Here is a 144,179-nt window from a genome sequence, read left to right on the forward strand (position 1 = left end):
ACAATGTGGCCCTGCGATTTGCGGCATTTGTGCTACCTCTTGTATTCCTAGTCCCAAGCCCCGTTCTAAATCCCGTTCCAGGATAATTCGAGACGAGCAAATGATACTGTATGAAATGATAGATGGTATCATGAATATTGATGTTTCCTGATGGAAACGTAGTGACAAGGAGGGAATGTGGAAAAGTAAATTTTGTCATGTTCTGTGTCCCTACGTGTCATCCATCATATGTTATATGTGCATGATTAAATATGCATATGTATTCCCTATGTTTGATTTAAAGACGTAATTATAGTTGTGTCCACCTCTAGTATGCCAGTTTCCAGTTCTCGTGAATACTACGAATATCAGGCCTATGTAAAGCTACGTTGCCACGTTTCTCAGTGTGCACGTTATTTCATTATAAAGTTCCCGTTTCTAGGCCTCAAAAGGGCCTGGACACCAGATTCAGCTCTTGTCTCCTGTCTCCTGAAGCCTCGCTGAGGAGCGATACAGCCCCCACCTGTGTCCTCGACCCTTCGCTTACTTCCTGCCTCGCAGTGCCCGGTTCAGCCTGGCTCTGCCTCTGAGTCTGCCAAGAGTATGTTATGATTCCAGATTATCAGTTCAGTCCTCCTTCTCTGCATTCCTAAAGCTACTGAATCGCATCAATAGTTTCCGTCATTGTCTAGCCTTTACGTCTCCATGTAAGAGAAATACTGCATTTAATGGTCATTTAATATTCTTCATCACGCACTACATGTAGAATAATGCATGGTCCAGTCTTAGTGTCTGTTAGCCTTTCCCCTCCTGACTTCTAGTTTATATCAACATGTTCCCTAAACATCAGATACTAGATACTGCTTAGGTACATGTCGCCCTGACTCTCCAGACTTCAGTCTCTGCTCCTAGCACAGAGTTCGAAGCCCCCAGCTTCTCCTAGTAACACGTCATTGCCAGTTTGCGCGCACCATTAGGTCAGAGGTCCCGGCTCCTTAGGTAGCCCCCTCCATGTTTCCGCCCCATTCATGACATATTCTGTTACGTCTGCATCACATGTCTATGTATACGCCTCTGTTACACCTCTTTTCACCCTTATCTTTCGCGACTGCTACGCGTCATGCCTATTGCTCCTCCCACTGCTACGCCTATTACGATGTAATGCTATGTGTTTGCGTTATGTATATATGCTCAAGTACTGTTATTAAAAAGTTACCCTTCCTTAGCGCGCTCATTCCAGATCCAGCCCCAGCAGCTGCTGGGCCCTGCCATTCTATTCCTATGCAGGTTGTCCTGTTCCTGTCCTTTATGCTGTAATAAACCTGCAAAACTCCTACTACCTCGAATCTTGACTCTTATTTATTGAGCTATCTGTTATTGCTATGCCTAGTAAAACCTAGATCCGGTATTATTTATTTATATACCACACTTTACTCAACAGTATTTAGCAGACACTATTGATTCTGTTGAGCCAGCCATTACATAACTATAGATAATATCATTTACGTATTAAAAACAGAATTTACCCTGTTATTGATTTCTTTATTCCTGTCTAATATTTTTTTAGCTTTATGGGCATGTGTAGGCATTCAGCCTGCAAACCTTGACCTCTCCCGCACTTCCCAGTAGCGAGATACCTGTGGTTTTGTGGTTTGAAATATCAAGCCACAAACTCCCCAATAAATACAAATAATAGCGCAAGATTCTTTCAAACTCCATCTCAGGGGCAGATAATATTTACATCTCAAATCTGTGAAGGAGAGGATTTTAACTGCTCCGAACAAGACCTATTATGTCCGTTTAGACAGAATTTCTAGCAGAGTGACTTGGTAGGAACCACTGAGAAATAATTTCCCCCTACAAGTGCTTCCAGTGATATAAAGAACATCGCCCCAAATCAGTTTTTAATGCCATATTTTAGGGACATAGAAATATGATATTAATTGTGAAAAAAATTGTGTTTTAGCCGACAGAGGAAGAAAAATGTGGCCAGTACGGTTATTACTACCACGCTCTAACTAACTGAGCTAACTGGCCACGTTCACATGGGACCTGGATTCTAGATTGGTTTTGGAGTATTGTGCAAGAAACAAGTCGAAGTGCTATTTTTAGGTCTCGCTGGAGTAGCATCCGAAGGATGCGTCCAGTTAGAGACGTATAGCCGCCCGTCTCGGGGGAATTAGGGACAGGAGGGTGTCACGCGCTTCTGCTGCTGGATTTGCCTGCTTGAACGCGCACGTCGGCTCCGTCCACATTCTCAGCAACATGCGTGCGCATACACACACAGACAGACACTCGCTCGCTCACACCCCCCTCCCCCCACAGTCATCGGCCTCTTTTAAACACACACACACGCATACACACATGCATACGCACAGACTCCAAGACACATACACACACGCACGCTCACACACATACAGAGCCCCCCACGCACACACACATGCCCCCCGCCCTCGCAGCTCAGCAAAGGCCCCCACTCACTGGTACTCGTCTCCAGCTCTCCATGCGAGGGCTCGTTGCAGGCGGCGGCGGTCTCTTCCTTCGGTGCGGGGCTCTCTCACCTCACGGGAGCCCCGCTAGCACCAGCCGCCCTTCTCCTCCTGCCCGCACGTCCCAGTGCTGGGTAGGCTCCCGCCTGGGCTTCCGGTGTGTCTTGACGTCCCGCCCCCGGCCTGCCTGACTTCTGCCCCGGATTGTGCACTCCACGCATGAGTCCATGACTTCCTGCTGTGTCTCTTAGGTATTATCGAGGGAAAAGGTATTTTAATAATAAAACGTTACAAATGTTAAATTATTTGGTGCGGTATGAGGAGAGCTACACAATCCCTGTTCACGTTTTTCACTTCAAAGCACGCCCCATTGAACACCCAGGTGCGCCTCCGTCCCAACCCCCAATCAGTCTCCTCCATCCTAACCACGAACCTCCAGGGGCCAAAGCAGCAGAAATACAGAGCTCCCCCTACCTCAGCAATGAAAACTCCTCGCTGCCTCCTCCCCAGGCTGCCTAAGCACGGTGTTCCCCCCTTACACCCTTCCACATGAGCCCCAGGACGATAAACCATGCCTAGACCCAAACCCAACCCCACCCCCTCCAAAGACGTCAGCTCCGAACCTAAGGCTCACATCCCCCCCCAACCCAACCATCCCCCCACTGTCCTGTTACGCCACACTCTATGCTCCCAAGCGCCATCTCAGCAGCTGCAACACCGTCCTCCTGTCCGTCTGTACTTTTTTCAAGCCCACAAAAAGATGTTAATATTTCACTTCTGTTCTTGGATTTTCGTCTCAATAAAATACACTGAACATAATCGTCACAAAAGTTAATTACAAAAATGTACGCTAGTGCCATTATAAATTTCAATAACTTTTTTCTAAGTATTAATTATAAAAAAATTAAAAGCCATTGTTATGTGTATTAACAATACATCTAAGTCATGTAAATACAACACATATTGCATTACAAATGCTATAGGTGTAACATTTGCGAAAGTTATAACTATTGGCATTGTAAATGACTAAGCTATTAATTTCGCTATTTTCAAAACCAACACATAAATAAAAAATGTGTCATTTACAATACCAATAGCTCAAACTTTCCTAATGCGAGACCTATTGCATTGCAAATGCTTGTTTTTGTTCCTTTTCATTCACATCCCATCCAGCTGAAGAGCTCTGATGAAGCGTGTGGACGCTCACAAGCTCGGCGCCTACAACAACAAGTTGCCAATGTCGAAACATAGGACCTCATGACGTGCCTTGATAGGTGCTTGAACAAAACGCTTGCAAGGAAGCTAAACGTCACACAGCTTCTAACTCCGCCTATAGACACTGCGCATGTGCCATTTTATACTGACTTTATTATTTTAGTGTTCGTACTGATAGATGCCATACACTTTCACAACTCTATTCACTTCTGTAGTTTTCCTATGCATAACCCCCAAGCAATTTGCAGGTAAACAAGCTCCCCACAGTACCTTCTTGCCTGGCTTAACTCATTTTATACATCTCCCATCACATGTTTGCTGCGTCGGGTCTTAGAAACGCCCGCCTTCCGCCCCACGTTTGCCTTTCAGTAAGAAATATTGTTAGACACATCTCTCAATTACACAATCCCTACCGACAATGCAGGATGTTGCTTCATACTTAATATAAATATGAGATCTAATTCAGGGCATTTTAGCAAATTGTACCAAGATACCCTGAATTTGCTAATGACGTGGCCTTTGATACTGTACCTGACCCCGCAGCTGGACTAGAATTTACATTGGGCGAGGTAGTTTGCGACATAGAGAGACTGGCGATGGGGAAGGCCCCGGGACTCGACAGATTGCCTGGCGATCTGTTTAGATATCATCCAGAGATCTGGGGCCCGTACCTCCTAATCCTTTTTAATTCCATCTTGGGAGGCATGGAGATCCCCTGTACTTGGCTGGGGGCAGAGATAGTACCAATTTTCAAAAAGGGCTCTCCTCTGCTCCCTGCCAATTACAGGCCGATCAGCCTTATAGATGTCCCCCAAAAACTATTCTCTCGCCTTCTCCTGGACCACCTTCTAGACTGGATGGAGGATAATGCAATTCTTAGTCCCCTCCAGCCGGGCTTCAGGAAAAACACGTCCACCATGGATCAGATTTTCCACCTCGTTCTCCTCAACTGGAAAACAGTGAGGATCGAGGGGGGGAGTCTGTACATGGTGTTCGTGGACCTGAGGTCCGCTTTTGACTTGGTTCCCCGTAAGAAGCTATGGGAGGTCCTAAAGGAGCTGGGCGTTTCTTCCCAACTACTGCATACTATAATTAGTCTCCACGAAGGCAACTTCGCTCAGGTTAGGTGTGGGAGGGATGGAGCGTTGTCCTCTAGGTTTCCTGTTCTCAGAGGGGTAAGACAGGGTTGCGTTCTTGCGCCAACACTGTTTTGCCTCTTTGTTAACAGTGTCATACTCCATCTTGACAATGTCAGGGACAATGACGCACCCCTGTTGGCAGGCAGGAGGGTACCGGCTATCATGTTTGCCGATGATACCCTCCTGCTTTCCAAATCCCCAATGGGGATCCAACGGGTATTAGATGGGTTTGGCGTTTTCTGCAGGCAACATGGGCTGGAGATCAATACAGAAAAAAACAAATTCATGATATTCAACCCCTCCTTTACAACTAGGCCTAATCCAACACTGGGTTCTGCAAGGCTGGAAAGGGTAAAAACGTTCCAGTATCTGGGGGTAACTCTACACGAGAACTTATCATGGGGCCCTCAGATAGCCAGATCCCGGTTAAAGCTGTCCCAGATGTCGGGGGCAATTCTGAAGGTCGCAAATACATCAACCTTTAAACCCATCAGTCCAGCTGTGGAGATGTATAAAATCCAAGACAAAGCGGCCGCATCCTATGGTAGTGAGTTGTGGGGTCATAAAGCGAGGACAGAATTTATCAGAGTAGAAAACAACTTCCTCAGACGCCTTTTGGCCCTTCCCCAAGGCACACCCTTGCTACCCCTAAGACTAGATCTGGGGCTCCCTTCAATAGATCACGAATTGAAACTAAAACCGCTGAGGTTCTGGCACAGGCTATGGACCACTGGCGAACTTGCACACTACAGGGAAGACCTCAAGCATGTAATGAATCTCAACCAGCGTGACAGAATCCCGTGGTTGGCCTTTATTAAGAGAGAACTACATCGTCTGAGACTCCCCGAGTTATGGGAGGTTCCTGAAAGAGGCTGTCAAAGAGTTCTTCGCAAAAGGCTGGTTGAAATATTCAAGGAGAAAAGTCTAGTCTCCCTCGTGTGTGCACCCAATATCGGCACACTGACTGAACAATTCCTGGATTCCAAAAATTCCTATTGTTTCGAAGGTTTTATGGACATTATATTTCCTATTTTTGCAAGGAAATTGTTCATTCAATGGAGGCTAGGCACCCTGCCCTTGAAAACCTTCACCTGCAAATGGACAATGCGGGATGATAAAATCTGTCTTGGGTGCAATAACTATGATGAGGAAGAAATTCACGTTCTGTTTTTTTGCCCGGCCTACACTAGACCAAGGAAATACTGGCTAGTGCCATTGTGCAGGAACTTGGGCATAAGAAACTATTTACATTCATATAGAATACTGAAGACAAGTACCCTGCCCCGCATAGTCTTTGCAATTGCTAAGTTTATAATGGCCATGTGGCAGATAAGGGGAAAAATACCAAAATACTGAAAAGTGATATGAATTGTAATGTAATCGTTCCTCAAGTCAATATTCTCTCCATGGAAATGAACTACCTATGAACTGTATTATGTCATGTTTTTATTGTATGTGGATTAGTTTTAAAACGTTTTAAGTTTTTTTATGAATCTTTTATGGTCTCAAATGGCCGAAATAAAGAATTTTTGGATTGGATTGGATTGAATTCAGGGCATGTGTACATCAGTCACACTTAGGATCATGAACCATAAATGTTTTCATCAGGTAGTCGTGGCCGAGTGGTTAAGGCGATTGACTTAACACCACACCAACTCCCTGCCTCTGTACAGTTTCAAAAGCCAGTCTTGTTCAGGAATGTTGCCTAAAACAATATAATAAAACCAGAATTTGAGTCCGCTAATTCCTGCCTCGTCGATAGAAAGTCTCAATCTCACCCTCTTTTGTCGGTCACTTGCTCCCACCCCCTCTGAATTTTTATTCCCCTCATTTTTTAGATCTCTCACTTTCTCCCTTATGCGTCCCTCTCCCTCCTTCCCTCCATCTGTCACGCACTTTCGCTTTCTCTGTGTTAGGTCCTCTGTGCCTCTCCCTTGCTCTCTCTGATACTTGGAATCATAGTACAGAAATTTTGCACTGCTGCAAATATATGAGGCAAGTAGCTCCGCACCATTTGTGCTACATGTATTACACATAATGAGGCAAAACTAATTTCTCCACACCAAGCACAGAAAGAGTCATGCAGAAGATAACAAACATGCATTGGCATAGCCAATAGGTCTAGCTTTTGAGACCTTATAAGTATATAGTTTTGCAGCACAATATCCTTGGTGCAACAACATCAGCTGTTGCATGGCTAAACCTTGTACCTTTGAAGCGTTTAGCCATGCAACGGTTGATGTTGTTTCAACAAGGATATTGTGCTGCATAAGTAAATACTTATAAGGTCCCAAATGCGAGACCTATTGGCAATGCCAATGCTTGTTTTATGTATGTTGCATGAAACGAAAACACAACATTTCTCTGCAAAATGGCTGTATTAGACTCTCACACATCAGGCACATAGAAAATAAATTAAAGGAAACCAGTATTTAAAACAATTTATTTAAGAAATATTCAAGGTCATTAGGGCAAAACTCTGGAGAAGGAGCTGACTCTGTCAGGGGATCCCCTGAAAGACTGGGGCCCTGGGCCAGAGCCCACTTTGCCCACGCATTAAAACGTCTCTGGTTTTGGGAGGGCTTGCACACTGATTGTCACGGTACACATGCTCGGTATGGCAGTAGCTTCTTAGAATGTGACCATTCTGTTTAGGATGCACACTGTCATGTGACAAACACTGGTGTGCAGCTTCAAGTATCTAAATGTGCAGGCACTGGTGTTCAGCTTTGAGTAAAGAAATGCACAGACAAACTTTGACGTGTAAATTCAAGTACCTAAATGCACAGACACTGGCATGCAGTTTCACGTAACTAAATGCACAGATAAAAGGTGACTGCCAACTAGGATCTCCTTGCTATAATATCTGTCACTAGATGTTACTGTTTATCTGTCCTTTCAAATTGGTCTGCTAGTGGCGCGCTCTTGTTGCTCTAAACAAAATGTTTAGGAGTGGGCCCCAACTTCAAAACATTTGGCTTAGAGGGGTTCAGAGCAAAAATGAATTGAAGACCTTCAACCTCAGGCAGAGCTGAAATTGGTTATTGCGCAATGACACATAAAAGGTAACCTTTATAGACCGTTTGTATTTCTAAATGCTGCACTTTCCATTAGGAACCTGTAGCTGTACACCGGACTCTTGTTCTGTACGAGAAAGGTTATGGGGGCGTCACCTTCAGTAGGTAGTCGTGGCCGAGCGGTTAAGGCGATGGACTAGAAATCCATTGGTGTCTCCCCGCGCAGGGTCGAATCCCGCCGACTACGCATTACTTTTTAAGCACTTCCTATTTAACATTCTAAATTAAGGTGAAACTGTAGTAAATCAAGCATGTCACTTGGGAATGCCTTCTACCAGTAATCAACAGATACGCTCAGCCTCAATGAAAAAGCTGAGAATCACCTGGCAAAATAGACATTGCAGACAAAGTGAGTTTACTTAGTCCTTATTACATCAGACAAGGCACTGAAGTACTATTAGGGCGAGTAGCAGGCTAAAGTAGTGACTTTAAAGTTTGTGGGTTAAATCGTGTTCTCAAAGTAACGTTTTCATACATTCCCCTGGTGTCTTTGGGGTTGGCTCACAGGGGAAACTATGACTGCTTTTGGGGAAGGGTGTTGTAAATGAGTGCAAAACATTGGTGAGGTGAATAGATATGGGGGGACAGTAAACAGACTGTTTAAAGCGCAGGGGAGTCAGTACCAATATTGAAAGAAAATAGGGTTATGTACTATGGGTTGAGATTGGGTAACTCCCTCTATATGTATAGAAGTTAAACCGGAGATCACACGGCTTTTAGTAGGGGTTGAGCAAGGACATGCAGTTTGAGATGAATCAATTAAGGGAGACATGCCATATAAGGACAGCATGGGCCGTATTATGAATACGGTGCCATTTTCCTGTTTGTGTCATGGCACACCTTTAAACATGGCGCACCTTTAAAATGGTGCGCCAGGTGCAAACAGGAACAGTGTGCCATATGACAAATGATGCATTGCGCTTGGGGCAGCGCATTCAAGTGAAACACTGAGCAGCTGTTTAAAATCTGCTCCATGTTTCAATGTGTGGAGGCAACCATCCTGCTCTTTCAAGAGGGGAGAGATATTTCCTTGCATGTAGGTGCAGTAAGTGACTGCACCCACCTGCAAGGCGATATCAGCGAGGTCCATGGGACCCCCCCATTTCCCACAGAGGGCTACCTTTAGGGGACGCACTGAAAGTGTGCCCCCTTTTTGTGACACACTTTTAGTGCACCTCCAAAAATGCATGTCTTCCTCTGCGCCCGCTTCCATGATATGGTGCGGGCGCAGAGGCAAACTGATTCCCTCATTTGCATTGGGCTATGCCACTATGCAAATGAGGGAACTCCTTCTTATGATCACAAAGGGATCTCTTCACAGGGAGATCCCTTCACAAAAAAGTAGGAGAGGCAGAGTCAGATGTTCCGCCTGTAAGTAGTGTTTTGTAATCAGGGTCGAATTGACCTATAGGGCAATCAGGCAGTACCCAAAGGGCTGGTCTGACAGGTCATTGTGTGGGCCTTTTTTCCTTGCTGTACATATGCTTGTTTTATGGTCTTCAGGGCTGGTTTTTACTGTTGATTTCCCTGGTATTAAAACACATTGCCTGATGCAACCTCAAATCCATGCAGTCTTCCATACCTTGCAAAACATTTATACAGAGTACTCTGCAAGTTCAAAAATGCAACAGTTTGCAAATATGGACCACTTTGTGCAAATGGTGTGAACATGTGTAAAAATCACAAAATAAAGAAGTAATAGTACCACAAAATGTGATGCACTATGCTTTATAATTTGGCTTTTCTTGATGGATACTTTAGTTCACATTGCCACATAATTCGGTCCTCCCTTGCCACATAATTCCAGTTTTGCTGACAATAACTCACCATCAGACAACCAGAGTTAAAGGCCAAGCAAAGCTGGTCAGCAAGGAGAACACTTTATGAAAGGAGGGAGGCAAGAAAGGTAAGGATTAGGTAGCCAGAGGGACATAGGAAGAGAGAGTAGAGAGAGCGAAAGTGACTGAAAAAAACGTGATGAAAGAGTAGAGGGAGAAAAAGAGCAAGAGAGGGCAGGAAGGAGGGAGGAGGAAGAGAGTGGGGAGAGAGTGAGCAGGAAATGCAGGAGAGAGGATACAGAAAGGAGGAACCATTGAAGTTAGAAGAAAATAGAGCATGCGTAGCTAATGAACGTAGGGGCATATCATCAACAACCAGCGATAATTATCGATAAGCGCGCTTAGCGCTAGGATATTTATAACCGGCTATCGCTGGATTTTATCGCGGAGATAGCATGCTATCAGCGACGCTTATCCCCAAAGCAATAAAAATTCCAGAGTTAGCTGCCAAATGTGCGATTATTGCTGGAATTCCAGCAATAATCGCACAACGATTGGCGATACGTTGTTAATAGGGCAGGGCACACTTAGCCATTATATACACCTTCCAAAAAGACACAGAAAAGGAACCAGTCAACCTTTGCGCAGGTTCTTCTACTGTGCTGCAACACATGTTGCTGCTTTTAAGTAACTTTTGGTCTGTTTGAGTCAGAAACGTGTTTTTTTAATCTGTAAATTATGCTGCAGATGATGGATTCAACACAGGACCAGATAGTCAGGAAGAGGACCCTCCAATCGCCCTCTCAAAAACTGGACGAGATACAGGGCACAGGGAGGGAAGGAGAGTGATGTAGGAAGAAACTAATGAACTTGGAGTGAAGGATGGAAGAAAAGGAGGGGTGAAAAGTCCTGTCAACCAAGCACCAGACGCAACTCTTGTGCCCACTACTCTGTCCGTGGTGCCCTATAAGCCTACAGATGTTGATTGTGCCTCTCAGGAGCAGTAGAGATACAACAAAATGCCCCAGACCAGGCAGCTGTGCCTCCATCTCCTCTTCCTTAGAAGATTAGCAGACACTGTGATAGAACTAACCATCCCACAACACTATCCAGTCCCATTTCGAGCATGGTACATAGAGTATGCGCCGTGCCCATACCTAACCAAGTGCCCGGCTACCTCAGTCGGTAGAGCATGAGACTCTTAATCTCAGGGTCGTGGGTTCGAGCCCCACGTTGGGCGCAAGCACAATTTTGGTAGTTTCTTGGATCTTTAAAAATATATTTTCTGTTTTTATTTAATCTGAATTATATTTCCATCCCTTCATGGTTTGAAGCATGGCAAAATCGTAAAATGGCACGTTAACAAAGAATGAAAAGAGCATGTAGCCTGGCACATTGGACTTGTCGTTTAGATTGGAAGGGAATGCTTTTCGAGAAAGCCTGTTGATTCACTTAGGGTTGTGAATTGCAGCTCTTGGTCTTCTATTTCGTCACATAGGATGGACTTCAAACCCCTTTGTCATAAACGAACTGCGAAAGTGCACAGTATGAACCCCGGCGAGTCCCAGAAAACGGAAGTGAAAGGGGGTGAAGGTCCCTCGCAGCGGATGTTAATGGGGGGTTCTTGGGAGGAGCTGTTTGACACAAAAAGTGTAAGGGTTTGTCATGTCGTAGCAGCAATAACGACTGACACTTTTTTATATTTAGAAGAGCTTTATTTCTTACTTCTTCGTCTGGACCCTGTCCCTACTCTAACTGTACCTTTCCTGTGTCCGCTCCTCCCTTTCCTCTGGCCCCCTAGCTCCGCCCACTCCCAGCTACTAGAATGAATCCCAACATTACATATCCCCCCTTGTTAGCGAAATGAACTTAGCGTCCAACATATTTAGAGTTCCTAGATCAGCCATACGAGTCCGCGGGCTGTTCGTTGAGCTATGGAGACGCATCTCAGCTTGTGTTGTGTGGCCTTCTGTCTCCTCGACGAGAGCATCCTTTATTACAAGAGTGCATCTTTGCACTTGCACGAATTCTCGTGTGATGTGCGTATGCTCAGATTCATGGTGATTTTCACTCAACTTCTGAGTGATCCACTCACTTTTAGTGTCTGAGGTGTCTGTGGAGAGCTCAGCTTGATATCGGCAGTCTGTCCTCCTTTGTGACTCTTGTTCAAGTGACGCTCGACCTCTTTTCTGAGGGGGTGTTGTTCTGGTTCTCTTCCGAGCGCCTGCATGTATTTTTACTTCCTTTTGTCTTGTCCGGTCGAGAACAACACTGTCTTCCTGTTCTGAGTCCTGGATACCAGACGGTAGGGTAAGAACCGCGGAGATCATCGTGTTATGGCTTGGAGACTGATTTGCTGTTTCTGGTTGTCTCACCCACTCCTGCTCGCGCCTGGAACAGGTGAACCCTGGGACCGGCTGGGTATTTGTATGTTTCGTTCTCATCCGATGATGACCTGTCTCTATCGACACGTCTGGCTTCCCTTGCAGATCGACTGGTTGGTCCGTTTCTATCTGGGTGCTAATGGCCACTATATCTGTTTTCCTTTTATAGGACCTTCGAGTCAACCTTGCTGCCCCTATCCGGGGTGACGGTGTAGTATTTGTGTCTTGATGCACCTGTGACTGACATGACAGGTTGTCTGGTGGAGTGATTGAGTGTGCATGGACATTGGTGTGAGACGTGTTGCTCTTGACGGGAAGAATGTCCCTTGGTTCTCTGGTGTGTTCGGGTGATTGACGCCGTGGCCGTTGTTGGGACCACGACTCTGTCGACTTGAAGGATCGGACCGACATGCTTTCTGAATCAGAGGAGTTCTCTGTCAATTTCCTTTGAGAACGTTCCTTTGAGAATGTCTTAACGAGTGGACTTCGGAACTGGGTAGTCCGTGACGAGTTGCTTTGCACGCCAGAGTTGTCTTTGAGGTGTTTCTCTGGGTATCTTTCTCAAGGTGTCTTCGTTGTCAATTCACTGGAGAGGTTGTTCGATAACCACGTACTCATGTCTTGAGTTTGATCCCAAGGTATTTCATTTCTGCCTCTCTCGCATGATTATAATGACCTCCTCTCCGTTTCTTCACTATTTTGAGTGTCATGAATGCGTTTGTCTTCCCCTTTTCGTCGTCTGGACGAATCAGTCCATCTTATGCGGTTCACTTCCTCTTCACACTTGTTTGGTGTACTGACATCTGTGTTACCAGTGTGGTGTGTTCTTCTGTTTGGCGTCTCCTCGGACTCGTCTCTCGAACAGTGAGATGCTTGTGTGTGGTCATGTACCGATTTCCAGTGTTGACTTGATTGGTTCAGTCTGCTATGTTTTGCCTTTTTCGCGTGTTTGTTGGACAGACTGTCATCTGGTCCATTGGTGCGATCTGACCCACTTGACACTTCATCTGCTTCAGAACCGTTTGCACCATCTGTTGACCGACTCCTTGAGGTTGAATAACTCCTTAAGGTTGTATCAGTGCCGCTATCGCAATCCTGACTCATCCTGGTCTTTCGTGTTGTTGACTCGGAGTATTTCATGACGTTTTGTCTCTTCTTTTGTCTTGGCTCTGATCTGCCTTCACGTTTCTTTTTTCTGGTTTTGTTTGATATGTCTATTACTTCGACCCACACTCCAACCTCGGCCCCTCTGATGATTCTCCTTAGCGACCACTGCCCCTGAAGAATCTTGCGCTTCGTGTCTGCATTTGAACAGCCTTCAATTATCTGAAGCCGAACGGCTTCTTCATTTGTAAAGGTATTGAAGTAACAGCCGGGTACCAAGCTTTGCAATCGGGCGATGAATTTTGGCAATGGTTCTCCTGGTTCCTGCCGTGCTGTGGTGAAGGCGATGCGAGCATGATCCACATCTACCGGTGCATGGAAATGGGTACGTAGCTTCTTTTGGAGTCTCTCATAGGTCTCTGTGTCCTTTTCAGGGAATGTTCTGACTAAACGTCGGCCCTCATTACCTACCAGCTGGAGGAGTAGTGTCAGACATTTTCTATCTCTTCGTTCACCGATTGCGTCGAGGAAATCGTCCAATGATTCCAGACACCGGTTCCATTTGGGGTCCAAACTCTGACTGTCAGTCTGTGTCACTGGGGGCGGTATTTCAATGCAGGGATTGGACCGATGGGTTGCTGTAACCACCGCCATGAGGGAGGAAAGTTTCCGTCTGCTACCATCGCAGGATTGTTCACTTTGCTTCCCGTCTTATTTGCTGACCACCTTCGGCCGAGATCCTTGGTCTGGTTGTCTCCTCTGAGGTTGGTAAGCTTCGCAACTGTCTCGATAGGCGCTAGTTAATGACATACTGATTGATTGCTTTATTTCGATATGCACATATCATAAAAGCAGTACAAAAAAATAAAAACAGCATGTCGAAATAAGTAAGACTGTACATATGTGTGAGAATTAAAAACACGTTAGGTCAGCATAAATTAGATAAAAAAGAATTAAATTGATGTGGACAGTCTTCTAAGTCTAATCAACCAAGCCCATTTTAAAAATTTAGCAACAGCACAAACAATGGGAGGGGCTGTATTGGTTAAAAGAATCCGAAGTGCAACGGAGTGCTGACGAGTCCCCAGTTCTCTGCAGATGGGACCAAGCCAACGTGATCTGGGGCGACCATAGTCCGGGCATTCGAAAAGGAAATGTGGCACCGTCTCTGGCTTATCCTGGCAAAGAGCACAGAAGCGTGATGTGGGCTGGGCTTTATTCCACCTCGAGCAGAGGTCGGCCAAGGGCAAGGTTCCTAACCGAAATTTAATATACAAGGACCTATCCATAGCAACTGATATAATGTCCATGTATGGCTCGTACAAGGCAGCGTCTTTAAACAGCAAGAAAGCTGCGGTGGTTTTGCAGTGCTGCTGACTTCTAGAGCGCTTCACATAAACCCACTCCCAGAAAAGTTTTTTTAAGGTCTTCTTTGGAGGAGCGGAGTGACTATGCCAGCAAGAGTCCAAACCTAGTTCCCCTAAGAGGTGTTTTATATCCTTCAACCATTTGATGCTACGCCAACCATCAGAGTGCATCACCTCTGCCAGGCCATTGGCATAGGATTGTAGCTCCGGGACCCTCCACAAGCGTGCCCAGAGCAGAAGGGGTCGAAGCCGAGCCTGGTCCCTTATGGCTTTACAGCCAGTGTCCATGAGCACTGGGATAGTTGGGCTGCTCGATGGAATGGCAAGGAGATCCTTGATGAATTTATTTTCGGCCTTGCTCAATGAGTCAACTTTGCCCAAGCCCCACAGTTCCGATCCATAAAGTGACGCAGGGACCGCACGTGCTTTGTAGATCTCAAGTATAGGAGCAACACAATGTTTTGTAGAGTTATTGAACTCCTTAAGAAGGGCGCCCCCCACCCTTTTGTGGGCCAATGTCATTTTGTCAATGTGGGCCGTCCAGCTCATCGCGTCATTCAGTCGGATTCCCAGGTAATCAAATTCTGCCACTCTTTCTAGGGGTATAGAGTTCAGAATTGGAGGGCGGCCAAGTTTGCGAGGTGGATGCATAACTAGGTACTTAGTCTTGTCTACGTTGATGACAAGGCCCTTGGTGGTACAGAAGTCCTGGAAGCGGTTCAGCAGTGTTTGGAGACCTTGGGGGGTTTTAGAGATGAGGAGGGTGTCGTCGGCGAACAACAGGGTTGGAATTTTTACTCCTCCCAAAATGGGAGCGTCTGATGGTTCGCCCAGTAGGTGATCTACCACCCCGTTAATGTAGAGGGAGAATAAGGTAGGGGCCAAAACACAGCCCTGTCTTACTCCCCTCTCGACCCTGATCTTATCGGTCTTTTCCCCATTCAGCCCCCATCTAACCTGGGCATGGGTGTTGGTGTGCAGGTTAATAAGGAGGTTTAGTAAGTACGGGGGCATCCCTAAACCGTGCAGCACCCTCCAAAGTTCCTCCCTTGGTACCAGGTCAAAGGCAGTCTTAAGGTCAATGAAGGCCAAGTAAAGACTGCCTTTGCCCAGTACCACCACCTTCCAGTGTAATAACAAGAGCCTGAAGACCTGTTCAATAGTTCCTGTACCTGAACGAAACCCAGCTTGCATATCGGACAGAATGTGATTGTCGTCCACCCATTGGGTGATCCTCCCCAAGATGGTTTTCCCAGCCAATTTCTGGCTTGAATCTATTAGGCTTATGGGCCTATAGTTCCCGGGTAAGTCCCGACTGCCCTTTTTGAAAATGGGGACCACCTCCGCACCTCTCCAGGAGTCAGGCACAGGGCCTCCCCCCATAATTGCATTGAGGAGTGCAGAGATTAGTACCCCCCATTCTTCCGGGTAAGCGCGGAGGATATCCCCCGGTAGGCCATCCGGACCAGCTGCTTTCAGAGGAACCAAGGTTTTGATCTGCTTTGTTACATCCAAAGCAGAAAAAAGTTCCAGGTCACGAACTAGAGTAAAGGGTGGGAGTTTAAAGGAGTCATTAAGTGGGCCTTCGACAGCAGAATAAAGATTTTGGAAGTGGGAGAACCAAGTCTGGGCGTTGATGGTACACGTCCTCCGGGAGTCGTCAGGACGATTCCTTTTGCCCACCATGTCCCAAAAACCTTTGGCATCTTTCCCACGGCTGGCAGCCAGGAGGTCCTGCCAGAAATTAACCTCCCACTCCATCCTTGCATTTTTCTGGCAGAGTGCATAGTGTCTCCTGGCCTCCCTAGTCCTAGACAGTAATTTGGACTTGACTGCCTCGATGAGAAGTGACTTCGCCTCCCTACACTTCTGATTGTACCAGCCCTGGCCCGATCGTGAGCTTGGTTTCCTTCCACTCGGGTGAGCTGGAACTACAAAGAGGTCGCTAATGGCCTGAATTATGACACAGAACCTGGGTGCCACCTCCATCAGCCCTTCCTCTTGGCAATCAAGATTGACTAGGGCTGAGACCAGAAGCTGCCTAATGGCAGAAGTTTTCTCCTCCGAAAGAGCTAGCTTCGCCCACTTTAGCCGTCGACCACAGTTTGTAACCACTGACGGGTCCGGGGCGGGGTTACAAGGCGATCTACTCACAGTGCTATTGAAACACCTTTGGGACAGGGTGAGAGACAGGAGATTGTGGTCACTCTCTACAGAGGGTACAATCACCATGTCCTCCACCAGGCTCCACAGGTGTATGTCAAGGAGAAAATAGTCGATCCGTGACATGTGCCCTGGCCTGTTGTAGGTGTGGGCCCCTGCTTTGTCGGACCTAGTCCTGCCGTTGGCAGCTCTAAGACCAAACTCCATAACTAGTGAGTTGATCTGGAGGGCTACTTCTGTCCACTTTTTAATAGGACTAAGCTCGAGGGGCGGAATCCCCCACCCATTATCATATTCCTCTTGGTCTGTTAGGATTTCCAGGTCCAGGGGCTCGAAAGTGCAGTTCAGGTCACCTGCCAACAAGGTACAAGACCTATGAGGAGATGAGCGGAGATGGGCTTCCAGACAAGCTATTACTGGGGATTCTCTTCCCCCCTTAGTGCCACGGGCGTAGATGTTAAAAATGTTTAAAATGACTCTGCCCTGGGAATTTCTCAGCAAAATATTTAGGAGATCAGGGCAATTTGTGTCCCGCTCCTCCACCCTGCAGTTGAGTTCTGTGGCTACCCAGATTAGTAGGCCACCCGAAGGGCGGCCCCTGCCAGTTGCACTTTGTACTGCCGGCAAAAAGTGGGTGGAATAGCCCGCCTTGTGTAGGGGCACCCGACTCCAGGTTTCCTGGAACAGGCATATGGAGTATTGCTCCACAAGCTCGTTCCAGTCCGGCAGCGCTAGCTTCCTCTCGAGGCCCGCCACATTCCAGCTGAAAACCCTAATCTGGGGGTCCGTTACAGCCGCAATGCTACAATCCTCGACAGGGAGTGATAAGTCCACAGCACCCACACCAGGGGGACTAGCCAGAAGATTATAGGATGCCCCAGTCTCCCCCTTCTCCTCTACGAGCTCGGCCGTAGCCTGAATTTGCGATGAGGAGGAGGAGCCATTGGTTTTAAGGTAAGGTGTTGGCTCAACAGCAGGGCTTGAAGCCACAGCGACCTCCCCGGGAACATTACTGAGTCAGCAACTCCAGGGTCCCCAGTTTGGTATCACTGGAGCTAGACATAGCCGCTGGGGGAAAACTCCCGGGGTAGAAAGGCCGTGGGCAGTGTTCTCCACAGAGAATTGGCCCCAGGACTGCTGATATGGGTGGGTTGTCCAAGGTGGAAGGTGGGAGTGGTCGTAATGGACCGTGGGTAAAAGAATGTCAAGTCGACTATGTCGATACCCGTTCCAACCGTGGGTTGACCTTGAGAGCATATCAGATGGGCGACCCTAGCATCTTGGAAATTTACCACCACGCAATCCCCTTCAAGCGATTTTTTCCCGTTTCCAATCCATCCCACCCTGCGTACACCAAGAATAATACCATCCACTCCCGAAGGCAAGGGCCTGTTGGCTTTCAGCCAGTGGATGACCTTATTCTTAAGTGCCTGATGGTTTTCCCGCTGGGTACTCCCAATAGGGGGGACTTTAGTAAGAATAACAACATACGGGTGACACTCAGGGGGGAGGTTAACTGGGGGGCACTTTCGTCTAATATTCTGAGGAGGACCTAAAGGAGAAGGGTTTCTAGGTGGGACGGGGATAGATATAACCTTAGGAGTTGATGCTATACCGCCAGATGTAGCAGATGAAACAGCCCCAGGTTGCGAAGTAGGGCCCGTCCCTCCCTTCTGATGTTGCCTTGGGCCTTGAATAGGCACCGGGGTTGTTACTACTGGGGGAGGGGTAGCATGCACTTGAGCAGCATGAGTAGAAGCATTCGGCTTTATCTGCCTAGGACCGTCCTTAGGAGCAACCAAGATAGTATTCCCAGGGGCTGGTCGCTTGGGCGGCTGCGTCAGCTGATCTCCCGAGGGGGGTCTCACTGGGACCTCTATCCTATTGGTCTTATCTATCCTATCTGTCCTATCCTCACTGAGCTTTGGCTGAAGTTTGAACAGGGTTTTCAGGGCAAAAAAATTATCCCTGGTAACCTGTTCAAAGCAGTCAAGCCTATCCCCCAACCTCTTGACCTGGTCTGTAAGTGGTAACAAAAGAGACCTGACCAGCTTCTCGATCGACTCCAGGGAGGGACCCACATTGGCTAGGTCAGGCGTTGATGGGGCCAGCAGGGAAGGTAGTACTGTGTCGATAATGGTTGGAGCGCAGATAGGTGTCCCTGAAGATACAGGTCCTGCGGCACCCGGGGGGGAAGGACCCCTCTGGGGCGGGTACCTGGAATGGTTAGTAATCTTGGATGGACAACCCTTTCGAGTGTTATTTGCCCTTTTCCCCTTCCTTTTGTTAAGCTCCTGGTTAGGTCGAGTTTTAGGCGGAGGTTGTGGGTCAAGAGCAGAAACCTCAGGGCAGTGTTGGGACTGAATGCCAGGGGGGCATGCTATGGAAAACTCAGTGCATGGATCTATAAGCACGGCACAAGGGCTAGTACCGTGGTTACCAGTCTGTGAGCTTTCTACCCCATCTATACCACCCTCTAATGGTGCAATGTAAGAATCCCCAGGTAGGTCCCCAGGCAAGAGTGCAGGGGAAATAAAGTTTTGTGAGGACAACACTATTGCTGGAGATGGGCTTTTAGAGGGAGGAAAGTCAAAAGAAAGGCGCCGTTCTGATATGGCGAGTTCATTGTCGATGACAGCCGCCACCCTAGTCAGGAATTTGTCCATAGAGCCGAACATAGTGCCCCCGGGGGCACTTTCCCCGCCACCCCTCAAGGCCTTACCGGAGCGAGTTGACATGCTGAGTTCCGGCCCCACAGTGAAGCACCACAAGTTGAGAACGGTACGGTGGATGAAAGTGGGGTGGCCCTGCCCTGCCTCCTCCTGCCCCGGACGGCCACAGACGGCCCGCCCTTTGCTCGGGCTTCGCTCGGCGTCCCGCTCGCGTCCCGCTAAGCGTCAGGCAGTTTGTTAAATGGAGGGCGTTGCAGGCGGGGGCGTGTCAGCAGGTGGGCGCGTCCGCTCTCCGGTCTGGGGAAGCAGGGACTCCTGGTCTTCTGAGTCCCTGCTTAGCGCCGGCGAGATTGGGCTTCCAGGCGCCTCCCAGATACAGCGCGCAGTTCGCCTCTCTCTTCAACCGCGAAGCGGCACCCGCGGAGCGGGTGCGGCGAGGAGCAGCGGTGAAGCACAGGCGGTGAAGCACAACCCAGCAGCAGGACAGTCAGGGTGGCGTGGGACCAAACGGCAGCAAGCAACCTCCTCCATGAAACTTGGATTTCTTGAGTTCCGAATGGCCACCTGACTCGTGGCTCGCTTTCTTTAGAGTTGCATGGTAGCTGCAGGCGGTTGGTGGCTCTTCCGCGATGGTGCCTGGCACATTTGACATCCCGTTCACTCATATGTCTTTTCTGGATTAGTGTAGGTTATCCAATCACTTCGTTGATGAGAGAGGGCTTCCTTGACAGTCCTCCACTCGTGCTTCTGGAACATTTATTTTCTTAGCTCCCGTTACTTTTAATTGTTTGTCTGCACGTGGTGCTGAACGTTTACTTTGGCGCCTGTCTTTGCTCGTGCTCATTACATTTGGGATTTGCATTTGCTTGTGCTCACTGACTTCGGAGCTTGTGGTCATCCGTGTTTTTTTATATTCACTGCAGTCTTCGCTTGTTTCAGGCATTGGCTTGTGCTTGACGCGCTGTGAATCTTGTATGTGCCAGTGCTCGTTGCTAACAGTTACTTTTGTTGATTCCTTTTCTTGTCACCTGTATTAGTGCGTGTTTGTGCTCACCGTGTACTTTGCTTGTCTCTGGCATTTGCTGGTGCTTGTTGGACTGCTGCAACTTTGTACTTGTCAGTGTTTGTTTGTTTCCATCTACCAGTGCTTGTTTCTTACACTTGTCACTGATTGTTCCTTCCGCTCACTTGCATTTACCAATGCTCATTTCCTTTATGCCTTTACTCGTGCTGATTTGTTTTTGGCAGTTATCAATGTTTGTTTGGCTATTGTCACTACATCAACTTGCATGTACCAATGCTTGTTTTGCAATCTCCAATGCTGTCTGACTTCAAAATGGCCGCCCATTCACTTCATAGGGATGTCCTTTACAGTCGCCTGACTTCAAAATGGCCGCCCCCAGTCATCCACGAGGCTTGAGCTCCTCTTCAGCCTCAGTTACACTTGGGCTTTTTCTGCAATCACCGAGGGTCCCTTCTTCCAGCAGTAGGGATTTGGCAGCTCCACATCCACTTCTGGGCCACTTTCCACCATTCAGGTAGGCCGGGGCAGGCTCTAGCGTCTTCCGCTCGCCGCGTGCCGTTTCTCACGCATCGGGGGTGAGACCCGATGTCGGCGTTATCGGCGCTTTCGTTCTGGCGCCTCCGCAGGCTTCACTTGCCTCTCACTGCACTCCTCACTTGAACTGGACGCCTCAGGAGGGCTGGGGTGGGCTCCCAGTCCCTTCCTTCTTGATGCAATCTTTGGGACACACTCCCGATTTTGGCGCGAAAATTGCGCCGGACACCAGAGGGTCAGTGCTTCACTTCTCACTGCTCAGGGGTGGTCTCACACGATCTCCTGGTCGTGGGACAAGTCCTCCACCGCTGGCCTCAGGCTGTAGGCGGAGGCGACCTCAGGGCGCAGACGTCGCAAACGGCGATCACGTCTGGCTGGTGTCCGGGACAGGTCAGTTCTTCCTCTCGCTTTTCAGCATGACTAGCAGGTCACTTAGATCCCACCTTCGTCGCCAGTTGTCATGTCGTAGCAGCAATAACGACTGACACTTCTTTATATTTAGAAGAGCTTTATTTCTTACTTCTTCGTCTGACCCTGTCCTTACTCTAACTGTACCTTTCCTGTGTCCGCTCCTCCCTTTCCTCTGGCCCCCTAGCTCCGCCCACTCCCAGCTACTAGAATGCATCCCAACATTACAGGGTTGATGGTTTATGCCTGGGTTTTAACCGTGACGAGCACCGAAGTGTGTGCGCGAGCCTGTGATGTCCAAAATACCCCCTGGGGAGAGTGAAAGGGTGAGACTGTGGCAGGTGTTTGTGGAGAGGACGAGGAGGAGGGAAGACGTGAAGAGTTAAAATGTGTCCTGATAGAGCATGCGCCGTGGCACTGGGCTCCGCTCTAGATGGTGCAACTGAGGGTCGAGAGGCGGGAAATACGCTCGCCAAATCTGGACGAGTTAGGGAGTGTCATAAAACATATAATAAATCAACAATGCCGAATACACTCCCTCTCTTGACATGGTGCATGACACCCTCATGCATGGATGCATGTGGCCGGTTAGCTCAGTTGGTTAGAGCATGGTGCTAAGAATGCCAAGGTCGCGGGTTGGATCCCCGTACTGGCCATGGTTCTGTTTTCTACTTTCAAATTGCAATTTGTACAAAGGTGGTACAGAAAGTGTACTGACACATTTACTATACAGTTAGGGAAGAAGGCAAATTAAGAGGGAGATCACAGGCTACTGTTTTACTTGCCTCCTTGAGCCGAGCCGGCCATCTGAATTTTTGATAAGTGCATCGTGTATCATAGGTCATATACAGATATATGTGGGGTTTTTTCTTGTTTTTTTACATGTAGGTTTTGGCTTTTAGCACAGTAGAATGTTTACTCCATTATGTAGCATTTCTCAGAGCTGTGTGTTTCTAAACACGTCCTTGAAAATATTTATGTACTGATACGATTCCATAAATGAACCAAGAGACATATCAGTTGTGTCTCTCTCACATTTTTTCACATGTTAATACTGTCTGGGCAAAGTTTTCACCTCATCAGTACTATTTTCACATCTAAATATAGTAATAAGCAACTGAAAGATGACCAGGCAACCTTTGTTTAGGACCTTCCACTGCATGGCATGACAGGTCACAGAGATTTTAGTAACTCTTGAACCATTTGAGCTAGTATTATTTTATTTTGCTGTTAAAATCTCCAGTTTATGCAGAGGATAATGGATTATGTGATAAATGGGGTGATTTATGGAAGCATGATAAAGGTGTTTGGGGCCCTTATATTAATCTGTTGTGTAACTCCGTTGCCTTGGGCTTCCCCTTACCAGAAACTTGGAAAGGGGCAGAGATTACAACCATTTTTAAGAAGGGCGATCACCACAACCCCTCACACTATTGACCAATTTGTCTTATTGACGGTTTCCAGAAGATATATGCTAGGCAAATTTTTTATAAACTGACTAACTGGATTGAGGAATATAACATTTTATCACAATATCAGGCAGGTTTTAGATCAAAGACTAGCACGATTGCCCAGGTTTTTAGATTTCATTCTTTGTATAGCCTGGAAATATACAATATTTAAGAAGGGCCATTTGTATATCGCCTTTGTGGTCCTAAAGGCAGTGTTCGACCATATCCCCAGAAACCTCCTTTGGAAGTCCCTAACAAATCAGGGGGTTCCGGGGTAAATTCTTCTACAGATAATAAGATTACACGAAGACAACTGGACAAGGGTCAGATGGGGTCCACTAGATGAACTAACTAAACCGATTAGGGTTAACAGGGGTGCGTTTTAGCTCCCACTTTATTTTCGCTATACGTCAATGACATCCCTGAATACCTTCGGGTTGCGATCATAATTCTCCCAAGCTAGGGGGGGTGCCTGTACCGGCACTCCTCTTTGCTGACGACACAATTTTAATTTCCCAAACTCCGAAAGGTATGCAAAATTTAATAAATCTATTTGGGATATACTGCAAAGCTAAGGGGCTAGAAATAAACTCTAGCAAAACTAAATACTCTGCAGTTAACCCACATATAACCTTCAGGAAAAATCTAACTGTGAACATCCAGAAGATTGAGTAGGTGCATGATTTTTAACTATTTAGGTATTACGCTCGACCCTATTTTCACCTCCAGCAAACACATCTCCTTCGATCACGCCACAGCTCTCCATTGGACGGACCACAGCTGCGTTCACTTCAGCTACAAAAAAAACATGACCCACAACGCCCCTCAACCTATTCCTCGAAGAAACTGGAACAAAATCACTACCAACCAACTCCTCACTTCACTAAACCAAAACCCTCCTACCATATCATCGGACCCAAACCAAGCTGCCGCCAAACTCACACAATGGATCACCAACAGCGCTGACGAATTAGCACCCTTGAAAAACCATCAGATCAAACAAGGCAGCAAAAAGGCCCCCTGGTTCAACGATGACCTTAAGAAATCCAAGAAGTTATGTCGTACCCTCGAGAAAACATGGAGAAAAAACCCAACCTCTGACAATCTGACCACCTTCAAGGACGCCACCCGCATACACCACCAACTGATCCGATCCACCAAGAAATCAGCATTCAAGGATCGACTCGACAACAACGCCCTCAACAGCAAGGAACTATTCAACATCGTCAAAGAATTTACCAACCCCACCGCCGGCACCAACGACATCACTCCCTCCCAAGACCTCTGCGACTCCTTATCATCTTTCTTCCACAACAAAATCGCCGACATACATAACAGTCAACTCCACCCACCTCCGAACCAAAACAGCACTCTCACAACCTTTTCGCCTGGAACACAATCACCACTGAAGACACCATCCGCCTGATGAACTCCATTCACTCAGGATCGCCAACCGACCCATGTCCCCACCACATCTTCAACAAAGCTGACTCCATCATCGCACCCCATCTCCGCGATGTCATCAACTGTTCATTCAATTCCGCTACTTTCCCGGAAAGCTGGAAACATGCCGAGCTCAGCGCCCTTCTGAAGAAACCCACAGCAGACCCCTCTGAACTTAAGAACTACCGACCCATGTCACTCCTCCCATTCCCTGCCAAAGTCATTGAGAAAGCCATCAATAGTCAGCTCGCTGCCTTCCTTGAATCCAACAATTCCCTCGACCCTTCACAGTCCGGCTTTCGTGCCAAACACAGCACCGAAACCGCCCTCATCGCAGCTACAGACGACATCCGAACGCTACTGGACAACGGAGAAACAGTTGCCCTCATACTACTCGACCTCTCCGCCGCCTTCGACACAGTTTGTCATAGCACCCTCATACAACGCCTCAGCGACGTGGGAATACAAGGTAAAGCCTTGGATTGGATCATCTCGTTCCTCGCCGGAAGAACCCAGAGAGTCCGCCTCCCCCCGTTCAAATCAGAGGCCACAGAAGTCATCTGTGGTGTACCACAAGGTTCTACACTCAGACCCACCCTCTTCAACGTATACATGAGTCCCCTCGCATCCATCGCGCGCCAACACAATCTCAACATCATCTCCTACGTAGATGACACCCAGCTGATCCTATCCCTCACCAAAGACCCAAACACCGCCAAAACCAATCTACACGAAGGATTGAAAGAAGTAGTCGAATGGATGAAGAACAGCCGTTTAAAACTTAACTCGGACAAAACGGAAGTCCTCATCTTAGGATCATCCCCCTCTGCCTGGGACGACTCATGGTGGCCACCGGCCCTGGGTACAGCTCCCATACCTACAGATCACGCACGTAACCTGGGCTTCATCCTAGACTCCTCCCTCTCGATGACCAGACAAGTCAACGCCGTCTCATCTTCATGCTTCAACATCCTACGCATGCTCAAAAAAATCTTCCGTTTGATCCCCACCGAAACAAGAAAGACAGTCACCCACGCACTGGTCACCAGTCGATTAGATTATGGAAATACCCTTTACGCCGGGACCACAACCAAACTATAGAAAAAACTCCAACGCATCCAAAACGCCTCAGCCAGACTCATACTGGACATCCCCGTCACGCTCACATTTCCGGTCACTTGAAGGATCTCCACTGGCTCCCCGTCAACAAGAGAATAACGTTCCGTCTCCTTACCCACGCACACAAGGCCCTCTACGACCTAGGACCCGAATGCCTCAACACACGACTTTCCTTCTACACACCCACCCGCCAACTACGATCATCCAATCAAGCCCTCGCCGCAATCCCGCGCATCCACAGATCCACCATGGGAGGAAGAACCTTTTCCTACTTAGCGGCCAAAACTTGGAATTCTCTCCCCACTCACCTCAGACTTACACAGAACCACCCCTCCTTTAGAAAGCAACTAAGAACCTGGCTATTCGATAAGTAATGCACCCACCCTCCCTCAAGCGCCTTGAGACCCTCTGGGTGAGTAGTGCGCTATACAAATACCGAACTTGAACTTGAACTTGAACTTTGGATTCAAAAATTACTTGGAGACCACAGCTAGAAAAAAGCAAAACTATACTACTTCAAATCACTTTCCCATTAATAAGGAAAATAGAAAGTAGTTTATCCAAAGCAGTCTCACCCGCTCTTGAAGTGTATAAATATAAGGCACAATCGGCTTCATTGTATAGGGCGGAGCTGTGGGGCCCCCTGACGAATGATACATTCAAGGTGGGTGAAAATAAGTTTCTTAGGAAAGTACTAAGTCTTCCTACACGTACACCACTTAACCCTGTTTTGATGGATCTAAATTTTCACAGTGTGGATGACCAGGCTAACCTAAGACCACTTTTATTTTGGGTTTGCCTGTGGTGCACGGATGAGTTTTTTCATTATAGAGAGGGTCTTGAGGAAATTCTAGGACTTACTATAGGTATAGGTATGACTTGGCTAAAGCATATACACAACAGTTTTTTTAAACTGGGACTTAGGCACTTTTGGGAGGAGCCCTCTGGTTTAACCACAACCACAAAAAAGCTTTTAAAGAAGACCTATTGGTCTTCTATACATGATTTTTTGTACCATTCTTCCACTGTGGGATCATTTACATCACAGTTCCTCCAAATAAAAACAGTTTGGAAATTTGAGTCCTTTCTAGATGAAATACAGCCACAGTTAGCTAAATCTTTATACTTTAAATATTGCTATGATGTCCTATAGATAAAGCTAAACACTGTGAAATGGGCGCCAGGCGAAGCGGAGGAGGGCAGATGAGTATCATGTCATTCAGGTGCAATATAGAACGAATCACACCTACTGTTCTTCTGCCCAGCCTATTTGCAATGTAGGAAGAAATGGATTAAATCCATTTGTCGTCTTCTTGGTATTAGATCCTGCCATGAAGCAGAAAGATTACTATGATCTGATGCCACACAAACAGTGGCTTTTAGTATTATCAGGTATTTGTTTGGCATAAGCTTGGTAAGGAAAAGGGAAGGCCTGAAACTCTGGGCTGACAAAAAGTAAAACTTTAATGAACTTGGCACGTGCATACTATGATTATAATATGAAATGTATAATGATTTATATTTCAGTCTTAATATTCATTAATGAAGCAAGTGTTTTTTATATATTATTTTAGAGGTATTTATCTAACTGTACAGTTGAATTTTTGTAATGACCTAATATGTCTATTCCTCATATCGGTTTTTATTAATTTTTTATATTACCATACAAAATTGCTAAACTTTTGATATATCTTTCCAACATCACAAAATTGGTCGATTATTCCATGTAGTATCCAGTGTGTCTAGCAGCAGTGTATCCTATGCTCAACACGATGCATTGTGGAAATTCTTGTACTGTATTTTTATTGTTAACCTTTTATGTTCTTTTAGACCGAAATAAAGATTGAATTGAATTGAATTGACAAATGCGATGAATCCATAAATATGTGGAAAATGCCTCAGTTGGAGAATTACATAATTCAAGTTCCCCTAATTATAGTGAATTGTCTTTTACCCCATACGCAAGGAAAGTTTTTTCACAAAGTAAATCCTGATCTGAGTTACTTTTGCGAAAAGTTCATGAAACATTGGTGAAATTACACTTTCATAGCAAAATGTGTTTCATGCAAATGATTTTTTAAGGGAAAACGCACCTTGTATAAAAAAAATCTTGCAAGACAATATAAGCAAACTGGCTTGAGCAGAAAATGCCTCTCAGTAAGACATTTTCTTTGCAAATCAATCTCCATCTCATCATTTGTGAGCTATATGTACACTGAGTGCACACTGGTTTAAAAAAGTTACCACAGATCTGGCAACATAAAATGTATTTGCAAATTTCGTACTAAATGGAGTTCTAGCATAATTCCCATCTACACTGACTTAGTAACATCAATTATATTTTACTGGTCTGTGAAACGGTGGCTTTTGCCGATGACTGGTGGTGTAGAGAGTTGTTGTGTTACACCCAATGAGGTGCATGTAAAGCAGGATCATGGAGCAGAGCTGGTCAGCGATACATGCACAGGTCATGTGATTGGTTTCCAAGTGCACGAGCCTGTGCCCCAGGCAGATGAACTGACTTGTCCTCTTGCTAGGCGATCAGGTTCATGTGAGGGATTGCCTCTATAGTACCCACAAGGCTGGCATGCTTTGGGAGCCATAAACATCTTAAGGCAAGTATCAACCTCACTCAAGGAGTCAAACAGCTCTAAGTTCATAGACAGGAATGCTAAGGGAGCTTTAAAGTGCCTTTTACAACCTCTCAACAGCTGATGTGAGCGACTCAAAGTAATCAGGATAATAACTTCGGGGCATATTAGCAAGAACCTCATTAAAATTATCGCAGTTTTAGCGGCAGGAAACTGCCACTAAAACGGCGATAATGGGCTTGCTAATATATGTTATAGAATTCCGATAGAAACCCAGGTTAAATGTCCTGCACATCTAACCTGGGCTTCTATTGGAATTTGATAACGCATATTAGCAAGCTCATTATCGCCTTTTTAGCGGCAGTTTACTGCCGCTATTACGGCGCTCATTTTAACAAGGTTCTTGCTACTATGCCCCTTCATTTTTTGTTTTCTCAAAATCGGTCAGCTTAAATTCAAAAAGTTGCACCTCTGTAAAATTGGGGCATGCATTTTTTCCCCTTGATCTGCTAGTTCACATGTGCTTACCGTTCCATGATGTCAGGTGGGGAGCACATCAGTGTGTTCTTTGGGGCCTTGCTTACATGCCTTAAAATTGACATCTTGTAGTCAGGGTTACATTGTAAACCAGTCTAGAAAACTGAATTTGGGCTGTGTTCTAGAAAATATAGAAAACATATGATTGTGAAGGTATTTTGGCATAAAATACAGGTGTATTCCACTGACCACATGAATGGAGATGGAAGAGAAACAGTGTTGCATTTCTAGAGTTGTGTCTGGTGCTAGAAGTGAGAATTTAGGATCAGGAACTGACGAGGATGTAAGTGACATTTGTGGTGGACAATGAAGCTTTGGTGAGAGTCATCAATAGGATGTTGGTCAGTGACCAGTGGGTGTTGTGCCTTTTGAGAGAGCTAACTTTGCATTAATGTAAACATGCTAATCCTATTCTAAGCCATGACAGGGAAGTGACTGATAGGATGTGTTGTTTAGAGGGATCGAGATTGCATGTGTCAATCAGAGGGAGGCAGCACCCATTCTGGAGTATGTGGGAATGATTTAACTGTGTGGGCTCTGAAGCTGGCAGAAGATCTGCCGGCTCTTTCATTAAGGGTCAAATACTGTCAAGTCTCATTGGAAATGTTGATAAATGGTCTGAGGTAGAGAGATAAGTGCTCAATAGATTGGAATGTAGGAGGGGACAGTCACCATCGCTGTTATTGCATCCTTGTTATGGCAAATGTGTTGTGTATGTGTGCCCAGTGAGAGCCAGTGAGGGACAATTCGGTAGGCATATTATTGAGTCATGAGCTAAAGAAACTGGCAAGGAGTAGAATAGTAAGCAAGCCATTCTAATCAACATAGTGAAAGCAATTGATCAACAGGTGCAGTTTGCGTTCACGTCCACCTGGAAATGTAGGTTGCATCAGGCAATATATTTTGTGATGTTCTTCCACGTGATATGGAATTCTGAAGTCGTGGCTGCTAGCGTCTATGAGGATTTCTTGTGGTACGAGGAGTATATAGAAAGTTAATGGATGTAGGTTAGGCTTAGGAAGAGTAAAATGGATCAGTGGTGCTCCAGGGTAGTGGTGATGTTGCAGTTGTTAGGAGATGGTGGAGTGTGCCAGTTAGAGCCTTCAGTGCTATGCAAGGAAGAGAAGCCTATGGGGGTGGCTGGCATTTAGATATGAACTCAGAATGGCAGTTCAGGCCAAGAAAATGCTGGCTGTTTAACGGAAATTTGCAACATTTGGTGGTTGGACTCTGAGAAATTAAAAAAAATATTATTTTAGGATAAGAGAAGCCACATAAGTGTTAGGGCCGGGTCTTAGAGAGTGAAGATTGAAGTGCATTTGCGGGTGGAGTTTGAAGTGTGTATGCGACTGGCTGATTCCTTCGGCAAGGAGATGGTGGCTGCAAAGGCTAATGACTGGAGAAGCAGTGACAGAATTAGCAACTATTTGGCCACTTTAGATCAAAATGAGGGATAGAATGTGCTGGGAGACAGTCTTACTGGCAGTAACGTGATCTAGGTTGGATAATGATAAAGTGGTGGGACATTATTATGTTCATGGTGGATGAGATGGAGCAGATGAAATTGGGGGACGAATGGCCAAGGCTAGAAGTAATACTTACTTAACCAGGGGAAATTGATTTAGTGCAAATGAACAGAGTCAACAGCAGATATCTCCTAACAGAGGAAACCATAAGAGTTAACACCATAGCGAAACCACATCTTCTCCGACTTCCCAGTGACTCCCTATTTCCTCATTGACCTAGGACTTAGACACACACAAACAGACGCACGCACATACATCCAAAAGCTCGCTTGTATATTTTAAAAACACAACCTTCACCGTTCCTCAAACCTGACCGGTAAAAAAGGGGAGGTTTGTGACAGAGAAACAGGGAGTCACTGCACTGCTTAATTTGTAAAAGAATAAGTGCTGGGACATACATTTTGCTTGGAAGCCTGCAGCTGATGCTAGCTATGGTTAGTCATGTCCAATATCAAGACTGCCTCGTCTTGGTTTCCACGTCATTCCTCTTTCTCGCAACACCACACAAACCCGCTCCTTTATCTCACTCTTGCAGATTCTCCTTCCACATGTTTTCACTCTGTCATACTTTTTTAATCTTTGACCTCCTTCTATACCTCTTTTCTTCCTTTCTTTGTTTTTTGTCACTGATGATGAAAAAAAGGCCCAGTCCACAAAAGTTAGTGGCGTGCCAGTGGGACCCACCGGCAACCAGCAGCTCAAATTAAGCACTCTGAGTCAGGAAGGGCAACTCACCCACATAAAAATGGAAGGCACAGGTGCACAAGAGGGTCAGCGAGCAAGCAAAGTCAGAGGTAAAGACTGAAAAATTGTAAAGGAGAAATGGAAGCATAAAGCAACCCACACCCAGCACTCACTCGCTAACTGTCCCTCCGTGCCCTCCTGGGTATCAAGGTGGCAGAAACAGCGCTGTCCCTATGACAGGCATACATTTCCCTGCCTCGTCCTCCTTAAACAGGCACAGGTTGAGGTTATTTTGCCTCCATCTCATAAATATTTTGTCATCAGTGTGTGAGTACACAGCATAGTACACTTGAAGCACAAGAAGTGGCAGAACACATCTGTGCAGGGTGTCAGGTGCCCGGCTAGCTCAGTCGGTAGAGCATGAGACTCTTAATTTCAGGGTTGTGGGTTCGAGCCCTCCGTTTTATTATCAAATTAAGTTCATTTCAACTTTAAAAAAATTTCCTCTCATATTTGATAGATGATATTGTTGTAGAATGAAGAATGATAAATATAGAAAAATTAAAAAGCCTCATATTGGGAGTGGTTGGACCCCGGCCGGTAGTCTGGAAAGGATCGCTTTCTGCATGCACTTTACACCTCTCTCACGGCCGTCGCTGATGGACTTGAACAGTCTGAAGTGAAATGCGACGCTTCGTCTTCTCTTTGCTCAGGGAGCGTAGGTCAGGAGACATTCTGGTGATGGGGCTATTCCTGGGGAGTGGGGTCGGATTGTTTGATGGACAAGGACGTGCTGAACATGAAGGGTTAATAGTTTCCGCCTGATATTTGTAAAAGTGTCGAGCGTGGAAGGGTGTGTCTACGGAAAGTGAAAGGTGAGACAATGGGCACAGTTTATGCAAATCGGTGGAGGAACACATGTCCCTGCAGCCCTCATGGAGGGAGTGGGGGCAACCTTTATGGGCCCCACTCTCTTCAGAGTGGCCACCACCCCATTTTACCCAGGGACAGTGAATATGTGTGAGATTTAGGAGACTTAAGGGCCCCACTTCAAGGTTTGCGGGGGGGCACGTTTTAGGTTAGGCCACTGATGCAAATGAAAGATGTACAGAAGAGAAATCCCAGAGCATAAAGGGTTAAGAAACTGAAACAACTGACATGTTATGGAGCAGTCACCATCCCTCAATTGCACAATCCCTACCGACAATGCAGGGTGTTTCTGTTTCATATTGAATATAAATATGAGATCTAATTCAGGGCGTACGTACATTTGGTAACACTTTCACATCATGTACCGCATACATTTCCTCAGTAGTCGTGGCCGAGTGGTTAAGGCGATAGACTAGAAGTCCATTGCAGTCTCCCCGACTAGGTTCGAATCCTGCCGACTATGCATTTCTTTTTATGGACTTCCTATTTAACATTCTAAATTAAGGTGAAACTGTAGTAAATCAAGCATGTCACTCCAGGAATCCCTTCTACCAGTAATCAACAGATAAGATCATCCACCTCATTGGAAAAGCTGAGCCCCACCTGGGAAAAATAGACAGTGCAGACAATGTGGGTTTACATAGTGCTTATTACATCAGACAAGGCATTGAAGTAATATAATGGCGAGTAGCAGGCTACTCAGCGATCAAGAGTTTTATGGTTAGTCTAATGATTATTAAGTTTGTGGGTTTAATCGTGTTCTCAAATTAACCCTTTCGCACATTACCGTGGGATCTTTGGGGTGAGCTCACAGGGGCAAATGTGACTGCTTTTGGGGAAGGGGGTGCAAAACATTGGTGAGGTGAATAGATATGGGAGGGCAGTAGACAGATTGTTTATAGCACAGGCGAGTCATTAAATATATTGGAAGAAAATAGGGTTATAAACTATGGGTTGAGATAGGGTAGCTCCCTCTATATGTATAGAAGTTAAACCGGAGATCAGACAGCTTTTAGTAGGGGTTGAGCAAGGACATTCAGTTTGAGATGAATCAAATAAGGGAGACATGCCACATAAGGACAGTATGGGCCGTATTATGAATATGGTGCCATTTTCCTGTTTGTGTCATGGCGCACCTTTAAACATGGCGCACCTTTAAAAAGGTGCACCAGGTGCAAACAGGAACAGTGTGCCATATGACAAATGATGCGTTGCCCTTGGGGAAGCGCATTCAAGTGAAACACTGAGCAGCTGTTTAAAAGCTGCTCCCTGTTTCAATGTGCGGAGGCAACTCTCCTGCACTTTCAGGAGAGGAGAGAGATTCCCTTGCAGGCAGATGCAGTGAGTGTCTGCACCCACCTGCAAGGGGATTTCAGCGAGGTGGGACCCCCTTTCCTACAAAGGGCTGCCTTTAGGGCTCGCACTGAAAGTACACCACCTTTTTGTGGCACACTTTTACTGCACATCCAAAAAAGCATGTTTGCCTCTGCGTCCACTTCCATAATATGGTGGGGGCGCATAGGCAAACTGATTCCCTCATTTGCAATGCCCCCCCCCTATTTAGTGCACCTCCAAAAAGGCATGTTTGCATTGGGCCACACCACTATGGAAATGAGGGAGCTCCTCCTTATGATCATAGAGGGATCTCTTCACAGGAAGATCCCTTCACAAAGAAATTGGAGAGGCAAAGTCATATGTTCCGCCCGTAAGTAAGTAGTGTTGTGTAATCAGGGTCGAATTGACCTATAGAGCAACCAGGCAGTACCCAAAGGGCTGGTCTGGCAGGTCATTGTGTGGGCCTATGTTTTTTGCTGTATATATGCTTGTTTTATGGTCTTCAGGGCCGGTTTTTACTGTTGATTTCCCTGATATTAAAACACATTGCCTGATGCAACCTCAAATCCATGCAGACTTCCATTCCTTGTAAAACATTTATACTGAGTGTTTTGGAAATTCAGAAATGCCACAGTTTGCAAATATGGACCACTTTGTGAAGATGGTGTAAACGTGTAAAAATCACAAAATAAAGAAGTAATAGTACCACAAAATGTGATGCACTATGCCACACAATTTACCTTTTATTGATGGATACTTTAACTCACACTGCCACATAATTTGGTCCTCCCTTGCCACATAATTCCAGTTTTGCTGACAATAACTCACCATCAGACAACCAGAGTTAAAGGCCAAGCAAAGCTGGTCAGCAAGGAGAACACACATTATGAAAGGAGGGAGGCGAGAAAGGTAAGGATTAGGGTCAAAGGAAGATAGAGTAGAAAGAGAGAAGGTGACAGAAAAAACATGATGAAAGAGTGGAGGGAGAAAAAGAGCAAGAGAGGGCAGGAAAGAGGGGGGAAGAGAGTGGGGAGAGAGCGAGCAGGAAAGAGAGGATAGAGGAGACAGAAAGGAGGAACCATTGAAGTAGAGAGAAAACAGAGCATGCGTAGCTAATGAAAGTAGAAAGATGGGGAGATTGAGTCTGAAATGGATGGAGATGTGAGCCGGGATGCAAGTGATGGAAGGAAGGCAAAACAAGCAGAGGGGAGGTACAAAAACTCTGAGAGTAAAAGAGAATACCGAAATGTACAATGACTCTTTCTGCCTACCTCGATCCCCTCACAAGTCCAACCCAGGGAATCCAGGAAACTGGAATTATACAGCAAGAGAGGACCAAATTATGCAGCAGGATTCACTAAACTCAGTGACAAGAAAAGGCAAATTTGGGCATAATGCGGCGCACTTTGTGGTAGCATTACTTCATTATTTTGTCATTTTTACACATTTTAATACTGCCATAGAAAAAAGGTATCACCTCATTAGTACCACCTTAACACTCAAATACAGCAATAACACACAGAACAGTGACCAGTCAACACATGCACAGGGTATTCCACTGTGCTGCAACACATGTTGCTGCTTTTAAGTAACTTTTGGTCTGTTTGAGTTAGAAACTTTTTTGATATCTGTAAATTATGCTGCACATGATGGATTATATATTACAAAAAACAGGGGTCCCTAGTAGTTCAGGGATCTTTCGCAAAAATGATAGACATACGCTCAATAGTATGTATGACCTTTGTCCAGCCGGACAGGAATTTTAATTAAAGTGATAAGCAAGAATAAAGAGGATTTTTTACACAGTGGGTGCAGCCAGCAACCCACAGGGGACAAGACAAAACAAGGGGATGGGGTTAGAACGAACAAGGCGGTCTGAATACTAGTAGTTCAGTGAACAGACAAAAATACATTTTAGAAGCATCATTGTATACAATTTATACTTTTCATTTTACATATGACGCTAAAATGTCGACGACGTTTCGATGCCTATTGTGAAATGAGTGGCATCATCTTCAGGACAGAGAATAAAAAAGCTTGTCTTGAAAATCTTTAGGCAATTTTTGGCCAGATTTAGGTCCAAACATTGTTTATTTCCAGGGGGCGGTGCCCAATATCAAGGGACATATGGTGGGGTACTCAATTATCTGAGCATTTTCCAAACCAGGGCAAGAAAGCCTCTTCATAGGAGACCGGACCGATCGCGATCGTGATCCCCGCCCATCTGAGCCCAGAATTGCCATCGAGCAACCCAACCAGGAATGAGACACGATCGGTCCGGTCTCCTATGAAGAGGCTTTCTTGCCCTGGTTTGGAAAATGCTCAGATAATTGAGTACCCCACCATATGTCCCTTGATATTGGGCACCGCCCCCTGGAAATAAACAATGTTTGGACCTAAATCTGGCCAAAAATTGCCTAAAGATATTCAAGACAAGCTTTTTTATTCTCTGTCCTGAAGATGATGCCACTCATTTCACAATAGGCATCGAAACGTCGTCGACATTTTAGCGTCATATGTAAAATGAAAAGTATAAATTGTATACAATGATGCTTCTAAAATGTATTTTTGTCTGTTCACTGAACTACTAGTATACAGACCGCCTTGTTCGTTCTAACCCCATCCCCTTGTTTTGTCTTGTCCCCTGTGGGTTGCTGGCTGCACACACTGTGTAAAAAATCCTCTTTATTCTTGCTTATCACTTTAATGAAAATTCCTGTCCGGCTGGACAAAGCTCATACATACTATTGAGCGTATGTCTATCATTTTTGCGAAAGATCCCTGAACTACTAGGGACCCCTGTTTTTTGTAATACGTTACTGCCCAATGTCCCTAGTGCTATACCTTTGGGTTCCCTTGTTTTGTATAAAATCATGATGGATTATATGGTAGTTGCAGCAAATCCATAAGTATGCGAACAACGCAGTATCTGCAGAATCGCATAAATCCAGTGGTCCTGTTTATAATCCAGCGAATGAGGCCCACATACATTGTAATGCCTAAATGACATAACTGTTCTCATTCCATTTCTTGTACAAGAAAGACACAAGGTTACTCTAAAGTATCACAATTCAACACAGGACCAGATAGCCAAGAAGAGGACCCTCCAATCGCCCCCTCAAAAACGGGACGAGATGCAGGGCACGGTGAGGGAAGGAGAGTGATGTAGGAAGAAACTAAGAGAACGTGGAGGGAAGGATGGAAGAAAGGGAGAGGTGAATAGTTCTAGCAACCAAGACCCAGACCTAACTCTTGTGCCCATTAATCTGTCTGTGGTGCCTTATAAGCCTCCATATGTTGATTGTGTCTCTCAGGCAGGGCCGGACTGACTACCGGGCATTTTCGAAGGCTGCCGAACTGGGGGCTGATTTCACTGCGGTGGTGGCTGATTTTGTTGATGGAGACCTGTGTGTGCTTTGAAATAAACAAAGCAAAACGAATTTAGTTCAGCACACGCAGGTCCCCATCAATGAAATCAGCCCCCAGCTCAGCAGCATTCTTAAACGCCCGGTAGCCAGTCCGGCCCTGCTCTCGGGAGCAGTAGAGCTACAACAAAACGCCCCAGACCATGTGCCTCCATCTCTTCTTCCTTAGAAGATCAGCAGATACTGTGATAGAACTAACCATCCCACAACACTGAACAGACCGATTTTGAGCATGGCACATAAAAGTATGTCCCTGTCCCATACCCAAGTGCCCGGCTAGCTCAGTCGGTAGAGCATGAGACTCTTAATCTCAGGGTCGTGGGTTCGAGCCCCACGTTGGGCGCAGGTCAGCTTTTAGTACTTTCTAGGATTTTTAAAAATATATTTTATGTTTTTAATTAATTTCAATTATATTTCCATCCCTTCATGGTTTGAAGCATTGCGACATCGTAAACTAGCACATGTTAAATACGAAGAATAAAAGATCATGTAGCCGGGCACCTTGGACAAGTCGTTTAGACTGGAAGGGATTGTTTCTCTAGAAAGCCTGTTGATTCACTTAGGCAGGGCCGGCTCTAGGCTCATGGTGGCCCTGGGCAAGGAGCGTAGGTAGGGGCCCGGAAGAGGGTGTCCGGGCGGGGCGGAGCGCGCAGGCCAGTAAAGAGGGGAGGGGGTCAGGGTGTTTAGAAGTGGAACAGAGCCGGAGGCCGCCAAATCCATGCCAGGGGCCACCACGCAAATATGTATCCATCCTCACAGGATTAATATATTAAGGATATATATTGGCGTGGTGGCCCCTGGGGTTTGGTGGCCCTGTGCAGGTGCACAGCTTGCACATGCCTAGAGCCGGCCCTGACTTAGGGTTGTGAATTGCACCTCTTCGTCTTCCGTTTCGTCACATAGGATGGAGTTCAAACCCCTTTGTCATAAACGAACTGCGAAAGTGCACAGTATGAACCCCGTAGAGTCACAGAAAACGGAAGTGAGAGGGGGTGAAGGTCCCTCGCAGCGGATGTTAATGGGGGTTTCTTGGTATGAGCTGTTTGACAGGCAAAAAAGTGTAAGGGTGATGCTTTATGCCTGGGTTTTACATAGCTGCCAAGGTTTCAGATTGCTATGTGTGACATTTTTATAATGCCAGTGTAATTATGAGTGACATTCCAACAACTATGAGTGACACTTTCTCCAGAACAAAATCAAGCAATGGAAACGATGGAAACATATAAATAATAGGAAATTACACCAATTAGAGCAACAATAAACTCTAAGAAGATGTTGAAATTGCCGGAAAGCACCAGAAATGGAAGAGCACACACATAGGTTGGGGTCACAATTCGGCCGCAAAGTGTAATTTATTTCAAAATTGAGCAATTTAATGAAAATCAATTTGCTGATTACAGTATGGCACCACCAGCTATCATTAACCTGTGGCTAAGAGAGTAAGTTGCAGGGCTATTCTGAGCACATAACATTACAGTACAACGAGGCATGATTGGGAGGGGGTTAGGACAAGCCTCAGGAGAAGAGGCTGACTGAGGTACGCATAGCCTAACTGTATTATTTAAAAAAGACATTTTAGGAGACACAGACTAGCAGTAATAATTCCAAAGCTCAGCGTCCGAGCACCTTGGCCAGAGTCTGGTAAGTTGCCCCGCGCTATGATCTACGAGTAACTGTGCCACTGTGTTTCATGCAGCAGGCACTAAGACTAGCCTAAACAACATGTATGGCACAGAATTGTTTATTGTAAGGTATTCCAGCTATTTGGCATAAGCATGTTGAACCGCCACTGGGCCAGGCCAGTTACCCGCGCTACCTGGCAGAAAGGCATCATTAGAGCACTCCCAGAGAGCTCCTATGCCCGAACCTGCAATTGTGTCTGCTGCTTTGAAAGAGAACATGCATGTGTCCTCGAACTGCTTACTTCTGCACACTGGATACCGCGCCCTCCCAGCTGTCCTGCCTGCAGCTGCCTAAGACTCACACAGTTTGTGGGGTTCTTTGTATACTTGCCTTGCCACCTTGCACTAACCCCTGGCTAGACTTGAAGACCTGCTAATCATCTCTCTCACGGAAGCACACAAATTAAATATGCCTGCGATGATCCCCCAGCCAGAACCCCTCTTCGCACCTGGCTGGTGATAACCCCTGCAATTAGGCTCTACATCGCTCCCCACTCCTGGCTGTGCACCACTGAATGCTGCTGGTGCATGTCCTGGGGAGACGCGGTGCACGACTGCTGCTGCTGTGCCTCTCCCAAGTTATTCGGGCTCATGGAAGCCATAATGAATGCACCGGCACTTGCTGCAGCAGTATTAAATTAAATGTGTTGCACTCCAAAAAAATACATTATTTTGATCGTTTAAGTGACTGGCAAATTATAGTGAGTTCACTTACAGTTCACAGTTCATCTTCTCACTCTTCTCTTTCCAGGCTAAGGCAGCGCCGTGACTCTGCACCTGTGACGAAGGCCCTCTGCCTCTCCCCGCACTTTATTTTGCCTCATGTAATAACGTACGTGCTTTTGTGTAATATATATGTTGTAGTATTGTAATCCTCATGTCAGAGTCACTCTGACTCAGTACTGTTCCTAATCTTGTGAAGCGCTGACGGCGCCCGGTAAAGTCCGCGCTAAATGAAAATAAAATTTTAAAAAACAATTACACACCCGGCTGACACTTAGTTGGTAGTGACTGAGCTGCTGCTTGCTGCCCATGGCCACCCAGCCACGAATCGATTTGTCGGTCCGGGTCACGGTCTGCTACCGCCGCCGGGCCCAGTGCTCTTGAATCTCAATGCTCTTCTAGAGGCTTCGGTTGGATTCTATGCGAATGTGATCCGCAGACCTTTGCTGCAGGCCCAGCAGCCTTTCGACTTCTTGACAAGCTTTTGATTGCCTGTGGGATACTTTAAAAATGTACAGCGTGATAAACATTCGGTGTGAGAAAAAAAATGTCGAGTACTATTCCCTGAGCAAGAAATCTTTAGATTCAACACGGCATTTCCAAATGCATACGTCACTGCTCCTCGCGCCGCCCTCGCAGTTTTCTTTCCTGGTGGCGGCCAGAGCGGTGTCCTGACGGCGGCCGGCTCGGGCTCAGCTGAGATGCCTGCGGCCACACAGTGGTGGTCAAGGAGGACGTGCACTGCAGACCCTGCAGCTGTTTAGCGGGGGGGGGGGGGGGGGGGGGGCTGCACACAGGGGGCCGCGGTGGGTGGCCATGCTTGAGTCGAGTCAGGACTCGCGCGCCGGCAACCAGACTGCCTGCACTCACTGACTCAATTCACCCGCCGCTTCTGAACTTCCTGCAGGCTGCTTCCTCCGGACGTGACGGCCCATCCCAGGCCGGCACATCCGGATTTATTCCTGGCTGGCACCCTGTTGCCACCGTGATTGCATTCTAGTTTCCAGGGCAACGGAACACTGAGTCGACGTCGGACTCTAGCAGGCAGAGCAGCACAGATACATTGTAGCGCGGCGGCGCCGCTCACGAGCTCGGAGAGCTCAGCTGCTGCAGTGTCAGACTGTCTGGTTTCTGTTTAGGCTGCGGCGCGCTAGTCGGGCAAAGCAGCAGTAGAGAGCCCGGGCCCACAGAGCTGCTGGCGGTGCGCTGGGCACAGGTGGCAAAATGCGTGACAAATTCATTCAGTGCGGTGATGCGGATCACCGCACTGAAATGCGTGAGTGTCACGGCTGTTGCGTGACGCTTGGCAGGACTGGTTTTAACCGTGACGAGCACGGAAGTGTGCGTGCGAACCTGTGATGCCCAAAAGACCCCCGGGGAGAGTGAAGGGGTGAGACTGTGTGTGTGGAGAGGACGAGGCGGAGAGAGAGACGAGGTGAAGAGTTAACATGTGTCCTGATGAAGCATGCGTCGTAGCCCTTAGCTCCTCTCTGGATGGTGCAAAGGCGCGAAAAACCACTCGCCATTCCTGAACGTGTTAGGGAGTCACGTAAGACATATGAAAAATGAAAAAATTCCGAGTAGACTCTCTCTCTCTTGGTGTCTCTCATGACTCTCTGGATGCGGTGCAAGTGGCCGGTTAGCTCAGTTGGTTAGAGCGTGGTGCTAATAACGCCAAGGTCGCGGGTTCGATCCCCGTACGGGCCATGGTTCTGTTTTCTACTTTCTAATTACAATTTATACAGTAGTGATACAGAAAGTGTACTGACACATTTGCTAAACAGTTAGGGAAGACAGCAAATTAATAGGGAGATCACAGGCCACGGTTTTTACTTGCCTCCTACAGCCAAGCCGGCTATCTGCATTTTTGGTAAGTACTTCGTGTATCATAGGTCATATACAGATATATGTGTTTTTTGTACTTTTTTTACATGTAAATCTTGGCTTTTAGCACAGTAGAATGTTTACTCCATTATGTAGCATTTCTTAGAGCTGTGTGTTTCTAAACTTGACCTTGAAAATGTTTATGTACTGATACGACAAATGAACCAAGAGACATATCAGTTATATGTATCCCCTACATCTGGCCAAATATTGATGCTATAATGTGGGCAACATTATAAACCAGGGCCACTGTTTAGTTTAGTTTATTTGGTTAGCACAGTTAGTTAAAACCATTGCTATAAAATATCCATATTAACACAATTATCACATCAAGAAACGAAGCTGAAGAGATACACTGACATTTTTAAGAAAACTATACATTTAAAAACAGTCTTATGACTACCATTGTTAAATCACTATTGAAATCCAAAAAGTAGGACAAGAGGTGCTAAACCAGGGGACAAAAAAAGTCAGTAATACGTTTTTGGGGGGGGAGGGGCAGGAAGCGCAGGAGGCGAGGAGGGCGAAAAGAAATTAGCCAAGAGTCTGACAAACTTTCCAACCCTAGCAAGCGCTTGAATGTCTGTGGAGGTAAAGCACAGAGCCGTCGCCTCCCAACATGACCTAGTGCCCCATTTGAAAAATAAAGGTTTTATTAAATGCCGTCTAGGGGCATCCTTGGCAGGGCAACAACACAGAAGGTGCGTCCATGATTCTTTATAGTATGGGCACAGTTTACAGGCCCCCCCTTCCTTTGAAGGGGCCAATCTGTAAGAGGCCATAGAGCACAGGCCTAGAAGGCGCATAAACATTATGTTTTTCCGTGCCACTGCTTTCAGGTTTTCCAGTAGATAAAATTGCGGTACCCCGGGCTGGTATGAGACGTTCATGGGAAGCAAGACAGTTGGTGTATTTAAAGCCTGTAGGTCCATCCGATGGGAAACTAGTTTCACCTGCTTGTTGATGATGTTTTTCCACACTGAGTATGGAATTGAGTCTGAAATGAGCAGGGAACTGTCAACCTCTAGGGATTTAATTGCCTTTGTAATATGACGATTCCATGGATTTCCAAGGCTGTTAAAGATCTCTTTTAAGCGGAATTTTAGGGTGGTATCTGCTGCTTTTAATGACCTTATAAAATATTTCAAAGTATGTGCCTTGCAGTAAATGGACTGCCTTTGTAGGCCCAGCTCCAAACGTAGTCTTGTCCTCTGAATGAATTTCGGAAGATGAAAGATTTTTTTGTAGATGGAAACTTGGGCATGGTCAAGACTCGCACAGCATGCACCGGGAAAGGCCTGATGCCCATAGTTTAAGGCGGGGAGTAGTGTGGCTTTGATCACTTTCAAGATAGGTTCTGCGGAAGGGCTGCTCAGTCGAGACAGGGAGTATGTTATTGCCCCTGATCTTTTTTTCATGGCAGCTAGATGAGCTGTTGATCTTGAAGTCTCACAGAACCATACTCCCAAATAGTTATATTTTGCAGTTGATTTAATCATTGCGGGCCCGATGTGCCACCTTAAACTTCTCTTGTTCTTACAGCTGCCGAATATCATCACCTTGGTCTTTTCTTGGTTGATTTTTAGCACGTTGGCCGTGTTATATGTATGAAGCTTACTTAACGCTCGTTGGAGCCCCGTTTTTGTCTGGTCCATTATGACAATATCATCAGCATATTTTAGAATATGCAGATCCCATTTTGCAGGACCCAGCTTTGGCGGGAGTAAATTGCTTTTCTTCAGATATGTTCCCAGGTCGGCAGTGTAAAGATTGAACAAAAGCGGGGCGAGAACACAGCCCTGCTTCAGACCGTCTCCGATGGCGATTTTTCTGGAGACTGTCTTAGGGCCAGTTTTAATGCGCACCCAGGTGTTCTTATGGAGAGAGATAAGGGCTCCTAGCAGGTTCTGTGGAATCCCCCATTTGTCCAGTTTCCTCCATAGAGTGCCGCGGGACACTTTATCAAAGGCTGCGCTGTAGTCTATGAAGCAGCAATATAGTGGAAGGTTATTTTTTTGTGCGCCTGTTGACTCAGAAAAGCCATGGTTGTGATGTTATCTATGGTGGAGGCTGAGGAGCGAAACCCTGTTTGGAAGTAGGGTAGAATATTGTTTTCTGCTACCCAATCTTCTAAGAGCTTAAGGCAGTGGTTCCCAAACTTTTTTGACCCGTGGCTCCCTTGACCTAATTGGCAGTTGGCCGTGGCTCCCCACCATTTTTTTACCTGCGCAATGGGGTGCCGCGGCGCACACTTTGGAAACCACTGCCATAGCCCATTGGCTGAGTTCATGCACTTGTTTGTTTCCATTGAAAGCAATGAATATTACCACTGTGGTGAAGTGGCGTTATCACTACCTACAGTAAAATGTATAGGTTGCACACAGTCTTGTGCCAACTGAGAACTGTTGGTTCAGGTTTCTACTTTAGAAAACCTGGGAGACATCGGCCCCAAGCCACCAACTCAGGTGCGGCAGAATGACCACCACAGTTACGTGAGCAGGAAGGCTCATCGTGATTGGTCTGGCAGTGAACGTGGTAGTCCACCCCAGCCGCTTTGGTCTATTGCGCCGTTGCTGCAGGCGGACATCCCTAGCGGTGTTTGCAGCACCGCATCAGTCTTTACTACGTCATACCTCCAGAATTGTAATAGAGTGGATGGATGACCAGGTTACCGGGCGGGAAGACTGCCAAAAAAGCCCACTCCATTGCGGTCCCACCAACATCTAAATCAGGCCCAAAGTCTGCCGTAAATCTGAAGAAAGCTGTTGGAAACGGTTCCATAAACTTGTGGATGACAATGACTTCATTCACTAAACCACATATTGTGCTGTGATTCTTACTCTATAAGAGAACATACTCGGCATTCTGTTCATTGGAACAGTGATATGAAGTACATCGTTACAGCTCCTAAACATTAATGTTAAGTGACAACGGTCTAGGCTCCTCGATGAGGCGCATGGAAGTTTATTCCTCGTGGCATCGGAAATCTAATGTGCATGCCCTGCTTCTTTCTCTGCAGAAAACACCTTCTTTGATATTATGTTTTTAAGTTTGATAAAATGCGCACGATACCTGAAGGTCATCCCAGCTTGTCCTGCTGCATTAATTACATCGAATGCTAATCTGCTATCTGTCTTTCTGCTGGAAATGCACAGTGTAAACTGCCTGAACATACTGACAACTGGTATCAATTTCAGATCCATTATCACACTTTGCCAGGGCATTTTCATGCACATATTCAGAAGAGGGCTTTTAATTAATTCCAAAGCCAAGAAGAGAGAATGGCACTGGGGCTGATGAGCGCAGAGCCATTGAGATGCAGAGTGCGAGGATCGCGTGACCTGGCAGCACAAAGGAGGGGGAGAAATTGTGACTGCAATTTCCACGACCCACATCCTGCACGGCGGCGCGGCGCCCATGGCTTCTAATCACGGCGCACCGGGGTGCCGCGGCGCACACTTTGGGAACCACTGGCTTAAGGAGACACCGGGCATATGCCTTTGCCTCAAGGTCTAGTAGGGCAATAAGTCGGTAGTTTGCTGGGAGCATGGGGTTTCCTTTCTTGAAGATGGGGCATAAGATCGAGCCGAGCCAAGAGTGTGGTAACTGGCGGGTCATAAACACGTTGTTGAATAATGAGGCAAGAAGTTCAGCCCACTCCTCCAGAGCACATTTAAATACCCCTGCAGGAAGGCCATTAGGCCCGGGAGCCCCGTCGTTTTTCATTACCTTCAGAAGTTTGGAGACTTCGGCTGCAGAGGTCAGCTCGAGGAGATCAGTCAACGTTAGATCGACATTGTCTCTTAATTCGGTCACAACGAAATCCGACGTGTCACTGCCGTAGAGTTGGGTTACATGCTGGGCCCAAACTTTGTCACGAACTGCGTTCCCTCTGTTGTTATTCTACGAGCGGAGCTTGTTCATATAGTTCCAGAACTGGGATAGGTTCTTGCCCTTTAACAGGGCAAATATTTTTATCCACTCTTTTTGTTCTTTTAATCTCTTTGCAGCCCATACTGATTTTCTGAAGGACTTGCGCAGAAATGCCATATTGTGGGCCGAGTGCGCCGTGCCATTCAATTTATGCAGGCGCACAGCTCTCCTAAGGGCTTTTCTTTTGGTGGTTAGCTCTGGGTCGTAGATCCACTACGGGCGTAGCTCGTAAGATTTTTGTTGGGCCTCGGGTCCCGTTAAAATATTTTGCAATTTTCTGATAGCGCTGTTCCACTGATGATGTAAGTCAGTGGTAGAGCTGTGCCTGAAATTGGGAGTCTCTCCTGTAAGCCAAGTGCCCACCTTGGCAGAACCTGATGAATCCCATTTAATTTTCCTGACTAAAGTGTGGAATTCTGCCAGCGTTGAGTGCCCCACCACTGTTATTTCCGCGGCGGCTGGCACTAGCAATTCCATTGTTACCGTTAAGGGTTGTGGTCCCTCTCGTGACGGTGGAGGATTTCCATCCTAATTAGTTTGTTTCCTAGAAACGGTGAGAGGAAAATATAGTCAATTGTAGAGATGTTAAACTATTTATTGAGGACAATAAAATACAGAGCAAACTGTATAGAAAACCAACCTCATGCAATGCCATATTACATGCTGGTAGTTCACATCCAAAACATCAGATCCAATCCATTCCCTTTGGAGAATTGACACGAGCACGCAGGAACTGTAGCAAAGACAGAGACTTCTCAAAATGTAAGACAAATATGAGAACTAGATTTAGAGCCAGAGGGTACGATGCAGACACGATTATGAAGGCAGAACACAGAATTAACAGTATACCCAGGGATGCCATACTGCAACACAAACAGAATGTAAATAGTGGCAACACAAAAATTAGACTTAATACTAACTATGATGAGGCAGCAATCACACTGAGAAACAGCATGAAAAAACACTGGTGGATATTAAACAATGATAAATCTTTGATCAATCACATTGCAGAACAGCCCCTAATTACTTATAGAAGGGGGAAGAACATCAAATCCTGGGTGAGCCCCACTTACCCATCAACTCCTAAGACAACACCAGATTGGCTAACGCAGAATTGCGTGGGTTTTCACAAATGTGGGACATGCAAATTATGTCCCATGGCTATGAACAAAACAAAAACTTTTTGCAATTACATGGGAAGAGATTCAGAATAAAACAAATGTTAAATTGCAATAGCTGTTTTGTAATATACATGATTACCTGAAAATGTGGAAGCTTTTATATTGACAGTACAAAATGAGCCCTCAAAGAAAGGATATTTGAACATGTAAGAGCGATTTGACACCATGACACAAGATACAATACTGCCACACATGTTAATGAGTGTCCCAGTCAAGGCAGGAACAAAATTATTGGTTTTTGTGCCATTGATCGAGTCAGAAATGACCCCAGAGGGGGCAATAGGGAAGTATCTCTACGTCGTAGAGAAGCAACATGGATCCTGACAATGCGGGCGGTTGAATATGGGATGAACTCAGACCAGGAATTACATTATTTTTTGGGAGAATAACATGTTTTTCTTACCATCAACATCACCACAATATGTCTATCTGTATGATATACACGTTTAAAGTGACTGTTGAAATGTGATTGTTGCATGATGAATGACATATAATCATAGCAAAAGACTAATGTGCCCTCTGGCTAACCATTTACTACAGAAATAGTATATGAAATAATGAACTCAGTTAGACGTGAGTATGATATATCTATATGAGTATGCCTCACCGATCATGTATTAGAATTATATCTCATAGAATTGAAATATTGTATCTGACTAATATTCTGGCCTAATATAGTGTTTTATATTCTACACTACATGTACTTATCCTGCCCCACATTTCGGTGTCAGGCATTACCGGTGACGATAGTATCCTGAATTCAATACGGGTACGCCTTATTAATATTAAGGTAATGCCACACCCTGTGAAAGCGCTTTACTACCAAGCTTATAGAGAAGGATAATGTTGGAGTTAGTGACTAGTCACACACAATAAATAAGATGACGTTTTGTTCGAGAAGAGATTTAAGACGCATTACATTTAGATCGATATTATTCTGTGAGATTAACTGCGGATTCGGGCTGTTAACAGTGTTGTTCCGACCAGTAGTTTGCACTGTAATCGTGGGGGAATACACTTTTTACTGACCCAAAATGGCGGTCTAGCACGCCGTCGCGTTTAGGTGCTGACATTCTAGCAGCTCATAGCAGGAAGGCCAGATTGCTTTAATAGACTTCCGGGTTAGGAGACGCGGTTCTTCCAAATAACGGAGAGACCGGTTCTACACGCTGCAGATTTGTATCCCGGGACTTCATAATACGAAGGTAGGGATGATAGCGATACTTTTTGAAACACAGCAAGAATTCTCGTCAGGTTACACATACGGAATACTAACGAACATCCGTATGTATATTTCTTTTTTCCCCCGTGCGAATTTTAGCTGGAGTGACGATACTAATATTCATTACCTACGTGAAGAATAACTGAAACTGATCCCACAAATGAATTGGATCCCTACTATTTGAACCTGGTCACATTACAGGCTATAGGATTGCATTACCGATTTAAAGGTAAGCGACAGAGAGATATAAATAATATAGATGTAATAACGGATTGCCTTTTGGGAACGTGATATTAGACTAAGATACACAATGCTGGTATTATATAAGAGTTTTAAGAACCTGACAATTTGATCATTAGGGTAGCTATTTGCTGTGTCTATATATTTCATAATCATCTGGGTAATATGCAATATATACATATTTTCCCACAGCATGAATAGGAGGACAGACCCGGGTTTTGAAAGATTATCAACCCAGCCGTGTGAGGCTGGGTCGGAATTATAACCAGCCAGAAGGTACGTTTCTGGGCCGGCACAGTTGTGTATACGGATGATAATAATATATATAATGAAGTTACAAGATTTCTATACTTTATGATAATTTACAGGCATATAACCTACCAAGAATTGAGTATCAGGTAAGCCTGAGTTGCGAGGCTCAGTCTTGAATGTTTCTTGAGCACTAGGGTTGTCAATAATTGTTCACCCGCTGAGGGATTCACTGCACTGATACTTATGCGATTACTCTCACGTGGGTTCATGGCTGACAAAAATTGGTGAGGCATAGTGCCGGTATGATGCCGGGAAATCTGGTGCTACCGGTGAATGTTTTTGATTTACACGAGTTGTGGGGCACCTATTTGCCTCCTGTGGAGGTATCTTTTATCCTCTCATTGGGAGTTCTATCTCCCATCTTCCCCTCTTTGACTACTCATTAATACTCACCCTTTAATACAGAAGAATATGAATTTATTTCAACAATCTGTGGATAAAGAAAATGTAAAGAATAATCCCACTTGCATGACACCATAATTGATAAATCTCGAATTAACCACATGTACAGTTTAAATACTGCCCGATATACGTCGGGATTACAATATATGTTTGTATTATTTCTTTCCCAGCCCTGATGAAGTCGTGGGTACCTGCCCATACGACGAAACAAGTGTTGGCTGGACTTGGAGAAAGCCTTGTGGATTAAAAGAACTATATATTTATTTCAACCTGATTTGACTTTGTGGATTAATTTATGACATTGTTTTCTTGTGGAATATTCTAAGTTGGTGTGATAGGTTTTCAGAAATATCTTTAGATCTACAGATCATTGGTGGGCAAGGATGATGACCCATACCTAGGCACCCAACGACTAAGATATCTAGAATAACAAATACTGATATTGCCGATGTTTGGTGTAGCGCCACTACCATCCAGAATATCATCCCCCTTTTGTTGTCTCTATAGTTATCTTGCACCTGTGCTTGATGTAAATAGAGAGGCACCCTGAGGGTCTTCCGTGGGAGTTGGCCTGTGTAGCTGGTTGAAAAAGTTCATAATAGCCGAAAAGAGGTGTTGGAGCTAGGGACCAGGTCTCCTGTAAGCAGATGATATCGCTTTTATTCAGGTATTCCACTGCTGATTTAGAGGCGAACATTGACTTTAGCCCAGCCACATTCCAGGACGTGATAGTCAGATTATGATCTGACCAGTTGACTTCCCCGTTAGGAGGAACACTGCAGGGCAGTTGTACTTGCAGGCTCTGGGTGAGGGGGCCCGTAGTATTCAACAGAAGCACGGACGGGGCGACTCAATTTGCAGCTTACCAGGCGATGATTGCTGTTACATGAGATGTTTATAAAGTTGTCCACTTTCGTCATTTCTGGGAGCCAGGCATGGGTTGCGCCCCGAGACCCCTTTAGAACGCTAATATACTTCCTTGCAGGGTCCGATGGAAGGAGGACGTGAGGATATTTTTGTTGAGTTTGCACCCATATTTCTAAGCCCCAGTTTTCAAATCTGCCTGCTTCGCTTAGGATTGCATCCCTTGTGGACTCCCGGGACCACGTTGTTATGGTTGCCTCTGAGCCCCCTTTACCTGGAATTATGGAGAACTTGACTAAAGTAAGGTCCGAAGAATTGACCCCAGACAGCGCTGGAATATTGTTGAACAACCGAAGAAGATTATTTCTATTGAGGATGTCGTGTGGGCCCTTATGGGCATAATGAGGAAAGAAGACAAGTTCAGCGGCATTTTTCGGACTTTGATGGTTCAGACTCCTGGCTAATTTGCTTGTGGATAGAAGCACCTCCAGTTGTTAGGGTTGTGCTTCTAATGAATGATTGTTCCCCTCCTGAAGATTTTGTGCTCCCGGGGCATAAATAAATTCGGACTGGAAGAGCCTCTGCATTTGTATAGAAGAGTCCCCGCAGACTTTGGTTGGAGCCTCAGGTAGGTGGCACATGGAGCAGCCCTTCACTACTCCCTCTGATACAGTTTGAGGATCTCCTGTTGAAGCTTTTGCCAGACCCTGGCCCTTAGTTTGGATGTTCCGAGCTTCTTGCATAGCTGCCGCGGGCTGTGTAGTATTGTTCAGACTCCCAAGGCCTAAGTCATAGGAAGGTATTCCGTTGATTTTGTTTGGCAGGGATCCGAACGTTGCCGTTGTAGAGTGAAGTTCGGTCACTCCCAGAGGTATTCCCGCGGGCGGATCTTGTGTCGATGGTCCTGTTTTTTCTATGGTATCCTTGTTTTTTTAATTCATTTTTTTATCCTTATTTCCTGCCAAGGTTCCAAACTACTGACAACTTAGACAGGAGCAAGAAAAAGAGAAGGGTGCCGCCGTGCTGCCTCAGTCGAGACTGGTAGGGAGGTCAAATTGTGGGTGCCCGATCCCAACAACAACGGCTGGCTCCCCCTTAGTTTGACCCCTATTGCCCAGTTGGCAGATGTTGACCAATCTCTGGTTGCCTCGATTGCTATCAACAAACCAAAATCATAGCTCATATACAGATATATGTGGGTTTTTTCTTGTTTTTTTACATGTAGGTTTTGGCTTTTAGCACAGTAGAATGTTTACTCCATTATGTAGCATTTCTTAGAGCTGTATGTTTCTAAACACATCCTTGAAAATGTTTATGTACTGATACGATTCGATAAATGAACAAAGAGACATATCAGTTATTTTATCCCCTACATGTGGCCGAATATTGATACTATAGATTGGGAAACATTTATAAGTCAGGGACACTGGAATTATGCAGCAGGGGTGGACGGAATTATGCAGCAGGTTCGGGTGAGTTATATGGTAAGACAAAGCAAATTAGGCGGCCAAATGCGGCACATTTTGTGATAGTATATTAGTTGATAATTGTGTCTCTCTCACATTTTTTCACATGTTAATACTGTCAGGGCAACGTTTTCACCTCATCAGTACTATTTTCACATCCAAATATAGTAATAAGCAACTGAAAGATGACCAGGCAACCTTTGCTTAGGACCTTCCACTGCATAACATGACAGGTAAAAGAGATTTTAGTAACTTTTGAACCATTTGAGCTAGGATTATTTTATTTTGCTATTAAAATCTCCAGTTTATGCAGAGGATAATGGATTATGTGATAAATGGGGTGACTTATGGAAGCATGATAAAGGTGTTTGGGGCCCTTATATTAATCTGTTGTGTAACTCTGTTGCCTTGGGCGTACCCCTACCAGAAACTTGGAAAGGGGCAGAGATTACAACCATTTTTAAGAAGGGCGATCACCACAACCCCTCACACTATCAACCAATTTGTTTTATTGACGGTTTCCAGAAGATATATGCTAGGCAAATTTTTTATAAACTGACTAACTGGATTGAGGAATATAACATTTTATCACAATATCAGGCAGGTTTTAGATCAAAGACTAGCACAATTGACCAGGTTTTTAGATGTCTTTCTTTGTATAGCCTGGAAATATACAATATTTAAGAAGGGCCATTTGTATATCGCCTTTGTGGACCTAAAGGCAGTGTGAGACCTTATCCCCAGAAACCTCCTTTGGAAGTCCCTAAAAAATCAGGGGGTTCTGGGGTAAATTCTTCTATAGATAATAAGATTACACGAAGACAACTGGACAAGGGTCAGATGGGGTCCACTAGGTGAACTAACTAAACCGATTAGGGTTAACAGGGGTGCATTTTAGCTCCCACTTTAATTTTGCTATACGTCACTGACATCCCTGAATACCTTCGGGTGCGATCATGATTCTCCCAAGCTAGGGGGGGGGGTGCTTGTACCATCAATCCTCTTTGCTGACGACACAATTTTAATTTCCCAAACTCCGAAATGTTTGCAAAATTTATTAAATCTATTTGGGATATGCTGCAAAGCTAAGGGGCTAGAAATAAACTCTAGCAAAACTAAATACATTGCAGTTAACCCACATAAAACCTTCAGGAAAAATCTAACTGTGAACATCCAGAATATTGGGTATGTGCATGATTTTAACTAGTTAGGTATTACTTTGGATTCAAAAATGACTTGGAGACCACAGCTAGTAAAAATCAAAACTATACTACTTCAAAACACTTTCCCATTAATAAGGAAAATAGAAAGTAGTTTATCCAAAGCAGTCTCGCCCGCTCTTGAAGTGTATTAATATAAGGCACAATCGCTTTCATTGTATGGGGCGGAGCTGTGGGGCCCCCTGACGAATGATACATTCAAGGTGGGTGAAAATAAGTTTCTTAGGAAAGTACTAAGTCTTCCGACACATACACTACTTAACCCTGTTTTGATGGATCTAAATTTTCACAGTGTGGATGACCAGGCTCACCGAAGACCACTGTTATTTTGGGTTTGCCTGTGGTGCACGAATGAGCTTATTCATTATAGAGATGGTCTTGAGGAAATTCTAGGACTTACTAAAGGTATAGGTTTGGCTTGGCTAAAGCATATACACAACTGTTTTTTAAACTGGGACTTAGGCACTTTTGGGAGGAGACCTCTGGTTTGACCACGATCTCAAAAAAGCTTTTAAAGAAGACCTATTGTTCTTTTATACATTTTTTTTGTACCATTCTTCTACTGTGGGATTGTTTACATCACAGTTCCTCCAAATAAAAACAGTTTGGAAATTTGAGCCCTTTTTAGATGAAATACAGCCACAGTAAGCTAAATCTTTATACTTTAAATATCGCTATGGTGTCCTATAGATAAAGGTAAACACTGTGAAATGGGCGCCAGGCGAAGCGGAGGAGGGCAGATGTGTATCATGTGATTCAGGTGCAATAAAGAACGAATCACACCTACTGTTCTTCTGCCTAGCCTATTTGCAATATAGGAAGAAATTGATTAAACCCATTTGTCCTCTTCTTGGTATTAGATCCTGCCATGAAGCAGAAAGATTACTATGACCTGATGCGTCACAAACAGTGACTTTTAGTATTAGCAGGTATTTGTTTGGGGTAAGCTTGGTAAGGAAAAGAGAAGGCCTGAAACTCTGGGCTGACAAAAAGTAAAACTTTAATGAACTTGGCACGTGCATACTATGATTATAATATGAAATGTATAATGATTTATATTTCAGTCTTAATATTCATTAATGAAGCAAGTGTTTTTTATATATAATTTTAGAGGTATTTATCTAACTGTACTGTTGAATTTTTGTAATGACCTAATATGTCTATTCCTCATATCTGCTTTTATTAATTTTATATATTACCATACAAAATTGCTAAACTTTTGATATATCTTTCCAACATCACAAAATTGGTCGATTATTCCATGTAGTATCCAGTGTGTTTAGCAGTAGTGTATCCTATGCTCAACACGATGCATTGTGGAAATTCTTGTACTGTATTTTTATTGTTAACCTTTTTTATTATTTTATACCGAATTAAAGATTGAATTGAATTGAATTGACAAATGCGATGAATTCATAAATATGTGAAAAATGCCTCAGTTGGAGAATTACATAATTCCAGTTCCCCTAATTATAGTGGATTGTCTTTTACCCCATACGCAAGGAAAGTGTTTTCACAATGTAAATCCTGAACTGATGTATGAGTTACTTCTGCGAAAAGTCCATGAAACATTGGTGAAATTACACTTTCATAGCAAAATGTTGTGTTTCATGCAAATGATTTTTTAAGTGAACACGCACCTTGCATACAAAAAATCTTGCAAGACAATATAAGCAAACTGGCTTGAGCAGAAAATGCCTCTCAGTAAGACATTTTCTTTGCAAATCAATCTCCATCTCATCATTTGTGAGCTATATGTACACTGAGTGCACACTGGTTTAAACAAGCACTGGCGTTGCCAATAGGTCTCGCAGTAGGAAAGTTGGACCTATTGGTTTTGTAAATGACAAAGCCCTTTAATTTTTTAAAAAGAAAACAAAAATAAAAGGCATGCAATAGCTCCAACTTTCCTACTGCGAGACCTATTGGCAACGCCAGTGCTTGTTTCAGGAGTGGGTTTGTTCACAAAAGAGCCAAACCTAAAAATTGGAAATGCAATAGGTCTCGCATTAGGAAAGTTTGAGCTATTGGTATTGTAAATTACAATTTTTTTTATTTATGTGTTGGTTTTGAAAATAGCGAAATTAGTAGCATTGTTATTTACAATGCCAATAGTTATAACTTTCACAAATGTGACACCTATAGCATTTGTAATGCAATATGTGTTGTATTTACGTGACTTACATGTATTGATATTACAAATAACAATGGCTTTTAATTTTGTTTCAATAATTAATACTTAAATAAAAGTTATTGTAATTGATAATGGCAATAGCTTAAAGTTTTGTAAATAAGTTTTGTGAAGATTATTTTCAGTGTATTTTATTGTGACGAAAATCCAAGAACAGAAGTGAAATATTAACATCTTTTTGTGACATTTGTCATAAAGCTTGAAACATTGAGAGAACATATTTGAACCAGTTGTTGTTGAATGGTTGCACAGATTGATGCTGTGGTGGCGCTGAGTGATGTTGTGGTGGCGACGAGTGATGCAGTGGGGTTCAGTGATGCTGTGGAAGAGCATAGTGATGTTGTGGTGCCCCTGAGTGATGCTGTGGTCGTGCTGAGTGATGTTGTATGCTATGTTTTGTTTTGCTATCCTATGTTTTGTCTTGTTATGCTATGGTATGTTTTGCTATCCTATGCTTTGATTTGTTATGCTATGCTGTGTTTTGTTATGCTATGTTTTGTTATGCTATGTTTTGTTGTGTTTGATATGCTATGCTATGTTTTGCTATGCTATAATATGTTGCGTTTTGTTAAGCTATGCTACGTTTTGTTGTGTTTTGCTGTGTTTTGTTATGCTATGTGTTGTGTTTTGTTATGCTATGTTTTGTTATGCTATGTTTTGTTTTGCTATACTATGTTTTGTTTTGTTATGCTATGCTATGTTTTGCTATTGTATGCTTTGATTTATTATGCTATGCTATGTTATGCTATGCTGTTTTGCTATGCTATGTTATGCTATGCTATGTTTTGCTATGCTATGTTTTGCTATGCTAAGCTTTGCTATGTTTTGTTATGCTATGCTATGTTTTGTTATGCTATGCTATGTTTTGTTGTGTTTTATTATGCTATGCTTTGTTTTGCTATGCTATGTTTTGTTATGCTATGGTATGTTGTGTTGTGTTTGATATGCTATGTTTTGGTACGCTATGATATGTTGTGTTTTGTTAAGCTATGCTATGCTTTGTTGTGTTTTTCTATGTTTTGTTATGCTATGTGTTGTTGTGTTTTGTTATGCTATGCTATGTTTTGTTATGCTATGTTTTGTTGTGTTTTGTTATGCTATGCTTTGTTATGCTATATTTTTTGTTATGCTATGTTTTGTTGTGCTATGCTACGTTTTGTTGTGCTATGCTATGTTTTGTTGTGTTTTGTTATGCTATGTTTTTTGTGTTTCGTTATGCTATACTATGTTTTGTTATGCTATGCTATGTTTTGTTATGCTATGCTATGTTTTGTTTTGCTATGCTATGTTTTGCTACCCTGGGGTGTGGTTGTGTGTTTGTGGGGTTGTGTGTGTGTGGTTGTGTGTGTGTGGCTGTGTGTGTGTGGTTGTTGTTGTGTGTGTGTGTGGGGATGTGTGTTTGGGGTTGTGTGTGTGGGGTTGTGTGTGTGTGGGGTTGTGTGTGTGTATGGGGTTGTGTGTGTGCGGGTTGTGTGTGTGGGGGTTGTGTGTGTGTGTGTGGTTGTGTGTGTGGGTATGTGTGTGGGTATGTGTGTGGGTATGTGTGTGGGTATGTGTCTGTGGTTGTGTGTGTGTGTGGCAAAACCATGCACAAATTGTTTAAACAAAGGTAAGCCACTCACCTCTGTCTCCTACCTGTAATCCATTCTACGGGCAAACATTTCTTTATTTAAAACCACCTTTTAGCTAAGTAAAATACTTTAATCTTGAGAGCCACTGGACATTGCACTATTAATTATCGACCAGGTATTGCTTTATATACATTCAAATGAGTTGAAAAGTGTGAGGAGCCACGGCACATTATTGGCTGCACCCCACAGCTGCCGGAAGGAAGGAAGTAGGGCTTTGGAAATAAACAGATGTGATGAGTTTCACCTCGGCAGCTGTCTGTGGACAATTAAAGGAGACCCCGCGGCTTTCACAGAGCGGAAGACTGTCCGGTCTGCAGAAAGAGGTTTTACGACAACTTGCCTTTGATCCTGCAGTTTTATCACAGAGGAATCTGCCGTGGGGACACAACAGGCGGTGACTTTAGAAGTTAAGCTGCTCCCTCCCGTTGGGAGCCGGGAGCCTAGCGTATGGGCACTGAATGGCAGCAAAGTGGGGCTGAGACATCTGGAGGCCTGCACGGAGCCCCCACAACATTGCTGTCCATGTTAAATACACTCATGGCGGACCGCGACGCAGTTGCTATTGTCCACTTGGGAGGTGGAGGTGACCCCTTTGTCTATGCTGTGCCCCCTGTCTGTCCCAGTAACACTTGTGCAGTGAGCCAACGGGAAGAAGAGGGCAGCCAGCATGTAAAAATAGCCCTGAAAATGTAATAGAATTATGTGTCTGGCTCCCTGTGGCTCTGAAAGCCACTGCAAAGACGGCTTCTATTCAGAGAAGTGGCGATGGACCTGGGGAGTTGACAAATTTGTAGGGGAGTGGGAAGTTGAGTGTACTCAACTGCAAAACAAGTCATTTTTCAGAACACTGCTACAATGTTTTAAGTATTATAAAAAGGAGGAGTGTGTTTTCAACAAAAGAGGCATGTTTTCTGAACCTCACTAAGATTAAAAACAAGTATTAAGCAAAGAACTGTGAAAGCTGAACACCGTTCTGTTATCTTTCACAGGCATTAAATAAAACCAAGCGCACACACAAACAACTGTAAAAGATGAAGACAATTCGGGCATGCGTGTCTGATGTTGGCCGCGCTGTCAGAACGCCTGTCATTAGCACATGCCTTGGCGACATAAAGGAGGTAAATAAAGCCATATGACTGACGCTCTTTATTTCTGTCAGCCTACTTTGTTGTGCCACTGTGCATATTTCGTGATCACAAATACTGCCCGTGCCTGTCAGCGGGCGGCTGGGACATATGGATGCACGTAATGCATTCATGAAATATTTCCCAAACTTACCTTCAGGTCGAGTTTGCGCTATATAAAATGAGTAAGAGCAATTTCCATATGCATTAAGTAGGTGTAACGGGTTATTTTCCTGCCAAAACATTTATTTGTGGTATTCATTCAAAAAATTTAGTCTGCATTTGTTGGGAACGTTATGGCACCGGTACAAACAAAGCCACGGAATAACTGTGTGATCGCTGGCAGTTATGCTAAGTTAGGCCACACACAAAGTGAAGGAAGACAAATGATCACAAATCCTGCTCTTGCCAGTCAGCGGGCAGCTGGGACATGTGGCTGCAAGCGAGGGAAAGCCACCGACAGTTGATCCTGGGAATTGTTTCGGCCTTTCATCAACGTAAATGTAGGTGGCGCCAGTTAGAATGAAGGAATGGCTCTGCAGGATATCGAGACCTGTGTTTAGGCCACAGTGTGCTGTTTGAGGGGGTGGGGAGGGGTGTTAGCAATAAGAGTAATGCTAAATCGCTAAAGGAGGAGGCAGCTGAACACTTTTTTTGTTTTATTTCACCGTCCTTAAAGTAAACCAAGAGTGCACGCAAAGAACTGTGAAAGATGAAGACAATTCGGGCGCCCTTAAAGAAAACAAACACGCACACACAAAAGAGGTAACCAGTCACGGCGGTGGAAAAGGGGTGCGGGGAGGTAGTGCGGCAGTGATCGGGGAAAGGCTCGCGATAGAAGGGAGAGCCCGTGCTGGGAGACGGGCGAGGCATGGAAAGCAAACCACTGAGGAGGGCAGGTGAAGTGCGGCCGGGGAAGGAGGCTAGCCAGTGCTGTGGGTGGCTGGAGGGACAGTCGAGGTGAAGGAGAGGGAAAGGGGCGGCCACAAAAAGGGAAGGGTTGCAGTGCTGAAAGTGTGGCTTGATCCCGGGGAAGAGGCCGTAAGAGTGAGAAGAGGGAGTGCCAGTGTTATTGTGTATCGGGGGCGTTGTAGAGGGAGTGAAGGACTATGTATTTGTGCTGTTTGTTATAGCGCCAATCTTCACCCAAATGTGATAGAGCGCTTTACATATGATGATTGAGTACCAGGAGGCCCCAGAGAGTCCGTGGTGCAGGAAGATAAAAGTGGGACAGTATAGAGTCAGTGAAAAGGGGAGAAAAAGTGATGCCTGGGAGACGGGCGAGGCATGGAAATGGAAAGGCAGAGAAGGGGAGGGGGGAGGAGAAATGCGACACGGCGGGCAGGGGAGGGGGCGGAGCGGGGAGAGCGGCCTTTGAAGCGCACTTTACACGGCCGGCCGGCAGTGAAACTGAAAGCACGGCCGGCCGGCCGTGAAAGCCTTTGATGACGCAGCAGGGGGAACAGACGGCGAGAGGGTGTGAAAGCAGCAGGGGCAGGCAGGCGGCTGGGGGCATGTGCACGCGTTTTTAAGCGCATGAGCATTAAGCTTGTATTTCACGGGCACTGCAAGGAATCGCCACGATTCCTTGCAAGTTGGTTAAAGACTGTTTAAGCCCCAATAGTCTCGCAAGCTCGATGCGCATGCGCATCGACAGGCGAGACCTAAAAAGTTACCACAGATCTGGCAACATAAAATGTATTTGCAAATTTCGTACTAAATGGAGTTCTAGCATAATTCCCATCTACACTGACTTAGTAACATCAATTATATTTTACTGGTCTGTGAAACGGTGGCTTTTGCCGATGACTGGTGGTGTAGAGAGTTGTTGTGTTACACCCAATGAGGTGCATGTAAAGCAGGATCATGGAGCAGAGCAGGTCAGCGATACATGCACAGGTCATGTGATTGGTTTCCAAGTGCACGAGCCTGTGCCCCAGGCAGATGAACTGACTTGTCCTCTTGCTAGGCGATCAGGTTCATGTGAGGGATTGCCTCTATAGTACCCACAAGGCTGGCATGCTTTGGGAGCCATAAACATCTTAAGGCAAGTATCAACCTCACTCAAGGAGTCAAACAGCTCTAAGTTCATAGACAGGAATGCTAAGGGAGCTTTAATGTGGCTTGTACAACCTCTCAACAGCTGATGTGAGCGGCTCAAAGTAATCAGGATAATAACTTCGGGGCATAATAGCAAGAACCTCATTAAAATTATCGCAGTTTTAGCGGCAGGAAACTGCCGCTAAAACGGCGATAATGGGCTTGCTAATATACGTTATAGAATTCCGATAGAAACCCAGGCTAAATGTCCTGCACATCTAACCTGGGCTTCTATTGGAATTCGATAACGCATATTAGCAAGCCCATTATCGCCGTTTAACGGCGCTCATTTTAACAAGGTTCTTGCTACTATGCCCCTTCATTTTTTGTTTTCTCAAAATCGGTCAGCTTAAATTCAAAAGTTTGCACCTCTGTAAAATTGGGGCATGCATTTCTTCCCCTTGATCTGCTAGTTCACATGTGCTTACCGTTCCATGATGTCAGGTGGGGAGCACATCAGTGTGTTCTTTGGGGCCTTGCTTACATGCCTTAGAATTGACATCTTGTAGTCAGGGTTACATTGTAAACCAGTCTAGAAAACTGAATTTGGGCTGTGTTCTAGAAAATATAGAAAACATATGATTGTGAAGGTGTTTTGGCATAAAATACAGGTGTATTCCACTGACCACATGAATGGAGATGGAAGAGAAACAGTGTGGCATTTCTAGAGTTGTTTCTGGTGCTGGAAGTGAGAATTTAGGATCAGGAACTGACGAGGATGTAAGTGACATTTGTGGTGGACAATGAAGCTTTGGTGAGAGTCATCAATAGGATGTTGGTCAGTGACCGGTGGGTGTTGTGCCTTTTGAGAGAGCTAACTTTGCACATGCTAATCCTATTCTAAGCCATGACAGGGAAGTGACTGATAGGATGTGTTGTTTAGAGGGATCGAGATTGCATGTGTCAATCAGAGGGAGGCAGCACCCATTCTGGAGTATGTGGGAATGATTTAACTGTGTGGGCTCTGAAGCTGGCAGAAGATCTGCCGGCTCTTTCATTAAGGGTCAAATACTGTCAAGTCTCATTGGAAATTTTGATAAATGGTCTGAGGTAGAGAGATAAGTGCTTAATAGATTGGAATGTAGGAGGGGGCAGTCACCATCGCTGTTATTGCATCCTTGTTATTGCAAATGTTTTGTGCATGTGTGCCCAGTGAGAGCCAGTGAGGGACAATTCGGTAGGCATATTATTGAGTCATGAGCTAAAGAAACTGGCAAGGAGTAGAATAGTAAGCAAGCCATTCTAATCAACATAGTGAAAGCAATTGATCAACAGGTGCAATTTGCGTTCACGTCCACCTGGAAATGTAGGTTTCATCAGGCAATATATTTTGTGATGTTCTTCCACGTGATATGGAATTCTGAAGTAGTGGCTGCTAGCGTCTATGAGGATTTCTTGTGGTACGAGGTGTATATAGAAAGTTAATGGATGTAGGTTAGGCTTAGGGAGAGTAAAATGGATCAGTGGTGCTCCAGGGTAGTGGTGATGTTGCAGTTGTTAGGAGATGGTGGAGTGTGCCAGTTAGAGCCTTCAGTGCAATGCAAGGAAGAGAAGCCCATGGGGGTGGCTGGCATTTAGATATCAATCAATCAATCAATTATGCCATTTGTATAGCGCACTACTCACCCGGGAGGGTCTCAAGGCGCTTGGGGGGAGGGGTATGCTACTGCTCGAACAGCCAGGTCTTGAGTTGTTTCTTGAAGGCGAGATGGTCCTGGGTCAGCCGAATGTGGATGGGGAGAGAGTTCCAAGTCTTGGCAGCCAGGTAAGAGAAGGATCTTCCTCCGGCGGTGGCTCTTCGGATGCGTGGTACGGCTGCGAGGGCGAGGCTGGTGGACCGTAGCTGGCGGGTGGGCGTGTAGAAGGTCAGGCGGTCGTTGAGGTACTTGGGGCCCAGGTCGTGGAGAGACTTGTGTGCGTGGGTGAGGAGCCGGAACGTGATCCTCTTGTCGACGGGGAGCCAGTGCAGGTTCCTCAGGTGGCTGGAGATGTGGCTGCGTCGGGGGACATCCAGGATGAGTCGGGCGGAGGCGTTCTGGATGCGCTGGAGTCTTTTCTGTAGCTTGGCTGTGGTTCCGGCGTAGAGGGTGTTTCCGTAGTCCAGTCGGCTGGTGACGAGTGCCTGGGTGACAGTCTTCCTGGTCTCGGCCGGGATCCAGCGGAAGATCTTGCGAAGCATACGCAGGGTGTTGAAGCACGATGAGGAGACGGCGTTGACTTGTCTGGTCATCGAGAGGGAGGGGTCCAGGATGAAGCCCAGGTTGCGTGCGTGGTCGGTTGGCTTGGGTGCGGTGCCCAGGGCTGGGGGCCACCAGGAGTCGTCCCAGGCGGAGGGCGAAGATCCCAGGATGAGGAATTCCGTCTTGTCTGAGTTCACTTTCAGGCGGCTGTCCTTCATCCACTCGGCGACGTCTTTCATCCCTTCGTGTAGGCAGGTTCTGGCGGTGTTGGGGTCTCTGGTGAGGGAGAGGATCAGCTGGGTGTCGTCGGCGTAAGAGATGATGTTGAGGTTGTGCTGGCGTGCGATGGCTGCGAGAGGTTTCATGTAGATGTTGAAGAGGGTGGGGCTGAGTGAAGATCCTTGCGGGACGCCGCAGATGACTTCGGTGGCCTCGGAGCGAAACGGGGGAGGCGGACTCTTTGTGTTCTTCCGGCGAGGAACGAGATGATCCACTCCAGTGCCTTCTCTTGGATACCGATGTTGCTGAGGCGCTGGACTAGGGTGCGGTGGCAGACCGTGTCGAACACAGCAGAGAGGTCCAGGAGGATGAGGGCCACTGTTTCCCCCTTGTCGAGCAGGGTCCGGATGTCGTCGGTGGCTACGATGAGGGCGGTCTCGGTGCTGTGGTTGGCTCTGAAGCCGGACTGCGAGGGGTCGAGGGATCCGTTCGTCTCGAGGAAGGCGGTCAGCTGTCTGTTGACGATCTTCTCGATGACTTTAGCAGGAAAAGGGAGGAGCGAGATGGGGCGGATGTTTTTGAGATCGGTGGGGTCCGCTGTAGGTTTCTTCAGGAGGGCGCTGATCTCGACGTGCTTCCAACTCTCCGGGAAGGTGGCGGTGTTGAAGGAGGCGTTGATGATGTTCCGGAGTTGGGGTGCGATGGTGGAGTCGGCCTTGTTGAAGACGTGGTGTGGGCAGGGGTCGGTCGGTGATCCGGAGTGGATGGTGTTCATCGTGCGGGCTGTGTCTTCGGTGGTCACCGTGGTCCAGGTGCGAAGGGTGGCGGTGGGGGGCGTTGGTTCGACGGTTGGGTGCGTGGGTGGGGCGCCGAAGCTGTTGTGGATGTCGGCGATCTTGCGGTGGAAGAACGAGGCGAGGGAGTCGCAGAGGTCTTGTGACGGAGTGATGTCGTTGGTGCCGGTGCTGGGGTTGGAGAACTCCTTGACGATAGTGAAGAGCTCTTTGCTGTCGTGGGCGTTGTTGTCCAGTCGTTCCTTCAGGAATTTCTTCTTGGTGGTGCGGATGAGCTGGTGGTGCTTGCGGGTAGCGTGTTTGAGGGTGGTCATGTTGTCGGTGGTCCGGTCGAGGAGCCAGACTTTCTCGAGGGTGCGGAAGGTCTTCTTGGAGTCCTTGAGGTCGTCGGTGAACCAGGATCCCTTCTTGCTTCTGGGTCTGCTGGGAGGGTTCTTTAGTGGCGCGAGGTCGTCGGCGCAGGCGGTCAGCCATTGTGTGAAGTTGCGGGCTGCTTCGTTGGGGTCCGTTGTGTTGGCGGGTGGGCTCTGGCTGAGGGAGGTGGTGAGCTGGTCTGCGGTGATCTTGCTCCAATTCCTGTGAGGTACCTGTTGCGGGTGGTGGTGGGTCATGGATCTTATGAATCTGAAGTGGACGCAGCTGTGGTCGGTCCAGTGGAGTCCGGTGGCGTGGCTGAAGGTGATGTACTTGCGGGAAGAGAAGACAGGATCAAGCGTATGGCCGGCGTAGTGGGTGGGGGTGTTGACCAGTTGCTTGAGTCCGAGGTTGGCGAGGTTTTCCAGCAGGGCGGTGGTGTTGCGGTCCTTGTTGTTCTCCAGGTGGAAGTTGAGGTCCCCGAGGAGGATGTAGTCAGTGGAGGGGAGGGCGTGTGGGCTGATGAAGTCTGTGATGTCTTCGCTGAATTGTGTGCGTGGTCCCGGCGGTCTGTAGACGAGGGTGCCTCTGAGGGTTGTCTTAGGGTCGGTGTGAATCTGGAAGTGGAGATGTTCGGCTGCGGCGAAGGAGTCGTTGGCGTCGGTCGAGATGCGGATGGTGTTCCTGTGGACGATGGCGATGTCACCTCCGGTCTGGTTGATGCGGTCCCTCCTGATGATCTTGTACCCGTCCGGGATGGCAATGGCGATGTCGGGTGCAGAGGAGGCGTTCATCCAGGTTTCCGTGAGGAAGGCGACGTCCGGTGATGTAGCGTCGAGGATGTTCCAGAGTTCCACGGCGTGTCTGTGGACGGAGCGGGTGTTGATCAGGATGCACTTGAGGTGGTTGCTGCTGGTGTTTGTCTTGGCGGGTGCGGGGCAGGTTCGGAGGCAGGTGAACTTGCAGGTGCAGCGGGTGAAGGGTCCGTGGGTGCGTCTCGGGGTGGCTCGGCAGCAGGCGTGGGTCCGGCCGGCATTGAGTGCGTTGAGAGTGGCGGCGGCGTAGGTCAGTCGGGTCGTCTTGCCTCGGCGGGGAGGGCCAGGGGTCATGGCACTGGGCGCGGGCCAGTCGCGGACGGGCGCAGACGGGCTTACCTTTGGCGCACCTTCGGTGCTCAATCGGCGCTCCCGCTGCGCGCGTCCGCTGCGTGGTCGCTCTGGGGGCGTCATAAGTAAGGAGCCGGGAGGGAGGAGAAGCTGGGTGGCGGGAGCGGGGCGGCGAATGGAATCACAGGGGGGCGGGGCCGCAGGGAGGCAGCGGCGGGAAATTCCAAGAAGGAGCGGGCAGCGGGAAATTCCCAGGAGCAGCGGGAAATTCCCAGGAGCAGCGGGAAATTCCTAGGCGCAGCGGGCTGCGAGATAAGGAATCTGCAGGCAGGAGGCGGTAAAGGCAGGCAGGAGCGGCAGCAGTGAGTGGGGCGACCAAGCCCTGTGGAGAGCTGAGCGGCAGATATGAACTCAGAATGGCAGTTCAGGCCAAGAAAATGCTGGCTGTTTAACGGAAATTTGCAACATTTGGTGGTTGGACTCTGAGAAATTAAAAAACGTATTATTTAAGGATAAGAGAAGCCACATAAGTGTTAGGCCCGGGTCTGTGAGAGTGCAGATTGAAGTGCATTTGCGGGTGGAGTTTGAAGTGTGTATGCGACTGGCTGATTCCTTCGGCAAGGAGATGGTGGCTGCAAAGGCTAATGACTGGAGAAGAAGTGACAGAATTAGCAACTATTTGGCCACTTTAGATCAAAATGAGGGATAGAATGTGCTGGGAGACAGTCTTACTGGCAGTAACGTGATCTAGGTTGGATAATGATAAAGTGGTGGGACATTATTATGTTCATGGTGGATGAGATGGAGCAGATGAAATTGGGGGACGAATGGCCAAGGCTAGAAGTAATACTTACTTAACCAGGGGAAATTGATTTAGTGCAAATAAACAGAGTCAACAGCAGATATCTCCTAACAGAGGAAACCATAAGAGTTAACACCATGGCGAAACCACATCTTCTCCGACTTCCCAGTGACTCCCTATTTCCTCATTGACCTAGGACTTAGACACACACAAACAGACACACGCACATACATTAAAAAGCTCGCTTGTACATTTTAAAAACACAACCTTCACCGTTCCTCAAACCTGACCGGTAAAAAATGGGAGGTTTGTGACAGAGAAACAGGGAGTCACTGCACTGCTTAATTTGTAAAAGAATAAGTGCTGGGACATACATTTTGCTTGGAAGCCTGCAGCTGATGCTAGCTATGGTTAGTCATGTCCAATATCAAGACTGCCTCGTCTTGGTTTCCACGTCATTCCTCTTTCTCGCAACACCACACAAACCCGCTCCTTTATCTCACTCTTGCAGATTCTCCTTCCACATGTTTTCACTCTCATACTTTTTTAATCTTTTACCTCCTCCTTCTATACCTCTTTTCTTCCTTTCTTTGTTTTTTGTCACTGATGATGAAAAAAAGGCCCAGTCCACAAAAGTTAGTGGCGTGCCAGTGGGACCCACCGGCAACCAGCAGCTCAAATTAAGCACTCTGAGTCTGGAAGGGCAACTCACCCACATAAAAATGGAAGGCACAGGTGCACAAGAGGGTCAGAGAGCAAGCAAAGTCAGAGGGAAAGACTGAAAAATTGTAAAGGAGAAATGGAAGCATAAAGCAACCCACACCCAGCACTCACTCGCTAACTGTCCCTCCGTGCCCTCCTGGGTATCAAGGTGGCAGAAACAGCGCTGTCCCTATGACAGGCATACATTTCCCTGCCTCATCCTCCTTAAACAGGCACAGGTTGAGCTTGTGTTGCCACCATCTCATAAATATTTTGTTATCAGTACACTTTAAGCACAACAGAGGCACATCACATCTGAGAATGCTATCAGACGCCCGGCTAGCTTAGTCGGTAGAGCATGAGACTCATAATCTCAGGGTCGTGGGTTCGAGCCCCACGTTCGGCGAGTCTGATTTTATTATCAAATTAAGTTCATTTCAACTTAAAAAAATTCCTTTCATATTTGATAGATAATATTGTTGTAGAATGAAGAATGATAAATATAGAGAATTAAAAAGCTACCTATTGGGAGTTATTGGACCCTGGCCGGTAGTCTGGAAAGGATCGCTTTCTGCATGCACTTTACACCTCTCTCACGGCCGTCCCTGATTGACTTGACAATCTGAAGTGAAATGCAACGCTTCGTCTTCTCTTTGCTTAGGGATTGTGGGTCAGGAGACATCCTGGTGATGGGACTGTTCCTGGGGAGTGGGGACGGATTGTTTGACGGACAAGGACGTTCTGAACATGAAGGGTTAATGGTTTACGCCTGATATTTGTAAAAGTGTCGAGCGTGGAAGTGTGTGTCTACGGAAAGTGAAAGGTGAGACAATGGGCACAGTTTATGCAAATCGGTGGAGGAACACATGTCCCTGCAGCCCTCATGGAGGGAGTGGGGGCAACCTTTATGGGCCCCACTCTCTTCAGAGTGGCCACCACCCCATTTTACCCAGGGACAGTGAATATGTGTGAGATTTAGGAGACTTAAGGGCCCCACTTCAAGGTTTGCGGGGGGGCACGTTTTAGGTTAGGCCACTGATGCAAATGAAAGATGTACAGAAGAGAAATCCCAGAGCATAAAGGGTTAAGAAACTGAAACAACTGACATGTTATGGAGCAGTCACCATCCCTCAATTGCACAATCCCTACCGACAATGCAGGGTGTTTCTGTTTCATATTGAATATAAATATGAGATCTAATTCAGGGCGTACGTACATTTGGTAACACTTTCACATCATGTACCGCATACATTTCCTCAGTAGTCGTGGCCGAGTGGTTAAGGCGATAGACTAGAAGTCCATTGCAGTCTCCCCGACTAGGTTCGAATCCTGCCGACTATGCATTTCTTTTTATGGACTTCCTATTTAACATTCTAAATTAAGGTGAAACTGTAGTAAATCAAGCATGTCACTCCAGGAATCCCTTCTACCAGTAATCAACAGATAAGATCATCCACCTCATTGGAAAAGCTGAGCCCCACCTGGGAAAAATAGACAGTGCAGACAATGTGGGTTTACATAGTGCTTATTACATCAGACAAGGCATTGAAGTAATTTGGCGAGTAGCAGGCTACTCAGCGATCAAGAGTTTTATGGTTAGTCTAATGATTATTAAGTTTGTGGGTTTAATCGTGTTCTCAAATTAACCCTTTCGTACATTACCGTGGGATCTTTGGGGTGAGCTCACAGGGGCAAATGTGACTGCTTTTGGGGAAGGGGGTGCAAAACATTGGTGAGGTGAATAGATATGGGAGGGCAGTAGACAGATTGTTTATAGCACAGGCGAGTCATTAAATATATTGGAAGAAAATAGGGTTATAAACTATGGGTTGAGATAGGGTAGCTCCCTCTATATGTATAGAAGTTAAACCGGAGATCAGACAGCTTTTAGTAGGGGTTGAGCAAGGACATTCAGTTTGAGATGAATCAAATAAGGGAGACATGCCACATAAGGACAGTATGGGCCGTATTATGAATATGGTGCCATTTTCCTGTTTGTGTCATGGCGCACCTTTAAACATGGCGCACCTTTAAAAAGGTGCACCAGGTGCAAACAGGAACAGTGTGCCATATGACAAATGATGCGTTGCCCTTGGGGAAGCGCATTCAAGTGAAACACTGAGCAGCTGTTTAAAAGCTGCTCCCTGTTTCAATGTGCGGAGGCAACTCTCCTGCACTTTCAGGAGAGGAGAGAGATTCCCTTGCAGGCAGATGCAGTGAGTGTCTGCACCCACCTGCAAGGTGATTTCAGCGAGGTGGGACCCCCTTTCCTACAAAGGGCTGCCTTTAGGGCTCGCACTGAAAGTACACCACCTTTTTGTGGCACACTTTTACTGCACATCCAAAAAAGCATGTTTGCCTCTGCGTCCACTTCCATAATATGGTGGGGGCGCATAGGCAAACTGATTCCCTCATTTGCAATGGCCCCCCCCTATTTAGTGCACCTCCAAAAAGGCATGTTTGCATTGGGCCACACCACTATGGAAATGAGGGAGCTCCTCCTTATGATCATAGAGGGATCTCTTCACAGGAAGATCCCTTCACAAAGAAAGTAGGAGAGGCAAAGTCATATGTTCCGCCCGTAAGTAAGTAGTGTTGTGTAATCAGGGTCGAATTGACCTATAGAGCAACCAGGCAGTACCCAAAGGGCTGGTCTGGCAGGTCATTGTGTGGGCCTATGTTTTTTGCTGTATATATGCTTGTTTTATGGTCTTCAGGGCCGGTTTTTACTGTTGATTTCCCTGATATTAAAACACATTGCCTGATGCAACCTCAAATCCATGCAGACTTCCATTCCTTGTAAAACATTTATACTGAGTGTTTTGGAAATTCAGAAATGCCACAGTTTGCAAATATGGACCACTTTGTGAAGATGGTGTAAACGTGTAAAAATCACAAAATAAAGAAGTAATAGTACCACAAAATGTGATGCACTATGCCACACAATTTACCTTTTCTTGATGGATACTTTAACTCACACTGCCACATAATTTGGTCCTCCCTTGCCACATAATTCCAGTTTTGCTGACAATAACTCACCATCAGACAACCAGAGTTAAAGGCCAAGCAAAGCTGGTCAGCAAGGAGAACACACATTATGAAAGGAGGGAGGCGAGAAAGGTAAGGATTAGGGTCAAAGGAAGATAGAGTAGAAAGAGAGAAGGTGACAGAAAAAACATGATGAAAGAGTGGAGGGGGAAAAAGAGCAAGAGAGGGCAGGAAAGAGGGGGGAAGAGAGTGGGGAGAGAGCGAGCAGGAAAGAGAGGATAGAGGAGACAGAAAGGAGGAACCATTGAAGTAGAGAGAAAACAGAGCATGCGTAGCTAATGAAAGTAGAAAGATGGGGAGATTGAGTCTGAAATGGATGGAGATGTGAGCCGGGATGCAAGTGATTGAAGGAAGGCAAAACAAGCAGAGGGGAGGTACAAAAACTCTGAGAGTAAAAGAGAATACCGAAATGTACAATGACACTTTCTGCCTACCTCGATCCCCTCACAAGTCCAACCCAGGGAATCCAGGAAACTGGAATTATACAGCAAGAGAGGACCAAATTATGCAGCAGGATTCACTAAACTCAGTGACAAGAAAAGGCAAATTTGGGCATAATGCGGCGCACTTTGTGGTAGCATTACTTCATTATTTTGTCATTTTTACACATTTTAATACTGCCATAGAATAAAGGTATCACCTCATTAGTACCACCTTAACACTCAAATACAGCAATAACACACAGAACAGTGACCAGTCAACACATGCACAGGGTATTCCACTGTGCTGCAACACATGTTGCTGCTTTTAAGTAACTTTTGGTCTGTTTGAGTTAGAAACTTTTTTGATATCTGTAAATTATGCTGCATATGATATGATGGATTATATATTACAAAAAACAGGGGTCCCTAGTAGTTCAGGGATCTTTCGCAAAAATGATAGACATACGCTCAATAGTATGTATGACCTTTGTCCAGCCGGACAGGAATTTTAATTAAAGTGATAAGCAAGAATAAAGAGGATTTTTTACACAGTGGGTGCAGCCAGCAACCCACAGGGGACAAGACAAAACAAGGGGATGGGGTTAGAACGAACAAGGCGGTCTGTATACCAGTAGTTCAGTGACAGACAAAAATACATTTTAGGAGCATCATTGTATACAATTTATACTTTTCATTTTACATATGACGCTAAAATGTCGACGACGTTTCGATGTCTATTGTGAAATGAGTGGCATCATCTTCAGGACAGAGAATAAAAAAGCTTGTCTTGAAAATCTTTAGGCAATTTTTGGCCAGATTTAGGTCCAAACATTGTTTATTTCCAGGGGGCAGTGCCCAATATCAAGGGACATATGGTGGGCTACTCAATTATCTGAGCATTTTCCAAACCAGGGCAAGAAAGCCTCTTCATAGGAGACCGGACCGATCGCGATCGCGATCCCCGCCCATCTGAGCCCAGAATTGCCATCGAGCAACCCAACCAGGAATGAGACACGATCGGTCCGGTCTCCTATGAAGAGGCTTTCTTGCCCTGGTTTGGAAAATGCTCAGATAATTGAGTACCCCACCATATGTCCCTTGATATTGGGCACCGCCCCCTGGAAATAAACAATGTTTGGACCTAAATCTGGCCAAAAATTGCCTAAAGATATTCAAGACAAGCTTTTTTATTCTCTGTCCTGAAGATGATGCCACTCATTTCACAATAGGCATCGAAACGTCGTCGACATTTTGGCGTCATATGTAAAATGAAAAGTATAAATTGTATACAATGATGCTTCTAAAATGTATTTTTGTCTGTTCACTGAACTACTAGTATACAGACCGCCTTGTTCGTTCTAACCCCATCCCCTTGTTTTGTCTCGTCCCCTGTGGGTTGCTGGCTGCACCCACTGTGTAAAAAATCCTCTTTATTCTTGCTTATCACTTTAATTAAAATTCCTGTCCGGCTGGACAAAGGTCATACATACTATTGAGCGTATGTCTATCATTTTTGCGAAAGATCCCTGAACTACTAGGGACCCCTGTTTTTTTGTAATACGTTACTGCCCAAGGTCCCTAGTGCTATACCTTTGGGTTCCCTTGTTTTGTATAAAATCATGATGGATTATATGGTAGTTGCAGCAAATCCATAAGTATGCGAACAACGCAGTATCTGCAGAATCGCATAAATCCAGTGGTCCTGTTTATAATCCAGCGAATGAGGCCCACATACATTGTAATGCTTAAATGACATAACTGTTCTCATTCCATTTATTGTACAAGAAAGACACAAGGTTACTCTAAAGTATCACAATTCAACACAGGACCAGATAGCCAAGAAGAGGACCCTCCAATCGCCCCCTCAAAAACGGGACGAGATGCAGGGCACGGTGAGGGAAGGAGAGTGATGTAGGAAGAAACTAAGAGAACGTGGAGGAAAGGATGGAAGAAAGGGAGAGGTGAATAGTTCTAGCAACCAAGACCCAGACCTAACTCTTGTGCCCATTAATCTATCTGTGGTGCCTTATAAGCCTCCATATGTTGATTGTGTCTCTCGCAGTAGAGCTACAACAAAACGCCCCAGACCATACAGCTGTGCCTCCATCTCTTCTTCCTTAGAAGATCAGCAGATACTGTGATAGAACTAACCATCCCACAACACTGAACAGACCGATTTTGAGCATGGCACATAAAAGTATGTGCCCATCCCTTACTCAAGTGCCCGGCTAGCTCAGTCGGTAGAGCATGAGACTCTTAATCTCAGGGTCGTGGGTTCGAGCCCCACGTTGGGCGCAAGTAAGCTTTTAGTACGTTCTAGGATTTTTAAAAATATATTTTATGTTTTTAATTAATTTCACTTATATTTCCATCCCTTCATGGTTTGAAGCATTGCGACATCGTAAACTGGCACATGTTAAATACGAAGAATAAAAGAGCATGTAGCCGGGCACCTTGGACAAGTCGTTTAGACTGGAAGGGATTGTTTCTCTAGAAAGCCTGTTGATTCACTTAGGGTTGTGAATTGCAGCTCTTCGTCTTCCGTTTCGTCACATAGGATGGAGTTCAAACCCCTTTGTCATAAACGAACTGCGAAAGTGCACAGTATGAACCCCGCAGAGTCACAGAAAACGGAAGTGAGAAGGGGTGAAGGTCCCTCGCAGCGGATGTTAATGGGGGTTTCTCGGTATGAGCTGTTTGACAGGCAAAAAAGTGTAAGGGTGATGCTGTATGCCTGGGTTTTTTTTTTTTAAGTTTGAAAGCTTTATTAAGTAAAATCAGATAATACAATAAGGTGACATCAGCAAAATATGAGAAAACGGTTAAAGGGTGGGATAAATTAAACATAAGTAGCCAATATCACAATGAAAAGCAAAGCATTTTGAAGTATTTTACAGGGAGGAAGGAGGGGGGAGGGGGGGAGGGAAATAAATGGATGTTAATGGCATAAAGAATGAATAAAAATAGAAAATACAATGAACATTCGTCAAAAAGTACAGTAAAGTACACAATAATGAGCAATTACTTGAAATATGAACTGTGAGCAAAAAGGAAACAAGTATAAAGTTAAAAAGCACAATAGTGAAATTGAAAAATATCATAAACTACAGGCAAGAGTACATGTGTTCAAGGAGGTTTGAAATTATCCGAGGAAAGTGGAGAGTATGCCTTTTTGGCAGATTGATCTAAATATAAAGTGAGAGGTAACCAGTAGAGTTCAACATTTCGGGAGGGCTTGCAGGAGGAGGCAAAGGCAACATCAAGTCTATGTGATTGACATACTAGATTCCACCAACAATTTAGAGACAAAGTGTTTAAGGACTTCCAGTTAGAAACAATGTGCTGCAGTGCAAGGGCCAACATAAGATCAAAAAGGCCGTGTGAATGTGGAGGGAGGTCCAAATCATCGGAAAGGCTACCTAGAAAGACAAAAGAGGTGGAAAAGTGAATAGAGATGTTGAAAATGCGGGAGAGGCGAGAGCAGATCTGAGACCAAAAAATGCGAACTGAAGGACAGAGGAAGAAAAGGTGTAGAAGATCCACATTGGGAGCAGTACAGGTCCAACAAGTAGGTATATAAGTGGATTGAAAGCGAGAAATAGAAAGAGGAGAAAGGTAGAGTCTGTGGTAGAAGAAAAATAGGGATTGAGTGAGAGAGGCAGTCCGGGAAATCTTCAAAGATCTGGCCCATATTTTGTCCCACAGAGAAGTTGACCACGAAGAACCTAAATCTTTCTCCCAAGATAATTCCAATTTCGATTTGAGACGGTCTGGGTCGGGGGCCGAGAAATACCGATAAATAAGGATAGCTTTAGGAACGGTAGAGAGGACGGTAAGTAGAGAAGAAGATGAGGCTGGTAGGCCTTCAGAAGGGAGAGAATAATAACAATCTAAAATGGTTGTCATAAGGATGAGGAATTTCTTTGCAAAAGAAGGAGGGCAGTGGAATTGGGATTGGAATTTAGGAAACGAGCAGGGGGATGAGCCATCAAAGAGATGACGTACCCAGATGATACCTTTCGCTCTCCATGAGGGCCATGCAATAGGTCTGTTATGTATTAAAATTAGTGAATTGTACCATATAGGTAATAGTAAGAAGGATTCCTGAGAGACCGAGGGAGAGAGGAGTAAAGGCCGTAGAAGAGAAGAGGTATGCTTGAATAAAAGGGGGTTAAGGCATGGGGCTTTAGAAGTGAAGCGAATGACCTCTTGTAAAGAGTAAGGAAGTAATAACTCCTGTTCGACAGAAAGCCAGAGGGGTGAAAAGGGGGAGGTTTCCTGAGATAGCCAGCGGGAAGCTTGTCGAAGTGAGAAGGACTTGTGGTAAAGGCGAAAGTCTGGAAAGTTGGTGCCACCATTAAGTTTAGATTTACGAAGGTGTAAGAGAGATATACGAGCCTTCTTCTGTTTCCAGAGAAATTTGGACAAAACAGAATCAATGCGGCGAAAATATGAATTTGGAATACGAATTGGGAGCATGGATAATAAGTAGATCAAAATCGGGGCAATCATCATTCTGATGGAGTCAAGACGACCCCACCAGGAAAGGAAGAGAGGATTCCAAGAAGAGAGTAATGAGTCTATTCTAGAGATGACCGCGTTCATGTTATATTGAATAGAAGAGGAAATAGAGTTAGAGAAAAGTACACCAAGATATTTAATTTTCTTAGAATTCCAAGCAAAGCCTGTGGAAGTGAAGAAGTGGGGAAGACAAAATTTGGTTAAGGGAAGAATTTCTGTTTTGTCAGAATTTATTTTATAACCTGAAACCAAAGAGAAATTTTCAAATTCAATTAATAGAGAGGGAACAGAAGTGACTGGGTCAGAAATAAATAAAAGGATATCGTCAGCATATGCAGATAATTTAAGATGATGGTCACCATACGGAAATCCAGAAATGGAGGGGTTGTTACGTATGGAAGTAAGGAAGGGTTCAAGCGCCAAAATAAATAAAAGAGGTGACAAAGGACAGCCCTGACGTACTCCACGTTGAAGCGTAAATGGAGAAGTGAGGTTACCATTGACGAGAACAGAGGCCTTGGGCATAGAATATATCAAAGAGATATAAGAGATAAATTTAGGACTGAAGCCATGCCATTTTAAAGAAGCCATGAGAAAGGACCAGTCAACCCGATCAAAGGCTTTCTCAGCGTCTACGGAAATGGCTGCAAGGGGAATCGATAGTGAGGGGGCTTTACTTAAAACATTAAGGAAGAGTCTGGAGTTATCCGAAGTAAGGCGTCCCTTAACAAAACCACATTGCTCTTTGCCTATGAGATGTGGTTGGAGCGGGTCAAGGCGAAGAGCTAATAATTTTGCAAAAATCTTATAGTCCACATTAACTAAAGATATAGGTCGATAATTTTTACAAAACTTAGGGTCTCTACCTTCTTTAGGGAGAAGGCATATGGTAGCGTCCTGAAATGAGCCTTGGGCCGATCCAGTAGAACAAAAAGACTGAAAAAGAAATAGAAGTTTAGGTAAGAGGAGATCCGAAAAATGTAGGTAAAATTCAACTGGAAAGCCGTCAGGTCCTGGAGTCTTGCCTTTAGTGAGGGAGGATAAAGCAGTGGACAACTCTGCAATAGTGAGATCAATATCAACGGCCGAAAAATTAAGGTGGGAGGTATCTGGCTGGGGCAGGTTATCAAAATAAGATTGAATAAGCGCTGGGGTGGGGGGGTTCTCAGGAGTGTATAAAGATTCATAAAAAGAGTGAAATTGTTCCAAAATTTCTGCATCTGTATGAAGAAGAATATTAGAGGGGGAGTAAATGGAATCAATATTAGTTCGTTCTTTACGTGATTTTAGATAGTTAGCCAATAATTTACCCGATTTGTTTCGACCTCCGTAGTATCATGCGGTGCTCCGGAGGAGAAAAGAGGAGGCTGAATCTGTAGTAAGCTTGTTAAAAGCAATCTTAGCTTGGAGAAGTTCAGGAGACATATGCTTAGTAGAAGAAGTATAGAATTGGTGTTCCAGCGATTTAATGTGAGCAAGGGTAACTTTACGCTTTTGAAGGAATTTTTTCTTCTTTTTAGAGACAAAATCAATAATAAAACCTCGGGCAGTGGCCTTGAAGGAATCCCATAGAATATGAGGAGGGGTATCAGGTGTAGAGTTAAGTTGAAAAAATTCAGAAGCGAAAGAACGAAAAGAGGAGGAAAAAAGAGGATCAGTAAGAAGAGAAGGGTTAAAACGCCAACGAGAAGATTTAGGAGTAGGAGGGAGAAGGTCAAAAACAGTAATAATAGGAGCATGGTCAGAGATAACAATAGGTTCAATAGAAGAGGTTATAAGGTGTTGAGATAGAGATGAAGATAGAAAAATGTAGTCCAAACGAGAGAAGGAAGCATGAGGAGGAGAGAAAAAGGAAAAATCCATAACATCTGGGTGAGTGAGTCTCCATGAGTCCACAAGATGAATTTGAGTGATAGTGTCAAGAAATTGTTTATGTGGTTTGTGAGGAGAAAAACAAACAGAAGATTTGCGGTCTAAAAAGGGGTCAATGATCTGGTTACAGTCTCCACCTAGTAGGAAAGAATCATCCTTATATTGAACACATTTTGCTGTAATGGAGGGCCAAAAAGAGGAGTCAAAATACGTAGGACCGTAAACATTGAACACAGTAATTGGGATAGCATTAATGAGTAGTTTAGCCAAAATCCAACGCCCCTCATCGTCTTTTTCTTCTAGTAATACTTTACACTGAAGGCGTTTATGAATCAAAATAGCCACCCCGTTCTTTTTCTGAGAAGCAGGAGAGAATAAAACAGTTCCAACCCACAATCGCTTTAGCTTTAAGGATTCAATGTCTGAGAGGTGGGTTTCTTGAATAAGAACAATATCTGGATTGTAAGAAGAGAGGTGTGAGAGTACTCTTTGCCGTTTGATAGGATGATTAAATCCTTTCACATTCCATGAAACAACTTTGAAGGTGAAAGAGTAATAAATTGATCAAAATTGAAAATTGCAAAAACATACTGTACATTTAGTAATTCAAACTGTAGAGAGATAATAACCATAAGAATCATCAAAAAGGTAGAAGGAAGAATAAGTAGAGAATGAAAAAGAAAAAGAAAAGGGGAAAGGGAGAGGGATAGGAAAAAGGAGAGAAGATCAGCAAAGGAAGGAGAAGGGAGAAGAGAGAGAAGGCATAGAAGACAGTACAAATCCAAAAGGATGACTGTATTGAACATACCTGGAGGGGGAAGTACACACAGGGGGAAGGTGGGAAGGTGGTGATGCGTTACAAGATGGACAAACCAGGATCAGGAGCATAGCCACACCGAGACCGCACAAAAAGGAACACGGGATGGAACAAGATGGTGAAGGGAACATCCGATATATATCTGCCTGGGGAAAAAGGAAAAATTGTTAACATACGGAACATGTGACAGAAAATATAGATCCAGAAGTTAGAAAGAGATAATAGGTAGATATAAGAGACGAAAGAGAGAGACATTCAAAGAGAAGATAAGGAAAATGAGAAGGTTAAGATCGAAATAAGGAATGTAGAGAGGTACGTGAGTTCATAGAAAGATTACTAGAAAACAAGACATGAAGACAACAAAAGCCAAAGTTCAGCCACTGTTCGAAGCACTGTACGAAGCAGAGGAGGAGGCGTCCATTCCTTCTTCATTCTGTAAAAGGAGAAAATTCCGTAGTTCACCCGGTTCCTGAAATGACCAAGTCTTATTGCGATAGGTGACTCTGAAAGTGCAAGGGTGAAACAGGCCATATCTTGCTCCCATAGAGCGTAGAGAAGGACGCATAGCCAGAAATTCTTTACGTCTGGAGGCAGTGACGTTAGAGACATCTTGAGATAGGTACACTCGTTGACCTTTCCAAGTCACTTGTTTTTTGTTCCTTGCTGCTGAAAGAATCAAAAGGAGATCCGTGTACTTCAAAAAGAGGATGATGACTCCACGAGGTGTGGAAGAAGAATCTGTTCTGGCACCTAATCTATGGGCTCTCTGTATACTGATGGATGTAGAAGGGGGCAAGTCCAAAAGTTCCGGCAGGAAGGAGGTAAAGAAAGTCACTGGATTGTCACCCTCAAGATTTTCCGGCAGATTGTAAATACGGAGGTTGTTTCTCCTATTGCGATTTTCCAAATCTTCTGTATGTTTTTGTAGGGAGAGGACAGTCTTTTCTAATGCCACAATACGTTGCGTATTGGATTGGAGCTCAGGGATATGAAGCTCAACAGTAGAAATTCGGGCATCCATGGACTCCCACTTGTCCTTCAAAAGCTGCATATCCGTACTCGTCTTTTCAATAAAGGGACGCATTGCTCGCAATTCCTCCAAAATCTGATCAATAGACGAGGCCGGAGAGGTGTCCTCTGGCGTAGGAGAATTTTGTTTAGGGCGCTTGCCTGATGGAGCCGGTGGAGAGGGCTTACCAGTAGATGAATGAGCCAAAGATGATTTTGGAGTCGACATTTTGGTAGAGCAATTCGACTTGGATATCTCAGATGAAGAACCCACCAAAGTGTTCGCAGAGGGGGTAAAGACAAAATGAGGTTTACGTATCCTCAGCATATAAATGGTTTTCCTTGTAGTTTTATTTTTTGTGTGCCAGTGAGTAATCACAAGTCTCTGAGAGTTGAAGCGCCGTGGGAGGCAAGACGTTCCCAAAAAAAAAAAACAGCAGATGCAGAGGAGAAAGTGAGTAGGCGCTTGTAGTCGCAGAAGAGAGCGTCAGGGAATTAGAGTGAACATATGCTGACAGCTGAAAGAAAGAGGGTGTTGCGTCATGAAGCAGCCGAGATGGAAGAAATGCGCAGAAAAGTCCCAAAAACAATTAGGAAAACGCCATGAGGTGGAACATGAGGAGTAGCGCTAAGGGTTGTAAAAACGTTCATAGATGAAAAAGCGGGTCGTAGAGGTTAACCGCTCTGTCAATGTGCTTCAGCAACTCTGCCTCAGTGAGGGGAGAAAAAGGAAAAATGACGTGGCTGAAAGTCACCACATGAAAAACTTGCTCACCACCACAGTCGGCATATCCAGGGTCGGTGTTGTCCAGAGACACGTTGCGCAGTAGTGCTGTGGCGGAGTCCGAAGGTAGAGGTCCGGGGGATGAGGGGACCTCAAAATGGCGGCTCCGTGAGGAGCAGTCGAAACATCACGGAGACGGTGAAAAACGGCACCTGAAGAGCCGAAAAGCCGCTCCGCTTGTTCCCCTGAGACTCCGGTAATTAAATCCGGCAGTGAGGCTCGAGCATGTTCCCGTTTACATGGGAAAATCTTTGGCGGTGTTGAACGGTGTAGCGGAGCTCTACACCTAGCCGGCCATCTTGCGCGGCACCGAAGCCACGCCCCGTATGCCTGGGTTTTAACCGTGACGAGCACGGAAGTGTGCGTGCGAACCTGTGATGCCCAAAAGACCCCCGGGGAGAGTGAAGGGGTGAGACTGTGTGTGTGGAGAGGACGAGGCGGAGAGAGAGACGAGGTGAAGAGTTAACATGTGTCCTGATGAAGCATGCGTCGTAGCCCTTAGCTCCTCTCTGGATGGTGCAAAGGCGCGAAAAACCACTCGCCATTCCTGAACGACGTGTTAGGGAGTCACGTAAGACATATGAAAAATCAAAAAATTCCGAGTAGATTCTCTCTCTCTTGGTGTCTCTCTGACACCCTCTGGATGCGGTGAAAGTGGCCGGTTAGCTCAGTTGGTTAGAGCGTGGTGCTAATAACGCCAAGGTCGCGGTTTCGATCCCCGTACGGGCCATGGTTCTGTTTTCTACTTTCTAATTACAATTTATACAGTAGTGATACAGAAAGTGTACTGACACATTTGCTAAACAGTTAGGGAAGACAGCAAATTAATAGGGAGATCACAGGCCACGGTTTTTACTTGCCTCCTACAGCCAAGCCGGCTATCTGCATTTTTGGTAAGTACTTCGTGTATCATAGGTCATATACAGATATATGTGTTTTTTGTACTTTTTTTACATGTAAATCTTGGCTTTTAGCCAAGCCGGCTATCTGCATTTTTGGTAAGTACTTCGTGTATCATAGGTCATATACAGATATATGTGTTTTTTGTACTTTTTTACATGTAAATCTTGGCTTTTAGCACAGTAGAATGTTTACTCCATTATGTAGCATTTCTTAGAGCTGTGTGTTTCTAAACTTGACCTTGAAAATGTTTATGTACTGATACGACAAATGAACCAAGAGACATATCAGTTATATGTATCCCCTACATCTGGCCAAATATTGATACTATAGTGTGGGCAACATTATAAACCAGGGCCACTGTTTAGTTTAGTTTATTTGGTTAGCACACTTAGTTAAAACCATTGCTATAAAATATCCATATTAACACAATTATCACATCAAGAAACGAAGCTGAAGAGATACACTGACATTTTTAAGAAAACTATACATTTGTCTTATGACTACCATTGTTAAATCACTATTGAAATCCAAAAAGTAAAAAAGAATTAGAACAAGAGGTGCTAAACCAGGGGACAAAAAAAGTCAGTAATACGTTTTTGGGGGGGGAGGGGCAGGAAGCGCAGGAGGCGAGGAGGGCGAAAAGAAATTAGCCTAGAGTCTGACAAACTTTCCAACCCTAGCAAGCGCTTGAATGTCTGTGGAGGTAAAGGACAGAGCCGTCGCCTCCCAACATGACCTAGTGCCCCATTTGAAAAATAAAGGTTTTAATAAATGCCGTCTAGGGGCATCCTTGGCAGGGCAACAACACAGAAGGTGCGTCCATGATTCTTTATAGCATGGGCACAGTTTACAGGCCCCCCCTTCCTTTGAAGGGGCCAATCTGTAAGAGGCCGTAGAGCACAGGCCTAGAAGGCGCATAAACATTATGTTTTTCCGTGCCACTGCTTTCAGGTTTTCCAGTAGATAAAATTGCGGTACCCCGGGCTGGTATGAGACGTTCATGGGAAGCAAGACAGTTGGTGTATTTAAAGCCTGTAGGTCCATCCGATGGGAAACTAGTTTCACCTGCTTGTTGATGATGTTTTTCCACACTGAGTATGGAATTGAGTCTGAAATGAGCAGGGAACTGTCAACCTCTAGTGATTTAATTGCCTTTGTAATATGACGATTCCATGGATTTCCAAGGCTGTTAAAGATCTCTTTTAAGCGGAATTTTAGGGTGGTATCTGCTGCTTTTAATGACCTTATAAAATATTTCAAAGTATGTGCCTTGCAGTAAATGGACTGCCTTTGTAGGCCCAGCTCCAAACGTAGTCTTGTCCTCTGAATGAATTTCGGAAGATGAAAGATTTTTTTGTAGATGGAAACTTGGGCATGGTCAAGACTCGCACAGCATGCACCGGGAAAGGCCTGATGCCCATAGTTTAAGGCGGGGAGTAGTGTGGCTTTGATCACTTTCAAGATAGGTTCTGCGGAAGGGCTGCTCAGTCGAGACAGGGAGTATGTTATTGCCCCTGCTCTTTTTTTCATGGCAGCTAGATGAGCTGTTGATCTTGAAGTCTCACAGAACCATACTCCCAAATAGTTATATTTTGCAGTTGATTTAATCATTGCAGGCCCGATGTGCCACCTTAAACTTCTCTTGTTCTTACAGCTGCCGAATATCATCACCTTGGTCTTTTCTTGGTTGATTTTAGCCATGTATGAAGCTTACTTAACGCTCGTTGGAGCCCCGTTTTTGTCTGGTCCATTATGACAATATCATCAGCATATTTTAGAATATGCAGATCCCATTTTGCAGGACCCAGCTTTGGCGGGAGTAAATTGCTTTTCTTCAGATATGTTCCCAGGTCGGCAGTGTAAAGATTGAACAAAAGCGGGGCGAGAACACAGCCCTGCTTCAGACCGTCTCCGATGGCGATTTTTCTGGAGACTGTCTTAGGGCCAGTTTTAATTCGCACCCAGGTGTTCTTATGGAGAGAGATAAGGGCTCCTAGCAGGTTCTGTGGAATCCCCCATTTGTCCAGTTTCCTCCATAGAGTGCCGCGGGACACTTTATCAAAGGTTACGCTGTAGTCTATGAAGCAGCAATATAGTGGAAGGTTATTTTTTTGTGCGCCTGTTGACTCAGAAAAGCCAAGTTTGTGATGTTATCTATGGTGGAGGCTGAGGAGCGAAACCCTGTTTGGAAGTAGGGTAGAATATTGTTTTCTGCTACCCAATCTTCTAAGAGCTTAAGGAGACACCGGGCATATGCCTTTGCCTCAAGATCTAGTAGGGCAATAAGTCGGTAGTTTGCTGGGAGCATGGGGTTTCCTTTCTTGAAGATGGGGCATAAGATCGAGCAGAGCCAAGAGTCTGGTAACTGGCGGGTCATAAACACGTTGTTGAATAATGAGGCAAGAAGTTCGGCCCACTCCTCTAGAGCACATTTAAATACCCCTGCAGGATGGCCATTAGGCCCGGGAGCCCTGTCGTTTTTCATTACCTTCAGAAGTTTGGAGACTTCGGCTGCAGAGGTCAGCTCGAGGAGATCAGTCAACGGTAGATCGACATTGTCTCTTAATTCGGTCACCACGAAATCCGACGTGTCACTGCCGTAGAGTTGGGTTACATGCTGGGCCCAAACTTCGTCACGAACTGCGTTCCCTCTGTTGTTATTCTACGAGCGGAGCTTGTTCCTTTAGTTCCAGAACTGGGATAGGTTCTTGCCCTTTAACAGGGCAAATATTTGTATCCACTCTTTTTGTTCTTTTAATCTCTTTGCAGCCCATACTGATTTTCTGAAGGACTTGCGCAGAAATGCCATATTGTGGGCCGAGTGCGGCGTGCCATTCAATTTATGCAGGCGCACAGCTCTCCTAAAGGCTTTTCTTTTGGTGGTTAGCTCTGGGTCGTAGATCCACTTCGGGCGTAGCTCGTAAGATTTTTGTTGGGCCTCGGGTCCCGTTAAAATATTTTGCAATTTTCTGATAGCGCTGTCCCACCGATGATGTAAGTCAGTGGTAGAGCTGTGCCTGAAATTGGGAGTCTCTCCTGTAAGCCAAGTGCCCACCTTGGCAGAACCTGATGAATCCCATTTAATTTTCCTGACTAAAGTGTGGAATTCTGCCAGCGTTGAGTGCCCCACCACTGTTATTTCCGCGGCGGCTGGCACTAGCAATTCCATTGTTACCGTTAAGGGGTTGTGGTCCCTCTCGTGACGGTGGAGGATTTCCATCCTAATTAGTTTGTTTCCTAGAAATGGTGAGAGGAAAATATAGTCAATTGTAGAGATGTTCTTAAAGGTTGGTGGAAAATAGGTCCCAGGATTCTGTTCCAATCTAATTTGTCTAGCGGAACATAGATTATGATTGATTAAGAATGTGATCATGGCTTCTTGTTCTTTGCTTCTGATGGCCGGACCCACGTTGGTAACCAGACCTTTGATGTTAAAATCCCCTATTAGCAGAACTTCTGCTGATGCAAATTCCAATAACAGGTCAGCCAGATGCTTAATCAGTCGCTCTGTAGCAGTTACTTTTGTGGATTTCATTGAGTTATGGTAGACGTTGATTAGAAGCATGGGTGTGGCCCTGCCTGAAGATGACAGGCCGTTAATTAACACTGTCTGACCTGTCATTGAGTTCCGAAGGATGGGGGTCGCCGTTATCTTGCACCTTTCTGAAAAACTATCACACCAACTTAGAATATTCCACAAGAACACAATGTCAAAAGTTAATCCACAAAGTCAAATCAGGTTGAAATAAATATATAGTTCTTTTAATCCACAAGGCTTTCTCCAAGTCCAGACAACACGTGTTTCGTCGTATGGGCAGGTACCCATGACTTCATCAGGGCTGGGAAAGAAATAATACAAACATATATTGTAATCCCGCCATACATCGGGCAGTATTTAAACTGTACATGTGGTTAATTCGTGAATTATCAATTATGGTGTCATGCAAGTGGGATTATTCTTTACATTTTCTTTATCCACAGATTGTTGAAATAAATTCATATTCTTCTGTATTAAAGGGTGAGTATTAATGAGTAGTCAATGAGGGGAAGATGGGAGATAGAACTCCCAAGAAGAGGATAAAAGATACCTCCACAGGAGGCAAATAGGTGCCCCACAACTCGTGTAAATCAAAAACATTCACCGGTAGCACCAGATTTCCCGGCATCATACCGGCACTATGCCTCACCAATTTTTGTCAGCCATGAACCCATCTCTCTGTCGCTTACCTTTAAATCGGTAATGCAATCCTATAGCCCGTAATGTGACCAGGATCAAATAGTAGGGATCCAATTAATTTGTGGGATCAGTTTCAGTTATTCTTCACGTAGGTAATGAATATTAGTATCGTCACCCCAGCTAAAATTCGCACGGGGGAAAAAAGAAATATACATACGGATGTTCGTTAGTATTCCGTATGTGTAACCTGTTGAGAATTCTTGCTGTGTTTCAAAAAGTATCGCTATCATCCCTACCTTCGTATTATGAAGTCCCGGGATACAAATCTGGAGCGTGTAGAACCGGTCTCTCTGTTATTTGGAAGAACCGCGTCTCCTAACCCGGAAGTCTATTAAAGCAATCTGGCCTTCCTGCTATGAGCTGCTAGAATGTCAGCACCTAAACGCGATGGCGTGCTAGACCGCCATTTTTGGTCAGTAAAAAGTGCATTCCCCCACGATTACAGTGCAAACTACTGGTCGGAACAACACTGTTAACAGCCCGAATCCGCAGTTAATCTCACAGAATAATATCGATCTAGATGTAATGCGTCTTAAATCTCTTCTCCAACAAAACGTCATCTTATTTATTGTGTGTGACTAGTCACTAACTCCAACATTATCCTTCTCTATAAGCTTGGTAGTAAAGCGCTTTCACAGGGTGTGGCATTACCTTAATATTAATAAGGTGTACCCGTATTGAATTCAGGATACTATCGTCACCGGTAATGCCTGACACCGAAATGTGGGGCAGGATAAGTACATGTAGTGTAGAATATAAAACAATATAGTAGGCCAGAATATTAGTCATATCCAATATTTCAATGCTATGAGATATAATTCTAATACATGATCGGTGAGGCATACTCATATAGATATATCATACTCATGTCTAAGTGAGTTCATTATTTCATATACTATTTCTGTAGTAAATGGTTAGCCAGAGGGCACATTAGTCTGTTGCTATGATTATATGTCATTCATCATGCAACAATCACATTTCAACAGTCACTTTAAACGTATATATCATACATATAGACATATTGTGGTGATGTTGATGGTAAGAAAAACATGTTATTCTCCCAAAAAATAATCTAATTCCTGGTCTGAGTTCATCCCATATTCAACCGCCCGCATTGTCAGGATCCATGTTGCTTCTCTACGACGTAGAGATAATTCCCTATTGCCCCCTTTGGGGTCATTTCTGACCTGATCAATGGCACAAAAACCATTTAATTTGTTCCTGCCTTGACTGCGACACTCATTAACATGTGTGGCAGTATTGTATCTTGCATCATGGTGTCGAATCGCTCTTACATGTTCAAATATCCTGTCTTTGAGGGCTCTTTTTGTACTGCCAATACAAAAGCTTCCACATTTACAGGTAATCATGTATATTACAAAACAGCTATTGCAACTTAACATTTGTTTTATTCTGAATTCTCTTCCCATGTAATTGCAAAAAGTTTTTGTTTTGTTCATAGCCATGGGACATAATTTGCATGTCCCACATTTGTGAAAACCCACGCAATTCTGCGTTAGCCAATCTGGTGTTGTTTTAGGAGTTGATGGGTAAATGGGGCTCACCCAGGATTTGATGTTCTTCCCTTTCTATAAGTAATTAGGGGATGTTTTGCAATGTGATTGTTCAAAGATTTATCGTTGTTTAATATCCACCAGTGTTTTTTCATGCTGTTTCTCAGTGTGATTGCTGCCTCATCATAGTTAGTAATAAGTCTAATTTTTGTGTTGCCACTATTTACATTCTGTTTGTGTTGCAGTGTGGCATCCCTGGGTATACTGTTAATTCTGTGTTCTGCCTTCTGGATTGCTGCCTCAATACAGAGCAAACTGTATAGAAAACCAACCTCATACAATGCCATATTACATGCTGGTAGTTCACATCCAAAACATCAGATCCAATCCATTCCCTTTGGAGAATTGACACGAGCACGCAGGAACTGTAGCAAAGACAGAGACTTCTCAAAATGTAAGACAAATATGAGAACTAGATTTAGAGCCAGAGGGTACGATGCAGACACGATTATGAAGGCAGAACACAGAATTAACAGTATACCCAGGGATGCCATACTGCAACACAAACAGAATGTAAATAGTGGCAACACAAAAATTAGACTTAATACTAACTATGATGAGGCAGCAATCACACTGAGAAACAGCATGAAAAAACACTGGTGGATATTAAACAATGATAAATCTTTGATCAATCACATTGCAGAACAGCCCTAATTACTTATAGAAGGGGGAAGAACATCAAATCCTGGGTGAGCCCCACTTACCCATCAACTCCTAAGACAACACCAGATTGGCTAACGCAGAATTGTGTGGGTTTTCACAAATGTGGGACATGCAAATTATGTCCCATGGCTATGAACAAAACAAAAACATTTTGCAATTACATGGGAAGAGAATTCAGAATAAAACAAATGTTAAATTGCAATAGCTGTTTTGTAATATACATGATTACCTGAAAATGTGGAAGCTTTTATATTGACAGTACAAAAAGAGCCCTCAAAGAAAGGATATTTGAACATGTAAGAGCGATTTGACACCATGACGCAAGATACAATACTGCCACACATGTTAATGAGTGTCCCAGTCAAGGCAGGAACACAATTATTGGTTTTTGTGCCATTGATCAAGTCAGAAATGACCCCAGAGGGGGCAACAGGGAATTATCTCTACATCGTAGGGAAGCAACATGGATCCTGACAATGCGGGCGGTTGAATATGGGATGAACTCAGACCAGGAATTACATTATTTTTTGGGAGAATAACATGTTTTTCTTACCATCAACATCACCACAATATGTCTATCTGTATGATATATACGTTTAAAGTGACTGTTGAAATGTGATTGTTGCATGATGAATGACATATAATCATAGCGAAAGACTAATGTGCCCTCTGGCTAACCATTTACTACAGAAATAGTATATGAAATAATGAACTCACTTAGACATGAGTATGATATATCTATATGAGTATGCCTCACCGATCATGTATTAGAATTATATCTCATAGAATTGAAATATTGTATTTGACTAATATTCTGGCCTACTATATTGTTTTATATTCTACACTACATGTACTTATCCTGCCCCACATTTCGGTGTCAGGCATTACCGGTGACAATAGTATCCTGAATTCAATACGGGTACACCTTATTAATATTAAGGTAATGCCACACCCTGTGAAAGCGCTTTACTACCAAGCTTATAGAGAAGGATAATGTTGGAGTTAGTGACTAGTCACACACAATAAATAAGATGACGTTTTGTTCGAGAAGAGATTTAAGACGCTTTACATTTAGATCGATATTATTCTGTGAGATTAACTGCGGATTCGGGCTGTTAACAGTGTTGTTCCGACCAGTAGTTTGCACTGTAATCGTGGGGGAATGCACTTTTTACTGACCCAAAATGGCGGTCTAGCACGCCGTCGCGTTTAGGTGCTGACATTCTAGCAGTTCATAGCAGGAAGGCCAGATTGCTTTAATAGACTTCCGGGTTAGGAGACGCGGTTCTTCCAAATAACGGAGAGACCGGTTCTACACGCTGCAGATTTGTATCCCGGGACTTCATAATACGAAGGTAGGGATGATAGCGATACTTTTTGAAACACAGCAAGAATTCTCATCAGGTTACACAAACGGAATACTAACGAACATCCGTATGTATATTTCTTTTTTCCCCCGTGCGAATTTTAGCTGGAGTGACGATACTAATATTCATTACCTACGCGAAGAATAACTGAAACTGATCCCACAAATGAATTGGATCCCTACTATTTGAACCTGGTCACATTACGGGCTATAGGATTGCATTATCGATTTAAAGGTAAGCGACAGAGAGATATAAATAATATAGATGTAATAACGGATCGCCTTTTGGGAACGTGATATTAGACTAAGATACACAATGCTGGTATTATATAAGAGTTTTAAGAACCTGACAATTTGATCATTAGGGTAGCTATTTGCTGTGTCTATATATTTCATAATCATCTGGGTAATATGCAATATATACATATTTTCCCACAGCATGAATAGGAGGACAGACCCGGGTTTTGAAAGATTATCAACCCAGCCGTGTGAGGCTGGGTCGGAATTATAACCAGCCAGAAGGTACGTTTCTGGGCCGGCACAGTTGTGTATACGGATGATAATAATATTTATAATGAAGTTACAAGATTTCTATACTTTATGATAATTTACAGGCATATAACCTACCAAGAATTGAGTATCAGGTAAGCCTGAGTTGCGAGGCTCAGTCTTGAATGTTTCTTGAGCACTAGGGTTGTCAATATTTGTTCACCCGCTGAGGGATTCACTGCACTGATACTTATGCGATTACTCTCACGTGGGTTCATGGCTGACAAAAATTGGTGAGGCATAGTGCCGGTATGATGCCGGGAAATCTGGTGCTACCGGTGAATGTTTTTGATTTACACGAGTTGTGGGGCCCCTATTTGCCTCCTGTGGAGGTATCTTTTATCCTCTCCTTGGGAGTTCTATCTCCCATCTTCCCCTCTTTGACTACTCATTAATACTCACCCTTTAATACAGAAGAATATGAATTTATTTCAACAATCTGTGGATAAAGAAAATGTAAAGAATAATCCCACTTGCATGACACCATAATTGATAAATCACGAATTAACCACATGTACAGTTTAAATACTGCCCGATATACGTCGGGATTACAATATATGTTTGTATTATTTCTTTCCCAGCCCTGATGAAGTCGTGGGTACCTGCCCATACGACGAAACAAGTGTTGGCTGGACTTGGAGAAAGCCTTGTGGATTAAAAGAACTATATATTTATTTCAACCTGATTTGACTTTGTGGATTAACTTATGACATTGTTTTCTTGTGGAATATTCTAAGTTGGTGTGATAGGTTTTCAGAAATATCTTTAGATCTACAGATCATTGGTGGGCAGGGATGATGACCCATACCTAGGCACCCAACGACTAAGATATCTAGAATAACAAATACTGATATTGCCGATATTTGGTGTAGCGCCACTACCATCCAGAATATCATCCCCCTTTTGTTGTCTCTATAGTTATCTTGCACCTGTGCTTGATGTACATAGAGAGGCACCCTGAGGGTCTTCCGTGGGAGTTGGCCTATGTAGCTGGTTGAAAAAGTTCATAATAGCCGAAAAGAGGTGTTGAAGCTAGGGACCAGGTCTCCTGTAAGCAGATGATATCGCTTTTATTCAGGCATTCCACAGCTGATTTAGAGGCGAACATTGACTTTAGCCCAGCCACATTCCAGGACGTGATAGTCAGATTATGATCTGACCAGTTGACTTCCCCGTTAGGAGGAACACTGCCGGGCAGTTGTACTTGCAGGCTCTGGGTGAGGGGGCCCGTAGTATTCAATAGAAGCACGGACGGGGCGACTCAATTTGCAGCTTACCAGGCGATGATTGCTGTTACATGAGATGTTTATAAAGTTGTCCACTTTCGTCATTTCTGGGAGCCAGGCATGGGTTGCGCCCCGGGACCCTTTTAGAACGCTAATATAGTTCCTTGCAGGGTCCGATGGAAGGAGGAAGTGAGGATATTTTTGTTGAGTTTGCACCCATATTTCTAAGCCCCAGTTTTCAAATCTGCCTGCTTCGCTTAGGATTGCATCCCTTGTGGACTCCCGGGACCACGTTGTTATGGTTGCCTCTGAGCCCCCTTTACCTGGAATTATGGAGAACTTGACTAAAGTAAGGTCCGAAGAATTGACCCCAGACAGCGCTGGAATATTGTTGAACAACCGAAGAAGATTATTTCTATTGAGGATGTTGTGTGGGCCCTTATGGGCATAATGAGGAAAGAAGACAAGTTCAGCTGCATTTTTCGGACTTTGATGGTTCAGACTCCTGGCTAATTTGCTTGAGGATAGAAGCACCTCCAGTTGTTAGGGTTGTGCTTCTGATGAATGATTGTTCCCCTCCTGAAGATTTTGTGCTCCCGGGGCATAAATAAATTCGGGCTGGAAGAGCCTCTGCATTTTTATAGAAGAGTCCCCGCAGACTTTGGTTGGAGCCTCAGGTAGGTGGCACATGGAGCAGCCCTTCACTACTCCCTCTGATACAGTTTGAGGATCTCCTGTTGAAGCTTTTGCCAGACCCTGGCCCTTAGTTTGGATGTTCCGAGCTTCTTGCATAGCTGCCGCGGGCTGTGTAGTATTGTTCAGACTCCCAAGGCCTAAGTCATAGGAAGGTATTCCGTTGATTTTGTTTGGCAGGGATCCGAACGTTGCCGTTGTAGAGTGAAGTTCGGTCACTCCCAGAGGTATTCCCGCGGGTGGATCCTGTGTCGATGGTCCTGTTTTTTCTATGGTATCCTTGTTTTATTTATTTATTTTTTTATCCTCATTTGTTTATTTTTTTATCCTCATTTGCTGCCAAGGTTCCAAACTACTGACAACTTAGACAGGAGCAAGAAAAAGAGAAGGGTGCCGCCATGCTGCCTCAGTCGAGACTGGTAGGGAGGTCAAATTGTGGGTGCCCGATCCCAACAACAACGGCTGGCTCCCCCTTAGTTTGACCCCTATTGTCCAGTTGGCAGATGTTGACCAATCTCTGGTTGCCTCGATTGCTATCAACAAACCATGTACCGAGCGGAAGAGGGAGAGCAGCCAGATAAAGTAGCAGGGAGGTTGTACCTGGCAACATAATCATCGGAACTGAAAAAAAACCACAAAAAAAAAAACAGTTTGTTCAATGAGACCAGTCAAGTAGATGCCAGAAGGCTCTCTTATCTTGTTTCCCTGCCCTAGCAAGATATAATTTTGAAATCCGTAGGAGCGCTGTGTACCAATCATGAAATGTAGGCGCAGAAGACTCTTTCCATCGTTTGCATATTTCTCTACGGGCCACCAGGATGGAATAAAACAGGAGATTCTTCGTAGTGCTACGAGTCAGATCCATTCCAAAAATTGCGAGACGCAGATCTATCACTACTGTGCATCCCATGGCAGTCGAGAGCTTGCTGCTTATTGAATCCCAGAAAGAAGTTAACTGAGGGCACTCAAAAAACATATGTGAATCCAGGGCCTCTGTTAGACCACACCGTGCACAAGCCACTGGGGCCCCTGATGAAAATTTGGAAATCTTTTGTGGAGAGTAGTATGCCCTGTGCAGGGTGAACAGATGGTTCCTACGAAGCCAAGCTGGCTTAACTAAGTCCCACAATACCTTGTAGGACATAGTCCAGAGATCGTTTAGATTAAGATCAGAGATCAAGGTGCCCCACAATTTCTCTGGGAGATAGAATTCCCCATCGACTTCATCCATTATTAATGTATACCAGAGGGAAACCTCTTTTTTTACAGGTGGTTGATCTACTAGAAGGGATTCAAGATAGCTACCTCCCCCTATTGGAAGCTTATTAAAGCGTGTAGCTTGTGTTGTTAATGCTTGAGCCCAACTAGATATTTGTAGATATTTAAATCTTGAAAGGTTGGGCCCAATTTTACAAGCTAGGTCTTCCCAGGGGAGCAAAGACCCTTCTGCTAAGTCTGGGAAGCTTATACTCGACTCTGGTTCTAGGATAATGCCTTCCCTGCGCTCGTACTTCAAAGCTGTCCCCCAGGTGCTTAAGCTGGGCCCCCCTCAAACAGGCGACCTTCCAGTGCCAGGCTCATTGGGTAGCCCGGATTGCTCAGCGGTCTTGGGCTCTGTAGATCCCACTAACACCACAACACCTCTGTGCCCTTCGGTGGTTTTCCAAATTAGTCCATCTTTAATTATATCATCTGTTCTTCCTCCCGAGGAAGGTATGGAGGAGGCAACACTTGCTATTCCCGCCACAGTGGGCGGTGAGGGGGGAGCGTCTGGTCCGATTTTGAGCCTAACTGAGCAGGGCAGTGGTTCTGCATTGCCAACACAGTTACTAACACTATTTCCTGGACTGAACGAAGAAACCCCCTTAGTAGGGATCTCACGGGACTCCTTGCTCGAAGAAGTAGGTGCTGTGGACTGCCCTACCAGCCCTACCAGCTCCGGTGGTGGTCACATTTCTCCAACTGTTTCAGTCACCACCTTTGATTCTTGTAATATGGAGGTTTCGGAGCAGCAATTAATTAATCAGAGGGGTAAGATCCAGCCCCAGTCTCAGGTTCAGAAAGAATGTTTGAGCCTCGGTATTCAACGTAGTACACAGCAAGTTTCTCTTGTTTCTCCCCCTGTGCCAGAGGACAGTTCTGTTTTTAATACTGCAGCGTGCACTCCTGCCCCCTCCTTACACCAAATGTTTTTGACCTTGTCAGCCGACATTAAAAGGGGGTTTGAAGAATCTGCGGTAATTCAGAGAGAGATCAAGAGTTATTGCGAGGCCTTGGGCAATAAGATAGATGGACTCACCTCTAGAACAGGTGTACTGGAAGAGACCATGGGCGTGTTATCTTTGCATTTAGACAACGCAAAGGAAGAAATCTCGAAACTTAAGAAGGAAGACATTGCAATATCGGAAAGGATGGAGATTTTGGAAAATCACACCAGGCGCAGCAATATCCGAATCCTCAATGTACCGGAGGGCAGCGAGGGGTCGGACATTAAAAGCTTAGTTATTCCACTGCTAAAGCAATCTCTAAAATTGGACCAATCTGAAGATGAATTAGCAAGAGATATCCAACGCATACATAGGGAGCCCTTTAGGCGGAACCTCCAGAGGTCTAAGCCGAGGAAGATCCTAGTGAACTTTCACACGTACTCCCTTAAGGAGCAAATCCTTAACTTAGCACTAAAACAAAAATCTCTAGACTATAAGGGCTTTGCCTATCAAATACGGTCAGATCTATCCAGGGCCACTCTCGAAAAACAGTGGGAGTTGGGTAAGAGAATGGAAGCTTTTCGGAAATCTGGAGCCACAGTACAGATGGGGTTCCCTGCCTTACTAAAAATAATGATTAACAATAAGATGTTTAACATCCGTTCGGTCCAGGCCGCAGATGAGCTGTTGATGACCTTGCAGGGCGATAAGGGCGCGGCAGGTGGTTCAGGTTGATCATCCATGTAGTTAGAGTCATGTTGTGGACCACCTAGGGGAGTAGATTATTGTGCTTTTATCTTTTCCCTCCTTCCTTTGGCCTTCCATTCTTCTCTCTCTGTCCCTGTTCCCCTCTTTTCCTCTCCAATTTCTGGGATACGTTATATGGCTTGATTGTAAATGGAGGGGTAAGAAGTAATCATAGTTTCGGGAAGGCAAATGTCTGCTTTTCTCTCTCTTTTTTCTTTCCTTTCTTTTTCTTCGATATTTAAGGAATTAGATGGTAAGCAATCTGGAAAAAAAGAAAAGGGCAAAAAAAAAAAAAAAAAGATAACTATATAACAAAATTAAAAAAATATATATATATCTTTTTTTTTTCTTAGATTTGGCACTCACTTTGCAGGGGCTGGGGTAGGGCAGGGGGGTACCAACAACCGGATCTGTTCCGGTTAGATAGTACAAGGGTTCCTCAGGGAAGGGGGGCGGGATGGTTGGGACACTGGGGTGTAGGGGCTCGGGTTAAACATTTTTTAAAAAAATCCTCATTTTCAGACTGGTTCCTAATTGGTTTTCTTTCATACAGTCATCGTAACTGCTTCTCCTTGGGTAGTTGTTTTAGGAGGTTGAGGTGTTTTTTTTCCCAGCTGGTTTTTTAGGAGGAAATATGACACATGAGTAATCTCAAGATTCTCTCCTGGAATGTTAATGGCCTGCGCACCAAACCAAGGGCTAATAGGATTTTACAATATCTCCGTGACAGGTCAGGTCATTATACTCCAGGAGACACATCTAATTGAGGCTGAGATACTCGATCTTATGAAAAAGAATAGGTGGATGGACATATCGGTATCAACCTCACAATCACTAAACACAAGGGGTGTGTCTATTTTGTTTAAAAAATCTATTAGGTCAAGAATAATAACTCAGAAGGTAGATCCTGGAGGTAGATGGGTGATTACCACAGTAGATGTTGGTGGTGTACACCAGACTTTTGTGGGCTTTTATGGACCCAACCAGGACGACCCTGCACCTTTGGAGCTCCTATTTTCACATCTTTTACATTTTACTGAGCCTATTATTATAGCTGGGGACTTTAATATTGTGCTAGATCCCGTTTTAGACAAGTCCCCGAGCAGCAGACAGCGGATACCATCCAAATCCAGAGCGTTTCTGCGCAGTTGTATGAACCAATATGGCTACGTCGATATCTGGCGGGTAAGAGCAGGCAAACAATCTTTTTTTTTTTCGTAACCACAAATACCACCATCAATCCAGAATCGACTATATCTTGATAAGTCGCGACTTGGTTGATTCAGTCAAAGACATTCACTATCTACCTTCCCACCTGTCAGACCACTCTTCTGTTTTTTTGGAACTTACAGGAGTAATTAGACCATCCCCTAGATCTTGGTCTTTCGACTGGTCTCTTCTTTCTTCAACGGAAGATGTACTTTCTATCAGAACTGAAGCACTTGAGTTTATGCAAATAAATATTGGTTCTGCAGAACCTAGCATAGTATGGGATGCGTTTAAGTGCTGTCTCCGAGGCATAATTAAGAGTAAGGTTGTATATAGGAGGAGACAGTATGCACAGGAAGTAGCCTCTATTGAAGCTGAACTTCTTGCAACGCAAACTGAAATTGATGCTAGCTGCCTAGACTCTAACACCAACCTTTTAATACTACAATCCAAACTGCTTGCCCTTAAAGAAAATCTGGCTTCCGTGTTAAATCAACGTATCTTACAAAATGGGAAGTGAGCAAATTGGCTCACTTCAATTATGGAGAAGGGGCTGGGAAGTTACTCGCCTGGAAGTCAAAATCCGACCGGGCACGTAATATTATTGACTCTGTAACAACTAGTCAAGGAACCGCCTCCTTAGACATAGATATTAGAACTTCCTTTAAAGAATTTTTTCAAAACATTTATCAGGAAGATGAGAACATCAACCCTGAAGACATAGAAAGGTGGCTAGATGGTATCTCCCTTCCAAGACTATCTCAAGAACAAAGTGTTCTTCTGGAAAGGGAGGTCACCAAGGAGGAGGAAGAGATGGCCATAGGGGACAGCAAAGGGGGCAAAGCTGCAGGGCCAGATGGCCTGCCAGCAGAAATATATAAGAGTCTGGCAGAGGAAATATCTCCCTTCCTTACAATCTTATTTAATTGGATTCTACTGGAGGGGGCCTTTCTGCCATCCTCTTGGAGTAGTGCATCCATTACACTTATATTAAAACCGAGTAAACCTGCTTCCAACTGTGGCTCCTATCGCCCCATATCAATATTAAATGGCGATTATAAAATCTTCGCATCTTTATTGGCAAAGAGGTTGGGCCTGTTTGTTCCTGAAATCTTGCATCCTAACCAGAAGGGTTTTGTCAGGGGTCGTCAACTCTTCGAGTTAACCTATGACTTAATAGGCGCCATTGACATGGCGACCTCAGACGCTGCCCCGTTGGCCATTCTAACGTTGGACGCCACCAAGGCCTTCGACAGGGTCAACTGATTGTATCTGTCGGGGGCCTTGGCTAAGTTCGGTGTGGGTGAGGGCTTCCGTAGAGCTGTGAAATTGTTGTACCACAGTCCAACTGCATGTGTACTTGTTAATGGGGGTTTGTCCAAACCTTTTACCATCACTAGAGGAACTCGACAGGGCTGCCCTCTATCTCCCCTGCTTTTTGACATCTATATTGAGCCTTTTGCTCAAAAACTAAGAGAGGATAACAACATCAAGCCTTTTATATATAGAGATTGGGAGAAGAAGGTCGCGCTGTATGCTGACGATGTCATGATTTTGACATCCGAGATCAGCTCTGCGTTTCCGGCAGCTATTAGGTTGGCAGAGGAATTTGGAGAAGTATCCGGATACGAGGTAAATGCCTCAAAGACAGAAATAATGGTATGGAACGACGAGGCTAGTGGCCTCAATGAACAACTCAGTACTAGCTTGCGCTATTTAGGGCTGAACATTCTTAAAGATATCAACCTGAATGCGTCTTCAAACTTCTCTTTAGTAGCGAAAGAATGTCGAAAATTAATGGGAGCCTGGATGCATCTTCCCCTTTCCTTACTAGGCAGAGTAAACCTGGTGAAAATGTCCATCCTACCAAAGGTTTCTTTTTTATTTAATACAATCCCCCTCTGTTTTGACTCTTCTTTGTTAGCCAAGTTACAGGGCGAGATAACCTCATTTATTTGGAAAAATAAAAATCCAAGGATAGCCTGGAAAAAGATTAAACGCCGTAGGGAGAAGGGGGGCCTGGCCGGTCCAGACTTGCAGATCTATGCGTGGGCATTCCAGCTATCCCATGCGCGCATGCTCCTAAAAACACCCACAGGAGAGGGCATTGGGAGCACGTTTGAAGCACTATTGAAGGGCGAAGGAATTGGCCAGTCAGGATTCTTGTTTAAGTTTGGCGATCCCAAATTCTTTAAAAAGGTGAAATTGAAGGTGCTACAGGGCTTGGCAAAAACTTGGGCTAAGATAAGATCTTCAACACAACTGGGGTATTACTCTAGTAGAGCACCAATTTGGGATCTTCCGGGGGCCCCAGGTTGGGTGGGGGATACTTTGGCAGTCCCACTCAGAGAAGCTGGGATAGCAGTCTAGGGAGATCTCTTTATGGTATCCTTGTTGCACACCTAAGTTGTGCTTGTCCCAATGGATTTCAACTTGAATTTTGAAGCCAGATTGAAAATTGGAAAATAAGGAAGGTCCTTAGATTTGATATCTGGGATACTAGGAGCCGCTGGCCCGTCAAGACCCACTCTCCTTTTTGCTAAACGTTGTTTCTTGGATTGTTTTTTCAATTTCTTTCTCTCCCTCCTTGACAGAGGAGGTTTCGTTGGGAGATTCGAGGAGGTGAGGGCCGTATTTTTCTGGATTGTATCAGTCCTTGACAGAGGAGGTTTCGTTGGGAGATTCGAGGAGGTGTGGGCCGTATTTTTCTGTATTGTATCAGTGAGGTCAGGGTCACTGGAATTATGCAGCAGTGGAGGACGAAATTGTGCAGCAGGGTCGAGTGAGTTATGTGGTAAGACAAAGCAAATTAGGCGACCAAATGCAGCACTTTTGTGATAGTATGTTATTAGTTCATAATTGTGTCTCTTTCACTTTTTTCACATGCTAATACTGTCTTGGCAAAGTTTTCACCTCATTTGTACTAGTTTCACTTCCAAATACAGTAATAATCCACTGAAAAATGACCAGGGAACCTTTGCATAGACCTTCCACTGCATGGTATGACGGGTCACAGAGATTTTAGTAACTTTTGATCCATTTGAGCTAGAAACGTTTTTTTGCTAAAATCCGCAGTTTATGCAGCAAATGATGGAATATGTGACAAATGCGGTGAATCCATAAATATGTGGAAAATGCCTGAGTTGCAGAATCACCTAATTGCAGTGGCCCTAATTATAGTGGATTGTCTTTTAACCCATACGCAAGGAAAGTTTTTTCACAATGTAAATGCGGAGCTGATGCTTGATTTACTTCTGCGAAAAGTCCATGAAACATTGGTGAAATTACACTTCCATAGCAAAATGTTGTTTGCCAGTGTTTTATGAAAAAAAATGTTTTAAAGTGAACACGCACCTTGCATAAAAAAAATCTTGCAAGACAATATAAGCGGACTGGCTTGAGCAGAAAATGTCTCTCAATAATTTTCTTTGCAAATCAATCTCCATATCATCATTTGTGAGCTATATGTACATGGAGTGCACTCTGGTTTAAAAAAGTTTCCACAAATCGGGCAACATAAAATGTATTTGCACATTTCGTACTAGATGGTGTTCTAGCATAATTACCATTTACACTGACTTAGTAAAATCACCTCTATTTTACTGGTCTGTGAAATGGTGGCTTTTGTTGATGAATGGTGGTGCAGAGAGTTGTTATGTTACACCCGATGAGGTGCGTATAAAGCAGGATCATGCAGCAGAGCATGACAGCAATACATGCACATGTCATGTGCTTGGTTTCCAAGTGCACGAACCTGTGCCCCAGAGCTTTCATTAGCTACATGACCTCAGATGGCATCAAATAGGAGAAACATAACAACAAAAGAGTGTTACTTGTTTAAAGAACACACAAGTAAATAGAACACAAGGGAGGAACAGCACCAATTAGGTTTGTTCAGAAAGCCCTCAATCACCGACCTGGTCGGTGACATGCTTCATCATCGGGCCCCACTGGGTGTGACCGAATGTCACCCCAGTGTGCTTCAACGCCAGATTTACTGCGGAGCAGGTAATGTGAAGATGTGAAGGCTAAGTGATAGGTTACGTGAACAGAGTGACGTGGTGAATTTAAAAATGCCTTGCATGTATCAAAAATTCATTTAATAACTGATCACCAAGAGCATATTAAAAAATGTGTTGGTAAACAAGGCCAACTAAATGGAATGGTCTGTTTCCAATATCATTACGTGATGGTCATGGTCAACATGTTTCTGCCAATATTGGTGTAATTAACCTGGCATTCGTCAGGACCTATAGTGAATAAACCCCGGCGGTATGGACACGCTAAGGCCCACCCTACCAAGGGACGTGAAAGTAAAAATTCGTCTGTGAAAGTGCAATGAGGAGGGGGCTTCACCGAACCAAAAACCGGGATGCACACACCGGTGCATCCCGGTGCACCGGTGCTTATTCACTATAGGTCCTGACGAATGCCAGGTTAATTACACCAATATTGGCAGAAACATGTTGACCATGACCATCACGTAATGATATTGGAAACAGACCATTCCATTTAGTTGGCCTTGTTTACCAACACATTTTTTAATATGCTCTTGGTGATCAGTTATTAAATGAATTTTTGATACATGCAAGGCATTTTTAAATTCACCACGTCACTCTGTTCACGTAACCTATCACTTAGCCTTCACATCTTCACATTACCTGCTCCGCAGTAAATCTGGCGTTGAAGCACACTGGGGTGACATTCGCTCACAACAAGTGGGGCCCGATGATGAAGCATGTCACCGACCAGGTCGGTGAGTGAGGGCTTTCTGAACAAACCTAATTGGTGCTGTTCCTCCCTTGTGCTCTATTTACTTGTGTGTTCTTTAACCAAGTAACACTGTTTTGTTTTTATGTTTCTAGTCATAGTGGGGACTAAGAGTGTTTCTCCTTCCCTACCTCTCTCTTTTGTTGATTTGTTTTTTATCAAATAGGAGAAGTCAGCTTACAACAAAACAATAGTGAAAACTGGGGCCTCTGAGTATGTCCTCTAGATGATCAAGAATAACTTTACCCCAGAAGTAAAAGATAAAAAACAGGCTAGTCAACACCATATGAGAACAGAAAAATATCACTTATATATTTTTTTTAAATCACAAAGGCTGCATATTTCAGAGTAGTTGGTGAATTGAGCCTCAATGAACAATCCAGTTTTGCAGTTATGAGGGTAAATTGACTTTGCAAGAGTAGTGGTCTCTGCCCTACTAAATGAAGGCACCATGTAAGATGTTATGGATTCCATTCGAGTGTCACTCACAGGAGGTGAAGAATGTACCACTGGTTCAGAATCAGACTCATCCATGGCGCTGGGCACTACCTGGTCCGTTTTTTTGGGAATGAGACATATTCCTTGAGAATTCCTCAAAAAGTCTTTTAACAGATACAACAGTTCTGTTTCTAGATGCCACAATCCATGGCTGAGGTTCAAACAGTGTTCTGACTTTACTGTTATTGAAACAAACCTGTAAAGGAAAAGAGACGTCTACACTTGTGTTGCTGTCCATAAACATTCTTTGTTTGCTCATGTGAGCATTGCGACCCCCCACTTTAGCATTATCATGAACTCTTGGTTTTCACGTGACATGGGTGGCTATAGTCAGGGCTACTGAAATCATGCGATTCTGCATTTTTCTCATTATTATGAATTTGCGCATTTGTCACGTAATCCATCATCTGCTGCATAATTTGCAGATTTCAACCAAAAAAGTTTTGCTTCTAGCTCAAATGGATCAAAAGTTACTAAATCTGCAGTGACACGTGGTGCCGTGCAGCGGAAGACACTTTGCAAAGTTTGACTACTCACCTTTTAATTGCATATTGCTGTATGTGGGTGTCATATTAATACTAAGAGGCTATCTAGACAGCGTTTACATATAAAAATGGCAAAATAATTAGCTGATACTGCCACATAGTGTGCTACATTATGCTGCATAATTTATAATTTCTTGCTACATAATTAGTAAACCTTGTAGCATAATTTGATCCTCTCTTGCTGCATAATTTCAGTGACCGTGGGTATATTGTCTCTAGTTTCTTGCCCTGACAGTATAGCAGAGTAGCAGGAGTGTTTCAAGTTGAGGAATATGGAGCAATGAGATTTTCTCAAGACTTTAAAATGGCCCATCTTTCCCATTAAGAAGTTGGCTATTTTGCACAATATATTTGGTTTCACAGGACTTTACAGTCACAGGGTCAGGTAGTTGGCATTCTCCCTAGTCACAGCTAAAATGTGCCTCTTAAGAAATTGAAAGAAAACGACTCCCAACACTTAGCTGATTGGTCGCCAGAAGCAATGGTTACTTTAAAATCGTTTGAGAAATCAATTTAGAAACTTATTGACCGACTAACAGAGTCTGATCTTAAACCCCTTTCTCTATGAGCTATCGAACAGATCCAGCGAAAGGACCTTCCTGATACAAACACCAAACTCATAAAATAACAGAAACCATAGGCGATGGGTAAGAGGTACATCTACGAAAGAAGTTTCATTGCAAACAACCAGTTCAACTTAATTACTGCATATGACGCGACAAGGTGCATTACTGGAATCAACACGTAAGAGCTGGAAAATCTGCTACATGGCAGAATGATTACGCTGCTACTAATTTAACTGCATGCATGAACTCTTTACATGATTGTATGTAACAATTAACTTCCCTACGAAGACACTAATTTGTTGCATTTACTCATGCTTATGTTAGTCACAGATATACTTAGACGGAGAATTTAGGTTGCATATTCAATTGCTTTATTGACAAGCTTAATCAAATACATTAAAACAATAAAAATGTCCCATCTTGGTGTTATCATTTAGTGATTGATGGGCAGAGGAGGCAGATAGGGAGCAAAATCAGTCCATTGGAACGGCGCCCAAATGTTCATTCAAATTTCTTTAGAAACACCATGGGCTGCACTATTTCACGTTTTTGTATTGCCTCATCTGGAAATTTAGATTGTACCAACTCAATTTCCGTTAATGTGCTGCAATTGTCAATAAGCAATAGTATGGGACAGCCATTTAAAATTCTGATTTAGTTTGCCCTTAATCAAGACCAAATGACTGGAGCAATTTCCTCCGTAATGATAGGAGCAGGCAGGTCAATAGGTCGAGTCGCTTTACATGGATGACAGCTGATCGAAGAATATTCCACTTGTTAATCAATGCATGGGTTAAAACTTTCTGATACATTGACTTTCTTGTCTTTACAATCTCTTGATAGCCTGCATATGCTAAGTTCAATATGCACAGTAGTGGGGGGGCAGGAGCCACAATCCAACCACCTCACAGGAGTCAACTTTCTTATGTCACTGGTAGTTCTGATTGCACATTGTTGAGTGGTTGTAGCACTTTCTTTGCTTCTGCAGTGCAGAGTGATTGTCTCTATAACAACTGTCACCATCTGTTTCTTCAATTCCCCATTTTAGGTCTCGCCTAGCGATGCAGCGCATGCGTTGCTCGCCTTTGCGAGCTCTATAGCGGTCACTTTTGCTAGCGAAGGGAGACAGGAGATGGCATGCGCCCGGACAGGCAATGTGCACAGACACGGGTGATGTGTATGCATGCACATCTCCTGTCCCGTGTGGGTCATGTCTCCGCATGCACATCTCCTGTCCCTCCCTGTCTCCTGCTCGCTGTGCCTGCACGGACAGGAGATGTACACGTGGAGACAGCTTGTCTGTTCAGAGGCTTTCTCATAGAGCCACAAATAGCGGGACGTCAGGAGGGCACACGTCTCGCCAGAAGCCTGAGTATGTTTCTTCCCCTCCCCCGGAAATTGGAATGTGCACCTCTAGCAAGGGTGATGAAGCTGATGTTACACCCGGGTATAGTTTTCATCCCGGTAACTTGTATTTTGTGGTTAAGAAATCGGGTTGTAGTATAAACTTCTCTAACTAGTATTCTGTTGGTAAGAGTGGTCTGTTGCATAGTATGCGCACAACAGATGTCCGATAGAGCGCAAGCATACTTTTTTTGTATGAGACATCATGGTTCTCTGCGAACAAAGCATATTGTGGATTATGAATCAAACATTCCTATAGTATTTCGCTTTTTCTTAGTGTCTCAGAACATACAACTAAATTGTTTGTTGTTATGTTTTCAATTACAATAAACATTTGATTGGAAAAAAATGTTTTTCGACGACAGCATGCTCGACTTTAAAACCAAGTGCAGTGTAGAAAGGACTGATTATGATATAGAAGTTACCCTAGATTAACCATGTTTACTTCAGCACTGCGCAGGTGCACCGTCCTCTGGGACTCCAAATCTTATTCACAGTCTGAAATTTGCATTTTTTTAATCTCGGTCTTGTGATTTCAGAAGAAAGGTCGGCTTTCCTATCCGACTTTCACACATGTAGATTTTCAGAAGCGGCGAGGAGTACCTCAGCTTTGCATAGTACACTAGTGTGGAGCGTATGAAGTGTAGCTTACGTTCACGTCATCTGCTCCTGGCGCAAACAACAATTGAATGTTCTGTAGTACCTCAGCTTTGCATAGTACACTAGTGTGGAGCGTATGAAGTGTAGCTTACGTTCACGTCATCTGCTCTTGGCGCAAACAACAATTGAATGTTCTGTAGTAACTCTTCCTGGCTTTCAGCCCTTTTTAGGTCAAGCCTGGGCAGCGTATGCACTGCTCTGCGGCATGCTGTATTGGAATATGGAATAGAAGCACCGTCCACTCTGCGTCTATATTTGTGATTGGCTTGTGTCATTGCCGTTTGTAAATGCTGGCTTCTGATTTGGTAATAGGCTTTTTAGTCTCTCCTTAGTACCCCCTTGTCTTTGTTTGTTACCTCCCATGAGGTCTGGCCCTTTTACTTCGGTTGTTACGTAGTATCTCTTTTTTAGTCTGTAAGCACTTTTTTCGTTAATGAGTTTCTTCTACTGCAGGCACAACATGCTTTCCTGCAACATTCTGCGCTCCATGCGTGCTTTCCTTTTCCGAGCAGCCTGGGGCAATGGCTTCTATGAATAGGTCTGGCATTTACAAGAGGTGAGCTATTGGCATTGTAAGTGCCAATGTCTTTTATTTATGTGTTAATTAGCAAAACAGATAAATAAAAGGAATTTGTCATTTACAATGCCTATAGCTTAAACTCTCACACCTGCAAGACCTATTTCATTGCAAATGTGTGTTGCTATGTTGAGGCATCCATCTGCCTGGGTGACCCCCACCATGTCCTAAAATACTAAAGGATATGGCTGTGAGTCATTCACTACCAGTCTAAAATATTCTTCCACCACGTCTATTTCTGCAAATTCTACACCAGATGCCTCTGGTGGATGTTGCAACAGGTATTAGTGATGTTCCATGATCCCAACTTGTAGAGGACTTGAAACATGTTTTCTTCTAAATGTAAAATCCGTTTCTTAATACGGGGAGTTGGCCTTAACATTGATCCTTGTAACAATCTAACTAAGGGCTTGTAGTCAATGAACACCACAAAATAACTTCTATAGATTTCAGTTAATGCTTACTGTGAAAAGAGACGGATGCCCACAGATCACTATCTTGTTGATAAAGAAGAACCACCCCTAACCCATTAGGAATAGCATCTATAGAGAGTTCAACTGGTTTTGAGAGGTCATAGCATTTTGTCATGGTTTCCTTGGTTTCACCCACATAAAAGTAGAAGGCACAGGGGCACCAAGAGGGTCAGAGAGCAAGCAAAGTCAGAGATAAAGACTGAAAAACAGGAAAGGAGAAAAAGAAGCATAAAGCAACTCAAACCAAGCACCCAACTCGCTAACTGTCCCTCCATGCCCTCCTGGGTATCAAGAGGGCAGAACCAGCGCTGTCCCTAGGACAGGCATACATTTCCCTGCCTCATCCTCCTTAAACAGGTACAGGTTGAGCTCATGTTGCCACCAACTCATAAACATTTTGTTATGAGAACTTGGAGTACAAGGAATAGGAGGACACTTCAGGCACAAGAGGGGGTAGAACACATATGGAGAGCACTCTCAGCAGTCCGGCTGGCTCAGTAGGTAGAGCGTCGTGGGTTTGAGCCCCACGTTGGGCGAGTCTGTTTTTGTTATCAAATTAAGTTCATTTGAACTTTAAAAAAATCCTTGTTTTATTTAAATAATATATTTATTAATCTCATATTTGATAGATAATATTGTTGTAGAATGAAGATGATTAATATAGAGAATTAAAAAGCGACTTATTGGGAATGATTGGACCCGGGCCGGTGGCAGTCTGCAAAGGAGCACTTTCTACATGCACTGTATACTTCTCCCAGGACCGTCCCTGATTGACGTGCACAGTTGGAAGTGCAACGCTTCGTCTTCTCTTTGCTTAGGGAGTGTGGGTCAGGAGAAATCCTGTCAGACAGTAGCTTTAAATTGCAGCGTGGGTGTCCCCGGGAGTCACAGAAAGGAGGGCACTGGCACCAGGCCCGGACTGGCCATAGCGGGCACCGGGCAATCCCCCCGTGCGACGTATGGGTGGGGGGTGGTTTTGAGCCCCGGGGGGGCCGATATTGTTACAGGGCCGTTTTTGCAGCATAGCTGCAAAATCGGCCCTGCAACAAAATCGGCTGAAAACCGGCCCTAGCGAAGCGCTCGGCGGCACCTCCAGCAACCCCCGAGTAGGGAGGGGGGGCCGGCCGAGCACTTTGCTAGGGCCGGCTTTAGTTCCCAGTCCGGCCCTGGCTGGCACTGTGCACCATGGCTGGACAGGTTCCAGGAGGCTACGAGGGTAGAGACCGGTTTAGTTTCTGTAGGCTGACAGCCCCAAGGGCCAGTAACAACAAAATCAGCAGCCCTGTCACTTTCCAGCCCAGGCGTCAGAGTAGTGCAGGCGTGAGTCCAAGACAGACAAACCGCAGTGCCTCTTTCATGTCCACTACATCACTCATTGTGGAGGTACAAGACATACAATGGCCTCTGCTCACATGGTGACAGATGGTGATGCAGGCAGTAGTAGGAAATAGTATGCCATTGCTTGACTGGAGATGGAAATGCTGCCACCTGGTCATACGAAGGTGGAACAGTTCCTTGGTCTTTTTTGTTATGGGGAATGAGATCAGACACTAGTGGGTAAGTGATGGAAGACATTTTTGTTTTGTCATTGCAGGCCCTATTTCCTCCCTCCTAATGCATTTGAGAATATTTTATGCATTACCTTAAGTTAAACCTATTGACATATGTCATCAAGGTCATTTGAACGCTGTTCTTTTACTCTCTCTGTGCCTCGTTAAATTAGCACAACCACCTTGCTAGATGAAGCCATCCATAGTGTCACTTGGGAAAAGCTGTAGCTACTCCCTTGTGTGGGGTAGCAGTTAGAGGTGGGCGAGCCAACAAATTAAGGGAGTGAGTGATGGGGAAATACTGGCACCCTCCTAGAAGCAAATGAATGAAACTCACCAGACATAGCAGGTTTGCTCAGAAACAGAGTGACAATTATTTAATGGTACCAAAAGCATGCATCATTGCTAATTAGCAAGGAAGAAGTCAGATCTGCCACCTTAGGGGCTCTCAGACCGCTTCTTCCCAGAGTGACAGATTTCTAGGTTAGCTAAAGTAATGCCATGTCAGCGGAACTAGAATAAGGCGCCAAGCCAAATATGGCTGACATGGATGTGCAATGTCTGCACCATACAAAACATCCAGATATGGGCAGACCAGAAAGGCAGACTCTGCACTGTGTAACACTTGCATATCATGTAGTCAAGACAAGCAAGGTGACCTGTAAGGGGGTACAGAATAGCTTGTTGAAGCTTGTCCAGTCAAAGTCAGATAGGTAGCCCTTTTTAGCTCCAGGCCTCATGTTAATGTGAAATATGTAATCATGATATCTTTTAAAGTGCATACACATGAATTTGTATGGATATCAATACATATTTTATTACAATCCCCCCTTTTGGATAGACCTAGCCAACATTAGTGTAAAACCAAAATATATATCTATGTATATATGAAGGAAATATTAGTTACATATCTTTGGATGGCATTACACAGTGTTTGCATACAATGCAAGTATTGTCACATTGTTACATCTTGATGAGATCAATATTATATCAGCAGGCTGTTGTGATAACGGCAGTAAGTGTCCAACAAATATTTTCTCTGTGCAATGCATAGTGCTACAGTGTCACTTTAGTCACTCAGTTCCTGGGTACTTTCAGCAAGTGTCAGTAATTTAAAGGCATGCAGTGAGCGGTCATCTGCTTCTCCTCCTGGTCCGCAGTCGTCTAGTTCAGGGAAAGTGTCATGGACCTGCCCTGCGCCGTCCTCTTCAATCTATTTTTCTGCAGGTGCAGACCATCATGTGTACTTTACTCAACAGTATCAGTAGATGTAGATGTGTCCCTCTGACACTTTATGATGGGCCCTCATGGATCGTAGAAATGTTCTGGTCTGTCCTCTTCTTGACTGCTGTGTTGCTCAGGTCCTCTGGTGACAGATGGTCATCACTTTCTGGTACCGTCCTCTCAGGCGCTGGGGCGCTGCCTTGCATCTTCTCCCCTCAATCCATTCATGGCGTTGTTTCACCGTCCGTGGTCCAGTCCACATAAAACTAAAAGAAACAGCTTTTATTTTTCTTGAAATGACCATGTATCCATAAGCACTTTAGAAGTATTTGCCACATTGCAGGCAGTCCTAAATTCAGAGCGCCAGGCCATTTCAGGCCTGTTCCATCAGTTGCTGTTACTAATAATCTATTTTTTATTTTTATTTTGGAGCTCATTTACTCCTCCTGGCCTCAAGTTGGAGGGTGGTATGGGGTATGCATGTTATACTTTATTCCCAAAAACAACCTTTTCAGCATAAATGTAGTCCCTAAATGATCTCCTTTTATCGCTAGTTATGCCCTAGTGGGTCCCTAGCCTTGGAGATATGACTTTACTGAAGTATGGCTCCCCAGTTGCTGCATTATTCTTCCCTGTTGGATACACCTCCATTCATTTTGAAAACATATCCACCCACACCAGCAAATATTTAAATCCATTCACTGCGAAGCAACATGCATCTGCGCATGCATCCTCCCTTGTGCAAGATCAGAGGTTCCCTTTCACTGGGAAACAACTTGCATCTGCACATTCATCCTCCCTTGTGCAATATCAGAGGGTCCCTTTCACTGGGAAGCAACTGGCACCTGCACATTCATCCTCCCTTGTGCAATATCAGAGGGTCCGTGCTCCAGTCTGGTAAGGGAAAGGAACATACTGCGTGGGGACACAGGCATCTCATCCTGGTAGGCCCATACTCTTTTTATTATGCAGCTCACATACATCCATCATCAGTCCTCCCTCTATGTTCATCTGTTGTTGGAGACCATTGTGCTTCCTTTACATTAGCTTACAACAATTGTCTCTGAATAAGCTGTATTTTTGGAATGCTTTGTTCATTAGTCCCATCTGCACTGGCTGTAACATGCTTTCACTTAATGCTGTGTCAGCAATGGCATCACCTTTGGCTCATCTTTCGATCTTCTGCTATCTTCGCTGTCTTCGCCATCCCTGGACACGTGTTTCAGGGTATTACCCCTCATCAGCAGGGATTAGGCCATCTTCTGGGGTTGCTGTGTGCTGCCAAATATTAACAGGTATAGTACCACACAAAGGCACGCAGGTGCGGGGTCCCGAGCTCGTAAGCCCACAGCTCCAAGGAGCATAAACATTCACCAAATGGAGTCGCACGATGCAACCCCAGTACACGGCCTATCCCTGCTGATGAGGGGTAATACCCCGAAACACGTGTCCAGGGATGGCGAAGACAGCGAAGATAGCAGAAGATTGAAAGATGATGCATCGCGAACACTTTACTACATTGACCAGAGTCCTTAGGGGCGACACCGCCGGTGTGTGAGTAGTGTGCGACCCCACCCCCATTTGTTACTTAGGGCTCTTATCTGTTTCTAAAAGAATGGATCTCATCAGAATAACCTATTGCAGGTAATACATTTGCCAAATTAACAGGTGGGCATCTTACATGGATCCATTATAACCAGTGTGCCTGCTAGTAGAAAAATGTTGTGTCGATCCAGACAGCAACAACTGCACCAAATATGGCACCTAGACAATACAGGTATAGTCTAACACAATGAGAGTCATCCTCTCCACCATCACAGCTGCGGACCCCTAATCACTGCAAAAAGTAAAGTCACATAGTTGTGTCGCACAGGCCTTTCTTTTCCAGCTGTATCAGCACACCACTGGCAGCATCTCTTCATTTGCAATGTTATTTTGCTCTGAAACAGAGATGGAAAGGCAGTTTGTTGTCCAACAGTGCCCATGAAGGTGCAGTACGCAATGTCTCTTTCAATTTCCTGAAACAGTTTGCAAGTTCATTTTGTAACAGTCATAGCATCTGCATTCATTATCCATTGGTGGCAGCAGTTCATTATCCCCAGGAAGGGCATCATTCCTTTCTTGGTGGGCAGGAGCTGAATGCCCTGAAACTATTTAATTCCGTCAGGTGATATGCAGCGTGTACCTTGGAATATCACAAAACCCAGGTAAGTCACCTATTTTTTTTTCCAGCACTGGTAGTTTGACAATGAGGCTTCTCTTCTCTCCTGGAGGTAGTTCAGCAGAGCTACAGTGTCTTTTGTCACAGGCTTTCACAGGCCTCAAGTGATGGAGATGTCACAAGGAGGTCATCAGCATAGGTGGTCCAAGTCTTGCTTTACTGCCTGCGCATTGACATTGGGACTCACAGTGAACATAGTGGACTTGATATCTCAGTATGATGGCAAAGAGGTTTCCACCCAGTGGATGGACTTTAATGCTAAAACCCACTGAGGAGAGAAAAATACTCTGCCTCTACGGGTATAAATAATAATATTGTACTGGTGTCAGTCACAACAGGCTCTAAGGGAACCACAAGTTCATAAGGTAATCACTTTATGGGGACAGCATGTTTTCTCCAGGCTCTCTTTTTAAAATTTTATTTATTTTAAATATCACTTTATGGTGAGGGCATTTTTCCAAACCTCTCCATTCCATAGGTAAATAACCTTATTGTTAGTTATGTGTACATCCATCCATTTCCTTTTCATATGTAACAAACTGCAGTCTAACAGCATCATTCATCATCTCTCAACACATCCATACGTGCTCTACAGGGGGTGCATACAACAGAGAATCCTTACTGAAGCTGCAAGAAGCAAGTGCCCTCTTCTAACCTATCGTTAGGTATTTGTGAGTAAATTCCATTTAGTAAAAAAAAAAATATATATATATATATATATATATTTATATATACTGTTCCAAAATTATATTTATTTATTTAATATATTCAGGAAGGCTTAATCAAGGCCATTATATCATTTAAACAACTATTTAAAAACTTTCATTCATTAAATGTAGTTTAAATACTAATGGCGATATCCCTAAAATTATTACCATGAATTGAGAATTAATTTTGACCCTAATTTCCCTAGGCACATTATAGATTTAGACATCATTAGAGCAAAGTTTACATTTACCTGTAGTGTTGTACCCTACAAAGGTTGAATCAGGATATTTAATTAATATTAAGGAATATAAGTTGTTTAAACTACTCTTCAACATTACAAGCAGGTATTATATCAATGTTTTTTTTCTTTTAGAACAGGTTGCACTGGAGTTTGCATTTGCTTAACACTTGTTATTTGCTGTAGGCCAAAATAGAAGCAAATCTGCTGAAAAGGAATATGTTCCCCCTTCAATCAAACACAGCACTGTACACACACACGGTGGCTAACCTCATATAAAAAATGCTCAAAAACTCCCTGCGTGGACAGACTTTACATTACTTGTACAGGACTGCAGGCACTTCTAAAATTATTTCTCTTAATAAAAGCACCGACATTGTACGCTTAGGACCACGCTCTTATGTTATAGGAGCAGCAGGAAAATCCCAAACTGCTAATTTTACAGGTATTCTAGTGGGTACATTTTCTCCATCAGAACATGTTGTAACACACTCCTAAAAAACAATATTTTCTTCAAGAATGTTTGCTAAGGAACACATGGGCATCTTCCCTGCGTTCTACTTTTCATGATCCAAACTATGTGACATCAGCTCTAATAAGCACGGTCAGCTTATTTACACAGACTAGTTAATAAAAACTAGCAATGCCCTTGCAAACTATGTAGCATGAGAATAACCTAAAATAATGGTGTTATCAACTGAGAATTTTAGAACAAAACTACCCACATTTAGTTCCCCTTAACGGTCAAATAAGGGACCAGCAATGTAGACTACTCATCCTCTCATTAAAATATCAGACAGGATGGGCAGTAACATAGCATATATATATTCATTTTATTAATACTAACAATTTTTAAAACAGTATTACTGAATAGCCAATTAGATGTCTCATGGCTATTTCATAGACAGTTTAGACAGGCTCAAAAGAGATTGAGAAAAAGAGAGAGAAACCATATTTTTTCTACCCTTAATTTGTACAGGAGCTAGCCTCCTTCCCCCATTTTGACAGTAGGAAACCTGAAACAGGTTTCACTTCTGTCAACACTATCAACCCCTATTTGTAGAAACTGGGCATAAACAAACTCTGTATATATTGTAAATATATATATATAGTGTATATGTAAATATGTTATGTATATGTAAATAGTGCGTTGAAGCTAAAAACATGAATACTCAAACTCAAATCCCTTTAGTAAGTATATTAGTTGTAATATGAGGGCACATGAAGTAAAACTAAATCTCATTGCCTCAGCCCTTGTACAGTAAACGCCAAACTAAAAGCATTAGTGCTGTATATATGGCAAAGCTCACATATACAATTGTATTGCTGTATTCATATGAGTGCATAAGAACTTGCTTTTGCCAACAGAAAATAAGCACAACTCCTCCTTCTTTCCCTGCGCTGCCATCTTGTCTTTCAAAAAGGTCAAAATGTCAAGGGCAAACCTTGCTCTGAGCCCTGTTAGGCTTCTAAATGTGGAACTTGAACTTTTAACCCATTAGCAGCTGTTCCATCTTGTGTGCAAGGCTTTCCATGCGGCTTTCCCCATGTGGCCATCACAGTTCAAGTAACTCTCGAGAAGCATGGCTTAAAAAATATTGCTGCTCCGTGCCAGTGTGCTGATATATTTTTTTAACGTAGCATGTAATTTATACTCTTTTTTTATGTGTTTTATTCTTGTGTACTACGCTTTTCTAGTAACCTAAAAAAGTGGCTCAAAGTATTTCAGTTTTCAGAATGCCATAATTTTCTCCTAGTATTCTTGTGCATAAAAGCAAAAGATTGCACAGAGGCTTGCAATGTAATTCTCATGTCTGTACGGCTACTTATTGTATAACTTTGTAAGTGCCCTAATATTCATGACTACTGTGATTGCTAGAGAAACTTAATTTTTACCCTTTTAAGTTGGTGTAAGCAAAAAAGCTTTACTGAAACATAGAAATTTTCTTTCACCCTTTAGAAATAAGTAATTATTTACTATGAGATCCACAAATATAGAAAAGCAAGATAAGAAGTCCTGACTTGTATTCTTTCTGTTTTATCCAAAATAATCAACTTATATTTTAAAACTTTCAAGAGTGCTGCAACATTTTGCATCTATTTTTTATATTTGTTATATCCTAGTTTTGTAAAAACACACAAATTCGTTTTTCTCTGTGAGGCCTACTTTTTCTATTTATTGCCTTTTTCTAGGAAAAGTCAGTTTTAACATTTATCAAGCAACAATTAGTATTAAAGACCAACTGAGGGAACCAGGTCTGTCTCTACCAAACCACTCCCCCGCACTCCTACAAATCTATTCCTGCCTGACCTTTTCTACCCTTTTGTCACGTCCTGGGTTAACAGCTGCCAAAAAGCCTCAGATTCTTGAATGTTGTGAGCTCTGACTGCACCACTGATGGTGGTTCCAGTATAAATTTGTACACACTTTTTAAAGTTTAGTAATATGAGGCTATGTATAATGATCCCAGAGTGCTCTCTTATTATATTCAAATATTTGCAGATGCTTGAAAGCAAGTGTGATCATTCTTTGCATTCAAAATAAAACATTCACTGAAAATGCAAGCAGGAAAAACATTTTGCTAAACTTCTGTAATATTTTAGGTACTAAATCTTTGGAGCATTATTTAGTAACATGGTGATGTATACTAGTATTTCATAGTATTCGTAATGGAAAATCAGTTTAACCAGTTTAAATACATTTATAGAAAACAAAAATAAACAAGCATTGCCAAAGCCAGTAGGTCTGACATTGGAGGTCAGTCTTTTTTTCAATGCATACCTTTTTCTAGGCATAGTTTATAAAAAATCATATCAGTGTTGGAGCTGCTGGGCCCTCACCTTTCTAACAAGCATTGGCAAAAGCAAAAATCAGGTTTGGTCTCAAAAAGAACTCATTGCCACAGGAATTCTGTGCACTGTACAAAACTAGTTTGTAGGTCAATATGCTCCTTGTGAAAGAGCAGAATACAGTCACTCACAGTGATGCCAGCTGATAGAGAGAGAGAGAGAGGGACAGGCAAAATGTCATGGCTGACGCCAGGCCTAATTAGAAGTCCACTTTTCCTCCAACCACTTTTTCCTAACCCTGGAAGCAGTTTTACATCTGCCACTGTCAAGAGTACATTTCCAACCTCTCTCATTATGAGAATATTTGAGAAGAATTAGTGAAAACCCTTAAACATGCAAGTCACTAGGTTTGCACAGACTCAAAAGGGCATTCCAACCCTGGAACTATTGCTTACCACTAACTTCAGCCCCAGTATGCAGACCTGCAGAAACGTGGTAACATTAGGGAATTGCTTGTATTCAAACCCTACTATGGTATGAGCCCTGGCATAATCAGAGAAGCTATAACAACATTTTTATATAATGAGATTGCTGCCATAATTTGTTTCAGCATTGCATGGCACAAAACGGACAAGTAGAATACAGGACAATGTATGCAAAACCAGTCTCCTTTTATATGCTATACCTTGCAACTGCTTCACTGTTCATAGTACTTAACATATTTTCTATACTTCGTATTCTTACCTTCATTTGAATTCTTCTCTCCTGACGCTTTCTTTTAAACAGCTTTCTAGTGCGCTTACCATGATTTTCATCTGAGACCCTGTCTTGTGATGTCTGATATGTACTTACAATGTGCGCTTACACCCTTAAAGATACATTCAAAAAGTCTCCTGCAAGGGAAAAGTGTTAGGTGAGGGATAGAATGAGTTAAAAAGAGAGAAATCAACAGCACTGAACCAGCCAGAGACATCATATATAAAACCAATCTCCTTCTCTCATGCACCAATGTGCTCCAGTTTTTTTTATAAATGAAGGAAACATAGAGGTCCAGTACAGAAGAGCAATACCCTATTCAAATGCAGTCATTCATCCATGAAATAACTATGCATAGTTCAAAATTATTCCTTGTGTTCCGGCGCAACCAGCAAATCAGAAGCTCCACTCACTATATTCTGGGAGGGTTTCTTTTGTGGGTAAAATCAATACGCCCTCCTAGCATAGGGTCTCCTGAAAATGGATTTTATAAAACCCCCAAAGGGACTAGCCATTTGTCAATATTTATTGACATAAAGTAACTTAGTTACTTATCAGTCACCTGCTTCACTACTTCTTATATGTGTAGGTACACATAAATTATTCTCTAACCCAGGCCCTCCTGCAGTGTATGCCACATATCAATTAGTGTATTGATACAGAGAATATTTTTAAAAACATTCTCTACAGTTCCCTGTCTATTTTAAATGCCAGTCAATTCCCCTTTTATTAATATGATGTGTTAAATATATATTTGAAAGACTGAAAGGTCACTTGCAGCAAGGCAAGTTAGTTATTTAGCTTACATCTCACTTACCAACTGGTGACATCACAGTCCTCCAATATGTCCCACTTTCTGACACCATTTTTATGGGGAAATACTGGCACCCTCCCAGAAGCAAATAAATGAAACTCACCAGACATAGCAGGTTTGCTCAGAAACAAAGTGAAATGTATTTAATGGTACCAAAAGCATGCATCATTACTAATTAGCAAGGAAGAAGTCAGATATACCACCTAAGTGGCTCTCAGACCGCTTCTTCCCAGAGTGACAGATTTCTAGATTACCTAAAGTAATGCCATGTCAGCGGAATTAGAATAAGGCACCAAGCCAAATATGGCTGACATGGATGTGCAATGTCCGCACCATGCAAAACAGCCAGATATGGGCAGACCAGAAAGGCAGGCTCTGCACTGTGTAACACTTGCATATCATGTAGTCAAGACAAGCAAGGTGACCTGTAAGGGGGTACAGAATAGCTTGTTGAAGCTTGTCCAGTCAAGGACAGATAGGAAGCCCTTTTTAGCTCCAGGCCTCATGTTAATGTGAAATATCTTATCATGATATCTTTTAAAGTGCATACACATGAATTTGTATTGATATCAATATATATTCGTAAAAATTCGTAACATTTTTCCTCTTCTACCTTGTCAGGCGTGTGCCACAGTGGCGAGGTGCACAATTCTCAGTAGGCTTGACTACTGTAATGCCCTCCTCTTAGACTCCCCTAATTGTCTCCTGTATAGGCTACAAAGGATCCAATCAGCGGCTGCAAAGCTGGTGTTAGGTCTGTCTAGAAGGTCCTCTGCCTCTGCGGCCCTAGCCAAACTCCATTGGCTCCCCGTGAGATAGAGAGTGCACTTTAAATCGCTCTGTCTGGTTTTTAAAGCCCTTCACGAGGGCGGACCACTGATCCTGCGAAAATAATTTGACTGGTACACTCCATCGAGACTGCTTTGTTCGTCCTTGGCCAGACTGGTGAAGGTGCCAAGCTTTAAGAAAGTCAAGTCAGGAGGTAGATGCTTTGGAGTGGCAGCAGCCAGATTGTGGAATAAACTTTCCTGGGAAATTAGACAAATTAGAGAACTTCTCCCGTTTAGAAGACGTGTTAAAACCTGGCTGTTTCCCTAAGATCTAGACAGCACCCCGGCCCGATTCAACCCTACTCTTCAGCCGCTCAGCGCCAGGATACCTGCAAGGTGACAGTTGCGCTTAACAAGTTAAATAAATATAATAAAAAATAAATAAAATAAAATAAAATATTTTATAACAGTGAGCCAAGTCAAGGGTCTGGCTTGGCCCTAAGAGCTCATATACGAGCCAAGCCCTAAAAATGTTTCCATATAAATCATGCCATACACCTCACATAAAACATGACAATGTATTTTCAGAGTTCTAAAAAGTGTATTTTTTTAACTTGCAGAGCTTTGGCATTACAGTACATTATATCACTGCACTGAAAAGGTACTTATTAAAAGATATATTTTAAAGCATGAACCTCGTTCCTGCACAGCCCTGGAGACAATGAAATTAAGGAACTAAAAGGTAAGTGTGTTATGTACTCCCTGTATGCCGCCCAAATTCTTACAGATAAATGCAACATTATTGTCTATTAAATTTAACACAATTATTTTTAGTACGGATGGTATTCTGAACTCGTGTGTTTGAAGGTGTTTTCATATGCGGCAAGGATCGGGGAAATTACATATTTGACAAAGACCACACAATTTGGTTAAGTGTGGAAGCTAGGATTAATCCCATGTTTTCTAGTTTCACTTTGTACAAATCAGAGACTAAATCGGTGTGTGTTGCTCCGTTTTACCTCAAATAATAACGCTTTGCCCTTAACTCTGTGTGCAAGAGGATATAGCGAACACAGAAGGCAGAAACAACTTGACAACTGAGCTTGTTTTGGCCTTATGCTACCAGGATGACCTCAAGTTGAGCCAGAGCCATACATATGGCTCGAGCTTCAAGATGCTCGCCCACCTCTAGCAGTAGTTGTGCTGCTCTGTTTTTTTGTGTTGTGATGATCATCACCTCAGTCATCACTGATTGAGCACTTGCTTCAGAGTCGCATCCAGTGTCAGACTGGCAGTAGTAGGTACCGGACCTTACCCTGGGAGGCTTGAAGGGTGATGGGTCGATTTTGTGATGGGGCTGATTTTGACTGAAGAGGTGGCCACCACAATTCACTTTCAGCCTCCACGGGACTCGAGGAAGTTGGGCCAAACTCTGCACTGCACCATACAATCCTGCCACCCCGGGGCATATTTACAATAAAGTGGTGGAGTGTGGTGTTAGCCTCCTTGGCTAAACTCCACGCTCCGTCACTTCTGAAACGCAGGGCTGCACCATATTTACAACAATATGTTGCAGCCCTGTGTTTTCTCCTGCACTGGCACTAAATTTAGCAGCCTAGCACCAACACAGACACCCTTGCACCATAGTGCAAGGGTGCCTGCGTTGAGGGGAAGATTGTGTATGTGCAGGAAGGTGTCTCTTCCTGCACATAAACAATCTTTAAATGGTGTTTTGTCACAACTATGTGTGCTGCTTAAGGCAGCACACATAGAAGTTACAAAATTTCTTTTCTTTTTAAGAATGCTTATGTAAAGTAAGGGACACCTTCCTGCATATAAATAATCATTGGTGTTTTGCTATTTCTATGTGTGCTGCACAACGCAGCACACAGGGAAACAGCAAAAACGAGGAGAAATAACGCGTTTCTACTCGTTTGACCTGTTTAAGACAAGGATTTCCCTGGTCTTAATTTTGGTGCTGCATCCTATTTATGTTGCCCTTGTAATAGGGGACAGTGTCAAAATTAATGGGTGTTGCTGTGAAACACCCACCACAACACCCATTGCACTCCCCTTTCACGCTAAGTGTAGCTTGAAAGGGGGTCTTATCTGCAAGGCAGCGTAACACTGCCTTTTAAATTTGGCGAACAACATATCACCACTAAAAGAGACGTTCATATGGCAATAGGGTTTTGTAAATATGCCCCCCAGTATCGCATTTAGAGGTCCTCCAGTGTCCTCCTCTGTTCACGTTAAAGACGTTAGTTAGGAAGCATTTGGTCAGAAATTTGAATCGTATTAAGCACGCTGAGAGTCATGTAACTGTAAAGTGTTTCTGTATGACGTTTCATTTCCGGAAAGCAAAGGGCTTTCCCTTCAGCACTTAATTCTAGTTAATTGGACTAGTACAAATATCAACAAATTAATTAGTATAATTATGAACTGTGGTTCCAACATTGCAGAGTCCTCCTTGCAGTGGTCAGGCCCACTCACTGCAATTGCTCGCTGCCTACTATATAGGGGCTATGCTGACAAAATTAGCTAGGGCTTCTTTGGGGTCCCACTCCTACCCTGCTGTGCATGGCAACAAGCCACTGGCCTGAGAGCTCCTTACTGGGTCCAGAGCGTGGAGGGCCCCACTCCATGTACTTTGCAGGGGGCCCCCTAAAGTTTTATTGTGCCACTGGACGGGGCAAGAAGAGGAGTACGGTTGGGTGGTAAGAGCTGTGGGGAACAGATAGCGAATGGTAGACGAGAAATGAGAGAAAGTGCTGAAATGGGTGCTGGACAGTTAATGTGCTATGGAAGGGGGAATGGAGAGAACAAAATGAGGGGAGAGAAAAAAATTAGGGGAGAGAAGAGAATGAAGGGAGGTGAGGAGCTGGCATGAGAGAGGAGCATGAGGGAAGAGAGGAGGCTGGGGAGAAATAAGCCAGCCCTTCTGGCAACCAATCCTGGCTGAAGAAGAAAACCAAGCAACATATGTACATTGCCAAGAGCTTCTAAGCACTTTGAAACATCAAGAAGAAAACTATGTAATTCACATGGAAAGAAATGTGCAAATAGTGCATAAAACTCCGTAATACATTTAGACAAACAGCGCCAGATTTCCTGATATTTTGGCGACTACATTCTTACCTAAAGCTGACAATCAGGACTGGTTCCTAGGAAGTTTAGTAATTATTTAGATTAAATTAGAGAAATGTTAGGTGCAGAATGAAAAACCTATAGCGCACATCACATCAGTAATGGATGAATGGTTCAATGACGGGCATTGCTTTCCTATATACCAAAATTAAACACAGTGACTCTTATTTACTGAGGATTTCATGTTATTTTTGTGAACATTTTAATCTAGTTCAACTTTATCACTTTCTGTGATGCCCCAGCCTAGCAGGCCTATTTCTATAATGCAAATGGTTTAGGAGATTATGTGGTTGCTTCAGTAAGGGTATAGGGTCAGAGGTCATGTGGTGTCACTTCCTGACACCTTTGGGTTTTCATCTATGGTTGCTGGTAGTGGCATGTGCACACTTGTCCGTGCAACAGAAAACACTGCTAGATGCACCAACACAGCAGGGTCTCACCAGAGGCAAGGTCAGGGAGGAGACAAAACCCCACTGGGTGATATAAGAGTGAGGTCCACATCTCTTGTGTCCTCACCTGCTCACGAGCATGAGGGACAATCAGTGAATAAACACTTTTTCTGTTGACATAGAAACAACTAAAAAAATATCCAGAGTAGCAGGTCAACAACTTCCGGGGTTCGAGCAAATCCCAAATTAACTGAGTTTGTTGTATGTCAACACACTTGTTTATTCACTTTCTGCCTCTCGCTACTTTCTGTTTGTGCTACATGCTTTACACCAGGGTCACACTGCACATATTTAATGCATACTCTGACATAGCCGTGATTTATGCTGTAATAAATCACTTTCAGAAATTAGAACATACATTTGCATCTGCACATTTATTTCCCCCAGTGATGTCACTGTCTGTACTTATTGTCTAAATGAGATCCATGAAAACTAGAGTCCTTTATCCAACACTTTTAACACTTTAATGGGCATCAAAGAAACTAGCACAATTATATAAAACAATGAACAGCCACTGGGGGTGGGAGTCTTTGGAAATCACATGAGGCAAATGGGGGCAAGGGCTCTGTAAAGAGAGCCCAAGCTGAGGGGGCAGTCTGTACTTGAAGTGGGGAGATAGGTTGGCACTCAGCTCCCTCCGGTGTGTGTGTGCATACAACAGGGGTGCAAGTAGAAGCCACTGAGAGCATCCAAGGATCGACCTGTTCTTGGGGCTGCTCTGGCTCTCGGCTAAGCGCAGTTTAACTGTGGGGGACTCAGCATGTCTCTTTGCTGCAGGTCCAGGGATCAGGTCTATTTCCGACGGGTAGCTGCAGGGCCAAGGCACAGGATGCTGTTGAGTGCCAAGGATAAAGCAGCAGCCATGGAAGATGATGATAAGAACATGTGGGAGGAGCAGTCTGGAAGATCAAGCTGTCGCATTTGTGGAAGACGTTGGGGGAGGAGGAAACAAGCAGGGGTGCTGACGCGCCTGCTCACAATTAAGAAAAGAGTTTGACAAAAGCGTGTCTAATGAGTACTTGGGCCGTGGAACACTGATAAGAAGAGCACACAAACAACAACAGGAAATGGAATGCTACAATCAATAGAAACAAAGGAAAAGTATGTGGCAGGCATATGAACAAATGAAAAGTAAGGGCGGGATGTAAGCCCCTTTTAAGATTCATATTAACTAAATTAGATTTCACAAGCACGGCGCAAGTACTGTGCTGGCAAAACCTAAAAATGCTGGCACCTGCATCACCTAGTGTATGTTGTTCTCAGTCTTTGGTCTAGGATGCCTCATCCTCCCATCAGCCTGGTCTGTGCTGTCCCCAGTGTTGGAAGTGTGCTTGACCCTTTCGTAGAAGTGTTTAAGACGTTTTTTACAGGCCCCTGCTTAATTTAAGTTAAACTATGGCAACTGAAAACAGCACTTGAAAAGACACCCAAATGTTCATTATCCTTTGAATGAATCAAGTTTATCTGGAGGTTCTGTCATACCTAGCTCACCCCTAGTTCTAGAATCCCTGCCCATTCCCTAGTGCGCCACTCGCCTAATCTCGAGCTCTAGAGGGGCTGTGGGACACTTTGTACTAGTCCCACCAGTGCCCAACACTAGGTTGGAACTGTAACAAAATTAGAACTACCAACAAAAAAAAAATTAGAAACGGAAAACAGCACCTTCCAAACAACAGTAGAGATAGTCCTAAAAAATACAGGACCTGCGTGCTTTACTGAAAGACAGTTGCGCTGGGTAGGTGGTGACTTTTCATACGTGTCTACCTGAGGGGAAAAGTGGAACCATTTCTCATCAGGGAATGGAAACAGGCTGGCCAAGGGCATCTCTGGAGAGACAGCCTCACCTGAGATCTAGAGCGACTGTAACACGGATGTGGGTGAGGAGGTAATGTGTGAGAGGACTCTAAATTAAAGATTGGAGGCAGAAAAGATAGAAAGAGGCAGATAAGCTGGTGATCAAACTGCAACAGAGTGGGCAAGGTGAGAACGGGATGAATAATACAGTTTATCATTTAGCAACTCATATTATACCCCCTGCCACTCCATCCACAGGCGCCACCATCATCACCCAACTCAGTGGCAATCAATTTATGACAGAGCAAGGATGGAAGGCAGAGTCAGTCCCACCAGGACTCAAGCTAGCGACTACCATAACTCCCAGCAGCACACCATCCAGCTAACTGAGGGGTATATTTACAAGGGATTTATCTCTGCTTTTTTGGCTTAAAAAGCCAAAAAAGCAGAAATAAAACCATCACCCTATTTACAAGAGGGTGCTAACATGCATAATCGCATGTTAGCACCCTTTTCCCCAACGCCTCCCTTTGCATCTCTAATGAGATGCAAAGTGGACATCACTGGGCGTACCCCGGATAGACAATTTTGCAAATATCGCTGATGTTCACATCGCAATATTTACAAGGCTGCCCCAGCATTTTAGCACACGTTAGTTTTTGGAGAAAACAACTGTTTTCTCCAAAAACTAACGTCTGCTAAAATGAAGACATACCTATCCCCAGCCTTGGGGTGGATTATGCTGATACGACCCTATGGGTCGTATAAGCAAGGTTATCGCCGTTTTTCAGGGAACATCGCTGGAAAACCAACAATGTTTCCTGCAAAACGGCGATGATCTCGCTATCTCTGGAATTTGTATCGCCCTACCAGGGCGATACATTCCAGAGATAGCTTGCGATAATAAAATTATTGCTCAGCACAGCCATTGATAATATGCCCCCGAAGGAGCTGTCCTCACCCTCCTATTTCAACAGCCCTCCAGCACCTCACCACCTACCATAGCACCCTCCCTGTCCATGAAAATATTTATATTGCCCACAGTCAATCCATTACCGAAATTCATGAAAACACCTTCCGGTCACTTCCACCTGAACAAGAGTCAGAGTTCCTCCATTAACCACCACACCATGAGACATACGGGGCACAGACCTGGCAAAGCTGCCCAGCACTGGAAGCACCTGTTGAGAAGAAAGGAGGGTGGCAAAGAGGTTAAGGAATGGAGAGAGAAGAGAGACTGGCAGACAGAGTCAAAAAGAGAGAGCTACATTGAAAGAGACAGCTAACATGAGTGGAGATAGCGGGAGAAAGAAAGAGAGAGCGGAGACAAAGTGAGAAGAATAGAGAGTGAAGGGAGAGCGAGAGATGGAAACAAAACAAGAAGTGAGGGAAAATCCGGATTATGGAGGGAAGGAGTTAAAGTAAGGTGTGAGATATGAAAAAATGTGCAGGAAACAAACCTCTAGATATTTAATGACCCTTCCTGTTTTCCTTTGCCCCTGCACAGGTGCCACAAGGGATATCTGAGAAGGTAGAACTGATTAAAAACTCCAGCCACAGAGTCTCGGGAGGAAGAAGCAGCAAGTCAGATAGCAGGGCACCCACCCAGAGTCATACAATAATACATACTGAACAGAAAATATATAGATGCGTCGCAGGAAGTTCCACTGCACATCTCCACTACAGTCAAATCACCCTTTCCCGAGATTCACTGTTACCTCAGCAGAGCATGACGTTTAATGCCACAGTGTCCGCTTTCCACAGCCTTGTTCCATGTTATACAAAAGTCAGGACGAGCAGCTCCCTAACAGTCAGAAAAGTTGCAGGCAACTGGCAGCATAAAGAGGGAAACTAGGGGGTGTGTGGGGGGGGCGGACCGCCCCAGGCGGCACTGTTTTGGAGGCGGCAAGCCAGCGTACAGTGCGTGCGGAGGAATGTGAAAGGCCGAGCAGATGACCCGAGATGCATAACTCCGTGAGGGTCCTTGGCACGTGCAGGAATGCGCCTTTAGGGCCCCACATTTCACTCGAGATGGCTCTGATTAAACTCCGGGAAAGCAGGCCGCGCAAACCTCCCAGCAGGCTGAGGAAAATGAATAGTCAGGTGTATCAGACAGGTAAGACTCACGTGAAAACATCCGCAAATATACAATTGGCAAGCCTTATTGCAAAATATGCTTAATTCTTGTGTAATCACACATCTTACATCAAATACATTTCTCAGCAAGTGTATAGTTTACACACAAAACGTACGCCTGCAACCGGCAGGATACAGGTTCGAGAAGAAAATTTCTTTTTGCGGAAATGCTGTCTCTCAGCAGACATTTTCTGCTCAAGCCAGCCAACTGCAGGCAAAAATCTACTAAATCATGTTTTGTGCAACGTGCCTATGAACTGGGCATTGTGGGTAGCGTACGAGATTACGCTGGCGTAACAAGCGTTTTGCACAGGCCTGCTTCTGAGTCGATGAGAAAGACGAGGTTGTCTCTGGTTATTTATTATCAGATATTTTGGTAGTGGGGCTGAGAGAGAAACACTACAGGATGGGGTGCCTTTGGTTAATAAACTCATGTCTGCACAGATACAGATATCGAGGAGGGAGGGCACAGCAGGTGGGCGAGGGGTTGGTTCTGGGAGAGTGGAGGGCAGACGGGCTGGGAGTGGGGGGGGGGAGTGATCAACAGTCCGTTCTAATGCCAAGGCCGCAGAGATAGCCAGAAACCGGTACTTGGATGCTTGATTCCGGTCTGGGAAAGACATGGCTTGGTAGTTCGGACTGGACTGTTCCCCTGAGGCACAGGGTCAGAGCTGATTTGCATATAGCCAGTGTCTAACCCAGGGTGGCGTGGAGTGCAAAAAAACGATGGATTTAGGCCCAGATCCTTGTACTGGGGTGAATGTATGACATTGTTCTACATTCTGTCCATCAACTGTGTTTTTTGCAAGGCTGCAGAGAAGCATTCTGTTACCGTCAATATATGTGTGATCGTTTTTCAACTTTCTACCTGAGTCGTCTTACACAAGAGAAAACTGATAAACCTATATGCTGTAATAGATACAGTACATGGTTTTCCTCCCATGGATATATTTTCCCTTATTATCCTTGTGTTGGCTGTTGAAATAGAAAACGTCCCCTGCATGGCTCCGAAGAGCGGGCACAGCTGGCTCAAACTCCCTGTAGTGAGTTTGTGTTGGTCTTGGATAATTTTACCTCAGCTGAGACTTGATTGTTCCTCTTAACTACATCTCGTCACAAGCAGCCAAATGTGTAGTGACTGAAGCAGATGGAACTAAACTCCAGTAAGACTTTACCTCCAAAATAAATCCCGTTGTTCCAAATTAGATCTTCACAGTGACCTCGTGAATCAGTAGCCATTTTTATTTCTGCGAGGCCAGCAGGCAGTAGAGGAATGTTTGGGTTAATGCGGAGCAATATATGTCAGCAAAATATTTATATACAAGTAAAATGTATCCTTCTCATTTTATTCACTTCCAAACTAATGCTTGAAATGATGTTAACATCTAGCATGACATATATAGAATGTAAAAATCGTATTCCTGTTCCCTCGCGTAGGTATTGAAAGGAGAAACATTGAATGACCATGAAAGAGCGCTCATTCAATGAAACTTCACAGGAGTCACTCGAGCAAATGGACCATTGTTATCAATCATTCTTAGCATCAAATAAATTATGATTTTAACTGCACCAGGCATAAACCTGCAAGTGCCCTGTATAAGAAATGACCCTGATGGTCATTTTAAAGTATTGGCATTTTAATGATCATGTTCAGGAGTCAGTACGAGTGACGGTATGTTTTAAAGCAAACATTTCTGTGCAGTGCCATATGTATTTTTTAGACTACCATATGTATTTTTTAGACTACTTTTACAGCCTGCTGAACAACACGCACTAGTGCAAGTACTCTTAGATAGCGCAGGCTTTTTAAGGCTCACTCTCTCAAAAAGTATATATATTTGAAATAAAACTGCCTACAGCCGAGTTGTGGCCCCTAGGCTATGTGTACTTTAATCAATCTTTTCTCCTGAGGCTTGCATGCACCCTTATGCTTAATTGTGTCTCAATGTTAATTGCTTAGACTTGCAATGCAACGTCGCTTCAGCCTCAGGTTGTTAATAAATAACGGGTGGCACCGCACACCCTGCTGTTATGAGTGAATTCATTTTTATCAAATTGCTCAATGTGTCTTTTTGAGATAAATTACAGTCTGCAGAGGGTTTGTGACCTCTACGCCAGGGCTTTAAGTGGCCGGGTCTCAAGGGGTCTCAGCACCGCCAGTTTTTTAAAGGGGGCCTCGAAACGGGTCTCTATCGGGCTCTGTTTTGAGCCCTGGGACAGGCGGTCTGTTTTTTTTCCTGACTGCAGTGACAGCAGTTTGCTGTCACTGCAGTCCGGAAAAAAGTGCCAGGGTGCAAAACAGCCTGATAGAGACCCGTTTCGAGACAAAAGGCACATCGATGTGCGCTGCCCACACTGCTCACTTCTCACTAGTGGAGAAGTTACGGCATGGCGTCATGCCAGATGAGCGTTGTGGGGGAAGGGAAATCCTTTAAAGAGTCATTTTCTTTCAGGATTTCCCTTCTCTTTCTGAAACACAAGAGCAGCAACATTGTGGTAGGGTCACCGGGGCTTTAATTGGAAGCTTTTTCAATATTATATGTAACAAGCCATAGTTGCAGCTTCTTTATCTTATGCAACTAATAACCATTGACAAAGCCAATAGTCCTTACTTGTTGTAGGTATGATGTTACTTGTTGTATTGCATATCTGGATGCAATGACACAAACAGCAAAATATAATTGGGGTGGTACACTATGCTAACCACAGATTTTTAGCATACGTGTTTTATAGCACGCCCCTATTTACACTGGCCACGCCCCTTTGAGAGACCCCCCAGTTTTCTCATCCCACTTAAAGCCCTGCTCTACGCTATGCGTGTACCCTTCCATTTCCAGTACTTTGCTGCCGTTTTGAAATTTTCGTACAGTTCTCTTTGCTCAAATGGGTGTAATTACTGATATTTATGTTTCCGTTGTTTTTATTGCTTGATTTTCCTTGCGAAAAAAGTGTCACACTTTGCAATCTGAAACCTTGGCAGCTATGCTTCCTTTATGTCCGGCCTGCTGTTGTTACCTGTACTTCCGGTGCCAGCTGCGCCCCTCCACGTGCACAAACCATGAGCTGAACATTGCAGGCATTGCCCTGCAACTGCAGAAATGTAGACATGGCCGCCGGTTGTACAGTGGGGTGTCGGAGAACATTCCAGAATGTATAGAACCCTGTGAATGCTGGTAATTTCTACGTTTTTATTTCTTTATTTGAAATTTTAGACCACACGTAGACAACGTTAAAGTACTCTACAGTTATTTTTTTACAAAACAATGTGAGAAATGATTCCAAATAATAAACATACATATTTACAAAGAAATGTTCAGGATGACGTCAGAGCATTTTGCAATTTGTACATACATATTCTGAGAAATGCATCCAAATCCTACAAATCCATGTTAGCAAAGATGTGTTGTCTTATAGTGAACGTTAAGTCGTCAGTTTGTTCTTCACGCTACAATATTTGATTTAAGAATTGCACTGCATGTGTGTCAGTGCAGGTGCTGAAGAGAGCTGCAATTAAATGTCACAAATGTAAGTGTTAGTATGGTGGCAGTCTGTGTGTTCTCCTTTGTACTGCCGGTCACCGGTGTATTTAACTGTGTAACCTTGGACCGTGTCATGTATGTGCATATAACTTGCATGATCGAGGTAACTATTAGCGGCGATACTACGTGTCTCTCGGTCCTTTTTCCCCCGCCCCCTCCCCTCCTCCCCAGGGGCGGCACTCTGAGGGATAGCCCCGGGCGGCACAAGCTCTAGCTCGAAGAAAGACATTTAGCGAATGAGGAGGCAAACATGGAAAAACCGGCGAGAAGAGGTGGAGGGTCTGAGCAATGAAATCTCCCTCCCTAACCTACCATAGTGATCTGTTGGGGTCATCCAGATGTGGAGACAAGGTGCATCTGGCAACCAAGAGAAGGAACCACCTAGAAATCAGTGGGCAGATCGTGTTCTCAAGCTTCTCCTGCGAAGACATATTGGAGCACCTCGGTGACAGAACACATAGCCTGGTGTGGATTGCATGTCTGGCTTTGGAGTTACAGGGGATGGTGAAGTGTGTGTGGCTCAAGGAGGGGCAGGGTGAGTCAGCTCTAGGCTGAAAAGGGCATCTGCAATTGGAGTAGTGGGAGGAGAAGTACCTGGTCCCTGAATAGGATTGTGCCTGCCCTAGTGAATGCTGGCCCTGCACCCCTGTGGTTTGTCTGATGACGTGCCCCCACCTAACAAAGGGGAAGAGGAGCTCAGAAAAAAAAGTGCTCCAATTCCCCCCTGAACCAGTTTTGGCTGGTTTCCCTAAAGCCCGGTAGTGCAGACAAAGGAAAATGTCTTATAAATGTAGGGGCTGTGACCCCATGAAGTTGTTCTGTTCTGTGCTTGCTTGGAGGGGAACCCTCTGCCAGGAGGAACCACCGCTGGACCCAGCTGCTGTCTACTGGGGGTCCCAGTGTACTGGCCTGCCTGGCTGTGCTGTGGTCTCCCCAGCAACAAGGACACTCTGCTGGCTGGAGCTGTGGCTCCTAGCGCCTTGTGAGCACTTTTTTGCCCAAGAGGAGAGGACTGGGACTTTGCAGTGCGGAGCGTCCTCGCATTCAGAGGAAATCCCGACATGGGGATACCCCCACATCACTGTCCAATGGAACGGGTGCCCACCTTGCATTTGTGTGCATCGAGCAGGTGCCCACCCTGCATCTTTGCCTTCTTTTTATATACTCCTAGCGGGTGCCCACTCCGCAGTTGCCGTAATCTGAGCGGATACCCACCCCGCTTTTGTATTTATTTAAAACGGGAGCCTACCCTGTATTGCCCCCGCACAAAGAAATCACCGGAATCACCGCCGCGGCCCGACAAAACCAGGAAGACAGGCACTTCCGCCTGATGGTGGGCGGGGCAGTGTGACGCAAGCAGGAAGGAGGACGGAAACCTACCCGGCCTCCCAGGGCGTCCCGGGCCGAAGGAAGAAGCTGGCAAGTATGTGCAGGGCTCTCATGAGCTGTGAGAGCCCCACCCGCTGACTGAAGAGAGACGGAGCCTTGTGTCCTGCGAGAAAAGTATAGTCAAGAGGAGGGGCCCCCTGGAGCCTTGCGGCTCCCAGCACGGATCAGCAGCACTCTCCCTTTCAGCAAAAGGATAGCCCCGGTGAGTAGGGGCTGAATGTGAGTCTTTGCCTGCGGTGCTGGGTAGTGGCACCAGACGAGCCCCTGGAAGGGGAGCTCCCATGGCATTGTTGGTGCTGGGCCCGACGGGTGCCTCTGGGGAGCTGAAGTTGTGTGGCACATTGTTGATGCTCCTTGGCACAGTTGGTGCTAGCGCTACTTTCCTTGGCTGCCTTGGGGGTGCCGTTCAGGGCACATTGTCGGTGCCTGTTGCTGCCACAGCTGCTCTGAATGACAGTGGGCAGCTGCAACGTTTGGGGTGCAATTGTAGGACCTGATGGAGGGTACCCAAGGCACAGTAGTGCCAAGGTATTTACCCCAGCTGCCCCACCTGACAGTGGGCAGCTGCAATGCTGGGCATAATTATTTAGAGGTTCCAGAGGGGTCCAGAGGGTACGGTGAGTTTCAGTGCCCACATTTCTGCCTGCACAGCTGCACCGCAATTATCGGCAGCTGCTATGTTTAGGCCTGCACAATTGCGCACTTTTGGAATTCTGCTGCTTTGGCAGCTATGCCCTGACGATTTGGACATAGTCTGTGAAACAGTAAAGGTATCGGATCCTACATCTGACCAACCCGGATCTCAACAATAGGAAAAACAGAACAAGGTGGCTGGACAGGATTATTCGTGAAACAATTCCCCAGACACACAGTCAATCTGTACCATGTGACCACTGGATTTAGTTTTCCAAACAAGTTTATTTTTTCTTTTTTACATTTATCAGCAATTGTTTGAAACACAAGCACAAACAAAACCACTGTCAATTCAAAAGGTTCATATATACAGTATCTACAAATGCACACATTTACAAATTTATAACAAACGGGAACCAGTCCTAGAGTGGCTACAACAAAGGGTGCCGCTAGGATGTAAATCATACCACCACTCTGTATCCTAGCCTTGCAACCCTATTTAACATTACACCACAGGCTTTCGTTGACAGGCAGGCTTGTTTTTGATCTCAACCCCGCCTGTCACTTGGTTTTTTCAATCTCTAGGACTGGTTCCCGTTTGTTTGCTTATGGATTAATCTCTGCACTGTATATAATTGCAATTTATTTGAATTATTATACATATGTGATTGTCTTTTGGTGTGTCTAAGCAATCTTTTGTTTGATTCTTTGTTGTAAATTTGTAAATGTGTGCATTTGTAGATACTGTATATATGAACCTTTTGAATTGACAGTGGTTTTGTTTGTGCTTGTGTTTCAAAAAATTGCTGATAAATGTAAAAAAGAAAAAATAAACTTGTTTGGAAAACTAAATCCAGTGGTCACATGGTACAGATTGACTGTGTGTCTGGGGAATTGTTTCACGAATAATCCTGTCCAGCCACCTTGTTCTGTTTTTCCTATTTGGACATAGGGCATTTGAGCCCTTTGAGGCGCCTTGAGACCCTCCCAGGTAAGTAGTGCGCTTTACAAATGCAATGATTGATTGATTGATTGAGAAGGCCAGTTGGCCAGGGGCACTGCATTGGGTTGTTCGGGCGCCAGGTCCTACACGGCATTTATGTGGTATACAGTAACTGTGATTTATGCACCCTGATTTATACCTCTACTGTGGTCTATGTGATGAGGTTACTTTCTACTGTGATTTATGCCCATAGCGTGATTCATGATTAGGAGGTTATTACATAATAGGTTTATGCTTATGAGGTTGGTTCATAATATGTTTTGCACTGGATATGATGCTGTGTACAGTATTTTGCCGTTAATTACTGGTTGTGTTCTACTTTTATTAGAAGTTCCACATTTACTATTTTCGCTTTCTGATGGTTCTGACATTGGCTCAATTATAATAATAATAATAATAATAAAAATAATAAACACACTTGTAAAGCGCCTGGTTACACTGGGCCAGTGTGTCCCTGCGCTATGGTACCAGCTTAACTCAGCAACAACAGGGGACCTAGAACTAAAATTATACGGCCGGAAACAAATGGGTCTTCTGTCCTTTCCTAAAAATAGACTCAGAGTCCTCCAGCCGGAGACTCTGAGGAAGTGTGTTCCATAACTGTGTGGCCAGATAGCGGAAGGAGCGGCCACCCATCCTTGCTCTCTTGATGATGGGCACACACACCTTTCCTGTCCCACTAGATCTTAAATGTCTGGTTGGTGCGTAAGGAATTAATAGATCAAGTAACAGGGACCCTTCCTTTGTATAATCTGATGACTAACACACAAGGCCTTAAACTGTACTCTCTCCCTAATTGGAAGCCAATGTAGGGAGGCCAGAGCCCTATTAGCAGAGGCTCTCTTTGGAAGCATGAGAACCAATCTTGCTGCTGCATTCTGGATACATTGCAGTCTCTGCATAAATTTAGCAGTTGCACCCAGATACAAAAATGTTGCCATAATCCAGGCTTGAGGTCACTAAAGCATGCACCATAGTCTTCCTCGATGCTGTGGGTAAAGCTTCTAGAGTTTTCCATAGACTCCGTAAAATTCCTAAACAGGCGCCTGCCATCCACCTGGCATGGTAGTCAAAGGAAAGCTTGTTATCCACCCATACCCAAAGGTTCTTAGCTTGTTCACAAGGCGAGGGTTAGGACCCAAAGTCTGGGGCCACCGTGCCGACGACCACACTGAAGGAGCCCTCTCTATCACAAGCACCTCTATCTTGATGCCATTCAATTTCAGGCAATTACTTGCCATCCACAAAGCCAGTTCTTGAAGGCAGGTCGCAACGTTGATGGCAGCTCCATCCTGTGCCTGGGTAAGGGAGACCACCAGTTGAGTGTCGTCGGTATAGGACAGAGCTTTAATCCCAAATTAATCCGTGATCTTTGCCAAGGGGGTGACATACAGATTAAACGATGTGGGCTCAGGGTAGAGCCCTGAGGCACCCCCTGTGCCAGCTTGATGTCTCTAGAGTAGTGAGCTCCCTGCACTACTTGAAAGCTGCGCTCTGACAAAAAGGATTCCATCCACTTCAAGGCGCTACCTGCCACACCTCCTTTCCTGAGACCTTGCAACAGGGTGTGAAGGGCAACAGTGTCGAAGGCCGGACTTAAATGTAAAAGAATCAAGGCCGCCGTCTGTCCTTCGTCCACAAATTTCCAAATGGTCTCAATGGAAGACAGTAGAGCGGATCCTGTGGAGTAGAAGCCTGACTGAGTAGGATGGAGAAGGTTATTTTGACAAATATGTGCCGTGAGTTGGATATTAGCTACCTTCTCCGCAACCTTAGCAAAATAAGGGAGAAAGGAGATAGTTCGCTAGTTGTCAAGCTGATCTATACTAATGTGAGGTTTCTTTTGGAGTGGGAGAACAACTGCCTCTTTACATTTTTTTGGAACCACTCCTGAACTAAAGGAAAGCTCTAAAAGAAGTCTCATGAATGGCTCAAGTATCTCAATACTCCTGCTAAGCACCTTAGGGGTAGCAGGAACCCTAGGTGAGACTGATTTAATACTGATGGCTATCTGTTTAATATTGTCTGATGGAGGTATGAACACTTAGTCAAGACATTGTATTTCCAAAACATCAACAGATTTCACCTCAAACCTGTAGCCCTCATGAGCGGAGTCAGGAAAGGAGGAGTCAATTTTCTCTACCTCTCCGCAAAAAAATCTGCAACACGATTGCAAGATTCCTCAGAGCCTGCCATGGGTGCTGCAATGGTCGCAAGGGAGGATATCTCTTTATAGACTTTAAACAGCTCTTTAGTTGAATTCTCAGCTGTTTCAATCCTTTCCTTGTAATAGGTAGCCCTGACCTTTCTAATAAGTGAGTGACAGTTCTTGTTGGACTTGGCCCTTTTGGCAGGTTCACCCCTAAACGTTTTGCTTTTAAATGTGAACTGATGTTAGTTGTTTTTGGCTTCTGCGCACTTTAACACTGTGTCCCAGTGTAAAGTGTCTGCGCAATCTGAGTGCATGTGGTGAGATTGGCCTGCCCTCCCATAGGAATGCATGGGGGATATATGTGTCCATGGTAATTCCTGGTGTGAGAGGAGTGCAAGGGAGAGTTCCGTATGTGCGAACTCGTGAGAATAAATGCTGCACAATGGTGTACGCAGATTGAATGTGACTAGTGGGGAAGTGCCACTTTTAGAAGTTGGCATTTCTGTGTGCAGTGAATATGAATTGCCTGTCTGGCTTGTGAGTGACATGGTCTGGCTGGTGTGCCTGGCTCCAGGAGCCAGGATGGGTCTGCCCGGTGGTGAATAGTGAGATCTGCATGGAGATGGGAGGGAGGAGTTGCTCCTGGGACCAGAATAGGGCTATGCCTTCCCTCCACAATGCTGGCTTCACCCCCTGTGGTGCGTCTGATGTCCGTAGCCTGTCCTGTGAATAGGGAGAGGGGCTGAGCAAAACAAAGTGCTCCAGAACCAGTTGTAACTGGTTCTCCCATTGCCCTACTGCTTTAGACAAAGGAAATGTGTATATAAAAAGGGGCTGTGACCCCATGTAAAAGGTTCTCTTGTTCCTGACTTGAGGAGGGGCTGCTGCTGCTGCTGGGTGCCAGGATGAACCGCCACTGGGGTCTGCCTCCCTGCTGGAGGGCCCTGTGAGCTGGCCCCTGGGCCCAGCCTTTGCCGCCCCCCCCCTCTTCTTTCCAAGACTTGCCCTGGAGACTTTGGGCTGTAGCCCCTGGGAGCGCTTTATTTTTCCTCCTGGGAAGTACTTTATTTTCCTGAGCAGTGCTTCTCTTTTCAACTGCAGCAGGGAGCTGCAATCAGTTTCCAAAGGGAGTCCCATGCGTGGGGATCCCCCTGCCTTTGTTCCCTTATTGAGCAGGTGCCTACCCCGCATTTTATGGTGACTTTGTACATATGGTGCAGAGCGGGTGCCCACCCCATGGATTTGCCATTTTTGATATCCCTAGCGGGTGCCCACCCCGCCAGGGACTTTATGTAAAAATAATGGGAGCCTACCCTGTATCACAGCCACCGGGAGTAACGCTGAGGGCCACCGTGCTGTCCGCAGCGACCCAGAAGTGACTGGGAGCAAACAGGAAACAGACGGGAACCCACCCCACGCTCCTGTAAATAGAAGAAAGCTGGAACCAGGAAGCGGACAGGAGCCTACTCCTGAGAAGGAGCAGACTGTGAGGACGCCTGGAAGATAGGCTGCTGGTGTGGGGGAGGACGGGAGCCCACTCCGCCTCCACAAGACAGTACCAGGAGCCTCACCGGCTCCATTGAGGTCCTGGTCCCAGAAGAGGGACCGAGCGAAGAGGAGAGTGCCGCCTTCTGAGCCAACATGTAGTGCGGAGGTGCCAACGGAGAAGGCGGGAGCTGTGCTGAGTCCCAGTGACTGGAACTCTGGAGAGACGGTGAGTAAGGGCTTTGATGGCACGCGGTCGGCGCAGGCCCCTGACAAAGGGAGAATCAAGATGCCCTTTGGGGCGTGGTCACCTCAACAGTGGTCTCAGGCCACCGACGCAAGGAACAAGGAAGAAAGATATGAGATGACGAAGACTCATGTTTAAGTGGCACGTTTATTATTAAGTCACAAGTATATCAAATAATGCATATCATTTCATATTACTAAGCAAAAACCATTAAGAAAGCCTGACTTCACTCTGTCAGGAATAAGGGCTTGATGAAAAATGCTCAAAATTTTAGAAGGCAAGCTGGAATAAGGATCTATAAAAAGACATGTTTAAATCAGCTAGAGATTCAAAAGGAAACAGAATACATTCTATGAAAATATAGTGCCTACAAACAAGATTTTCTGAAGAGAATTATCCATGCAGGTTTAACATTTAAAAGAGACCCAAAATGCAAGGGGCTAGGATCTTTAAAAGGCACAATTGCAATTAGTTAGAGAATACAGAACACACTCTATAAAATCTAGTGCCTAGAAACACCTAACTAGGGAGACTAGTCCTGCAAGATCTAATGATTTATAGGGACCCTTAATGCAAGGAATTGGGTGTGGATGAAAAATACCGAGTGCAGTTAGAGATTAAAAAAGGAGAAAAGAAGTTATCTGTATTGGGAGTTACCACCTGAGAGAAGAGTCTTTAAAGTCCCAAATCAGATAAACAGCCGGCCGGAGAACCCATGCTTGTGCCAAGCACTTGCAGGAGAGTTCTGGCTTCTAATTGTGGTGTTGGATCCCTTATACCTGAAAAAGCGGAACCCTTGACACTACTGACGCACTTTCTGGTGCAGGTGGTTTGACCGCATGTCCTAGGACACGGAAATGGTCAGGTGGCTCAACGGTTGGTTGGCCATGCTCGACCGCAAAACATAAACAAAGAACATTTTGTCACGAACATATCTCTAAAAATATATGTGAGAGCGGAACTTAAGACAGGTGCTACTGTTGCAAGATGTTGTGGCTTTTATTTCGTGCAAGCTATCTTTCAAAATAGTATTGTAGCATATTTTCAGATTTTGTCTAGCAGGGCCCACATCAGACCTTCATCCTATCAAGGTCGGTGAAAATGCTCTATTTGGTAATTAGATGGTAAAATGTGACCCTCCATCATCCCCGAACTGGTGCAAGTTTGATTCTCCCGAGGCACATTGTTGGTGCCTGGAGCATCGTTGGGGCTCTTAAGGCACCGTGGTGCCCATACCTGGTTTTCACAGCTGGCTGCACTAGCATGGGCAGCTGCAACATTGTGGCCAAAGTGTAGAGCCTTGCTGGTACCCCTCGAGTATAGGGGATGCCGGTGTCTTCCTTTGCTAACGAGGCACCAGGAGGAGCCCAGTGCAGGGGGCTCCCCAGGCACGAGGAGTGCCAGTATTCCTTAGGCCAGTACCATTTTTCTACAGCTGCCCCGCCTGGCAGAAGGCAGCTGCAACGCTGCGCAGTTCTTCAACCGAGGGGCACAGTAAATTCCCGCGCCCCTCTTGGTGATTCTACAGCTGCCCAGCACTTAGTGGGCAGCTGCCATGTTTAGGCCTGTTCTTTTGCGTTGTTGCTTTTGGCAGCGTGCGCAGCCAGCCTTGACTACTTTGGACATAGGGCGTCGGAGCCCTGTGAGAGGCCAGTTGGCCTGGGGACAATTTTCCTGTGTGGTGCCCCTGCCTGCGGCACACTGTGTTTATGATGATAATTGCCTAATGTGATTTATGCGTAATGTATTTATGCATCCTACTTTATACCTCTACCAGTGTTTTATGATTAGGAGGTTGTTTTACCTAGTATGGTTTATGCTAGTGAGGTCATGTTTCCCTGCGTGATCTATGCCTAAGGTGATTAGTCTTGCGTAGTGTGTTCCTACCTTTTACCAGTGGTTACTGGTTGTGTTCTACAATTGTTATTTTGTGCTACAGTTATTCTATGTTCTACATCTACTATTTCCACTAAGTGCTGTTTCTGACAGTGGCCCACTTGGCCCTGTCTTGTGTAAATAACCCCCCTGTAAATACTGCCCAGTGCCAATTGGCACAGTGTATATGTGTGATTATGATCTAATGCGTTTATTGTAATACAAAGGCTATTTTTATATATCACCTTGTGTGGAGTTTCTTTTGTGGTGTGCCTAGTGTGTTGCTGCTGTGTGTGTGTGTTGCGCAAATGCTTTACACATTGCCTCCAGGATAAGCCTGACTGCTCGTGCCAAGCTACCAAGGGGGGGAGCAGGTGTTATCTTGGCGTGTAACTCCCTTGCCCTGACTAGAGTGGTGGTCTCTGCCTGGCTTTGGCTCAAGCCTTAGCCAACCAGAGATCCCATTTCTATCAGTTCTTGAGGCTACTTTTGTATTCATTTTTCAAGTGGACTGAGAAATCTTTCCTCCAGTGCCTTTTCTTAGGCATTTACATGCTGACTTAGCAGTTCTTAGCTCTACACCAAACCATGGAGCTGATTTGAGTCTTTTACTAGATATTTTTTGTGACCACGGTGAGGTGCAATCTAGTGCATCCATAATGCATCTCTCTAGGGATTCACAAACCAAGTTCGCATCCGAGCCACAGGGTGGGCCTCCCATTAGGAGGGCCTGATTAAAGTTCCCCTGAGAGAACCCAGCCCACTTCCTATATTTTATGCTGATCTTAGCTTTCTCCTGTGCCTTTGGCAAGAGCAACTTTGCCGTAAAAGGAATCAAGAAATGATCGGATACCAAAATTGGAAGGGGGGGCTCCACTTCCAAAGCACCCCAGTTGGCAAAAATAGGGTCAAGTAAATGACCCAGCTTGTTTGTGGGAAGTTCTGATTTTAAAATTAATTGTAGCTCTGCCAATTCATGGTGGATCTCTTGAGCCCAAGAGTTGAGTGCATCCTCAAAATGCAAATTTAAGTCGCCCAACACCACTAGCTTTTCATATCGTAGGATAGGTTGAAAAAGGTACTCAATCAAACTGGATGAGAACCTTGTATAGGGTCCCTGAGGTCGGTAGACCAACAGCCCTTTGATGACATAGTTGGTGGCTATCTTAGTGGTAAAGAAGCCTGCCTCACTGTCTACTATATCAGCTGGCTCAACAGAGCACTGAATATCATGTTTATAAATGATTGCAATGCCGCTCCCTCTGCCGGACAGTCTAGCCACTCTCATAATCCCATAGCCACTGGGAAGTGCCTCCAATATTTCTGCAGCTGAGCCCACGTCCAACCAGGTCTCTGTGAAGACTAGTACATCTACTTGATCCTTTGTCAGATGGTCACAGATCTCAATTCTGTGTTTTCTCAGTGATCTGCAATTGATTAAGTAGATCCTAAGCGAGGGGCCTACCTCCTTATCATCTGCTTGTATATTCACCCTAAACAAGCAGTTGGCCCTGTCATGTGTATATAATCCCCTGTAAATATTTCCTAGTGCCAGTTGGCACACTGTATGTTGTGTGATTACTATTCTAATGTGTTTTGGATAATACAAAGGATATTTTTATAAATAATCTTGTGTGGAGTTTCTTTTGTAGTGTGCCTAGTGGGCTGCTGCTGTGTGTGTGTGTGTTGTGCACACGCTTTACACATTGCCTCTGGGATAAGCCTGACTGCTCGTGCCTAGCAACCAAGGAGGTGAGCAGGGGTTATCTTCAGCGTGTAACTCCCTTGCCCTGACTAGACTGGTGGTTGCTGCCTGGCTTAGGCGCAAGCCCTAGACAACCAGAAATCCCATTTCTAACAGCTTCCAAAACGGAAATACTCACGTGTGGCAATTGGAAACATTATGACCTGTTTGCCGCCTTTCCTGATGAGCCGGGATCACCACCTAAAGAATTGAAGGAAGTAAGAAACCTCAGAATGACCATGGACTCCGAGCTTTTGATGAATGCCCAAGTGGACAAACTAGCAAGATCAAGCTTTGTCACTATAAAAACGCTGCAACAAATTTTCCCTCATTTGGGATTTTCACACAAGGTCCAAGCTATCATCTTACTTGTTCTGTCCAAACCCGATTACGCCAATAGCCTCTACCACGGATCACCTTTAAAAATCATGAAAAGACTGCAAAGGATTCAGAACTCGGCTGCCAGACTACTCTTGCATATCAAACTGCTGCCTTGAAAGCCCTGCATTGGTTACCGGTTGCCAGAAGATCCACGTTCAAGCTGCTTTATATCACCCAGAAAGCAATACATGGAATCTGACCACTCTTCTTCAGGAATAAAATCACCAAACACATTTAATATAAGAACCTCCGCTCTAAAATTGCACCTCGCCTCAAAATCCCAACATACAAGAAAAAAACCACGGGTGGCACATCCTTCTCTGTTCAAACAGCCAAACTATGGAACTCTTTACCCCCAAAATAAGATCCACAGACAGCCACCTTATCTTAGAAAACTACTCAAGAATTGGCTCTTCGTCACATAAGCACCATACGCAAACAGAAATTTACAGCATATCCCTCTTTATATAATCAATTTTTTTTCTATAGATATGTACCTATCTTTCTGTATTGCTTTGTATAAACATGTAGAATAATTATGTTAAAAAAATCTACAAAATTAAAGTACAAAAATACATGAAAACCGGAGTTTATCTGGTGCATCTTTGGTCTACGTGTACTTCTTCCATTATGCATTTGTGTACCTTCCATGTACTTAGATCTGTGTGTTTGTTACTTTCCTCCTGAAAAGCATATTTAATGCCCTACCCTATTTTTCATCCTGTATCTCTATCAATATCTTGAATCTACATATACCTACCTCCTTTATGCATCTATATACTTTCAATGTACTTATGGATCTATATATGTATCACTTTCTTCTAATTCAGCATATCCAATGCACTACCCTATTTCTCACTCTATTCTTCTCTCAATATATCTTCTAACCCAACTTTCTGACTCATCTAAAACTTCTTTCTACTACTCTTTCCAATGCACTACCCTATTTATCACCCTATACATCTATCAATATATCCTCTTCACCCACTCTCTTGTTTATCTCAAACCCCATACCACTACTATGATCCCCAAAATAACCCTTTCTAGACTCTGTTACTCTACCCCTCCTTGCATCATCTGACACCTCTTTTACTACTCGGATCCCAAAACAAATCTTTCTAAACTCTTCCCTCTGACTCATCCCCTCCACAACCCCTCTTTACTCATCCAAAAGCCTCCTCCTACTGCTATGCCCTCCCAAAAAAATATATATCAAAATCCTTCACTCTCCTATCCCCCCGCTATCCTTTTCAATCAAAATAACAGACTAACATGTTCACTTCTCAAATTTCATATTCCTCTATAATAATTCACCACTAATCCTTTATGGGTCCCATATTAGCATGCTACTCGCCAAAAAAAGCGATTCAACACTGCATCAGAGGTAAGCAAGCATTATATCAATGTAAACCTTTTTCCCTCTTCTATCCCTCGCTACCTTTCACTATACAACTGAATAACACATCCACCACTCAAACTACGTTCATATTTCACTTTACTAATTTTCAAAACTAATCCTTCATGGGTTCCAGAGTAGCGTGCTACTCACCAATAAAGCGCTTCAATACCCCATCAGGGTTACAAGCGCTAATTAAATGCAAACCTTTGCCCTTTTCTACCCCTCCCCAACCCTTCTCAATCCAAATAACTGGCTCACCAAAAAAAGCGCTTCAAATCCCATCAGGGGTAGAAAGCGCTATATAAAAACAAAAACCTCTTTCCCTCTTCTATCCTGCTGCTACCCTTCTCTATCCAAATAACTGAATAACATATCCACCTCTCAAATTACTTCATATTTCACTATACTAATTTTCCACACTAATCATTTATGGGTTCCGGAGTAGCGTGCTACTTTTAGCATTTCAACACCCTATTACGGGTTACAAGTGCTATATAAATACAAACCTTTTTTCCTCTTCTACCCTTCCGAATACAAATACCTGACTAATCTAGTCACCACTTTAATTACTTTCATATTTCACTATACTAATTCAACAGTAATCCTTTATGGGTCCCGGAGTAGAGTGCTACTGGCCGAAAAAGCGCTCTGACTCGTTGTCAGGGGTAGTAAGCGGCAAGCGCTATATAAATACAATTACAGAACAATACAATAAATGTTTTCGATTTCATGTTTAGAAACACGAAGTTCTAAGAAATGTTACATAATGGAGTAAATATTCTACTGTGCCAAATCAAACACACATTAAAAAACATTTTTGAGTATTTATTATATTTCCATATGACCTTTGATGCACGATTGACATTCTTCGAGACAAATAAAAACCACGTTCACTTCTGTTCTAACTATTAATTGATTTGCTTGCTTGCTTCCCTACTTCTGTGTCAAATGTGAAACAAATTTTCACTAGAAGTAGAAAATAACATAGTGGCCAGTACGGGGATCGAACCCGCGACCTTGGCGTTATTAGCACCACGCTCTAACCAACTGAGCTAACCGGCCACTGGAAAGATACATCTTCACACCTTTACACGGATCCGATGAAGAGAGGACACATCCATACACTACAATGTGCTATACGTCATTCCCCAACACGTTCAGGAATGGCGAGTGTGTTTCCCGCCTCTAGCCCCTCAGTTGCACCATCTAGAGAGGAGCTCAGTGCCAGGACGCATGCTCTATCAGGGCACATGTTCCCTTCACCTCCTCTCTCCTCGTCCTCTCCACACACACCCGCCACAGACTTCTTTTGGGCATTACAGGCTCAGGCACACACTTCCGTGATCGGCACGGTTACAAATCTCAGGTACAAAGCATCAGCCATTAATTGTACGCACTTTTTTGTCTGTCAAACAACTCATCCATAGAAAGCGTCATTCTATGTAAGGAAACGGAAGACGAAGAGCTGCTATTCACAACCCTATTTGAATCAACAGGCTTTCTGGACAAGCAATCCCTTCCGGTCTAAACGACTAGTCCAATGTACCCGGCTCCATGCGCTTTTATTTCTTCGTGTTTAACATTTCCAGTCGTTATGTTTCAAAGCAGGAAGGTATGCAAATACAATTTAGATGAAAAACAATTGAAAAAATATAAAACTCCCAAAACACAAGGATCTGCAAAAAGAGTGTCCTGCGCCCAACGTGGGGCTCGAACCCACGACCCTGAGATTAAGAGTCTCATGCTCTACCGACTGAGCTAGCCGGGCACTTCTGTTAATTAAAGGCACATACCCATCCACAATACTCTATAAACAATGCTCAGCAGTCGATAGTATTTCTCAATATGGATTATTTATAGGGCACCACGGACAAAGTAGCAGGCACAACAGTTGGGTCTGGTTCTCGGTTGCTAGGACTTTTTACCTCCCACCTCCTTTTCTTCCATCCTTCCCTCCGAGTTTTCATAGTTTCTTCCTTCATCAGTGTTTGATGATTTGGGGGGGGGAGACCTTAAAGGCAGGAATGATGCGCAGAGCTCTCGGTTTCGAGCTTTCAGCAGACAACCTGCAGGGGTGGGAAACACCAAGAGCGTGGCATTGCTGCACCTCTTGTGACTGGTGGAATAGTGTATCACAGCCCACTTGTGATGAGGGCATGACGCGTCTTTTTGCAGCTGTGTGCCGGGCACTCGGCCACCCGCATCTGTGAGAGGGTCTCGGATCTCAAACCTGAGCAAAGAAAGAACGACAAGGATTTCACTTAACAGGTTAAAATGAGAGGGAAGCTTCCAGTGCAGTATTATCTTTTGCAAAATGTGTCCTTTTCTGAATAAAATCATTCGTCCTTTGGTGGGCTTGAACCACCGGCAGCCAAATGCGCTAACCGATTGCGTCACAGAGACTAATGTTGAGTATTTCATAAATAGACCATCAGGAAACATTCATAAACATGTACGTCTTCATAGCTGCTAGAGTAGTGATGCAAACGAGGAATTCGAGTACCCTTTTTATAAAAGAAAGAAAGATTAACGGGGAAGTCACATTTTTCTTCCATTCTCCCTCACTCTCCCCTCCCTGCCGCCTCTGCCTCCTTGCTGTGTTGTTTATTAGCTCCCACTCACGCTCCTCGGCGCACCTTTCCCTCGCTTGGGGGCGTGGCTCCCACTGGTGCAGCAGGTGCAGTGACACTGGGGCCAGAGGCCAGGGGGGTCACAGATACCTCATTATTGATGCATTTCACAGTTCAAATAGTTTTTCAGCTAAATGAAACTGTAACAAAGTCTCACAAGACAAGAAACAACATCTCAGGCAGGAGGAAGCTATAACAAAGGCTCACACGACAGGAAACTTCACCAAGCCTAAGCCAAGAGGAAACTGGATCAAAGTATTAAAAAATGGAAAACTGCAACAAAGATTCAGCTAGATGAAGTGACATCGACATCTCGAACAAGATGAAACTGTAACAAAGACTCACACAACAAAAAACTGCAACAAACCTCAGACAGGAGGAGAGTGTGAAAAAGGCTTGTGGGCAGAGGATTATGCCTCAAAAAGTGTTAGTAAACGATAATAACACAAAAGCTATATCTTTGAAAATGCAGGATTCATGTCAACCTTAAAAGGCATTGGAAATGCAATAGGTCTCGGATTTATTTGAGTTAGAGCAAATGGCATTGTAAATGGCAATGTCTTTTAGCCATGTGTTATGGAGTGTATGCATGTGGTGTGTAGTGGAATTATGTGGGTTGGATTGGAATTGTAGCAATGGTGGCATGCTGCGCTTTAGATGAATATGTTTAAAAGTAAAGTGCACCATACTGCGATTGCTACAATAGTTAATTGTGGATGCGTTAACAATTGATGTGTGCATTGATGGCTGGTGGTGTGTGTGCCTGTAGAAATTGTGCACTGATGGCTGGTGGTGTGTGTGCTTGGTGGAATGAAGAACCGGGTTATTTAATACCCAGCGGCGCCAGGGGCACGCCCAAAGTCTTCGGGTTCCACCTGTCTTAGAATACAGAGACACGGAAACTTCTTGGTGGCGTCAAAGATCAAATGTATTGGCTGCAGCCAGTAACAGAAGTCCTAGAAATCATCACGGTATAAGTTCTCAGGACACTGCTCAATTTTACACAGCAAGTCGTCCCTTTTTATGCCAAAAATCACATTCCAGACAAATACCTAACATTTACAAACTGTCCAATCACATGTATCCACACCAGAGGTATCGCATGACGGAAAAAACCACTTTCAGTTGCCCAGCCCATGATCAATCATCGGTCAAACCCAACATTCTTCTTTAGACAGGTCGAACGAACCCATAATAAACAAGCATTTACAATGCAAAGGTTTCGCCTTTGGAAAAGTTTGAGCTATTGGCATTGTAAATGACAAAATTTGTATTTATGTGTTGGTTTTGAAAACAGATAAATAAATGGCATTGTCTTTTACATTGCTAATAGCTCTAACTTTTCCAAAGGCGAAACCGTTGCATTGTAAATGCTTGTTCTAGTTTGCTGCCATATTCCTAATTCTAAAGCACGTTTCAGGCATCGTACGGATACATCACACTTGTCCCCTACTTAATGCTTAGAGGCAGTAGTTCATTTTCAGGCTAGTCATTGAGCCATGTTTGACCTAACTTCTCTATCAAATGTTAAATTGCTAATAGCAAGTAGACCCGCACAAGGAAGATTATATATACATTGTACTTTTTGCTCAGTAATGCAATAATGTTAACATAAATAAAACTTGAGCGCTTTCCAAGAAGAAGTGAAGTCCAGATCTTGACAAGTATGTAGTAAAGCTTTTTATTCAAAGATAAGCATGGTGTTCAAGATATTGCTAGCAGCCAACGCGTTTCGTCACCACTGTGACTTCTTCAGGGCTAGAAGCAATTATACATAAAACACAAAGTTACAAAATAGAAAATGTTTTTACATACAACATAAAAAGACACACAAACCTTATATACATCATAAAAAGGTTTCCTTTGAGCATAAAAAATGTTAATTTGCATTAAGCCTAATACAAATAAACATTGGTTATTCTATATCTGGAGTCATCGCTATGTCAGGGGACCCCTATACATGGTTATATTAGATATAATTCAGTTTTGTTACATTTCACTTCACACATTTGGAAAGCATTAAACGATGTCACCAGTACATTATTTGTGAACATTAGCTTTTCATAGTAATCGAGTATGTAGCTAAGACAGGGAGGAAATTAGCTTCAAAAACTCAACTCAAAATGCTTATAGGGAAAGTGCTAACAGTTGTAACTCCTTTTTAGCCAGAGATGTCCTACGGCACCCAATAGGGATTCAATATTACGCAGTGGGGGAATAAAAACACAGAGCTCCTTCATGTCTCATAATTGACTCATACATCTCATGTCCCATTCCTGAACTATTTTCTTCTTAGAATAAAGCATTTTCGCATACCTCTACGGTTGATTGAGCTGTAAAACATACACCTTGCGTCTTTTTGCACCAAAATTTATCAATCTGAGCACCTATAAGGTAGCAAATATATGCATTAGTTTCCCATGACTGTATACAGGTGATATACTCAGAGTTTATAGACTCGTGTCCGAGCCTCGTTAAGTGTAAAGTCGCAACAGCTGAGCATAGTTGCATCTTGCCGCGTAGGCGGTGTAAGCTCATACGTCACAGAGCTCACAGGAGCCTGGGAGTTGTAGTAGTCGGACTACACATTAGTGACACGCCCCCAGTGTCTTATTGATTGGGGATCTCGTCTACTTATTAGTTCCTATCATTGTACTCATCTAAAATTTTAAATCTGGCCTCATTATAAGGCCTCATATGGAGCGCGGCAATCCCTATTTGTTGTATTTATTTGTTATTCACTCTTCACGATGTTTGTATTCCCGGCATACAATGCCGAAGGGTAATGTAGTTTCTTTTTACTTAGGTACTTTGCCGTGTCCCTGAACTCGCAGTAAGCGGTAGCGCCATTGCGTAGTGGATATTAATGCGTACTTTCCGTACTAAATGTGCTTTGATTTGACTCACAATTCCCAAATGAAACCGCGCCCTTACTCGAAATACATCTTAAGGTCTAGCCTCACTATAACGCTCCAAACGGAGTGTGTCCATCCACAATTATTTTCTGTATTTAAAATGCAGTCGCAACAATGTTTTTAATTCCCAGCATACAATGCCGAAGGGAAGTGTAGTTTTTTAGCTTTTAGTGCTTCACCGTGTCCCCCAACTCGCAGTATACACTAGCGCCTGCAGAGTCAGCATGGGAGTGTAATTTCCATGTTCATATATTTTTTTCTTTTCTCTCTTCTGGCTCGCAAACCACACACTTCATTATAAAATATGTGGGAAAGCAGTCCTGACCCAAGGAACAGTCCCGAGTTTACATGGATAAATATTTCTTTTTCTCCTGAATCTTCATAATGCAGATTTATTTATAGGCAGTTCGTTGTTATTAGGTTCATTGCTGCCATTAATATCACCACTTTTAGTGAATATCCAATTTATGGGTATATTAACTAGGATTGTGGATTAGCAACCCCACCATAATTTAGCATTGTTTTAGGAGGTTTTACAGAAAATGATGGAATTCATTTGTGAAATTAAGTCCCTCGGATACCGCCCTCAGACGGCATATCCATTTTGCTTCCATCTGTCGTAATCTCACTGTTCTATCTCCTCCTCTATTTCCAGCCTGAATATGATCTATTGCATGGAATTGGATGGTGGTCTGCGTTGGATGGGTCTCCGCTATATGTTGTGCAACTGGGGAGCGTTCATCTCTTTTTTTAATATCCCTGACATGTTCTTGGATTCTTATTTTAAGTTGTCTGCTGCTACTTCCCACATATATCTTCCCGCAAAAGCATTTTAGCACATATATGCAGAAGGTGGTATTGCAGTTCATAAAGGAAAATATGCGGTAATTTTTTGACCGATTATATTGGAACTCTGTACATCTGTTCATGCCAAATTGGCAGATGTTACAGCTTCCACATGTGTGGAAGCCTTTCCCACCACTCGGCAGCCATGCGTTTGGCTTGGATTTCCTTTCTTCTATGTAGCTAGGACATAACATGTTTCTGATGGTTTTGCCTTTGCGATAGACAACTTTTGGTCGTGCAGAGATGGTACTACATAGGACTGAACTATCCTGTAATATACCCCAATGTCGTCTCAAAATGTTATAGATATGGCCGCTGTACATACCATATTCTGTTATGAATGCAACCTGAGCTGGTTCATCTCGCTTCTTATTTTGCTTAGGAGCCAATGTTTCTGATCGCTTCAGTTTTTTCGCTCTCCTTTCTGCAACTTTTAGACATATTTCTGAATACCCTCTTGTTTTGAACTTGCTTTGGATGGTTTCTAGAGATTTCTTGAATGTATCCTCTTGACTGCAATTTCGTCGCGCACGCACCATTTCCCCAAATGGAATGGCAGAGATGGTGGCGCTAGAGTGGCAGCTATCAGCGTGCAATACACTGTTGCACGCTGTTTGCTTTTTGTGCATGTCACTATGAATTCTGTTTCCAACCACATATAATTTCAGGTCTAAGTACACAATTTCAGACCTAGAACTACTGGTAGTCAGTTTCACATTAAACGTATTATCGTTTAGATAATTGAAATACTCTGTGAATGTTGTTTCGCTACCCTTCCATATCAACAGAATATCGTCGATATATCTGACGTAAAAGAGGATGTTATCAACCCATGGTCCTGCATCTGGTCCCCAGGCATGTTCCCGTTCGTATAACCCCATAAAGAGGTTCGCATACGATGGTGCCATCCGTGAACCCATGGCTGTACCTTGTAGCTGAAGGAACCACTTGTTTTTGTGTAGGAACGCATTCTGTGTCAATACCAGTTTGGCCATTTGTATAAGCATATCAGAATGCTGTAGATGACTTGCATTCCTTTTGTACAGATAGTGAGTTAGTGCCCGAATCCCCTGCTCCATTTCTATACAAGTGTATAAACTCTCAACATCCATAGTTATGAATGTGAGAGTCTCTGGCTCCCATTGAAAGTCCTCCAGTTTACACAACAGTTCTCTGCTATCTTGAATAAAGGAGGGCAAGTTCTTGACAATCGGTTGTAGATAGACGTCGACATATTCAGCCAGATGTTCCGTGGGTCCCCCATTCCCAGATATTATTGGGCGCCCTGGTGGAAATACT

General features: G+C 44.4%; 9 non-coding genes across 9 annotated transcripts; 7 read left to right on the plus strand and 2 right to left on the minus strand.

Moving 5' to 3' along the window:
- The first annotated feature begins 8,004 nt into the window (after positions 1–8,004).
- On the plus strand, positions 8,005–8,086 carry TRNAS-AGA (transfer RNA serine (anticodon AGA)). The gene has a single exon. It is a non-coding gene; the product is annotated as a tRNA-Ser (tRNA).
- A 2,758-nt stretch (positions 8,087–10,844) lies between these two features.
- TRNAK-CUU (transfer RNA lysine (anticodon CUU)) lies at positions 10,845–10,917 on the plus strand. The gene has a single exon. It is a non-coding gene; the product is annotated as a tRNA-Lys (tRNA).
- Positions 10,918–21,915: 10,998 nt separating this feature from the next.
- TRNAL-AAG (transfer RNA leucine (anticodon AAG)) lies at positions 21,916–21,989 on the plus strand. Its single transcript has one exon. It is a non-coding gene; the product is annotated as a tRNA-Leu (tRNA).
- A 14,655-nt stretch (positions 21,990–36,644) lies between these two features.
- Positions 36,645–36,717, plus strand: TRNAK-CUU (transfer RNA lysine (anticodon CUU)). The gene has a single exon. It is a non-coding gene; the product is annotated as a tRNA-Lys (tRNA).
- Positions 36,718–40,412: 3,695 nt separating this feature from the next.
- Positions 40,413–40,486, plus strand: TRNAI-AAU (transfer RNA isoleucine (anticodon AAU)). Its single transcript has one exon. It is a non-coding gene; the product is annotated as a tRNA-Ile (tRNA).
- A 24,553-nt stretch (positions 40,487–65,039) lies between these two features.
- Positions 65,040–65,112, plus strand: TRNAM-CAU (transfer RNA methionine (anticodon CAU)). Its single transcript has one exon. It is a non-coding gene; the product is annotated as a tRNA-Met (tRNA).
- A 5,286-nt stretch (positions 65,113–70,398) lies between these two features.
- Positions 70,399–70,471, plus strand: TRNAK-CUU (transfer RNA lysine (anticodon CUU)). The gene has a single exon. It is a non-coding gene; the product is annotated as a tRNA-Lys (tRNA).
- A 67,006-nt stretch (positions 70,472–137,477) lies between these two features.
- On the minus strand, positions 137,478–137,551 carry TRNAI-AAU (transfer RNA isoleucine (anticodon AAU)). Its single transcript has one exon. It is a non-coding gene; the product is annotated as a tRNA-Ile (tRNA).
- A 633-nt stretch (positions 137,552–138,184) lies between these two features.
- On the minus strand, positions 138,185–138,257 carry TRNAK-CUU (transfer RNA lysine (anticodon CUU)). The gene has a single exon. It is a non-coding gene; the product is annotated as a tRNA-Lys (tRNA).
- Positions 138,258–144,179: the final 5,922 nt, after the last annotated feature.

The sequence above is a fragment of the Lissotriton helveticus genome, chromosome 12 (assembly GCF_964261635.1).
Source record: "Lissotriton helveticus chromosome 12, aLisHel1.1, whole genome shotgun sequence".
Lineage (NCBI taxonomy): Eukaryota > Metazoa > Chordata > Amphibia > Caudata > Salamandridae > Lissotriton > Lissotriton helveticus.